At 47.3% G+C, this 142,623-nt stretch overlaps 4 protein-coding genes across 6 annotated transcripts; 1 reads left to right on the top strand and 3 right to left on the bottom strand.

Annotated features, from left to right (window-relative positions):
• The first annotated feature begins 35,512 nt into the window (after nt 1-35,512).
• On the top strand, nt 35,513-35,965 carry Gtsf1l (gametocyte specific factor 1 like). Its single transcript, XM_051144955.1, has one exon. The coding sequence runs from the start codon at nt 35,513-35,515 to the stop codon at nt 35,963-35,965; it is 453 nt and encodes a 150-aa protein (XP_051000912.1).
• A 3,913-nt stretch (nt 35,966-39,878) lies between these two features.
• On the bottom strand, nt 39,879-69,342 carry Mybl2 (MYB proto-oncogene like 2). Of its 2 annotated transcripts, none has more exons than XM_051144952.1 (14): nt 69,219-69,342; nt 64,777-64,873; nt 63,670-63,741; nt 62,700-62,792; nt 60,977-61,197; nt 56,117-56,276; nt 50,951-51,238; nt 49,081-49,491; nt 48,221-48,360; nt 45,018-45,120; nt 43,285-43,398; nt 42,255-42,356; nt 40,464-40,613; nt 39,879-40,047 (listed from the first exon to the last, which is right to left on the bottom strand). In XM_051144952.1, the coding sequence occupies exons 1-14, from the start codon at nt 69,236-69,238 to the stop codon at nt 39,919-39,921; spliced, it is 2,100 nt and encodes a 699-aa protein (XP_051000909.1). In that variant the 5' UTR covers nt 69,239-69,342; the 3' UTR covers nt 39,879-39,918. The 2 variants fall into 2 exon arrangements, with proteins under 2 accessions (XP_051000909.1, XP_051000911.1); XM_051144954.1 differs by having other exon boundaries at nt 45,018-45,117.
• A 13,427-nt stretch (nt 69,343-82,769) lies between these two features.
• On the bottom strand, nt 82,770-107,709 carry Ift52 (intraflagellar transport 52). Its single transcript, XM_051143727.1, has 13 exons — nt 107,619-107,709; nt 101,799-101,923; nt 100,686-100,773; nt 99,287-99,416; nt 98,420-98,495; nt 95,986-96,057; nt 93,154-93,280; nt 91,809-91,895; nt 89,343-89,411; nt 88,522-88,676; nt 85,380-85,467; nt 83,839-83,947; nt 82,770-82,942 (listed from the first exon to the last, which is right to left on the bottom strand). The coding sequence occupies exons 2-13, from the start codon at nt 101,915-101,917 to the stop codon at nt 82,785-82,787; spliced, it is 1,278 nt and encodes a 425-aa protein (XP_050999684.1). The 5' UTR covers nt 101,918-101,923; nt 107,619-107,709; the 3' UTR covers nt 82,770-82,784.
• A 4,233-nt stretch (nt 107,710-111,942) lies between these two features.
• Sgk2 (serum/glucocorticoid regulated kinase 2) lies at nt 111,943-131,012 on the bottom strand. 2 transcript variants are annotated; one of them, XM_051143726.1, is made up of 12 exons: nt 130,868-131,012; nt 130,267-130,316; nt 129,690-129,747; nt 129,430-129,513; nt 128,141-128,269; nt 127,255-127,367; nt 126,948-126,984; nt 126,112-126,198; nt 122,684-122,779; nt 121,464-121,619; nt 117,784-117,873; nt 111,943-112,470 (listed from the first exon to the last, which is right to left on the bottom strand). In XM_051143726.1, exons 1-12 carry the CDS (start codon nt 130,901-130,903, stop codon nt 112,306-112,308), a joined length of 1,101 nt encoding a protein of 366 aa, XP_050999683.1. In that variant the 5' UTR covers nt 130,904-131,012; the 3' UTR covers nt 111,943-112,305. The 2 variants fall into 2 exon arrangements, with proteins under 2 accessions (XP_050999683.1, XP_050999681.1); XM_051143724.1 differs by having other exon boundaries at nt 111,945-112,470; nt 128,141-128,272; nt 130,868-131,004.
• Between the last annotated feature and the right edge of the window lie 11,611 nt (nt 131,013-142,623).

The following is a 142,623-nucleotide window of genomic DNA, read 5'->3' as shown; positions in this document are numbered from 1 at the left end:
GGATTAAAGGCGTGTGTCACCACCACCCTGTTTCTACCATGTTTTTTTAAAGAGAAGGTATGTCCCAGGGATGGAGGACACTCCCCATCTGCCATCCAGGCAGGTCTCTGAGACCCAAGCAGAAGCATTTGCAGTAACTCTAGACTTTGTGCAGTTCTAAGGAACCCCTGAGCAGTAACAACATATACTTACACACACACACACAAAAAAAAAAAAAAAAAAAAAGAAGAGAGAGAAAAGAACACTACAAAATATTGATTCTCCCAAAGTCATATGCAAACTTAATGGAATTGCAAATAAAATTCACCTGAAAACTTACTGTAACTTATAAAAATCTGAGTCTAAGCTATGAATGGAGAAATAAATGTACTGAATAATAAAATTTTCACAAATCTAAGTAATATGTCTTATCTATCAGCTATGAAATGGGTTGTAAGATAATAATTACTAAGGACAATGTAGAAGAAGAAACAACACTATGAAAGAGTAAAAAGCCTGCAGACACACCCCAGTGCATGTTAGAATTTAGTGTCGATTAAAGTGGCATTTAAATTAATGGGGAGTTTTGTGAGATGTTCAATTAACGATGTAGGAACAATTCATTCACAGTTTGAGGCAGGAAAAAGAAATCCAAGGCCTCTACCACATATCAAAATAAATCACTAAAGAGCCAAAGAGTTATTATTTTAATTAAGACATGGAAACCAGAATAAAAGGTGATCTTTTTCTGTAACCAGGCAAAGAAAGGCGCTGCAAGCAAGAGAAGTAGCCAGCTCAGAAGCCACTCCCAAAGGGGAAAGTCAACGCAGTCACCATTGCTGGGCCAGCCTTCTGTAGAGCAGGAGCCATGGTGAACAAAACGCGAGTTCAAAATAAACCGTTTGCCATATAACAAAGCCACAATGTCTAACATTTCTTCTCCATCAAAACGAAGAGGACAGTATTCCACCATCAATGTCCCCAGTGAACAGAGGACAGGACATTCAGCCTGCAGGCAGGAAATAAAAGTAACTAACTAACAGACATGAAGAAGTTCTTCAGTGGGTACAGACTCAAAGACAGCTGAGAGGTACAAGTCCTGGGGTTCTGTCACAGTGGGAGAAACAGTAAGCATTGTAGTGTCATTTAATTCAAAGGTCCCAGGAAAGAAGTTACTTTTGAATGTTCTCGTTACAAAGGATAATAAATGTTTAAGATGACACATAAACCCAAGTACCCTGAGTTGATCAGTATGTAAGGTAGGAATGTACCAGACACATAACACAATAGCCCATAAGTACATTTTGTTATTATTAGTTAGAAATAATAAAAACAGGAGGCCAGGGAGCTGGCTGTGTGGGTAAGGGCACCTGCAGGGGGAAACCTGACAGCCTTTACCTGGAATCCATGTAAAGGTGGAGGCAGAGGGCCAACTCCATGAAGTCATCCGGCCTCCACACATGTGCCACACCATGTATACACCCCACACATGCATCAAACACACAACATAATAATAACAAATTGAAAATAAAAAAATAAATCTAGTACACGACACACAATTTTTTTAAAGTTAATGACATCAGAAATACAACTTAAAATATTAAGACACAAAAAATAAATAAATAAATAATAAAATAAAATATTAAGACACCTTCTTTTGCTTATCAAATTGGCAAGGATTTTTTTTTTTTTTTTTTAAGTTAAGATCCAGCATTTAGCTAGACTGAGGTGTAGCATGCCTTTAATCCCAACACTCGGGAGGCAGAGGCAGGTGGATTGCTGTGAGTTGGAGGCTGGCCTGGTCTACAAAGCGAATCCAAGACAGCCAAGGTTACACAGAGAAACCCTGTCTCAAAAAACAAACAAACAAACAAACAAACAAACAAAAAAGATCCAGCATTTAGGAGTTGCTGAGCACTCTAGAGAGTGTTCATTTATGAACATTTTGAAAAAGAATTTTTGGAGACAGAGTCTCTCTGTGCAGCCCTGGACGTACTAGGAATTTTTGTGTACCTAGGCTGTCCTCGAACTCACAGAGAATTGCCTGCCTCTGCTTCCCAAGTGCTCAGATTAAAGGCTTACACCACCATGCCTGGCTCTGAAAGATAATTGAACAACTGTTTTTAAAAGGCTTAAGAAGTTTCACATGCAGATGAGATGGAGTTAAGACACCTGCAGCGCATTCTACGCAACAACTACGGACCGCTCGTCCTTCTCAACAACCCATGGAACTTTCTCTGAAACAGATCACATTCTAGGACACAAAGTAAGCTCGAGAAACATAAAGATCATGCTTTGTATTCTATTAGATTATAATGTGATACAACTAGAAATCAACAATAGCCGGGCGTGGTGGCTCACACCTTTAATCCCAGCACTCGGGAGGCAGAGGCAGATGGATCTCTGTGAGTTCGAGGCCAGCCTGGTCTACCAAGGCAAGCCTAGGGCAGCCAAAGCTACGCAGAGAAACCCTGTCTCGAAAAAAACAAAAAAACACACACAAAACAAACAAACAAACAAACAAACCGATTAAGATTCCCAATATCAAATGAAAATAAACACAGAACCCTCAGGATATAACAGAGGCAATTCTAAGAGGGAAGTCTATATCTATGGGAACTTACATCAAATAACCAACAAGAAGCCAGGCTGGGTGGCTCACGCCTTTAATCCCAGCACTTGGGTAGGCAGAGGCAGGTGGATCTCTGAGCTCGAGGCCAGCCTGGTCTACAAAGCGAATTCATGGTAGCCAGGGATGTTACACAGAGAAATCTTGTCTCAAAAAGGAAAAGGAAAGGAAAGGAAACGGAAGGAAGGAAGGAAGGGAAGAGAAAATTAGCAAGAACTTCAAAGATACCACATACTTGAGCTATGAGATAGAGAGAAAATAAGCTGGAACTTTTCTGGAAGACTTCTCCCTGATGGCTGGCACTCACAGTGCTGAAGACGCTGCGCAGGCTGCTGGAGAGACATTGTCAACAACCTTATTTGGCTGTGAAGATTGCAACACCACAAAATGGTCAGGCAAGATGAACACACTGGTACAATGGTGACAAATCTGTTATCGGGGTAACCAGTCACTTGGATCAGATACCTGTTCTCCAGGAGGGAACTCGTTGTCTGGTCCTGTGAACATGGTCAAAAGTCCCTATCTAAGGAGGTCATAAAGAATTATAATTATGCCCATCACCTATAGCTATTATCATCTTTTGTTTAAAAAAACAAACAAACAAACAAACAAACAAAACTTCTTTTTGCAGCAGCCAGAGTGAATGAAAGAGACTCATAACTGGTCAAACTACTGATAATAAGTAACTGTTGAATGTCCAGACACAAATAGTGTATCTATGTTACCTCCTCCAGAGCTCAGGGAACATCATGAAAGAAGTGGCAGAAACAATGCAAGGTCCAGAGGAAATGGGTAGAGGTCATGTGGAATGCTGACCCTAAGCATGGTGTAGCAATTGCACTCTTGAATTCATAGCATTTGAAATTACCTGCAAAAGATTTTCAGAAGACTGGGCCCATCAACACCCTCTCACAAAAGGGAGAAGGATTCATGGGACCTTACCCCTCCCTGGGGATTTATATGAAGCCACAGGTTGATGGGGATGAGAGAAAAAAAGTATTCAGTGACATCAGCAAAGTGCCCATGCTTCTGTAAACAAATCCTCATGCCTGTTCCAATAAACAACTTTATGAAAACCACTGGGTCTCTCTTGCTTGCTCACTTGTTCACTCACGCACACACACACACACACACACACACACACAGAGAGAGAGAGAGAGAGAGAGAGAGAGAGAGAGAGAGAGAGAGAGATGAGAATAGAAAGGGATTAATTGCAAAAAAGGAAGCGTATTAACAAGAGTTAGAGGGGCTAACAGGAAATGGATATGATAAAAATATATTATGTGCTGGGCGTGCACATAATCCTAGCACTCGGGAGGCAGAGGCAGGTGGATCGCTGTGAGTTTGAGGCTAGCCTCGTCTATAAAGCGAGTCCAGGACAGCCAAGGCTACACAGAGAAACCTTGTCTTTTGTTTTTTGTTGTTGTTGTTTGTTTTTTGTTTTTTTATTTTTGAGACAAGGTTTCTCTGTGTAGCCCCGGCTGTCCTGGACTCACTTTGTAGACCAGGCTGGCCTCGAACTCACAGTGATCTGCCTGCCTCTGCCTCCCAAGTGCTGGGATTAAAGGCGTGCACCACCACTGCCCAGCGAGAAACCTTGTCTTGGAAAAGAAAAACAAAAAACAAAAAACATTACGTACCTGTATGAGAATGCCATAAAAAATCCATTATTGTGTATACTTAATAGGTAGTAAAAAACATTTCCAAAATCAGCAAGAATTTACAGAATCAACCTAATAATTCAACTCATATTTTAGGGAAAAAACACAAATAAGCCAAACATAAAACTAGTAGACAGAAATAATAAAGATAAGAATAGAAATTAGTGAAATGGAAACTCAAAGAATAAAGAGCTACTTTTTGAAAAGATAAGGACGACTGACAAACTCTTAACCAAACCAATTAAATAAAAGAGAAGAAAAAGGCATAAATAATGAAATTAGAAACTGGGTGTGTTGGAGTACATCCGCTATATCCCAACAGTTGGAAGGTAAAGGCAGGAGTATTAGGAATCCAAAGTATCTTTATTGAGTTTGAAGTCAGCCTGTGCCACACCACAATCTGTCCCAAAGAACCAAAGTGAATAAAGAAATAAATGCAATTAAGAGTAAAAGGGAAGATATTACAATAGATAACAACAAATTTTAGAGGATCGTTATAGAACACTTTGAAAGCATATCCCAATGAGTTAGAAGTCTAGAAGAAATAGATAAATTTCTAGACACATACAGCCCACCAAGATTAAACTAGAAAGACGTAAATAGCTTAAGTAAGTGTATATGAAACAAGAGACGGCAAACTTAGTCTGCCAATAATGAGAAAAAGGCCAGGACCAGATGGATTCACTGCTGAATTCCAATAGACTTTAAGAAAATAATTAAGAACAATGCTTCAGAAAGTACTCCACACGGCAGAAGATGGAGGTGATGCTATCACGTCGTTCTATGAAGCCACTATTGCTGTTACCAAAATGAGATAAAGACACAAAAACAAAAAGACAATTACATACCAGTTTCATGGACGGACATAGTTGCAAAAACCCCTGATAAAACGCTTGCAAACTTGAGTCAACAACACACTTTTGAAGGTGTCTGAAGGCATTTGAAGGTGGAATGAGTACCAGACATACTGCATCCTCGTTACACTCCTGAGTGTATCTGCCGCTAGGACCCAAAGGTTCATGGCCATCCATAGTACACAGGGCTTCTAAGCACCCATCTCTAAGGAGTCATCTTAAAGCCTCAAAGAATCCACCATCAAACATCCAAGTTCACAGCTGCCTCTGAGACCCAAGGCAAACTCAGTGTGAGCCCTGGCAAGACTTCAAGGAATGAGGTACATACTCCCAGCATGCAATGGGGGGGGGTCATCAAAGAAAGAGATCACTGTACCCTCTGCCAATCACACTAAAAACCTGGCCATCGATAGCTTCTTTCCAAAATTGGCACCAAAACCTAAGGTGCTGCACTTCAAGATAGACCCAGGACTCGATCCTTAGCAGCACTTCTACCGCAGCCATCAATCCTCCCCTGCCCACTGTGGCAGCCTTGTCTGTGCTCACTCTACCTCTCTTCCCTTCCAGAACTTTCTCAAGGTAGTAGCCTCCAAAGATTGCCACTGTCTGCTTAGAGAAGAGCCAAACATGTGTAAAGATGGACCTACGAGACCCTAGGGGCCTGGCTCCTTTTCTCACTGTCCTAAGTAAGAAAGCCCAGTGTGTGGAGACCATGGTCAGGACTGGGTTCACCTCAGCTCATTGGCATCTCCACTCTGGATAAAATGCTTCTCTAGGGCCCCAACACTCTAATTCAGCATTTTCACTCTACAAAGTCAAACCTTAGAGTGGGTTTCTAAGGCTGGAGAGATAGCTATGTCTATAAGCACCTACTTTACAAACAGAAGGGCCCGAGTTCAGTCTTCATAAGTCACATGAGAAGGCGTATGGTGTGTGCTTGTAATCCCAGCACTAGGCTGACAGGCAGAGATCCCTGGGGGCTTGCTGGCCAGCCAACCCATTCTAATTGGTGAGCTTTGAGCCAACAAGAGACCCTATCTAAAGGAGATGGACAGCATTCCTAAAGATGACACCTGAGCTTGTACTTTGGCATCTGCATGCATGTATATACGTGTGAGCATATGCCCATCACACACACACACACATACACACACACACACACACGCGCGCACACGCTCTCAAGGAAAAAGAGTTCCAGAAGATGTGGGTACCTTTGCAGATGGCCTCATTTGTATGTGTTTTTGTTTATACTTATAAATGTACCACCAATAGCAACAGCCTTACCCAGCAATGGCAACAGCCCCACCACCAATAGCAACAGCCTTACCAGCAATGGCAACAGCCCCACCACCAATAGCAACAGCCTTACCCAGCAACAGCCCCACCACCAATAGCAACAGCCTTATCACCAATAGCAACAGCCTTACCAGCAATGGCAACAGCCCCACCACCAATAGCAACAGCCTTATCAGCAACGGCAACAGCCCCACCACCAATAGCAACAGCCTTATCACCAATAGCAACAGCCTTACCAGCAATGGCAACAGCCTTATCAGCAACAGCAACAGCCTTACCACCAATACCAGCAGCTCCACCCACCAATAGCAACAGCCCCATGGCACCCTGCATTCTCTCTGTTCCCCAGCTCAATAGGGTTTTGCTCCCCTCTTTTTGCCTGGTACAATGAGAGAGGGCCTCCCTGAAGGATCACCTGCCCCAGGAGATTGCAATTACCAAGAGGATGTGTACTTTCTGAAGTCAGAGAACTGTTTACTAACAACACAGAACCGAGATTAACACTCTCTCCTCTGGGAAGGTTTTCCCTGCCCTGCCCCCCAGTTATAAAGGAAGAATTACTAGACGTGTACTCGGGGGTGAATGGTGTCCTCAGAGAAGGGCCATCACAGAGTTCACTGTGGGAACTGAGACTGCCACCTCATCTGGAAACAGGGTCACGAGGACATGCTTAGTTTCGCTGGGCTCAAAGTGGAGCCATGTGGGCTCCTGATGCCACCTGAACTGGTCCTTAGACGAGCAGACCCATAGACAGGGTGGAGCACAGAGTGACAACAGAGTCAGACTGGAGTGACCAAGACACACTAACTTGACTGTATACCTCTGTTCTCTTCAGCCACCCAGCTGACGGCACTTTGAGACATCAGTGCTAGCATGGGCAGAGCCACCTCACTCGCTGCCACCCTGCAGAGGACATACAGGAGCCCTGCAGGGACAGGGACTCTCACGCAATCCAGAGGGGTAGGAGGCGGGGCTATGACTCCATCAAATGAGACATCCCAGCAGGAATGGAGACCAGCTATGCTCCTCCCTTTAGCTACCAGATTATTGCAACAAACCCCAAGATTCCTCCTGGAAATCTCCTGCTGGGAGAAGGAAAAGGCTGCAGCCTGGTGCCAGCCAGAGGCGGGGCTTGACTTCAAGAGAGGTTTCACAGGATTCTGACAGCTTGTCAGACTTCCCGCCTTACAGGCTGGACAAACAGGACAATGCTTTGACCAGGGCTACTTAGCTAGGTAAACCACTTGTCTTCTATTTAAACCTGAACCTCATGTTAGGACCCTAGAATAATAGCCTCTGTTCCTCTTCCCAATGTGGCCACATTGAATCTCTCTCTCTCTCTCTCTCTCTCTCTCTCTCTCTCTCTCTCTCTCTTTTGCATCTCACCACTACTTGTTTGTTTAATTGACCTACTGAGGAGACACACCTGGACCTAAGCTCTGATCCTAGAAACTCAGGAAATGCAGGAGACTCCGGAGCCACGTGCATCACGTGCATACCACAAGCCAACTCCTGTGTGTGGCAGCTGTGCTCCACCTGGTCCCTGGCTGCTCAGGGGCACCTAGACAGCAGGCACATGCAGGCCTGTGGTATGCTCTAGATGACAGGGGAAGGGGGACGGGGGGGGGGGGGGGGGGGGGACGGGGACCAGAACCAGGAAAAGTATGCATGATGAGCGAGGATACGAGCTAACAGGAAAGTGATGGGTATTGACTGTGCTCTGGGCTTGATTTCAGACACGCGGTCTCACTTATATCCACAACAACCCCTCTGTGCAGGAGTTAATTAACCTCATCTTCCAGATCAGAAACAGCCTCTGAGAAGCCAGGTGACTCTCCCCGGCTAGCAGGACCGGTGGACCCAAGTCTCTGAAGCCCCTGACCCTTCAGACTCAGTCTTACTGGTCCTGGTCACCCGTCCCGTCATCCTGTGCCTCAACTGTCTGAATGCTACATTTGCCCCGACCCACCTCCCTGTTCAATTTCTGTGCTTTTTTAATGTGTCGCCTAAGTTTGCAATTCAGCATTTCCCAAATTAAACTCATCACCTTCCCCTGGAGACTTCAGACCTGACACTCCTCGTCTCAAGATGGCTACCTTGGAAATCCTCTTTACGTCTCTGCCCCCCACCTCTGCCCACCTCCCTGCTTCCTCTAGTTCTAAGTGGCTGTCAACTCGCCCCTGGGTGACCGTGGTCTGTTGGCTGTTGAATCTGCTGCCCTTCTCTTCTGCCTGCCCTTTGTGCCATGAGGGTTAGCTCCTGAGGCAGGGGTCTTACAACATTACCCTCCTTGTTAAGACCCTTTGATGGTGACTGAAAATGTTTAGTGCTATTCATTGTGACAAGCTCACAGCATCTTAAAACTCCCTGTGAGGTGTGTGTCACACACTTCTCGTCTTACAGAGAAAACTGCATTGCCAGGAACCTGCACAGTGGTGAAGACACCGTGCAAACCAGAGGACCTGAGTTTGATCCTTAGAAACCCCATAAAGATAAAAGGAGAACACCACCTCTATGAAGTGTCCTCTGACCTCACTACGCATGTCTTTGCACACTCACATACCTATACACAGATATACACACAACAACAACAACAAGAATTTTAAAGAAAAAATAAGTGAGGTGCTGGAAAGGTTAGAACAAGAACTGCCTGCCTCTGCCTCTGGAGTGCTGGGATTAAAGGGGTACACCACCACACCTGGTGTCCCCCCTCCCTTTTTAAAGGCTCTCACGTACCCCAGGCTGGCTTAGAGTTCACTATGTAATTGAGAAGGACCTTGATCTTCCTGCCCCTGCCTCCTGAGTGCTGCCATTAAGTATCAAGCATGGAGGACTGTGGAGATGGCTCTTCGGTTAAGAACACTTTGCTACTCAGGCCCAAGGACCCAAGTTCGGATCCCACACAGTCACATAAGCTAAAAAAAAAAAAAAAAAAAAAAAAGAGCCAAGCATAGCCATGCACGCCTATAAATAACACTAGCACACTCTTAGTGCTAACACTAAGACACATTTTCCGGCGGTTCACTGGGCAGCCCGTCTAGCTGAAAAACACTGAGTCCCCAGTTTCATGAGAGACCCTGACTAAAGAAAACAAGGCAGAGCACAATAGAAGGTTTCAATATCCCCCTCCGGCCTCTACCTGCACATATATATGCACACATGCATATGCCACACACATGGGCATACCACGTGTACACAAAAATGCGGAAAACTGCACACAATGCAAAAAAAAAAAACTGTACACACGGTGGGAAATAGGACTACACACCCCACAGAAGAAGCTGCAAGAGCTTGTGTGCCCCACTCTGCCGTAGCTGTGGAGCAGCCAGAGAGGGAGGGGGCAGAAATAACGCACCGTTCGCCTAGTCCCCAGCAGATACTTCTGGAAACCATCCGGCCTCACCTTGGCATGCCCCTCCCCTTGGCACTTCCGGTGCCCACAGGATAGACAGGAACCCACAGGAGCAGATAGCCGCAGCGTCAGAAGGGTCCCATCGCAGCTGAGCGGTGGTGGCGCACGCCTTAAATCCCAGGGCTCAGGAATCAGAGGCAGGCAGATATCTGGGAGTTCGAAGCCAGCCTGGTCTACAGAACGAGTTCCAGGACAGCCAGGGCTACACAGAGAAACCTTGTCTCAAAAACAAAACAACAACTTAAAAAAAACAAAGAAAGGTCCCATCGCTACTTCCTTTGGCTCTTTAAGGAGTTCGACTAAGAAGGAATGCCCAGGGCTGGAGATACAGGCCGGGGCTAGAGCGCATGCCTAGCGCACGTGAGGCTTTGGGTTCCATGGCAGCAAGCAGAACCGCCTGAGGTTCCATCAGTGGCTGCACAGGCAGGTGGGGAGAAGGAAGTGACGGTCCCGCCACCCCCACAGTGGGCCGTTAGGAAAGGGAGAGACTGATGAGTGGAGAGGGTTAAGGAGCCGAGCCAGCAGCCCCCACAAACACCTTCTATGCTGCACTCCTGGCTGTTTCCATCCTGTGAATTTAAATGCATTCTGTCACACTGAGTTATGTCACCCGGAGGAAATGCCCAACCCGGCAACGTTTTAAAAGATTATTTTTTAGATCACCTATCACTATCCATTTGAGGAACGATTGTTCAATCTGAAAAAATAAATTCAAAACTGTCCCCATCTAAGCAAGATGGAAAAATAACTTTTCCCTATTCTTCCCTTTCCTTTCTTTCATTTTTTTTTTTTTTTTTTTAAAGAAAGCTTATTTCTGAAGGACAGATTTGAAAATCCATTTTCACCTTGACATTCTGGCTGGATTTGAGCACGTAAGCTGAATATCGGCCCTTATCATACTGATAGACAGCGAGTGGACAGGCAGCTGTGTGACCCCAGGCAATTCACTTAACCTCTCTGAGCCTTAATCTCAATTGTTAACCTGTGATAACAATACCGACCATGTCATCAAATGAGATGATGTTCAGGACAGTCCTTGAACATGAGACAGGTGCAAGGTGTCTGTTCCACTCACCTTTAATTCATTAAGGGCAAGGAGCAGCTCTGGCCAGTTTTTTTTTTTTTTTTTTTTTTTTTTTTTTTTTTTTTTCTCCCATGCAGGGGGCTGCATACTAGACCTGGAACACAAGAAATACTTAGTATTAATGCATGTTGGATGGATGCATACATGCATACACACATGCATAGATGCATAGATGGATGGATGGATGCGTGGGTGGGAGGATGGGTGGATGGATAGAAAGATGGATGGAGCCAGGTGTGGTGGCGCACTCCTTTAATCCCAGCACTTGGGAGGCAGAGGCAGGCAGACAGCTGTGAGTTCAAGGGCAGCCTGGTCTATAAAGCGAGTCCAGGACAGCTAAGATATATAGAGAGATCGTATCTCGAAACCACACACACACACACACACACACACAAAACCAACAACAACAACAAAAACAAAAACCTAAACTCCCCCGAAAGATGGATGGATGCATAGATAAAAAGATGAATGGATGAATGGATGGGTGGATGGATGGATGGACGGATGGATGGACGGACGGACGGATGGACAGATGGGTGATGGGTGGGTGGGTAGATGGATGGATGGATGGACGGATGGGTGGGTGGGTAGATGGATGGATGGATGGATGGATGGATGGACGGATGGATGGGTGGGTGGGTAGATGGATGGATGGATGGATGGACGGATGGATGGATGGACGGATGGGTGATGGGTGGGTGGACAGATGGATGGGTGGGTGTGTGGACGGGCAGACAGATGGACAGATGGCTGGCTGGCTGGTAGATAGGTAGGTAGGTAGGTGAGATGGATAGATGGATCCTAGTTTGCTTTCTGCTGCTGTGATACACACCATGACCAAAAGCAACTTGGGGAGGAAAGGGTTTTCCATCTTATAGTTATGGTCTATCACCAAGGAAAGCTGAGGCAGGAACCTGGAGCAGAATCTGACACAGAGGCCATGGAGGAGTGCTGATTACTGGCTTCCTCCATTGGCTCTGCCCAGACTGTTGCCTAGAGATAGCTATTGCCCTACACCTCTCCTGGGCAACATAGTAGAGCTGGCAAAGGAGGCAGGGGCACAGGTGAGCCAGCCTTGAGGGCATGAAAGCAGGAGACATGACCCTGCCCCTTGGTGGCTGCAGCATTGGGTGAGCTAGCTGGAGCAGTGCTGAAGAGCTTGCCCTGGTGTCGGGGTATGGGAGAGCTGGCAGGCTGACCAACTCAGCTCCCACCCAGGCCCAGATCCTGGGCTTTGAGTTTGCCCACCCCAACATCTACCCTATCTATAAACTGCTGGAGTGTGTGAGGGGCCAGTCCTGCAGACCCAAAGCTACAGGATCTCCATGACACAGAGTGACAACAGGATATCCAAGAGGAGTTCCAGTGAGGATGGATCCTCACCGGAAAGTGCAGTAGAATCCAGAGGCCTCAAACCAGACCAATGACTCATTGCAATGAATATTTGAGGGACTGGAGAGATGGTTCAGTGGTTAAGAGCACTGACTGCTCTTCCAGAGGTACTGAGTTCAATTCTCAGCACCCACATGGTGGTTCTCAACCATCTATAATGTGATCTGATGCCCTCTTCTGCCATGGAGGCAGAGCACTGTATACATAATAAATAAAAAAATTTTTAATGAATATTTGAAAGTAAAGATGTGTGGACAAAAAGTTATCCTGTGAGCTGGGAATGGTGGCACGGGCCTTCAATCCCAGCACTCAGGAAGGCAGAGGCAGGTGGATCTATGTGAGTTCGAGGCCAGCCTGGTCTACAAAGCAAATCCAGGATTGCCAAGGCTACACAGAGAAGTCCTGTCTTGAAAAAACAAAAACAAAAAAAGGTATATTGTGGAACACACCTTGATACATTACAGCTTCTACAACAAGATTTTGTTGTTGTTGTTGTTGTTGTTGCTTTGTTTTGTTTGTTATTTCTTATTTGGGGGGTGGAAGGGCAGAGGGTGGATGTTATGAAGTGATGAGGGATGAGTGGGACTGGGGTACATGGTGTGAAATTCACAAAGAATCAATAAAACATTTTTAAAAGACAGATGGAGGTAAGGGTTATGCTAAGGGGAAAAATCAAACAAACAAAAAACAGCTTGCAAACCAACAAATGGCCAAAAGTAAATATATAAGCCACCCTATGTGTAGCACCCTCCAATTTCCAAGGTGTTAATATTTGCACTGAGGCTTGTTCCAAGCTTCTAACATAGTGTGACCACATACATTCAGAGCTGCGGCACACAAGCCTCTCTCTGAGAGCCTAGAAGTCAACATCTGTACCAGGTGGGACACAGGGAGGGAGGCAGGAGAAAACAAACGAGAGAAGAGAAGAAAGTGGGGTGGGGTGGGACAGGTGCGGGAGTGGGGATGGAAAGTTCCCAGCACAGCTGTGGGCTACACCTAGTCCAGATCCTGAGATCCTGCCCACTAGAGCCACCTCTTTCTTTTGCTTTCTTTCTTTTTTCTTTTTTCTTTCTTTTTTTTTTTTTTTTTTGAGACAGGGTTTCTCTGTGTAGCCTTGGCTGTCCTGGACTCACTTTGTAGACCAGGCTGGCCTCGAACTCACAGCGATCAGCCTGCCTCTGGCTCCCGAGTGTTGGGATTTAAGGCGTGGGCCACCACCGCTCAGCAAAGCTGCCCCTTTCTTAAGGACTGGGCTGGGAGAGCCTCCGTAGTGCTGGACTATGATCCTCCAACAGCTTGAAGAATGGGACCCTCTTCTCACAAAATCACACTTAACAGCGCAATGACCATCTCTGCTGACGCTTCTGGGCCTAGACTGCTGGGCACACAGCCCTGGGGAACTGCGTGGAACACCCTAGAACTCTCCCAGCTACCCTGTAACACAGACACCTGCCATGTCCAGGTGGGCAATGGGCTTGCAGCCCCGCCCCCTCCCCTTCACAGGGTGATTGGCGCTCTGCTTCCTCAACCTAAAATATCAGAACAAAAAAGAGCTTCTGGACACTTGACCCCTTTAGGCTTAGAACTCACAAGGAGCAGGGTAACAGGTCTGACCCTGGTTCTGTCCTAGTCTGGCTGTGTGTGCCTAGGAAACCTCTCACCCACTCTGAACCTTATTTTACTCACCTATAAAAATAAAATGAGGGCAGCAGGTCTTCAGAAATCAGTCAGCACATGCTGTGTTATGTAGTTTCCAATGACTTCTAGAAGACCAGGACCCACTGGGTTTAGAGTGTATCTATTTCTGACATTTTATGACATTCTAATCACTTATTGTATTAATTTAAATCATATAGGAATGCCTTTTTGTTGTTTGTTTGTTTGTTTGTTTGTTTGTTTGTTTTTTCACGAGAAGGTTTCACTGTGTAGTCCTGGCTGTCCTGAACTCACTTTGTAGACCAGGTTGACCTTGAACTCACATCAATCCCCCTGCCTCTGCCTCTCTGAGTGCTGGGATTAAAGGTGTGAGCCACCACACCCGGCTCAAATGCCTTTCTTTTAAAAGGACGTTTAATTTGAAAACTTGGGGTTTTTTTGTTTTTGTTTTTTAATGCAGCGATGTTAGCTCTTGGAACACCCTCATATCCAATTTTACCAAGGAGCATGCATTTAAACCCACTCTAGTGGGAAGAAAAATAAAAAGCGGCCATCCACTTGGCTGTCTGTTTCTCTAGGGCTCCAATTCTGAGACGAAAAAACTCAAATTCAGAGCTTTCTTCCCCAGAGAAAAATGACCCCCACCCACTTCTGCTTTAAAGGGGGGTGGTGGGGGGGGGGACAAGAGCCATGACCACACCTGTCACTAAGGATCCGGGCAAATCTTCAGAACCCACCTTCTGAGTAGTTGATGACCACCGAAAATAACCAGCAGCCACCCAAACACTTCCTGGACAGGAAAGTAAAGAAGACACTGGAAAAGAGATCTCCTGATGAAATACAAGCAATTAAGCTAAAAGTCCTATCAAATGCAGCCTGCCGCTCAGCGGCCTGACACTTAATTGGATTTCTTTTTCCATTGCCCAGCTCCTTTTCCCTGAGAAACAGGCTTGTTCACCCCAAGATCAAGTTTCTGTCCCCCAGAAACCAATGAGAGTCAATCAACTAATTGACCCAGGGAAGGTTTCTATGTTTTTAAAGAAAGTTTTCTCAATAATATTAAGAATCAAATTTTATGTGCCTGATACTCTTTCAGTCTTCGATTTCCTCAGGGTATGTGGAGCCCATGTTAGGAGATGGGGGATCCACCAGCCCTAGATTCAAGGCCAGTTCCATCTTTATCCTGAGTTTGCTACATTTTGTTTGTTTGTTTATTTGTTTGTTCTAACTCTAATGTACAGGGAAGACTTCAAAGGCTGCTTCTGCCTCTAAGTCTTTTTTTTTTTTTTTTTTTGAGACAGGGTTTCTCTGTGTAGCCTTGGCTGTCCTGGACTCACTTTGTAGACCAGGCTGGCCTCAAACTCACAGTGATCCACCTGCCTCTGCCTCCCAAGTGCCTGGCTCTAAGTCTTAAGTTCCGTCATCCGGAGCCAGGGTGACAGCATCGTCTCTGCAACTCCCAGCCCAGCCATCACTGTACCTAATCTCCCAGGCAGCCCAAGCTAAAGATGCTACTCCACACCTGCACCCCCACATTCTCTGTGCGTACCCCATGCACACATTAAGTCATTGTAGCTCACACCTGCACAGCACCACATGTCAACTCTGCCCCATGTGTACAACACATCCAGGTGCACCACACCCAGGTGCACATGCACGTTGACACCCTCATGCACACACATGGAACACACATGCACACGTGTGCACACAGTTAGACATGGCCCCTCATAGAAAGTCCCTCACACATACATCCTTCTGAAACAGAGAGAGAGAGAGAGAGAGAGAGAGAGAGAGAGAGCGCGCAAGTGTTCTAAATCTGTGGGTACATCTGTCCCACTCACTCTGACACACAAAACCTGTGTGGTCTGACTATCTCCCACAAGGTACCCATCCTTGAGTATATGAGATCCATACTTCCTACTCCAAGACTCCTCCTCTGCTGCCATGTATGCCTGATCCCAGATTCCTAGGTCTTGAGAAAGAGTTAGCAAGGTGGCCTTGAGGACCTCCAGAAACCTGTCCAGTACACCCAGGACCTTCCAGGACTGTGTCCTAAATTCCTCTCAGGCACCTGGGGTTCCCAAGTTCATCCCCATGCTGGGCTCTATAAGAGGGAGCAGAGAGAACCAGGTAGACGTTGTCCCTAAAACATTTTCATTCCAGGCAGTCCCCTGTCCCAGACAGGTCTGCTCAGCCCGACTCTCTAGCAGGTAGGTAGTAAGAACCTGTCAAGAGGGGCTGGAGAGATGGCTCAGTGGTTAAGAGCACTGACTGTTCTTTGGGAGGTCCTGAGTTCAACTCCCAGCAACCACATGGTGGCTCACAACCATCTGTAATACAATCTGGTGCCCTCTTCTTGTGTGTATGAAGACAGTGCACTCATATAAATAAAATAAATAAATATTTTTTAAAAAGAAAAAAAGAACATGTCAAGAGGTCTCCAAGAGGTGGCATGTTCATGACATCATGGTCGAGGTGTCTGTGGAAGAGTCCTTACAACACCTGGAGGAGACTTGGTCTGAACAGGGAAATGGAGCCAAGGCCAGCTCTCACTGGCTGACAACCTGGGCTGCTCACTTAGCCTCCTGCAGCAGCTGCAAAGTGGAGCCAATGGCTTCCACTGGCCAGGCACCGGAAGGCACGCAGAGCTGTCATACAGGTTAAGAGAGGTGCCTGATGCCGGCTCTTGAGGCCATGCCAGCTTTAGCAGAACCTTCGGGATCTCCAGGGAGCAGGAGGCCTGGATACCAGAGGGAATGGGACTACCCCTACTGCTCTTGAGCAAAGAACCTGGGAGAGAGCTGTGGGGGCAGATGGAGAGGCTGGGGCCAGCAGGGAAGGAGAGGTCCACTGAGCGGGACCAATGATGGATACGCTCCCCCCAATCCCTCTAGAGGCGCTTTCAGAGGATGGGGTGCAGGGTAGCTTTTTCTGCTGGTCTGCTGGCTAGGCTGGGGTGGTGGGAGCTGGAACGGATGCTCTCTGCAGCTGATATCTTCTGTTTAGCTCGTCCCCCTGTCTCTGTTTTCATGTTTTCCTCTCTCACGCTGGCTGTGTGGAGCACATCTCTCAGAAAAATACTTGCTTTTGAAAGTTGTTGCCATAACAACCACTTCATTACTCGGCAGGCCCAGTATCTCAGAAATGCAGAATCTTTCCTTAAAAGCGTGCGCTGCACATCAAAGGGGAATAGGAGCTCATTATTTTTACATTATTTTGCAGGCAAATAGATATTTTCCAATACACATTTCTTTTCTAAGTTGATTTTCTTGTTCAGTGGAAATGCACATTTCTCTCTTAACCCTTTCCCTGCCTGCAGAGCTGGGGGGGGGGGGCGGCTGGAATCTGCACTTGCCAGAGCAGGAGGGAGACAGCACTTCTTTGCTGGGCTCACCATCCCTCGGCTCTCCATGCTGCAGCCTGTGAAAAGTGGTCCGCTCTAATTCACAATTTGCTACGCCCAGAAATTCTAGAAAAGATAGGCCTTGGCAGTTTTGCATCCATCAGCCTTCCTCAGCCTGATACTGTTCAAGGCAAGATTTCAAAAACCAGTGGAGCTAATGACTTTTTTTTTTTTTTTTTTTTTTAGGTTTTTCGAGACAGGGTTTCTCTGGCTGTCCTGGACTCGCTTTCGTAGACCAGGCTGGCCTCGAACTCACAGCGATCTGCCTGTCTCTGTCTCCCAAGTGCTGGGATTAAACGCTTGCTAATGACTTTCTTACAGGGCCAGATTTAAGTCAGCCTAACAAGCCAACATAACCAAGTAGGGATGGAGAGGGGTCCAGGACGTTAGCTTATGAATGGGAGGGTGGCCTGAGTCTCACAGTTCCCTCTAAAAGATGCCCTGCCTTGTCTCTCGTCATGTGTTCCCCGTGCTTGCTTGGAAGACTGGTTTCTATGTCTTGCTCCCTGCTGCCCCTGACACAGCCTAGAACAGCACTGGACTCTGCAGGCACCACAGCGGCACTTTCTGAGTGGGCAGTGAAGGTGTGGCAAACATTCTGCAAGGAAAGGGACTGTCACTGTCATTCTTCACAGACAAGGAGCCCATGGTGCAAAGAACTTAAATGATGTGAAGACTGATAATGAATAGCAGAAGCTGGGACAGGGCTGCCCAGCACTGTAAAATCGTAACAAGCAGCATTTTCAGCTTTTAAAAAAAGTGTGATATGTGCATTAAAAATGCAGAAGGGAGCCGGGCGGTGGTGGCGCACGCCTTTAATCCCAGCACTCAGGAGGCAGAGGCAGGCAGATGGCTGTGAATTCAAGGCCAGCCTGGTCTACAAAGTGAGTCTAGGACAGCCAAGGCTACACAGAGAAATCCTATCTCAAAAAACAAACAAACAAACAAACAAACAAAAAAAGAAAAGAAAAGAAGAAAGAAAGAAAGAAAGAAGGAAAGAAAGAAGGAAAGAAAGAAAATGCAGAAGAGGAGAGGCTACAGCAATGGCTCAGTGGCTACGAGCACTGGATGCTTTTGCAGGGGACCCAGGTTCTGTTCCAAGTACTCACATGGCCATTCACAACTATCTGTAACTCCAATTCCAGTGCCCTTTTCTGGCCTCTACCGGTACTGCATGCACATCATGCATATACATACAAGCAGGTTTAACACCCATACATATAAAATAAAAGTAAATAAACCTTAAAAAAAAAAAAAATACAGAAGGCTAGAGGCCCCAAGATTCTCCTGCTTCCCCAGTGCTAGGATTACAGGTATACACTGCTAGACTTGGCTTTTTTACGTAGGTGCTAGAGCCAAAGGCAGGTCTTCATATTTGCTCAGCATGCACACTGAGCTGTCTCCCCAACACCACAGCAGCTGTTGTTTCCATGAGAAAGTATCACGTGACTGGTAAACTCCTACTAGTGACCTACCAGTGCCCTAAAATGTAGACATTGCTCTAAGTGATATTCCTGGTGCACCACCAATGTGGGAATTGAAGCCAGAACCTTGGGGTCCCAAAGCTCCTAGAATTGTCAGAAACGTCCCTCTTAGATGACCATAGGCTCACTAGACAGCCAATCACTGAACTAGACCAGAAGAAGACAGAGAGCTCTGAGATCCCACAATCAATGCTCCCGTGGTACCATCTTAGCCTCTTAACGATCTTACACTTGACCCATTCCAATTTCACTGTCAGGCTCTCAGCTGTTCTTTTCAGCCAGCCAACATCCAGCCCTTTAACTTTAATTTCCCCTTATGTGCAAAATAAGAGAAAATGGTTGTCTGTGAGGGGTAGTCTGTTTGTGTGCTTCGAAGCAGTGCCCCCCCATGTGGCTTGCTTCCTGGACCCAGATTGAGCATTTCCAGGTAAGGTGTCATGTGATTAGACTCACCCTGTTTGGACTGCCAGGCTAAGGCCTGCAAACTCATGCTTGAAGGATTTCCCCCAGCCCATGTTGAGGGCCTGAGTTTAGCAAGCTAGCTGGGGTCAGCTGAAGTGTCCCACAAGATGGTGGCTTGTAGGCTGGCGTTGGTGTCTGTCTCCACCCTCCTGGGAACACCCCCCCCCCCATTCTCCCCACTATCTATGCTGCACTGACCACCCTCTGGGCCTTCTGCAGATTGAGAAGACCCTGGGCGAGAGGGAGACAGACCCCGGAAGCCCCTGCCCCTCCTGATTCACAGCCCTGAAAAAGACCCAGGCCTTGGGTGGCCCAGTGTCACCAAGTCCTAGCCAGTCACCTCTCCCTCGGGGAACTCACTGGGTAAACTGGACATGTCTTGCTCTCTACATTTTTGTTTTGTTTTTTAATGAAAGATAAAAGTCTTGGGCATGAGCTACAGCTCCGTGGTAAGTAGAACTCCTACCTGCCAAGCACAATGTTCTGAGGTCAATCCCCACCACTGAAAAAAAAATTAAAGATTAAATCTCATCAGCCCTCTGTATGTTCTCTAAGTAGAATCTGCTTTTTCAAACTATTAACCAACTTCTGTGCTTTTCTTTCTTTTTTCTTTTTGGCTTTTTGAGACAGGGTTTCTCTGGGTAGCCTTGGCTGTCCTAGACTCACTCTGTAGACTAGGCTGGCCTCAAACTCACAGAGATCCACTGCCTCTGCCTTCCAAGTGCTGGGATTAAAGGCTTGCGCCACCTTACCCAGCTTTTTTTCTTTCTTTCTTTCTTTCTTTCTTTCTTTCTTTCTTTCTTTCTAAGGAGCTTCAGTAGGTTAGGCTAGCCTGGAACTTGTATTTAGCCAAGGCTAGCCTTGAACTTTTGGCCTTCTACTGAGGGCTGGGATTAAGGGGTGTACCACTGAACGCTACTTCCCTCACAGATGCCTACACTCAAGGGCTACTGTCTGGCTTTTCTTCTGGACCAGTTTTTGACAGCTTTCTGGCTCCTTCCCTACAAATGTTTGGTTTTCTGTTCAGAAAATAATGGATGACTCTTTCCCAGTGGAGTTCGCCACACAGAGGGGAGTGAGCATCCCACCTTCCCAGGTCTCACACCCTGACCGTGCCTCAGAATAACTGTCCTTCTGCTGCTTTCTGGTACTTTCCGAAGCAGCTCGATGCCTGTGCTGTATAAGGCACTTCATCCCGGGCCTACTGCTTGCCTTTGGCAACTATGTCCCTCTAATGGATGCACACGTGTCTTTTGTGAGTACCAACATAAAAGTCGCCATGGAGACATAGCCACAATGGCTAATTAGACAAAAAGCGCGCATCTCTCAAGCCTTGACAGCAGCGTGGATGCAATAAATGTGTATCATATTAGTCAATCATATGCCTTCCCACTTCTCTCTCAAAACATCTGCAAATGGTCCCTGGCAACATGACCTTTTTATGGAAGCAGACTTTTAACCCAGTGGCCAGGCCTTTCCAGATCTTCAACCGCAGGCTTTGTTTGGATACTGGCACACATCCCCAAGGTAGCTGGGGATGTGAGGGCACTTACTGGTATAGCTCAGCTATAGAGCGCTTCCTTGGGTTGGATTCCCAGAACCAGAACTTAATACAACAGAGTGGATCAGAAGTTCAAGGTCATCTTCAGCCACACAGAGATATTGAGGTCAGCCTTGGGGGTAAAAAGAGCTACACTGATGGGGTTGGTGGTAACCAGCCGCAGGGGTACTCAGCCACTGCCAGCATTCACACCTACAGCCAAAGCTGCCCATGTGGCCCCTCCTATTCCCTCTCAAGGACCCCAAGCATGTTCCAGACTGTGTGGTCCTTGTACACCCTCCAGCAAACCAGCTTACACACACACACATACATGCACACATGCACACACACATGTACATATACACGCACATGCACACATGTGCCCACGCACACGCGCACACACACACTGCCATGGGCAACACCTAGCACCTATATTGACTGGTTTAGGGGTGTAAAGCACACTTTTTCCTGTTGGGCACATGCCTGAGAAGCCTGGAGACAAAGGTTACTAACTGCCCACACTCTAAAGGGAAACGGGACCCCGATGTAACACACTGACCAAATCTCAGCGGTGAGAAGCAACTGCGTTCCTTTCTAAGAGTGCGAAGAGTCTGCGGTACGGATGGGTGATCGATCGATTGGTGTGGTTATCCATGCCACAGGCGCTGGAATCGCTTAGCACAACAACCCTGAGGAGGCGGAACGACCCACCCTAAAGGAGGTGCATGCCATCCCCAAAGAGAAAGCTGGCCAAATACAATTGCATGCTGCCTGCTTCCTGAATGCTAATGCGCCAAGTTCCCGGCACCCTGACTTCCCAACACGATGAACTTGTGCTCTTGAACTGTGGGCCAAAATAAACACTTACTCCCTTAGGTTGCTCTTGTGGAGTGTTTTATCACGGCAGCTGGAAAAGCTGCACGCCCAATCCCAGGAATGAACCTGAACTGAAGGGAAAATGTCCGTCCACGATACAGAATAAAAAGCCCTGAAACGTATCATCACACCTGTCTCAGATACACTAAGAAATGAGTTCAAAGACACACAAGGCGTGAAGGTCAAGGCTGGACAGATGATGGCTTAGCTAGTAAAGGTTCTACTGAGATCAAGACATTACACGCAAACTACAGGCATGTGCTAGGAAGGTCACTGGGTTGCTAGGGTGCTTCCTCGGGGTGAACAACGCCTTGGGTTTGAACCCCAGCACGAAATAAAACTAGACATGGTGGCAAATCCCAACACTGGGGGGCGTAAGCTGTAAGATCACAAGTTCCAGATCATTCTCAGTTACATAATAAACTCGAGCCCAGCCTGGGCTATGTGAGACTTTATCCCAACAAAAGAAAAGAAGCAGACAAGATCATCACCTATAGCCAGGTGGTGGTAGCACGTGGGAGGCAGAAGCAGGTGGATCTCTGTGAGTTCGAGGCCAGCCTGGTCTACAAACTGAATCCAGGACAGTCAAGGATACACAGAGAAACCCTGTCTCAAGAAACCAAAAATAGATAAATAAATAAATAAATAAAAATGAAAAGTAAAAATAGAAGTGTTAGACAGGATAAACCCTTTATCCCTTAATTATCAGCATAATTTTATCACTCAGCAACAAGCAAAGAAAGGAAGCTGAGGCAGACTGTGGTCTGTGCCTCCAGAGGAACTGGCCCAGAACTGCCAAGATGGAGCATGTTCAGACCCTGGAAATCTCAAACATGAGATTTAAAATATCATCCTGAGAGCGAAAGGTGTGGGACAAAGCTCTCTCCTGTTTCTGACCCTACCTCGGGAGCATAGGACACAACCTCCAAGGTGGCTACGGGTGGTCAGTCACATGAGCTTGTCACCTGTTACCTTCTCTGTCCTCCTCCCCCACCCCCACCCCCCCCCCCAGTAAACAGAGCATTGCCAGAATCCTAAGTCCTAGCCAATGAGATGCATTCATCCTCAAAGCCCCGCCCAGTTGCCCAAGCTTTATAAGCCCCTTTTCACACGAACTAAAGCACCATGTACTTCACTGAAGGTCGTCTGAGACTGGCTATTTATTCAGAGCTGTAATACTGGGGCAAAGAAGATCCCCCCCCTTCTCCCGGAAGAATTCATAGCTGGACCTGGGATTCAACTGCCCACCAGGCAGTCGCCACAGAACCACCGTGGTCACCGCCAGAGCTTGCCTGGTCACCGTGAGCTTCTGCTGTTCACGGACTGCGGCAGCATGAATCGCTACCACGGCCTTTTGCATCTTTGCACACAGCTCCACCCCACAGTGCCTGTCTGCCCGAGCAAGCCGCTGGCTGTTCCCGACGCAGCTGGTCCATTTGCGGGACTCAGGTCAGGTCTCTGTCGCCACCTAGCTTGGTTTCTGAGCTCCCCGCTGCCACCGGACCTAGTGCCCGCAGCCCAGCTAAAAGAGCAGCACACTTCTTGAGAAGAAAATCTCCTTTTCCTGTACCCCTGGCTGTACCCGAAGGTCTTGTGACATGGAACTCGGAACTCGGAACTCACTCCCGGTATGTGTCTCATCCTTTTCGGCCAGGCGCTCAGACCTTCCGGTGGAGAAGCTTGCATTTCTGGCCCTCCTCAGAGACACAGAACCACAGCAGAAGACTCATGAAATTAGCCTGGGAAACAGAGCCAAGCCTGTCTCAAAAATCTGAAAATTAAAATTCATATTACTTTCGGTTTGGTAAGATTGCACTGCTGATAACGATACTTACTGGCAAACCTCATGACCTCAGTTTGGTCCCTGGAAAAGCCACATGATGGAAGGAGAAACTGAATCTCAAAAGTTGTCCTCTGAGCTCTACACACATACCGTGGCATGTGCCTACACATATCCACACAAAATAAAAATAAATGAAGTAAATGCTTAAAACGTATGATTCTTGAGGCTGGAGAGATAGCTCAGTGGTTAAGAGCACTGGCTGCTCTTCCAGAGGTCCTGAGATCAAATGCCAGCAACCACATGGTGGCTCACAAGCATCTATAATGGAATCTGATTCCCCTCTCTGGTGTGCATGAAAACAGAGCACTTGTATACATAAAATAAATAAATGTTTTTTAAAAAATCTATATGATTCCCAGTCAGGTGTGGTGGCGCACGCCTTTAATTCCAGCACTCAGGAGGCAGAGGCAGGCGGATCACTGTGAGTTGGAGGCCAGCCTGGTCTACAAAGCCAAGATAACATAGAGAAACCCTGTCTCGAAAAAACAAAACAAAACAAAACAAAACCAACAACAATTACAATTGAGGAAGAATCCCAAGGTCAATCTCTGGCTTCCACATGCATGCACATACCATGCACACACTCACACACTCACACATACACACACACACACACACACACACACACACACACACACACAGAGAGAGAGAGAGAGAGAGAGAGAGAGAGAGAGAGAGAGAGAGAGAGAGAGAGAGAGAGAGAGAGAGAGAGAGAGAGAACTGCTTAGGTCTTCTGTCCTGAGCTGGTACTGTACTTTCCTGTGGTGAGAAAGTGGTAAGAAAGTGGTCAGGTATGGAAAATAACCTGCAAATTATATTTGCACATCTGGGGCTCTTCACACTCCTAGGGGGGGATCTACTTGGGAGCAAGAATCTTTTACTTAGGTTGAGCCTTTCACGTTAAGCAAAATGATGCCGTATAGGTCTTAAGTGTATTGCCAATGGCAGTGAACTGTTCATGTTCAGTTGCAGCCCTGTTCTCTTCTTGGGAAGAAGCCAGACAACGCAACTTCTAGTGTGGGAACTGACCCTCCTGCTGTTTGGAGGAAAGGGTCCTGTCCAGATGCCACTGGTGAGCTCCTCAGAGTCAGGTGACGGGCAGACAGCATCCTCAAGTTAGCTCACAGAAGAACCAGTGTGCCTGGCTCTAGCCTGGCTTAGGTCTAAGGTCAGCACTTCAGTGACATTAGGGGCTTCCAAGATGCCACGGCAGCAACGGGCTGCACATGGCCAACATCCCACGCAGGGAAGCTCTCCACTCCACGTGAGCACAGGAAACAGCCTACCCTGGAGCCTGGCCACAGGAGGAGGCATGTGGAAAGTCAATGCAGCCATGTGGGCAGCAAGGCCTCCTGCCTTCCAAACAAGGCCAAAGGGGCCAAGAAAGGGGGCCAAGTCTCCATCCTGTCAGTGATGAAGCCTATGACAGACCAGCGAAATAGCCCAGCAGGTAAAGGCAACTGCTGCCAAGGCTGGCGACCCAAGTCTAGTCTCTGGGATCCACGTGGTAGAAGGAGAACACAGACTCCAAAATTGTCCTCTGGCCTCCACATGTGCCATGACGTATGTGTGTTCGTGGGGATGTCCACATAAATAAATTTTTTTTTTTTTTTTTGTTTTTTGAGACAAGGTTTCTCTGTGTAGCCTTGGCCATCCTGGACTCACTTTGTAGACTAGGCTGGCCTTGAACTCACAGCGATCCTCCTGCCTCTGCCTCCCGAGCATTGGGATTAAAGGCGTGTGCCACCAAGCCCGGCTCCTCATAAATAAATATCTTTATCATTTTTTTTTTTTTTTTCAGAAAGAGGCTCCTACCACTTGATGCTTGTTGACTGCCTTGCTGGTGTGGGAGCATTAAAGGAGAAAGCGGAGTCCGTGTGCAAGGTCAGGGAGGGGGCAGGAGTTGACCAGCTTGAGCAGCGATGCCATCTCTGCCCTGCTTACTGTGTGGCCTTGGGAAACTGCCTGAGTCACTCTGTTCCTTGGGTGGGAATAACTGACAACTTCATGTGGTCAGGGGAAGAGAAAATATGATGTTAGCCAAATGTCTAACCTTTAGGCCCTTAGAAAGCTCTGGTTCATCTTTGGTCCTGACACTTAACTTCATGAATGTTCCTTTGCCAGTCATGTAGGGAGAATTAAAGCTGGGGTGCCCAACAGCCTCTAGAGCGTCAGACCAGCTGCATGCCTGGGTTAAATATAGTATGCTTGTACATTTCTCTATGGGATCACAGTGGCCTCACATCCCCAGACTGGACCACAGTGGTCTCACACATCACCAGAAGAGCCATCGGCCTGCCCTTCTAGGGAAGGGAACAAGGAAGTCTATTCTCTGTGGTGTCTGGACTACCAGAATTAAAGTTACTAGATTTCCAAGGAAGTGGTGGCCCATAGCATGAGGCAGCCCCTGAGTGAACTCTAAAACGACCAAAAGAAAACTAACGCTTGGAAAGCTGAAGGTGCCACCCAGATGTCCCACCCCTCATGTGTCACTGAACAACAAAACTGGAGAGGCTATCAAAGATTAGATGGCCTGTGCCAGATGGGATGTGGTTGCTATGTGACAAAGCCACACCTAGCAACAGCCCCGGGTCTGGTACCTTGCCTCCTCAGTACCGACTCCCTATGACACACCTAAACAGTCTGGCAGAGATCTGGAAGCTCGGCCATGAGCCACCCCAGATGCTCCAGGGAGCAGATGCGAGGCTTTCTGTTTTGCGTCACGCCTGTGGTGACAGCTGAGTTAGAGAGAACGCTTACAGTCATTGCGCTCAGAAACCACACACGAGTTCTATCCACCGGGGTTTCAGTATGAATCTGGGTCCTAACTCTCCTCTCTGCCTCATCGCATGTCTGCACAGGGTAACCTTTTGAAGGGAGTTTAAGAATTAGTCATCATGGCCTAGTTAAAGAAAACAATATGTTCTCTGGTTGCACTGTTTCCAGCGAGAGGTGGACATCAAATGGTAACTTTCACCTTGCTTACAGGATGACTCTCAGCTGGTCCTGCACCTGCCCTGTATATCTCCACATTTGGTCTTTAAGCAGCTATGCTTCTACCCAGATGCCACCACCCCCCCAACCCTGTGGCATCTGGTTCACTCTTCCATTCTGTGAGCTGGGCACCATGACTCCAAATCTTCTTTGCGACACAGACCTTTTGCCCCGGTTTGATCCTGTGCAGTGCCCAGCCCCCACCTTCTACCCAGCTCCAGCCGCAGTCCATTTTCTCCTGCCCCAGCATGCTGCCAACTTGCCCTTCCCTGCGCAGAATAAGCTCCCTCTTTCCTCAGGACCTTTGCACGTGAGACTGCCATGCCCGAAACACTCTGAGTTGCCTCATGGGTTCCTCTCACCCTCCAGATGTCAGGCCAGGCACAACTGCCTAAGGGAAGAACCTCTCAGTCCAGGTAGCACCTTGTAGCAAATAGCACCTTTCTAGGCAGCTGCTGTAAATAAACTGTGATTTCATATTAAATGCACCTTTTTTCTATGATATGGCTCCTAGACACACAACAAGTATGGGCTTAAGAAGGGCAAGGATGCTGTGTCATGACCATCACAGTCAGAAAGGATACAGAAGGGATTAGGGCATCTGAGGAGATGGCTCAGTCAACGATGTGCCTGTCAGGCAAACGTGACCACCCACATAAGAAGCCAAGCATGGTAGTGAGTGTCTGTGCCTCATGTCGCAGGGACAGAGACAGGAGGATCCTTGTAGCTCATTGGCCATCCAGCCTAACCAAACTGATGAGCCAAGTTGTAAGATCCTGTCTCTAAAAATAAGGTGAAGAGGGGCCAAGGAAGACGCTGGCCTCTTCGCCCACATGTTCACACCCACACATACACATATACACCCCCCCACACATACAGGAGAAAGAATTGTTCTGTGTGAGATGTAGGCTTTAAAAACAAACCAAATTCTCTGGTACTTATCCAAACAAAAAGAAGTGGGCAAAATGCAAAACCAACCTCCAGACGGCCATTCCATTTAATGTTTGTCACAAACACACAGGAACTACGGAGTCAGACCACCTCCCCTGGGCCCTGGAGCACTGTTCTCCAAACTGTCAAGGCACCAAAGTCCAAATCTCCAAGCACCTCCTCGGTCCACCCCACAGCTTTTGGGACACTGAATCCGAGAGTTTAGTCGTCCTCCACCCAAAACCACTCTACAATTGTCAAATGCCTGGATAATTCTGAAGGGAGGTGTGTCTACCTCGGTCTGAGGACCTTTAAACTAGAGATCTGTACCACTGTATAACTTCCTCGCTATTGAGCTGATCTCCGACCCACAACAGAGGCCACCTAACAACAGAGGCCGGGAAAGTGCTGCCCTCTGGTGGTATCTGTCTGCGTAGCAGCAGCTGGCTTTCTAAATTGACATGCTGGTCGCCCAAGTCCTTGTGGGGCCAGACCTCCTGGTTTCAGTCTTTGATGCTACAATGACTTTTCATTTATGAACAGAACATTATCAGAGTTTTCCAAACCTCGGATCTTTGAATACCATCTTTTCGCCTGTCCTATTTCTGTGCCACTTTAACTAAATGTACTTATGAAAATAATCCACTGTCAAAGAGAACCTCAAGGGGCTGGCGATAGAGTTCAAAGCTGGGCAAACACTGTGTCCTCAGCTGGAGCCCCAGCACCTCAAAAACAACAACAAAAATAGTAACTTGAGTTCCCACATTTGCCATAATGGAGGAGAGATACACAGAGAAGTGGGGGAAACAACTGAAAACAAAATCAGAACTATTAACATTTAAAAACAAGCCTAGTGACACAGCTCATCCCACAAAGGTACCTAGCACCAAGCTCTAACACCCAGACTTCAGTCTGTAGAACCCACACAATGGAAAGAGAACAGCAGCTTCACACACACACACACACACACACACACACACACACACACACACTGAATAAATAAATAAGACAATTTTTAAAAATAAAACATAAGTATTCCCATTTTGCAAACAAGAAAATCAGCACTGGCTTCCTAGGTTCAAAGTGACAAACACTGATAAGATTCTAGGCCACAGCAGCACCTTTGTCACTGAGAAGCCATTGTTTGCCAGACCACATGATCTACAATGCAATTAAGACAGGAATGTCAAACAAAAAGGTAAACAAACAAACAAATGAAAACAATCGCTTGGAAATTTATTTCCTAATCAAGCAAGTCAAACAAAGGAAGAAAATGCCAATTATAGGCTGTTCGGCGCATGTAGTCAGGGCTGGAACTCCAGACAAAGAAACCTGGGGAGTGTAACCAGAACATTCTATGCCATCGTTCCTTGTGGCTTTGTCATTAAACAAGGAAGAGTGGAAGTAAATGACACACTTAACCCAAGAAAGAAAATAAGCAATGAGATAAACCTCGGGGGGTGGAGGGGGGGGGCGGGGAATCAAAAGCAAAGATTAATGTTGTGGAAGTTTGGGATTATATGTAAACATGATTTTGTTTTAATCCCAGGCGTGGAATGTGGAGGCTGCTCCAGTTTGCCCACAGCTGATAACTGCCCCATGAGAGGGCACGTAATGTTGTCAGCTGTGAACTTGCCTTGTGCTGGGTGAGGGTGGGGGTGTGGGGGGGGGGACAGGGAGGGGTTGTGGTCTTTGACAGTTGGGATAAATGCCAGACCCAGAGAGAGACTGAGGGCTCCTCCGAGAAAGAAGGCTGCTTGCACCTTCCCCTGCTGTTACAGTTTGATGAGAATTCAGAGGTCTCCTGAAATGAAGATTGGACTTGCCCCCCAAAAAATGATGACCCTAAACAGCAGGAAGTAGCTAAGAAAAACTATGCCCCCTTCTCCCCACTAACCTTCTTTCTCTCCTACCTGGTGTTGGGGTGTTGGAAGGATTGGGAAGGAGTGCAAGGAAAAAGAGCTAAGGAACCCAAAACAAAACACGCCAACAGTTGGTAGCATCTCTTGTTAAGTGATTCTGGTCCGAGGAGAGCAGATCTGATCCCACTTGCATGATGGAGCCTATCTATGTAGACCTGCCTAAAAAGCACTATCCAGACAGGTGTGCATACAGTCTTTTCTCTGCTCAGGTTACCATGGTGAGCAACCTCTCAGGTCCAAGGCTCAGAGAAGACGCTGGGAGCAGGCTGCCAGCTGGAGGACCACTCAAGACGTCTTTTATAAGCACAAGCACTCCCATCTCCCTTTGTCCTTAATGGACTTAACACATGCCTGCTGTGCTAATGTGTGTTTGGCCACTAAACACCCTAAGAGCCTATGTCCTATGATGTGGTTTCCGGGGTAGATGAAGCGCAGCCATTGCTATCTCCACATGTGGCCTTTCAGGGGTCTGAAAACTGCAGCCTGGGTCCCCCGTCATGAAAAGGCACGTTCTGGGTTGCATGGAACAAGGGCCAAAGCGTCTGTTGATTCCCAACAGGGCTACCGCCATGGCTCCTCCTGAACCGGGCTGCAGGCTCCACAAAAAGGGGATCTGTCACATAAATGGTAGGAAGTCACATTTTTACCAAAGACACTTTCTGAGCAGAGCAAACCAGAACTTTCCTTGTGGGTGTTTCCTCACTTCCCGGCTCACAGGGAATGCTAGAACTCCACCTGAGGTGCTCTCTGTCCAATCTCAGCAAGTACCGCAAGCTGAGCCAGGACCTGGGTTTATCCCCTGGCACAGGTATGTTCTAAGTGTGGAGAAAAGGAGATGCATCCCAGAGCCAGGAGACTCGGGAAGACCTCAGGATTGCGGGCAAGGTTCTGTTCTCCTTCCAGGCTTGGTACCTGGAAGTCTGGCAGCTCTGTACCCCTGAAGTTAGCATGTTTTGAACAGCAAAAGGTCAGTATAAGTGGTACTTAGCATGTACATATATATCGTGTGCATTGGTGTTTTGCTTGTATGTACCTCTGTGTGAGGGTATGAGATTCCCATGGAACTAGAGTTACAAACAGTTGTGAGCCACCATGTGGGTGCTGGGGATCGAACCAGGATTCTCTGGAAGAGTAGCCAGTGCTCTTAACCCCTGAGCCATCTCCCCAGCCTCATATTTATCATTTCTTGGTGGCAGCTTTAAAAGCCAGGGCAAGCAGCTGGGAAGACGGCTCAGCGGGTAAGAACGCCTGTTGCTCAAGCACGAGGACCTGAGTTCGAATCCCCAGTGTAGAAAGCCAAGTGTGGCCATGCCCACACCTATAATTCCAGAGTTCTGGGAGACAGAGATGGGAGGATCTCTGAGGCAGACTGGGTACCAGCCTTTCTCTGAGTCCAGTGAGAAATCTGTCTTGAAGGAATAGGACAGAACATTATAGAGCAAACCCTTAAGGCCTTCTTGTGCTCTGCACCTACTCACACACGTACACACATCACACATATGAAGCGCACACATGCACACACACACACACATACACAGAGGTAGTGCATGGTTCACAACGTGCCCCTTCTGCTCCACAAGCCTAAGGCCCTCATGATAACTCTAGCTTGTGTCAAGTTGACACCAAGCCAGCCAGGATGTCCCGAACTGTCACCAATGGGAACCAACTGTTCAAATATCTGAGCCTATGGTAGAGTAAGGGGCATCCTCAGTGTTTAATAGCACAGGTTGCTCTTCCAGAGGATCCTGGTTCAATTCCCAGCCCCAATACAAAGGCTATAACTGCAGTCTTAGGTATCCAAAGCTCTCTTCTAGCCTCTGTGGGCACTGCATGCACACTGTATACAGACATACATGCCAGCCGTACACCCATACATGTTAAAAAAAAAAAAAAGTGTTTAAAGGTTAAAAAATAACCCAGTGAGCAATAGGTTCAGTGAGAAACATTGTCTCATGTAAAAAATAAGGTGGGGAGTGACTGAAGAATACATCCCATGTCACCCTCCGTTCTCATGTGCACACACACAAATATGCAGATGTGTACAACTCACTCTCAAAACAAAAACCAGCAGGGGTATTTGGCAACAGATCTGTCCCTGAGGAAGAACAGTGAGCTAATGCATAGATCTGAGGAAATTATGGTATATCCCACAGGACATATGTGGAAAAGGGTATGAGACGCTGCAGATTATAGTGAGTGTAGCACTCGGGCCCTCAAGAAGGAGAGAGGAGAGAGAATACGGCAGATGTAGCATCTGAAGAGTGGCTGAATGTTTTCCAAAACCAACACAAGATAGTCACGGCCAGGTTCAAGAAGCCTAATAAAGAAATAGAGTGTCAAAGCTCTAGTTGGCCTGAACCTGGGAGGGCGGAGCTTAAAAGAGGCAGACTAAAGTCTTATGCAATTGCCAACTTTATTCAGAGCATCGGACTATTTATGTTCTTGAGAGTTAAGCAAAGTTATATGAGCAAAGGTCACGTGAGTTCAGACTTATACAGTCACAAGGGTAAGGGCATGGGCATGGGCACATTGGTTCAAGCTGTGTAAAGTTGCTAGGACAACAGGAGCTTGAAAACATCATTCTGGATAATAATGAATGGTTAAGATGAGGGCCAATCTATGGCTGGGCGTGGTGGCGCACACCTTTAATCCCAGCACTCAGAGGCAGAGGCAGGCAGATCGCTGTGAGTCTGAGGCCAGCCTGGTCTACAAAGCGAGTCTAGGACAGCCAAAACTACACAGAGAAACCATGTCTTGAAAAAAAAAAAATGTAGAGGCAGGCAGATCGCTGTGAGTCTGAGGCCAGCCTGGTCTACAAAGCGAGTCTAGGACAGCCAAAACTACACAGAGAAACCATGTCTTGAAAAAAAAAATGTAAAGGAAACCCGTTCCTTAGTATGGCACCTGGGAGGGCTTGAAAGGACACTCCAAGAACAACTCACGTGAAAAAGTAACAGAAGTTGCAAGACTCTGGTCTTGCTTACTTGGAGTTTCTCACAAGCTCTCAGAAATCTCACATGGCTTCACTCATGCACCATTCATGGGCTCCAACAATAAAAAAAGAATGAAAGAGAAATCACCACCAAGCCTGCTAAGCCACACTAGAGGCTGAGCCAGAAGCAAGTTCAAGGCCAGCCTAGGGTACAGAGTGAGTTCAAAGTCAGGCTACGTTACAAAGTGAGTTCAAGGCCAGCCTGGATAATTTAGCAAAACTGTCTCAAATTCAACAATGAAAAACAGTTAGATTGGCCGGGCGTTGTGGTGCACGCCTTTAATCCCAGCACTCGGGAGGCAGAGGCAGGCGGATCACTGTGAGTTTGAGGCCAGCCTGGTCTACAAAGTGAGTCCAGGATGACCAAGGCTACACAGAGAAACCCTGTCTCGAAAAAAAAACCAAAAAAAAAAAAAAAAAAGTTAGATGTCATAATTCCATGGCAGAGTGTTTGCCTAGTTTATGCATGGTGGTGGATTTGAGTCTTAGTAGAACACACACACACACACACACACACACACACACACACACACACACACACACACGCACAAAGAAATGCCATAATACCATATTTTTTTGGAACATTAGATGCACCTAGGTTTTAGAGCAGTAAAACAAGAAAAACACTTTGGGGGCTGGGGGAGTGATTCTTATGGTCCAAAAAATATGGTAACAGAAGAAAAATTATCTCACTTCAATAAAAAGATTAGACTGTGGAAAAACCAACAGTAAATTTTCTGTAAGACAGACATAGAAAAGGAATTAGATTACCTTCTAAGCAAGTTAGGGAAGGGCTTGGAGAAAGCTCATCAGTAAAGTGCTGGCCTCAAAAGCTTGAGGAGCCTAGTTCAGTCCCCAGAACCCAGGTGAAAATGTCACAGGAGATAGTGGCACCTGCTTATAATCCTAGGGGTCTGAGGCACAGACTTGCTGGCCAGCCAATCTAGCCTAACTGGGGAAAGGCAGGGCAGTGAGAAACCCTTTCTCAAAGGAGGTCGCCAGTGTTTCTGAGGATAATACTTGCATAGTCATCTGGTGCCACATGCAAACACACACAGGCACACATGGGCACATACACGCATGCACACACACACACACACACACACACACACACACACACACACACACACACACACGCAAGGAAAAGTGAGTACCTGATCTGAACTCTCAATTCCATGTAGAATGATACAAATTGGACTCAACTCTAGTGGAAGGAGGAAGTAACACATCACAGCCAGTGAAAACACTATTTAAGAATAAGAGAGAGGGGGCTGGAGAGATGGGTCAGAGGTTAAGAGCACTGACTGCTCTTCCACAGGTCCTGAGTTCAATTCCCAGCAACCACTTGGTGGCTCATAACCATCTACAATGAGATCCGGTTAAGAGTATTTGTTGGGGGTTGGTTTGATGTGTTTTGATGCTAATTAATAAAAAGCCATCACACCTGGGCAAGGCAAATGGGATAGGTGTGGCTAAGGTTCCCCCGCTTGGAGACACAGAGAGAATCTTGGGAAAAAGGACTAGAGAGATGTCTCAGTGATTAAGAGCACACGTGCTTTTGCAAATGAACCAAATTCAGTTTTCCAGCACCCACATGATGGCTTACAACTGTCTGTAACACCAGGTCCAGAAGATCCAGAGCCTCTTCTGGCCTCAACTGGCACCAGGCGTGTGCACGCGTGCAGGCACACACACATACATACACACAGTGCACTTACACACATGCAGGAAAAACACCCACACAGAGAATACATCTATTTAAATTGGTAAACCACCCATGGATACTTCGATGTATAATTACTAAACATTTTAGAAAGCATACATATTGAGGGAGGCGTGGAAACATTTCTTCGACACTGAGTACTTAAAATAAGGGATGACAGCAGGTGTGCTGCACACACCAGAAATTGTAGCACTTAGGAGGCTAAGGCAAGAGGATTTCAAATTTGATACTGCCTAAGAAGTGTTGAAGAGATGGCTCAGAGGTTAAGAGCATGAGCTGTCCTTCCAAAGGTCCTGAGTTCAATTCCCAGCAACTTCATGGTGGCTCATCTATAATGAGATCTGGCGCCCTCTTCTGGCATGTAGACATACACCCTGGAATATTGTATCCATAATAAATAAATAAATGAATAATTTAAAAAGTGACCTAGTAGATAGGATGGATGGAAAAATAGATAGACAGACAGACAGACAAGCAAAGACTCAGCTCAGCTGATAGACTGCTAGCCACAAGTGCACGGGGCTCTGGGTTTTGTGCCCAGCACCATGTAAACTGAATATGGTAGCACACATCTGTAATCCCAGCATGCATGGTGGAGGTCATACTCAGCTACATATCAAGGCCAACCTGAGCTACATAAGCCTTTGCCTCAAAAGAGAGGGGAGGGAGAGCACAGAGGGAGAAAGAAAGGACTGGCAAGAAGGCTCACTGGGTAAAAGGTGCTAAGCCCGATAACCTGGATTTGACCCTCAGAACCCTCGTGGAGGAAGAAGAGAACTGAGTCTTTCTTGAAAATTGTTCTCTGACCTCCACAAGTGAGCCACCACATGCCACTCCTTACAAATAAATACATGTAAAAAAAGATATTTTGAAAGACAGCACAAAGGGAACTGATTTAAGTGGAAATGTATAAAGGATTTAATTATCCTAATAAAGTCTGAAGATGCAAGTGGCAATGCTCATGTCATAACCAAATTTGAATACAGCTCTCCTCAAAGCCACTCCCCCAAGCAGCGGGCGGTCCTCTCCTGATGTCATAAGTGACCCATTGTGACCACCCATTCTGTCCACTGACAACACAGGGTATCTTGGCCGCTTGAGTCAAAGTGAGTTATAACCTGCTAACTTCACCTCCTTGGAAGCTACTGTTTTTGGGCTCTTGTATCTACCCAAGTCAACTTCTCTGGTGGCCGTTTGCTGGCTTTCTCTGAGAAGCGGTTGCTGACAGAACTTGAAGAATAAGAATTTCACTCCAGAGTCGCAAGAGCCAAAGTCTGGCAGAAGACAGTACAACCTTCCTACAAATAGGCACTTTTCCTTGAGAGGTGTGTCATTTGTTCTTTGGGCAGCAGGACACCTGGCTTCAAGTCAACTCCCAGAATGGAGCCAGAATCCATAGAAATTTGTCCTTATAACCCTCACCACCGAATCCCACTCAGCAGATTCCAGTACCACCTGGCATCATGCAGGAAGAAGAACCCCAAGAAAGCCAAAAAGATGGCCAGCTGTAAATACAACGCCTGCCACGTGGTCCCCATCAGAAAGCTGGCTGAACACGAAGCTACCTGTGTCAACAGAAGCTCGCTGGAGGAGGAGGACACTTTGGGCCCTCTGCAAGTCAGTCTCCCACAGCCGCAGAACGAGGACCCACTACAGGTCCACTGGCTTTCCAACCCTGATGTGTGGAATGTTGACAGTGCCAACTGTCACCCGATGTTCGTCCTTAAGACTTTTGTTCCCCAGAAACTTGTTTGTGAAAGCGACACACAAGAGTCAAAGGGAGGGGACCAACCCTCAGATCCTCAGGCCAGGACCAGGAGGGCAAACTTCTAACAGGGGCAAGAAGGCCTCTCAAATGAGTGGGTGGGCCTGCATCTCATCAGAATAAAAACCTGCAAAGTAACTGTCCCAGCTATGCTGACTGTTCCAGAAATCTTGGGAAGAGTCTGCAGTGGGGGTGGGGTGGGGTTTATTTTTTGTTGTTGTTGTTGGTTTATTCACTTTACATCCTGATTGCAGCCCCATCTTTCTTCCCAGTCCCACCCTCCCTCAGGAGGTGAGGTTTATAACATAGGTGAGATTAAGTTGAACCAACTCCCACGGGGAACACTTTAAAGGTAGCTATGACAATGATAGTCACGGGAGAGCTTTGGTTAAGTAATTAATTCTACCATCTAAAACTTCACCCTGCTCAGCTAGCCACATGCAGAAAATGAGATTGAGTACCAAGTTACTCAGTGAGATTATTTATAGCATTGTCTTATCCATAAGGAGGGCCTAGGTGAGGAGATTTATGTTGCAGTTTTACAAATGAGAGAAGGGACCACCAGGAATCAGGCAGAAAAACTTCGTAAATGTGTAAAGCCGGACACTGCTTGTTAGGAAAAGTTAGGCTTGGCCCACCTTGATGTCTTCTCTGGCAGCTACTTGGTTCTATAGCATGAAAACAGCCAGGGACAACACCTAAGCCAGTGAATGGATGTTCCAATAAATTGTCTACACAAACAAGCAGCAGGCTGGAATTAGCCGGCGGGACTTAGATTGCCAACCCGAGTTTAACTGATAAAAAAGCAGGCCTAGAGGGATCTCCATTCTAGTATGCCATTTTACTGTGCCTATGCTCGCAGAGCACACACAAGATGTAACAGGAGTCTGTCCACTGATGATTAAATGGCTATCGCCTGGTCCTTATGGAAAGCGTTTCCTTCCCAGAACCTAATACCAGCTGCCTCAAGGGAGGACAACAAAGTAACCAAGGGCAACCTCTCCATTCCTCCCCTGTGCACATGTGAACATGTTATGCGGTTAAAACAAAACAAAACAGTAAAACAGCAACTAGAAAAAAAATCAAGCTTTCTGTTAAGTTTTCTTGGACTAGCTTTCACTTGTCCCCACCCCCAACCAGAAAGAGTTTGTGTAGTCCTGGCTGTCCTGGAACTCACTGTGGAGACCAGGTTGGCCCAGTACTCGGGAGAGTCACCCACCTTGCACGTGCCACCACTACCCTGCTGGGTTTCTAACATCTTAAGGAAGATATCTTTATTTTGGTTTTTTAAGACAGGGTTTCTCAGGCCGGGCGTGGTGGCGCACGCCTTTAATCCCAGCACTCGGGAGGCAGAGGCAGGAGGATCACTGTGAGTTCGAGGCCAGCCTGGTCTACAAAGTGAGTCCAGGACAGCCAGGGATACACAGAGAAACCCTGTCTCAAAAACAAAACAAACAAACAAAAAAAAACAAAACAAAACAAAAAAAAAAGACAGGGTTTCTCTGTGTAGCCTTGGCTGCCCTGGACTCACTTTGTAGACCAGGCTGGCCTTGAACTCAGAGCTCTGCCTGAGTTAACACCACTACCCGGCTGAAATCTTTCAGAGACTTGGTCTTACTGTGTAGCTGGCTGAACCAACCATATAAGCCAGTTGGTCTTGAACCTTGCATCTGCTGGGACCACAGGTGTCCCACTACTCTCTATTTAGGAGGAAATCTGTCTTGTTTGGTTTCGCTTGGGGGTTGGGGGTGGTTGAGACAGGGTTTCTGTGTGGCCATGGATATCCTGGAACTCAGTCTGTAGACCAGACTGGTCTCAAACTCAGAGATCGGCCTGCCCCAGCCTCCTGAGTGCTGGGATTAAAGGCCTGCTTGCTTTTTTTCAGCATAACTCGAAAACACACCACACCACCCTTCCCTCTTCAGTTGTTTCCCCAGAGTTGCTCCTCCACCCACCCAGCCAGGCTTGGGGCTGTTATTTACAGGCCACCATTTGTATCTTGTTGGCTCAACCCTGCCCAACTTTCAGACAGACCTAGCCCGTTCCTATTCCTCTATCCACACCCTGTTTCCAGCATGGAGCGCATCACGTTTGCCTAGGACACACCAACTCTGGATGAATCAACAGATTAAGGCTGCAAGAACTCACCACTGCTCGGAGGTTCCTCCAAACTCACCTACAGCTGGATCCCTAGTATTAGGTCCTCCCATCCCCAGTGGCCTCTTCCTCTGGATAGTTCCTGAGAACAAGACCAGAGTCAGGAAAGGACACTGGATGGAGTCTGGGGTCTCCTAGGTCAGCTCATCAGCATAGCTGGAGGCTTCCAGGGGCCTGGGGTCCTCCCTAAAGTCTTTAGATCCAAAAATCTTTTTTTTTTTTTTTTTTTTTTGGTTTTTCGAGACAGGGTTTCTCTGTGTAGCCTTGGCCGTCCTGGACTCACCTTGTAGACCAGGCTGGCCTCAAACTCACAGCGATCGGCCTGCCTCTGCCTCCCGAGTGCTGGGATTAAAGGTGTGCACCACCATGTCCGGCCCTAGATCCAAGAAACTTATCTCCAGCAGGCAATGAAGTTCTAGCACCATATAAACAAGGCAGTTCAAGCCTCTTCCCCAAGGAAGCAGCCTTTTATGGCAGAAAAAAAAAGAAAAAAGGCGGGGAGAGGCAGACACTGTGATGGCTAGCCTTCATTGTCAACTTAGTTGACATTTAGAAGACACACATTTGGGTGTGTCTGTGAGGAAATTCCAGAGGCTTAAAAGGGAAGACCCACCCTAAACACAGGTGAGCCCAGATTGCATGAAAAGCAAGCAGCCTTCACCATCCACTTCCTGAAGCCTCACTCCAGCCACCATGCCTTCTCTAGCAGTCCCCAAGCCAGTGTAGTTCCATCCCTCCCCTAAGTTGCTTCTTGGTCACAGAAGTAAGAGCACTAACAAGGCACAGGGGTGAGGCAGAAGCAGCTCAGCGACAGAATCAGGCTCTGTATGCGCTAGCTCAGTCATGTCTTCAGAAGTTATCTCTTTGCCCTTGGAGAGGATCTGTCTCAAGTCACCTGTGACCAGGGCTAAGTACAGGTCTCCCAGAGGTTCACCCAACCTCCAAGCCAAGGACACCCATGCAAGCCGCCACAAATAGTTCCTGGTCTAGACAATGGGCTCAGCATCTGTCTCAGGCTTGTGACTGACCACCAGCTATGGCCCACGCTCTACCCACTGAACCTAACAAAGGAAAGGGAACAGCCGGGCAACTGCTCCCAACCTTAGGATAAAGCCCTCGGGCTGGGCAGCCTTCTGTACACTGGCCACCAGAGTTGGAAGGCTCTGCCAGCCCTCTCATTTACCAATGGTCTAACCTAAAGGCTGCTTCAGCAGAGGCAGCTGCTCCTTGGAGGCCATGAATGCCATCCATGGCCTGTGCCAAGAATAGTAAGTATAGCCATTCCAACAGGCTCTCAAACACCCATCTCTATCCATCCACCCCCAGTGTCCACCCTACCCAGAATTCTTGGGAGCTATGGAGAAATAGACACCCACTGTGCAAATGTGTACCCTTGACAACAGAAGCCCACATGCCTACATATTAGAAGAAAGCCACCAAGGCACTTCAAGCAAAACCCAGAGGGAAGAGGCAGGGCTGCATAGGGAAAATAGTATTTTATTGTGAGACAATGTACCAACAGGGGATGAGAAAAGGAGCACCCCTAGCCATGCCCTCCAGGGGCCTGAGATGAGGCCAGGCCTGATGAGAGAGCCCCTAACAGGGATCCTTGTGGCACTGGGGAAAAGACAGGCAGGCCCAGGAGTGGGGCTTTGCTCTGTTAGCACCAGGAGCTTCCCAAAGCTAGACCTGGGGACAGGACATAGTGTGTGTTACATCTCTGCTGCCTGAGTGGTCTGAGTGGCTGGCAGCAGAACGCTTCCTGAAGGTGGTCATTTGAATATGACTTTAATGCACACCTCCTCCCGCCCCCCCCCCCCCAGTCCCTGTAAACACGAGAGCAGGCTTGTGCCCTCCAAGGCCTTCAGGACAGAATGAGGGTCCGAGACGTGTGGCTGGGCTTCAGGCGCCCCAGGAGCTGCCGGGCTTTCTCTTGCATGAAGAGCTGGTCTTTGGTGCCCCCACAGGCCACCATCTTCCAGGCGCTGGACATCTGAGACGAGGTGAGAAGGTTAGCTCTGTACAAGCCTTGATGGTCCTGGCTAGCAAGGGTGGGGACACTTCTAGGACCTTCCCTCTAAGATACTGGAAGCCAGCTTGTGCTCCCTCCATTTTCTTTGGTGGACTTGGTGAACTTATCTGTGGGCTTTAGCAGACAGGACAGTAGGAGACAACGGCCCAGGATAGCTGCCCTTAGAACAGAGCTAGCACACACAATGACCAGGCCTCAGGAAGGAAATGGGGCTGGGGGCATCTTTCCAGGTGAGGACAGGAATGGCTTCCCATAGGAAGTAGGCAGCATTTGGGCTAAGACCATAAAAGTTAAGTCAATGGCCAAAGGAATTCAACACAACAACAGTCAGGCCCTGGGGTGAAAGGGCAGTAGGACCTGTTACAGCAAACACTCACAGGGGCAGGGGCTGGAATGTGGCTCCGAGGCTTCTGGGTGGCCACCACCTTCTCTGGTTTGGCCTGTAGGAAACCCTGGTTGAGCAGGCTATTATCCTCTTTGATACCTGGCAGGACAAAGCTGGAGGAGCTGGATGGGACGCTGGATGGCTGAAAGCAAAAGCAAGTTAGTCACCACTTTGCCACAAGATCTCTACAAGAAGAAAACAAAGCAAAAACAACACAACCTGGTATCCTGGCACCAGCCCGGCTGCTGAGATCTGGAGCAAGGTACGGCTCTAAGCGTCAGTTCCCTTTCAGATTCGTAGTTTAGAGGAGCTCCCTTAATCTTTTTTTACTTAAAGGATTAAAGGGGTATCTGGGAACTGCTCATTTCAGGGCCTAGCAGCACCAGCTCCTGGTCCTGGTCCAGAAACACGGGGAAGTACAACTGGGATGTGCCACAGGCCCATAACGCACTCCCTGCTCTGTGTCCCTCAGCACAGGCTAATTATTTCCCAGACTCATCTCCACTGCAGAGCTCACGTCCAGAGTTGGTGAGGCCCTAGGATCAACCCCCAGTACTACTTAAAACAAAACAAAAACAAAAAACCAGACAGGGGCAGCAGTGCACACTTGTAATCCCAACACTCTGGGAGACAGAGACAGTCAAAGCCCAGGACAGCCAAAGCTGCACAGAGAAGCCCAAACCAAACCAAAAAGTAGTACCTCAAGTAGAGGCAGCCAAAGGTCTGAAAGAAGGGAGCAAGTCCCCTGTCTGGCAGGGTTCCCTGGACAAAAACTTTTCTAGGAGGACAACAGCCCTACCTGTTAGATCTGTTTAGTAAGCCATGCCCTCATCCCCTCTTCACTGCCTCTGCTGGTGTCAGGTCCAAAAGAAACTCCAGTTCCCCAAAGTCCAATAATGTCAACCTCAGCCTAGACTATAAAAGGATTTCTGGCAGTCAGATAATGGCTGGCATTCCTTAGGAACTTGTGAAGCTGGTTCCCCTCTACTAAAAGGAGCCTTTCCCCTTCCCTCTGGCAGAAGGGACCGATAGGCGCCACAGTCTATCTGTACATCATAGCTCATGACGGCCTCCAGGCCCTCAGTATCTCAGCCACCTGTCAGCTCTTCTCATCTCCCTCCAGCTACCCACTCTCCTTATAACCATGCTACTCTCAGTGCTTTCTCTACTCTCTCCTCTCTCACATCTGTCTCAAATATCTAGACATCCTGGCCGTGTCTAGTCTGCTGTCCACGCTCAGTCTACTTTCTCTCTCTGCTCTGGATTCCAGATGCCTGAGGGCTCGCTCTCATATCTATAAAAACAACAACAACAAACAAAAACCACTACTACCACCCCCCAAAATCCTTCCCCTTAACCACAAAATGGCCATGTCATCAGTTTATACACCAGGTCAAGCTAGGTCACCTTCCATCAGCCGCAAGGGACCAGAGGCACAGCATCTGGGTTCTTAAAGACCTCTATGGCCAGAAAAGCAAGGCTGGCTCGCAGGCCAGAGTGGCGTTCAGGGTTATATGCCTCAACCAGCTGGCTGGGGACACACATGGTGGACACTCAGTGAGAAGGGTAGTACTGGGGACCCACAGTGCTGTAGCAATGTAACTCCTGCCAAATAAGACCTAAGAGAGACATCAGAACTGCCCAGTGAAGCTCAGGCTAAGTGTGCAGACCTGCCACCTCCTGCCAATCTTCCCAACGCTGAGCTCAGCTGGAGAACCAGAACCGTATTCCACCTCAAGAAACGGCCCTTTCCAGGACTAGCCGGTCACTGTCATTCCCTTACCAAGGACAGAGTTTTAGGCAGTGAAGACGACATCAGCTTCCCATCTTCATCCACAATGTCAAGAGCCAGAGACTTTCGGACTTTCTTGACAGGGCTTCGCCGCTGACGGTGAAGGAGAAAGAAATGGATGGTTAGCGCTGGCAGTCAGGTTCTCATGGGCACAGAATCAGGACTTTCAAGAGTGGAACCTTCAAGGCCTAGCTAGCAGCTCTTGTTCTAATCTAAGGACACAGGAAAACCAGGAGCCCTTGGCCACACTTGACTCTGACCCAGGTGGCCTTTATACCCTGCCAGACACTGGGTCCTTCCCAGCCTCACTGTCTAGGACTATCAACTGTCCCTAGAGAGCAGTCGAGGGAAAAAACAAACACACACAGAAAGACAAGGAAAGGATTGTAGCGCCACATGTGGCTAGAAGGGCTATAGACAGTGAAATGGGACGGAAGCTGAGCCCAAGTCTGGTATCTCACCCAGTGTCCCCGTGAATCACACCTTACCTGATGAAACCCCCGTGCTACTTTCATGGCTGTGGTATGTGACACTCCTATGAGCTCACTGTGACTACCATCTGATCTTTGTTTTGGTTTTGCTTTTTCAAGACAAGGTTTCTCTGTGTAGCCTTGGCTGTCCTGGCCTCGCTTTGTAGACCAGGCTGGCCTCAAACTCACAGCGATCCGCCTGCCCCTGCCTCATGACTACCATCTGAAAGGAACCATCAGAATCTGTCCCCTTCATTCTCACATGAACTCTGTTGGCCATGAGGTGCGTGCTGCATGCCCATCTCCATCCACCAAGCTCTACGGAAGTCTCTCGTGACCACTACTGCACCCACTACCAAGCTTACTTCAGAACGGCCCGTTTACAATGCTGGATGAATGAGTGCATCGTTCAAAGCACAGGTGGAGCCAGGTAAGAAGCCAAGACCCTCTGGAAGGCACACACGAGATACTTCATGGGTCCTTCTGCCCTCAGGCCGGTCTCTGCAAACTGCCCAGGCAGAGGTGAGGGTCTCAAGCCCATAGCCACTCACCCCGGACTTTTTTTTCTGCTTCTCAGGCCTCACATCATCCTCAATGATGAGCTCGATGCCAGCTTCAGAACGTAGCACTTCCTTCAAGTCCTCTTCCAGGTGTGGAGTCTGGGGCTGTGGACAGAGGCGAGGGTGATCTACATGAGGCCCACTCAGGCTATGTAGGTCTGAGAGTTAAACAGTACTAGGCAGGCAAAGAAGGGAGCCTCTGCCAGGGCACTGACCTTACAGGCATTGTTCAAAACCACTAACTGTCCCGCTTTGGACAAGTGGACAAAGACCTTGACCCTGAAGGCCTACTTGTCCACCCCCACATAACCCTGTGCAGCAATATCATGTCCATAGAGTAAGGAGAACTCAGGCTTATACCAAGAGCCACAGCAGTTATTAGAATTCAGATTCTTGAGCCCAGCCTTCCCCAAAGTCCCAGAGACTCAAGGGTCAAGGCAGAAGCATCACTTGAACCGGGGAATTTCAGACTACCCCTGTCTATAACCTCAGTATTTGTGAGGCCAAGGCAGCAGGAATTAGCCCGGGCAAGTTGAGACAGTCTGGGTGTGCTGGCTAGTTTTCCATTAACTTGACACAAACTAGAGCCATCTCAGAGGAGGGAATCTCAACTGAGAAAATGTTCCCAGTCAGACTGGACTACAGGCAAATCTGTGGGAACATTTTCTTGACTAATGACTGATGTGGGAGGGCCCACTGTGGCCTGTGCCTCCTGTGGGCAGATGGTCCTGGAGTATATAAGAAAGCAAGTGGGCAAGCAGGTATCCAGCAATCCTCCCTGACCTCTGCATCAGTTCCTGCCTCCAGGTTCCTGGAGTTCCCTCAGGGACAAACCTAAAACTACAAGCCAAAACAAACCCCATTGTCCTTAAGTTACTTTTGGCCAGTGTTTTACCAAAGCAACAGACACCTAAGGCACCAGGCTTCATAGACAAAGTTATCCTAAGAACCATACTGAAATCCCAGCTCCTTCAGCCCTTGTCCCACACTAACTGGGACCCTAGGAGTGCATTTCCATTGCTCAGGCCCAGGAGCTCCAAGCAGCCTCTCCTCTCCGCTCAGTGAAAGGGCACAGTGGCACTTCAGAGGTCACACAAGGAGGGCCTGAGCTACTGCTGCCACGCCAACAGTAAATAAAGGGCAGTACCAACTAGTACTCTGCCACACGTGGGGTCTCTGTGTCTGGAAACCCCACTTTAGTAACCCCACTAGAGTCCCTCTGTTGAGCCATTCCTTCCCTCCTCCCTATCTCGTGCAGACTGGCTTACCACCTCCTTGCCTCAGCCATCTTGAGGGCTAGATTATAGGCACGGGCCATGGGCCACCACACTTGGCTTCCAGCCTTTTTTTTTTCTTTTGCTCAGGCTAGCCTCAAACTTGCTGGGCAGCATTAGATGACCTTCAACTTTAGATCTGCCTGCTTCCTCCACCTGCCAAGTACCGGTATTAGAGGTATGTGCCACCACCATGCGTGTCTTGGCCCTTTTAAGTCCTTAGTCACTCAGGTAGCAACGTTTCAATACTGATGTCCCCTGTCCTACAGTTTCAACAAGATGACACTACCTCTACTACCAGCCAGTGTCTGCCTGCCTGCCTAGAACATGAAGGGACTCAAGAAGTGTAGATGAGGTGCCAAGTAGAAACTGTGCCTTGCTAGAAGAATATAGAGAAGAAAGGGGCTCCTCAACTCCACCCCGCAGACCCACAGCCATGCTGCCACATACCAGGGGCTTCAGTGGTCCGTACTTCTCCAGGGCGTTCTTGAATGGGGTTGGCGTGTGGGGAGTGTTGTCCATGGAGTACTTCTGATCTGGGGTTACAAACCTGCTACGGGCCAGAGGAGGAGGCTCAGCAAAGACAGAGCAGACTCCCACTTGCCTGGTCATGACCAGCGCCCGCCCTCAACCTACCCCCACTCTCTTTCCTACCACACTGGTCCAATGGTGCCTGCCTGCCTTCCTGCACAAGTCTAGGTCAGGGGCCCAGAGGAAGGGCTATCCTCAAATAAAGGAAGGACAGGAAAGAGGAGGGAGGAGACCATGACAATGATGGAGACTGGTGCCCCATCAAAGGATACCTTGGGACATCCCAGAGACAAGGCAGGCCTGCAGTCATATTTCAGGCCTGGGAAGACCACACCCCATGTGTCCTCTCTACAGAAGTATGTGAAACTAGATACAAGTGATACAAGACCAGGAAGCCAGAAACTCCCCAACTCCTGTGATCACAGAAAAGGCAGAAATGTGGAAAGAATACATCTGCATGCCCCCATGTGCTCACCCTAGCCCCTCCCAGCTCAGGGGCCATCCTGCTCTTTACAGGGGTATGCTTTTTATTCCTTAAGTTCTTGACACCTATGTTTCTGAGGGGCTGTTCCTGACCTCTGGCTTTAGTGGAACCCCTCACCAGTGCACCACTCCTTGGGCCCCGGCAACTTTCTCCTTCTGGGACCAGTGTCTATTACCACCAAGGGCCACATGTTGATTGGTGATGTGTAGACAGCCTGTCCTAAAGTTACAAATATGGCACAGCTCACACCCATAGCATTGTGCTTCTCACTTCTTGTACAGTATAAATTAAGGAGATACAGTCTTCCAGAAAACAGGTTTTTCGCCAGAGTTTACTCAACCACAGGGTAAGCAATCTGAATGCATTTAATATAATTTTCCAGGAATTACCTACATTTTTTTCCTTTAAAAATTTTTTAAATTTTGTGTATGTGCATCTGCATATAAGTGTGCGCACCACAGGAGTGTAGGGCATGAATGACTCAGGAAGGTGTCAGCTCTTTTGCTTGCAACTGGAGTTACAAGTGGTTGTGAGCCACCACATATGCAGGTGCTGGAAACAGAGCGGCCAGGGCTCTTACCCACCAAGCCATCTCTCCAGCCCCTTACTACTCCATGCACTTTCCTCTTTGTTCTTTCCTCTACCACAAAGTTAAGCATATACTTCATCACTGGGCTCTATCACAGTCCCCACTTGGGGCACTTTAAACCAGCGCTGGGTTTACTGAGGTCTCACTCCTCCATAAGCTGAGAACACCAACATCTGTTAGCGACATACCCTTTTTACCAAGCCACAGATAACCTCTTATGACACAGGGGGTTAAAGTTCTGGCTATGGTGACATCACATCTGTGATACTGGCATCTGGGAGTCAGAAGTAAAAAGATCAAAACACCAATTTAGAAATTTAAGTCTAAATAATTCTTGTCTAGAGTGCTTTAGTAAAGGTCACAAAGAACCTTGGGATCTGTGATAATAATCTGCAATTAAAGATAAAGTCTTCCACCTCTGGTCAAAATGGAAGAGCAAGAACCAGATACACCCTCTTGCCAACAAAAGACAGATGAACAGTGGTGTTGGGGACATGTGACACCAGGGAGACCTTGGCTATTGGAGTCATCTATCTCCTAGCTACAAAACAGGGAGGGATATGCAAGCCGCAGGGAGACAGAGTCCATCCAACACTGGGCTGGAAGGAAGGGCTGGCTGCCACCGAGACAGCCTCAGAGGAAGGCAGCAGGTCCTTAGGAGCACTCAGCAAGGCACTATCCCATGTACAGGGTAAGAAAACTGAGCAGGACCAGGCAAGGACTACTCAGAAAAATGAGAGGAAACAGCGTGTGACACACAGGCCTGGGGAGGTCACTCATTCTGATCAGCTGCACCAGAATGAGCTCTATCCCTTCTTTTATTGAGACGAGGTCTCACTATTCGGCCTTGGTAGGCAGGAACCTCATAAAGGTCGAACTGCCTCTTCTTCCTGGGCGCTAGGATTAAAGGCATTCCCATCTTGCTCTGTCCCTTCTTTTTTTTTGTTTGTTTTTCGAGACAGGGTTTCTCTGTGTAGCCTTGGCCATCCTAGACTTACTTTGTAGACCAGGCTGGCTTCGAACTCACAGAGATCCGCCTGCCTCTGCCTCCCGAGTGCTGGGATTAAAGGCGTGCGCCACCACGCCTGGCTTTTAATTTTTTTTTTTTTTTTTTGCTGCTCTGTCCCTTCTTAATAAATCTTCTAAAAGACCCACTTCTAAATAACTCAGCTGTAATCCATAGAACAAAATGTAAACTACAAAAATACACGCAGTACAGTTATCACAGGCCTCCAATCGGATGTGGCGGGGCAGGCTAGGCCTGTTGTGGCTCAGCATCCCTGAAGCATCTCCTAACGTAGAGCCCAGGAATCTCATCTGAATGTTGGAAGTGCTCCTCAGACCTATTGTTTTAGTGACTGCTACACAATGGGCTCATAAACTGTTTCACTAAAGTCGTCTCATTATGCTGGGCAAAATATCTGAACCATTTCTTTGGACAGACTGCAATATCTCTGCAGCAAAAACAATGAACAGCAATGAAGCAAACCTCATGGGCCTGGAATTCCATTATGACACAAGAGGAAGTGGGCACACTGTAAAAGCCCTTCCTCGCAGGAGGCTGAGGACAGACACAACTGCAGCACTCTAGGCTCCTGACTCAGAGCCCAGGGGCACTTTCTGGTTCAAACACACCTGATCCATACTTGATGCTTATCAAAGGAGGGGGAGAGATTAAGTTTTGTGGGAGTTTGAACAGTTTCTGAGATCTAGGAATAAAAAATTCAAAAATAAAACTGAGGGGACAGGTGTGGTGGCGCATGCCTTTATTCCCAGCACTCTGGAGGCAGAGGCAGGCAGGTTACTGTGAGTTCAAGGCCAGCCTGATCTACAAAGAGAGTTCCAGGACAGCCATGGCTATTATAGAGAAATCCTGTCTCAAAAAACCAAACCAAACCAAATAAAATAAATAAATAAAATAAAAGTGAAGGGCAAAGAAGGTCAAGAACCAGGCTCTTTAGACGAAGACAAAGAGACATGGTGACCACTCCCCAGGACCAGAGCACCTCCCCATTGTGCAGGGTGGGCAGGTGGCTGTGCGACACTCACGATGGATACTTCTGGTGCAGGGGCGTCTTATCCCTGTGCAAGGGTGTGGTGACCACCACCTTTTGGCTACACACTGGAGTGGATGTCAGTGAGGGGCTCTCCAGTTCCAGGGTATCCTGTTTGTTCCAGAAGTTCAGAAACTGCCAAGGAAGAGACAGGACACGTGATGAAAGGATCATGTAAGAACTCTTGAGGCATTTGGGGGGACAGAGGAACAGACGCTTAGACACCCTTCTTCCCCATGACTGCTTATCTGTAAGGTTGGGGTCTTGGCCTGACCTGTAGGACACCAACAAAGATTTCTTTCAACAAGTACTCGGCCCCTTAAATCACCATGGGAACAAACCTCTGGGTATGTCTGCAAGAAATCTTTCTAGGTTAGGTTAAGTGAGATGGGATAGCCCACCCTAATGTGGGCAGCACCAGTCCATAACCAGTCTTAGACCAGATAACAAGGAAAAAAAGGGAAGCCATGCCAGATTTCATTCTGCCATCTGACTGGCTGTAGACCAGCTGCTTTCAGGTCTTGCTGTGGTGGACCATACTTTGGAACTGAAGCCAACAAAGGCTGTCCTTTCTTCAGTGGCTCCCATCAAGTGACAAGCTACAGCAACAGGACAAGTGACTAATGCCTTCAGCCAGCCACCACTCCCAGTCCCTCATTTATCACTCATCTGGATTTATAACCCTAAGTAAAGCTCCATGAGGGCAGGGCTAGGCCTGGCTCTGCTCACCACTGGGCCCCTAGCTCTGACCACAGGGAGAGTGAGTACTGATTATCTAGTGCACCTGTGCCAGAACCCCACTGGGCACCAGATGTTTATGTATGGAAGCCAAGCTGGTCAGAGGGGCCCACACACCTGGGAAGGAGAGAAGGGAAGGGTCTTGACAGGTGTGCTCTTCGGTGTAAGACTGTTACAGGAGTCCAGGAAGGACAGGCTGGCACTGTTCTCTGTGACAGGGGACAGGGCCACACGCCGTTTCTTCTGTCGCTTGAGCACTGAGGGTGGTGTGCCAATGCCTGAGCCCCCAACCTCAGTGCTAGGAGAAATGGGGATCAGCTCGCCCCGGCTGCTCCGGCTCAGGTCTGAAATGGTGTGGCCATCAAGCCGATACTCAGTCATGCTGGGCCCTGGTGTGGTGACCTGGCGGGATGACAGTGCCTGGTGTTGCGATGTCTGGAGCTGCACTGGGCTGCTGTTGATACTGCCCTCTGCAGATGGTTCTTCAGGAAGATCAAATTTACTCAGGTCACACCAAGCATCAGGGTCCTGCCAGAAAGAGAGGTTAAAGCCCTAATACAGTAGGACATAATTGATTACAGGAAAATACACCAGTGTCAGACTCGGTCCCTTATTCCTGGTGTCAGTCATTACTATTTGCATTTGTTCCCTCAGTGTTCTATGTACTATACTGAAGTGTGAGCAGGACGCTTGCCTGCCAACAGCTTTACTATCCCCATAGCAACCCGCTGGAAAAACATGACTTTGCCATTGTTAAATTCATGACATTTATTTGCGTGTGAGTGTAAGGAGTTAGATCTCTCCTACCACAAAGGTCCTGAGGACTGAACTCAGATGGTCAGGCTTGGTGGCAAGTGCCCCTGTCTGCTGAGGCACCCCACTCGCTCCCTTTCCTGCTTTCACACCAAGGAACCCACACTAAGCTCTGAAGAATGACAGAGAATCGCATGTCCTCCACCTTTACCCAAAGGCTTCTTCTGGAAGCAGAAAGTTCCACTTTGATCCTGGAAATGTGGCCCTGAGTAGACCCAGAACCCAGTTGCAAGGTGCGGTCCTGGGGACTTGCTGGAGCCAGGGGCAGCTCATTTCTAAGGGTGGAAACTAGCTTGCAGCTAGGCTGACCTCAGAGATCAGAGGTCCAGGAAACTGGTGGCATCTTGGTGGTAAGGAAGCATATCCTGCAGGAATGCTGGGAAGGGTGTGAAGGGGATAGAATAGGGTTTTGTAGATCCTTTTCCAGTAGAAGAAAACCGTGGAAGAAGAGTCAGTCAGGTCTGAGTCATACATCAGGACTCCACTGCTAGCTGATACAGCCTGAAGCTGGATGTCACATCAAAAGGGGTGCCCCCACCCCCAGGCTCTCTGGCAAAAGTCACTGTTTAGCTTCTTTCTCAGAAATGACACATTCCCCTATAGACGGATAGATACAAGAGCCACACACAAGGCTCCTCCCCAAGGTTCCAAAGCTGTAAATAACTGCTGGTGAAGAAGAGACTCTGCCCTGAGGGTTGCATGAAAGCTGGACAGGAAGCTCCAGAGAAGACTGCTCTAATGAGTCTGCCACTCAGACTGGCTCAGCTCTCTGGTCTTCAAGTCACCCACAACCCCACAAGCATCTGCAGGGAACTCATTAGTTCGCCATGCTAGACCTGTGTGCAATCGTTTCCATCTGGGGTAAACAGGTATGTGTTTGTCTCCCCAAAGCCACACAGGGGGAGCACAACCTACAACAGACAGCCCTGGGTTGTGCAGCCACACCCCACCCACTTGCTCCTCCAGAGGCAACTATGACTCCTGGTACTACTGGGGCCCCTCTCTAGTGAGACCTTTTCACCCCATTCCATGCTGTAGGGCAAAGAGTGCACTGACCTCACTGGTGTTCCGCAGCCTGCTCAGAGCTGTGCAACCCCCATCAGTCAACAAATGCTAGGATAGTGGGAGGGGAAAAATAGAGAAGTTCACAAGAGAAGTGCTGAGACCAACATACCGACTCGATCAAGTCTAGGGCTTCAGAGAGGCTGGACCCTACAGCAGGGATGAGGAGGTTCGCCGCCTCCACCACCCATTTGTAGGGCAGGCTGGTTTCTGGTGAGGAGTCCTGCTGGTATTCACGCCTGATGGATTCCAGGGGCTCTGGGGTGTGCACTTCTCCCAGATCAGCAGGGGCAGGCTCACACTCATTAGCAAAGGTGGCAGCTGCCGCCGCCTCCTCCTCACTGCTCTCCTCTTCCTTCACAGCAGATGGTGCCAGGGGCCAGCTGGTCATAAGACTTCCCTGTCGGATGCAAGGGAAAGCTGTGTATTTGTTGAAGTATCAACTGTGCTGCAGTTTCTAGCTAAAAACACATAACCCAAATCAAATACTAAGGAAACTCCTATGAACAGAAATTGAGGGACATGCCAACTATACTGGGCACTTGAAAAAAATATTCGTATTGACAGAGGCTAATGAGATTTATGGATAAATAACTGATACAGGTATGTCCATAACAAAATGGAACAGACTATAGATGAGGCAGGGCTCCAGAATCCATGCTGGGCATGGTAGCATTTGCCTATTATCCTAGGACTTGGAAGCAAGATTACCAGAAGTTACATAGTAAATTCCACAGCAGTGTAGGCTGGCAACCTGAGTTTGATACATAAGACGCATTCGGTAGAAGAAAACACTCTTGTGTACACACACACACACACACACACACACACTTTTTTGCAAATTTCTTTAAAAGCAAGCTAACAAAAACAAATCATTACCACAAGGTTCAGAATCATCAATGTGGCCGTCTCTGAATTAGAAATAGACACACCAGCTGGGCAGTGGTGGTACACGCTTTTAATCCCAGCACTTGGGAGGCAGAGGCAGACAGATCACTGTGAGTTCAAGGCCAACCTGATCTACAAAGTAAGTCCAGGACAGTTGAGGCTACTGAGGGGTGGGGGGTGGGGGGGTAGGAAGGGGGGGGGGGGGGGGGAGACATACCATGAGCATAAGTGATTGCCCTTATCATAAGAAACACAAGCTGAAGCATGAAGCACTCATTCAGGGAATAAAAATGTAGTAACTCAGGGCTGGAGAGATGGCTCAGTGGTTAAGAGCACTGGCTGTTCTTCCAAAGGACCCGAGTTCAATCCCCAGCACCTACATGGCAGCTAACAACTGTCTATAACTCCAGTTCCAGGGAATCTGACACCTTCACACTAATGCACATAAAAAAATAAAAAAAGCGAGCCAGTCGTGGTGGCGCACGCCTTTAATCCCAGCACTCGGGAGGCAGAGGCAGGCAGATCGCTGTGAGTTTGAGGTCAGCCTGAACTACAAAGCGAGTCCAGGACAGCCAAGGCTACACAGAGAGACCGACCCTGTCTCGAAAAACAAAAAACAAAACAAAATAAATAAATAAATAAATAAAATAAAATAAAACAAAAAATGTAGTAATTTGGTTTTTCTTTTTTCCCTCTCTTTTTTTTTGAGGCGGGATCTCTATGTAGCCACAGTTGGCTTGGAAGTCTCTATGTAACCAACCTCTACCTTCAGGGCACTGGGACTAAAGGCTTGAGCCCAGGCACCCAGCCCTAGATAAAGTAAATCCTAAAGGGACACACAGAAGTAATACAGAAAGTTAATGCAAGTCTGGCAAATGGGACACTGAGCTGAGACCTGGGGCTGCAGGTCTGTGGGAGGGTGCTTATCTAACAAGAACAAGGCCCTTTGGAATAGGATGGGGGTGGGCCAATTTCAAGCATGCTCTGGAACTTTCCCTTTATTCCTAAACCTCTTCTGGATGCTTATTATAGAGTCTGAAAATACACGCTTTATCCTAACACCGACAAAGAAAACTGATGCGTTCAATCCCTGGGACCCACATGGTAGGAGTGAACTCTGGCGAGGTGTCCTTTCATCTCTACCTAGCAGTGTGCATGCTTCTTCTCCAACACACACTTACACAAGATAAATGTAATAAAACATTGAAAGCAAAAGCGAACCAGAGAGGGGCAGGTGAGACAAAGGCTGAGTTGGTCTCCTGTGCTATGGGCCCATGTGGGGCTCAGACCCACCAAGGGAAGGCCAGAGCTTCAGACAACACTCCAGTGTCAAAGAAAGGAGCACGTCAATCGACTGACTTTCTGCAAAGCAGGACCTTCGGCGGCACCACTCCACCCTAGGCTCACAGCTCCCCCGGGTGGATGCTTTTTCTTTAGGTCAGAACCACTCCACCCTAGGCTCACAGCTCCCCTGGTGGATGCTTTTTCTTTAGGTCAGAACCTCAGGTTGAAAGCATACTACTGCTTAGATAGTGCAGGAAACTGTGGAAGCAGACTTCTTTTCCAGGGGACCTCCAGGGAGTTGGACTAGAGAAGACACCTTTTTACTTTCTTCTACCATTCTCTACAATTTCAGTTTCATAGCCCTGCTACAGAGCTGCATTTGTTATCATCAGGAGACCAAATTCTCAGAAGCTAGAACTCATCTCTAGCAGGATGCTGGAATAAGCAAGTCTCCTCTCAGCAGAAAGTATGAAGGGTTCAAAACAAACACACATGCCATTAACTAGCCCCGCTCACAAAAAAGCGGACAACACAGGGGGCTGTTTGCTATGAAATCTTCACACTGTCATCTTTGTTTTCCAATCTGAACTTTAAAGAATAAGTTTCTTGACTTTTGTGTAAAAAACAAATCACTGGAGTCGGGGTTTAAAATATAATGCCTTGGGGGCTGGAGAGATGGCTCAGAGGTTAAGAGCACTGACTGCTCTTCCAGAGATCCTGAGTTCAAGTCCCAGCAACCACATGGTGGCTCATAACCATCTATAATAATGTGATCTGATGCCTTCTTCTGGCCTGCAGGTGTACATGCAAGCAGAGCACTGTATACATAATAATGAAATAAATCTTTAAAAAAAAAAAAAATTAATGCCTGGGGGCTAGCCTTGTAAGTCAGTCAGTTGGTAGAGTTCAGCGGCAGGAAGCCCTAGTGAAATGGCAGGTTTTGGTTGTCAACTTGACTACATCTGGAATTAACTTTTGAAACCCAAGCAGCTGGGACATCTGTGAGAGATTTTTCTTAATTAAGTCTTTGAAGTGGGAAAAACCACTTTTAGCCCTGATCTTTTGTGGTGGGAAGATCCACCTTTAATCCGGGCATCACTTTTTGCTGGCAGCCTCTATAAAGGACACGGAAGAAGGAAGCTTTTGCCCTTTGCCTGCTTACTCTGACTCTCGCTGGCAAGTCCATTCCTTCTCTGCCATTAGAGCCTTCCTTCTTTGGGACTGCAGCATATACTGAAGACCAGCTGGGACATCCGGTCTTGTGGATTGAACAACTAATTAATTCTTGGACCATACATGACTAGGCAGGCATTGTTGGACAAGCTGGACCACAGCCAATAGTCACTCTAATAAATCCCCAATTTATAAACGTGTATATGTATAATGGGGATTTATATAGATTACATTACACACATACAACATACACACACAAACACACACATATCCCATAAACTCTGTTCCTCTAGAGATCCTGCCTAATACACCAGATAAACTGGGCATGTGTAGTACACATGCATACAACTCCAGCACTCTGGAGAGGATGCAGAAGGACAGAAGTTCAAGGCTATCCTGAACTACAGGGGAAGCTCAACCGGGGTAAAATGCCCCGTCTCAAAAAAACCAAGGGTGGGTGGGTGGGTAGGACGTGCAGCAAGGTAGGCTTGTAGGGTGACAGTGCTCGCTGCACAAGCCTGACAACCTGAGTTCAATGTCCAGAATCCAAGGCAGAAGAAGAGAACTGACACCCAAAAGTTACCCTTTGACCTCTACACATGTGCCTATACTCACCACACACATATACATGAACATAAAAAACATATTTCTTAAAAAGGAGAAAAATATAGTTCTTTTGGAATGGAGATTTAGCACATGCACATATCAGTTTCATTGTTTATAACTGTGGAAATTATAGATAGGAAACACATTAGGGAGATAAAGGCTAACAAAAAAGCACAAAAGATTCTGGGCAAATGGTAATACGGAAGTCTTGGTTATGGTACGGTTAAGCGGCTATAAATGTACCAGTGTGCCTTTTATCATAATTCAGTATATATGCTGAATGCCAATACATGTGGGTTTTTTTGGTTTTGTTTTGTTTTTGAGACAGGGTTTCTCTGTGTAGCCTTGGCTATCCTGGACTCACTTTGTAGACCAGGCTGGCCTCGAACTCAGTGATCCACCTTCCTCTGCCTCCCGAGTGCTGGGAGAATACCAATACATCTTATAACACAATAAATCTGATCTTTTTTTAAATGGCAAATAGGGAGGTATCAAGATTACTCAGCAATTATGAGCTCTTTACTGTTCTTGTAGGACTCAGGTTCAGTTCCCAGGACCAACATAGAGACTCACAACCCCCTGTAGCTTCAGCTCGGGGGTTCTGGTGCCCTCAACTGATCTCTGCAGACTTCTGCATGCACATGGTACACACATGCACGTAAATATTTTAAAATTGGAAACAGGCTGGTGAGATGGTTCAGCAGGTAGAGTGAGCTGAAACTGCAATGGCAGAAAGGAGAGAATCAACTCCTACAAGCTGGCCTCTGAAGGCCGGACACAGTGGCACACACCTTTAATTCCAGCATTTGGGAGGCAGAGGCAGTTAGGTCTCTCTGAATTGGAGTCCTGCCTGGCCTACATAGCAAAGTTCAGGACAGCCAGAACTACTTAGGGAGACCCTGTCTCAAAAGACTGAAACGGGGGGGGGGGGGGGGGGGTGTGGGTCACCATGATCAAGCTATCTAGTGACTTCAGCTTGGGCTTTATATCACACACACACACACACACACACACACTCTCACTCTCTCTCTCTCTCTCTCTCTCTCTCTCTCTCTCTCTCTCTCTCTCTCTCTCTTCTCAAGGGACAGGAGGCTGAGAGCTCCTCTCCAGGCCAGTCCTCAGTGTCATCCATGAGGCCAGCTCTCCTCTCCTGTAGGCAAACTAGGGCTACGTTACAAGGAAAGCCCTAGAAACACATTCGGCTCGAGGGCAGAAATGAGTGAGTACCTCTGACGAAGGACTGAGGAGATAGGGTCAGATAACCAGGAAATAAAGCAAACCAACCACGCTGGAACAGAGCCCAGAGACAGAGCAAGGCTGCCCTCACCTGGCCCTCAACAGGCTGGGCACTGTGGCGGCGGTCCTTGTCCTCCAGCTCCAAAAGCAGGTAGACAGGCTTGCAGTCTCTGGTCTCGTTAGGGAAGCTTCCGGTGTCTACCTTCCTTTTGATGGTGGAGTTCCAGTGGTTCTTCACAGCATTGTCCGTCCTGTGGGAGAGATGCGGGGCCTCTGACTTGCAGCTCTCAGCTGCAGCTTGAGGCTTTCTCCTGCCCCGCTGCAGCGTGTCCCCACATCTGTAAGGCTCAGCTCTACAACGAAGTCTCACTGTTTCCAGCCCTTTGATGGTTTAGCAAATTTCCTCTTATCTCCACGAAATAAGCAAATACAGAACTGACAGCAGGACGACTGACTGCATGGAAGCTGGGCGGACCCAGAAAGCTTCTCTAAAGAAAGAGCAGTGGGAAGTGACGGCAAGCTGCTGGGCCTCACAACAGGACACAGCAGCAGGCATGCAAGGCCAGTCCAAGCGGTATAGAAGGAGCTGGCAGAGCCCAGCAGCAGTGGGAATAGAAGGCAGAAGAGTGGCTCAGGGCCACCAAGCCAACCAAGGTGACTGACTGCAGACGGAGACGAGGCTACTGGCATGTCCAAGGCAAACCACGCCACACAGGGAAAAGGTTCTGAGCTCCAACCAAGAATCGAGGGAGGCCTCAAAGATCACACACTGGAGTTTAAGTTATTAAAACAGGCAGTTAGGGCTTAGGAGACACTTATCACCTGGCCTCCTCTTTACTCTTCCTCCTAGGACCACATTGCACCAACAAAGACTCAAAGCAAAACATAAGAAAGCAAAGGTATAGTAGAACAGGGAGAAAGTGGCAGCATATCAGACGTTAGAAGCAATCAGAACATGAAGCTGCAACCAAACTGACCCTACAGGCAAGAACTGGTTCACCCCAAGGTTCCTCTCAGAACTCCAGGAGCCCCAGGACTCAAGTAACCAGACCGAGTGAGGAGCACAGAGGAACCACAGGTTAAGCAGAGCAGATAAGCTCCTGACCCTCACCTCCTGGCAGGAAGAGGGAGGTTTCCTCCTTAGAAAGAAGTAGCCCAGCAACCATGGCCAAAGAACAGAAACAGTACACAGGACAGAAACTGGGGTTCCATGGAAATCTGTACCCTGGAACTGAGATTTGAAGCCCTCTTCTACCTGGCCCTGTCAGCCCAGGCAACAGTCTCCTTATCTATCCCCTCAGGGAAATGAGTAACTCCAGAGAAATCTCATTAGTTCTTGGAATATCCTCCCAAAGGGCTGGCAGGCGCCAGATACCCACAGTAAAGGCCATCAGCAGATAAGCACAGCCAGTGTGCATGGTTCCAAACCATGTTCAAAGCTACAAAGGGCAGCTGCAGACCAGTATTCCTCCAATGCGAACCTCTAGTTTAGGCAATTAGGAAGAGAAAAACAAAGAGAAAAAGCACTGGGTTCTAACCTTCCTAATGATGCTGCGACCCTTTAATACAGTTCCACATGTTGTGATGACCTCCTAACCATAAAATTATTTTGCTTGCTACATAGTAATGTAAATTTGCTGTTATGAATTGCAATGCAAATATCTGTGTTTTCCAACAGTCTTGGGCAACCCCTATGAAAGGGTCATTTGACCTCCAAAGGGGTCACAACCCAAAGACTGAGAACAGGCTGCACTAGACAAACCCACAGTGCAGGGAAGGAGTTTTGCCCTTTGATCTTTTTACATAATATCAATAGTGAAATAAGCAGTTGCAAACATACATTAAGAACTTGGTCCAGAAAAGGAGTGAGAATTTAGAAAACAAAACTTCTCAGTCAAAATAATTTCCAAAGGATTGAAAAGTAAAAAAACTGAACCACAGTCGGGTGTGGTGGTGCATGCCTGTAACCCTAGGACTTGGGGAGGCAGAGACACCGGTGGATGGATCACTCCGAGTTCAAGGCCACCTTGGCCTGTAGGAGTTCAGGGCAGCCAGGGCTACACAGAGAAACCAAAAAACCAAACCAAAAACCAAAAAAAAAACCAAGAAATTTCTCAGGAAATGAAATCAAAGAGAAAACAGGAGAAAGTTGAAAAGAAAAAAACAAAAACAACAACAACAAAAAAAAAAAAAAACCACAAAATGGTCCCAATATTCTAAACAAAAATTATTTTCAAACTTTACATCTACTCAGATCATCTATTAAATGCGAAATAAAACTGAGCTCAGGATGCTAAGAAAGGATGCATCCACTAAAACAAGGAAGTAAACAAAACAGGAGGATTCTAACAACTTAACAATAGAGAACCAGTCTTGAACGCAAAAGAACGGGTGCCCCGCCTCTGTGCCTGTCTGTGGACTGCACACATGTAGTGCGTGCAGAGGCCAGGAGAGGACGTCAGATGCTGTGGAAGTGAGTTAGAGGGCTGTGAGGCACCATGTGGGTGCTGGGAACTGAACCGTGGTCCTCCACAAAGAGCAGCAAGTGCTCTTAACTACTCACTCAGCCACCTCTCCAGCCCTGTTTTAACTCTTCTTCCTACCCCCTTCCTGGACCCCCCTGCCCCCGACACACACACACCTCAGTTTTTCAGAACAGGGTTTCTCTGTGTAGTCCTGCCTGCCTTGGAACTCACTCTGTAGACCTGGCTGGTCTCTAACTCAGTGATCCACCTGCTCCTGCCTCCCAAGTCCTAGGATTAAAGGTGTGTGCCACCATACCTGTCGGCTTTTACCTTTCTAGATAAGCTATTTCTATTTCATGTCTAACTTAAAAGGCTCCATCAAATCAAACTCTAATAAAAATGGTCTTTGAGATTTAAAAAAGATCCTCATAGGGCCTGGTGGTGCACTTGGGGAGGCAGAGGTAGGAGGATCTCTGTGAGTTCGAGGCCAGCCTGGTCTACAAAGCGAGTCCAGGACAGCCAAGAAAGAAAAATCTGTGAAAGGGGAACACTTAGGAAGAACAAAAGCCAGATAAAGACATGTACGCATAGACAGTAGTGGTACTGGGGCTTTATGGTTGAGGCAATAATACTATAAGTTGTCCTAACTAAAGAGTAGAGCCAGGTGGGTGTTGGTGGCGCACGCCTTTTTTTTTTTTTTTTGGTTTTTTGAGACAGGGTTTCTCTGTGTAGCCTTGGCTGTCCTGGACTCACTTTGTAGACCAGGCTGTCCTCGAACTCACAGCGATCCACCTACCTCTGCCTCCCGAGTGCTGGGATTAAAGGCATGAGCCACCAAGCCCGGCGGCACACGTTTTTAATCCCAGCACTTGGGAGGCAGAGGCAGGCGGATCGCTGTGAGTTCAAGGCCAGCCTGGTCTACAAAGCGAGTTCAGGACACTCAAGTATACACAGAGAGAGCCTGTCTTGAAAAACAATAAAAGGGGCTGGAGAGATGGCTCAGCGGTTAAGAGCACCGACTGCTCTTTCAGAAGACCTGAGTTCAATTCTTGGCAACTACATGGTGGCTCACAACCATCTATAATGTGATCTGACGTGCACTGTATACATAATAAATAAAAATTTAAAAAAAAAAAAGAAAAAAAAAACACCAAAAAAAAAAATAATAATAATAATAATAATAGAGCCATAGGATATAATAGAAATCCTAGTCGGCTCCCCACGACCCCCCAACACAGGGTCTCTATGTAACCCTGGCTGTCTTGGAACTCTCTATATAGACCAAGCTAGCCTTGAACTCAGCGATCCACTTGCCTCTGCCTCCCAGGCGCCGAGGAAAAAAATGTGCGCTGCCGCCACCACCACCTTACCCAGCATCTTAGTTCATTTTAATTAACAACTTGATAGTCATCAGGGCATTGGTAGTTCCTGTCTTTAATCCCAGCACTCTGTGAGATCAAAGCCGGCCTAGAGGACACTGAGAGTTCCAAAACAGCTACGGCTATGTAAAGACCCTGTCTCTGTTTGCTAAGTATGAGTGTGCAAGTGAGCTAGAAACAAGCAGGCAAGCAGTGTTCTTCCTTGGTTCTGGCTTCAAGGTCTTGCTTTACTTCCCTCAATGATTAACTGTGATCTGGAAGCACAAGCCAAATAAACGAACCCTTCCCACCCCACCTTGCTCTAGGTGAGTGTTTTATCACAGCGACAGAAAGGGAACTAGAACAATAGGAGGTCATGGGCATTGGGGAAGCATTGAGGGTTGGAGAGTCCTAGGAAGCTACATCTTCCTTGGCCGAAACCCAAGAAGAAAAACATCACAGGAGCTAAGGAGACCAATGGTCCAGCAGCTAAAAACACAAATTCTCTTCCAGAGGATGTGGACTTGATTCCCAGCACCCTCTCTACTCACTACTCTTAACTGTAGTCCTAGGGCACCCAATGCCCTCTTTTGGCCTTCTCAGGCACCAGGCATGCACATGGTACAGACATACAAGCAGGCAAAACACTCATACACATAAAAATAAAATAAAAAGAACCCACAAGTATAATAATCTTAAAAGCAACAACATCATTCATAAATATGGAGACTGGCTAGACATGGTGGTGCACACCACCCACCCACATCCACAGCACTGGGAGGCCAGGTCACAAGTTTGAAGTCAGCCTGGGTTCAACACCAATATGGGATACACAGCAAGTCCCTGTCTCCAAATACAAACAAAGGATGGGTCTGATTTAGTAGAAAAAGGGAAACGGAGACAGCAACTAGCGTCTTCACCATATTCCTTTTAACAAGGTCCAATCTGTCTTCTGGTGGCTCCTGGGGCAGCCACTTTTCTCCCTTCTGATACCTGTTCTCCGGGAGACCCAGAGACAAGGTTGGTTGAACGTTAAAGCGCAAAGGACTATTCGCAGTACTCGGGGACACTCACCTCCTGGAACAGCACCCTGCCCATCCCCTGCCTACCAGAAGACAGCTCACTCACCTCCCTGGCAGCATCTTGGCGATCTCAGCCCAGCGGTTGCCCAGCACTTTATGGGCCTCACAGATTATGCGATCTTCCTCCTCGGTCCAGCAGGACTTTTTCACCTCAGGGTTGAGGTGGTTGTGCCAGCGCTCACGGCACTGCTTGCCCAGGCGGCCCTTCAGGTGCTTGGCAATCAGCGTCCACTGTTTAGTGCCGTACTTCTTCACCAGCTCAATGACCTTGAAGAAAGCATCAGTAGGAAGACCAGCCCCTCCATCACCTTCACTTAACATCACAATACCCAGGTGGGTCTCACCTCAAAGGATCTTTATAGAGCTACAAGCCTGAGAAGTCAGCCCCACCAAACACCTATGGTGACAAATCATTTCAGCACCTCTGTGGAGATCAGGGTCATGGAGCTTCAAGTAATGGTTACACAGAGAGTTACATTTCAGTCTTCAATCATGGCTTAGCAAGCCTCTCTTGCTCAGGACACAAGCCATAACAATCCCAGCCACCTGAGCTAGACCCTGCCCCAATTTTTTATTTTAGCTTTTCCAAACAAGATTTCCCCAGTAGCCCCTGGCTGTCCTGGAACTGCTCTGTAGACCAGGCCAGGGTCAAACTCACAGCGATCCGCCTTGGCCCTGCCTCCCAAGTGCTGGGATTAAAGGTGTGTGCCACCACTGACTGGCTCCCCTCTCAATTCTTGATACACACATATTTTTATGTGCACACAGCCACAGGCAGGAATTTTCGTGTGGAAATATTCTATTTCATCTCTGTGTAGGTAAAACAATTTGAGACAGGGTCTCACTGTGTAGAATAGGGTGGCTTTTTAAACTCCTGATCCTCCTGCCTCCACCCCCCGCCCCAGTGCCAGGATTACAGAAGTGCTTCACCACACCCAGTTTGCTGTGATTTAAATTTCTTTCAGCAATCACACCCAATGTGGACACTAGTGTGCACCTACAATGACCAGTGAGTACCCTTTATGCCCTGCTTTTCTTGGGCGCTGTGCCTGCCAACATGAAATGGCAGGTTACGGGTTAACACCAGGGAGATGTTCCAAAGCTCTACAAAGGAGCTAGAGAAAAGCAGCACAGGGTGGCCATAGCTCTGTGCCTTGGTTTGCCCGCCTATAGCATGGAAATAGCCCACCTCACAGGACTATGCACTATAGAAACAAGGCATTAAAATGTCAAATGTGGCAAACACCTGTAATTCTAGCACATGGGACAAAGAGCGCAGAATCAGGAGTTTAAGTCCAGCTTTGGTTACACAGCAAGTTTGAGTTAGCCCAGGCAACCTGAGAACCTGATTCAAAAACGAGGAAAAAAAAAATTCTAGAGGGGAGGTGTAGCTCAGTGTTGGAGAGCCTTGCCATTGGTTTCATATCTGCCATATTATCGTAGCATCAATGGCAGCCAGCCCCTTGTGGGTACCACCCATCACCTGTCCATGATCGTTGTGGCAGGCATAGTCACCAGTTAAATTCATGGAAAGGTGGCCACTATAAGCCCAGCCCTCAGAAGGCTGAGGTCTGAGGAACACTGTGAGTTTAAATATCCCATCACAAATATGAGAGAGACCAGCCAGGCTACAAAGCTCTCAAAACACACACATACACACACACACACACACCTCCCTCTAAAGACACTTAGGATTAAATTGGGTGTGGTTTTGGCATGTTTAGACTCACTGGCAGTGGTGAAAGCCCACTGTGTATGCCAACATTTACCTTCTGATCTTCCTCTTTGGTCCATGGTCCCTTAACAAGGTCTGGATTCAAAACCCTCAGCCACCGGTACTGGCATTGCTGGTCTGTGCGGTTCTGGGACAGGAACAGAAAGAATTCTGAGACCATTAAGATTCAATTCTGGTTGAGCCCTGAGCCAGTGGCCAAGAATGCACGCGTACTTCAGGTAGCTATGTCTTATGTGCCATACACCCACCACGCACCAGAGGCCGACCTACCAGAACACAGGTAAATTATTTTTGCCTCAAAGGACAAACTCAGGCCCTGTGGAAAGGGACGTCCCACCCTCTGAACCTAGTATGCACACTATCTCAAAGTCTATAAAAGTTCTGTGGAAGCTGGGCATGGTGGCGCAAGCCTTTAATCCCAGCACTTGGAGGCAGAGGCAGGTGAATGGCTGTGAGTTCGAGGCCAGCCTGGTCTACAAAACCAAAAAAAAAAAAAAAAGTTCTGTGGTTCCTGCTTTCCTCTTGGAGGACACTTCTCTGGGGAAGGGGTTGGAAGGGAGCTCTTATCCTCAGGGGGCTCTAAATGTTTGGTGTAGTAGCTCCAGCCTCCTGTGCAGGAACCTCAGCTTGAAGTCGGCTCCATGGATGCTGCCCCTTGGTTTCAAGATCGTGGCCCAGAACTAAGTGTCCACTTGCTCCTGACATGCAGGAAGGAATACAAACATTCCTTTGGGCCCAGGACTAAGGACATGCTACAGCAGCTGTGTGGAGACCTTCTTATTGGGTGCTTTCTGGTTTGTAGTGATTGGGATTTTTTTTTTTTTTTTAATGCTTTGTTTGTTTTGTTTTCTTTGTTTTTCAAGACAAGGTTTCTCTGTGTGGCCCTGGCTGCCCTTGAACTCAAGAGATCTGCCTGCCTCTGCCACCCCATGTGCTTATGCTTTCTAGGCATCATTCACTAGAGGCCACCCAGCACCCTTGCCCTGTGGAGGAGCAACACTCACAGGAAAGTGGCTGGCTAGGAACTTCCAGTCTTGCTGTCCAAACTGCCTCACCAGGGTCCTCAGCTGGTCATCCTGCCAATGTAAGAAAGACACAGGGCTTAGTTCACGTGTGTGGAAAGTGTTATAGACGCCATGATACAGTCACATTCATACATTCACTCAGGAACTGAATTGCGTACCTACTAAGTGTCAATATTAGTCACAGTAGCAGGCAGCAACAAATCCGCCTCAAAGAAAGAAGATGCTACGTGACTGCCTCTTCAGGCAGGCAGATAGGTTTAAAACAAACAAGCAAGCAAGCAAGCAGGCCAGATGAGGAAAGGAGATAGGGAAGAAGGATATGGTGGGAGAGGATGATAGAAAAAGAAAACTCAAGTTTAAACTTAATCTCACTACGCAGTCCCAGGAGGGTTGGGGGTGTTTAAGTCACAGTCTCTGTCCTTAGAACGTATCATCAATACACGGATCAAAGCCGGGCGTGGTTGTGCACACCTTTAATCCCAGCGCTCGGGAGGCAGAGGCAGGCGGATCGCTGTGAGTTCGAGGCCACCCTAGTCTACAAAGTGAGTCTAGGACAGTCAAGGCTACACAGAGAAACCCTGTCTCGAAAAACCAAAAAAATAAAATAAAATAAAATAAAAATACACGGATCAATGGATTAGTAGCCTGAGAATAAGTCTGCTATAAATGCCAGTTTGCCACTGCCTCTTATGGGTTCTTATTGCAGTGGAAAATAGAGTCCCCCACCAGTAATAATGCCTTCCAAAAAAAAAAAAAAAAAAAATTATATATATATACCTAGAACGCTGAGGTGAATAAAGCCTCCTTTATAAGCTACCTACTCTGTAACACCAGAAAAGCAACTAAGATAGAGGGCAAGAAGCACATGACAGAGACTGAGGTCTGAGGACTAACTCTCCAGTCCTCAGATTTTAGAGCCTGAGAATGCTCTGAGGGGGCCCAGAAGATGGCCCATCAACTTCCGCACTGTCCCTAGATGAAGACATCAGACACAGAGCTAAGCTCGGCTGGCTGATCAACCTCCTCACCCCTCTACCGCCATCTTCCCTCTCCTCCCCAGTTCCGGGGAGCAGCTGTATGGCTCACCTCCTCATGTGTCCATTTGACCTTGCACTTGTTGTCTCTCTGCTCCAAGAGGTCGGAGTCTGCAAAGTCCTGGTAGTGATACTCATCCAGCTCCTCACTGGGGAAGCAAAAGCTAAAGGTCACAGACAGCACGTTTATACTCCTCTACCTGGGGATGCTGGTGTGTGGCCAGGCCAGGCCAACCATAGGGAGAGGTTTGGGGAAGCAGGCCTTTGTTTTTTACTTTTACAAAAGGAGGCACAGGCCAGGAGGTGGTGGCTCACACCTTTAATCCCAGCTCTTGAGGGGCAGAGGCAGGGGAATCTCCGTGGTTCGAGGCTAGCCTGGACTACAGAGCGAGTTCCAGGACAGCCAGAGCTGTTACACAGAGAAACCCTGTCTCGAACCTGCCCCCCACCCCCCAAAAAAAGCAGGTACAGGCCAGTGTTTTGTAAAAAAGATAAGGGTTCAAGGTTGTCCTAACTACACAATGAATTCAAGCCCAGTCTGGGCTAAATAAAACCCTGTCTCAAAAAGACAAACTTAAAGCTGGGCATGGTGGCCTTGGGAGACAGAAGCAGGCGATCACTGAGAGTTCGAGGTCAGCCTGGTCTACAAAAGAGTCCAGGATAGCCAGGACTGTTACACAGGGAAACTGTCTCTAAAAACAAAACAAAAAAGCCAAACTTACAAGTTGACTTTTGCCTCCTGTTTTTTTGTTGTTGTTTCTTTTTTGAAACTGAGTCCACTGTTCGAAGCCCAACAGATTTAGTCTTTCAGAGTCTGTCTCCGTCATCTGCCTATGTCTCTCTCCTGGCTGTCCCAGAACTCACTGTGTAGACCAGGATGGCCCCAAACTCAGGTCCTCCAGCCAGTGCTGGTGTTAAAGGTATGCCCCACCATGCCCAGCCCTCTGCCCTCTGTTTTCTCCTCAATGAAAAGGGTTTATGGAGCCGGGCGCGGTGGCGCATGCCTTTAATCCCAGCACTCGGGAGGCAGAGGCTGGCGGATCGCTGTGAGTTCGAGGCCAGCCTGGTCTACAAAGTAAGTCCAGGATGGCCAAGGCTACACAGAGAAACCCTGTCTCAAAAACAAAACAAAAAACAAAAAAACAAAAACAAAAACAAAAACAAAAAAGAAAAGGGTTTATGGGCCTTAAAACCTACATGTATTTATTGGCAGGCCCGCCTGTGTGCCAGCATCTTTATCTATCAAGCCATCTGTACCTGGAGTAAGAGCTTGAGCCCATACTTTACTGTGTTTGTTGTTGAGGGAGCCTTGCTATGCAGCCCAGGCTGCCCTCAAGGTAATCCTACCTTAATCTGAGATTATAAATTCAGGCACCATGCCTGGCTTTACTTTTCCTTTTAAAGCATGCTTCATTTTTGGGATAAAATTGTCCAGCATGAACAAAGCCCTGGCTTCTAACCACCACATCTCACCACAAATACAAACCAAAAACTCTTCACAAAGTCTGATACTTAACCAGGCCATGGCTGCATATGCCCATAACCCACACTCTGGAGGCTGAGACTGAGGCCAGCACGAGCTAGCCAGGCCTACCTCAAAACACAAACACAAAATGATATTTAAAACCATAGCCCCATTTTTTTTCTTCTCAATAACAAACGTACAGGCGTTAGGTTGTTTTGTTTGGTTTCGTCTGTTTTTTTTTTTTTTTTTTTTTTTTTTTTTTTTTTTAAGACTTATTTTCTGTGTCTGTGTTCTTGCCTGCATGTATGTCTGTGCACCACATCTATGCCTGGTGCATACAGAATTAGAAGAGGGTGTCTGATCTCCTGCACATAACCACACACAAATACATAAGGAAGCAAGGAAGGAAAACAATCAGTTATTTATAGAAGGCTGTTAATCCTTCCCCAATTTCCCAGGACCTGCATCAAATCACCTCTAACAAATACAACCAAAGAACAGATACTTGTAACTGAGAAAGCAGAGATTTCCAAACAAGCAAGACAAGGCACGATTTGTGCCCAAAAGGGTTCCGTTGGTGTCTACACACGCTTGCCTTTCTTCCCTCACACTCAGCAGCTTCCCAGTCACTCCCACACGCCCAAAGCACTTAGGAAAGCCAGGCCCTGCCCTCAGCTCCTACTTCTGGTCTTGACATCACCCACAAAGGTCAGCTCCACCTTCTTATCCTGGAACTTGGCACAGAAAGGCCGAAAAGAAATATTTGCACTCGGGAGGCAGAGGCAGGAGGATCGCTGTGAGTTCGAGGCCAGCCTGGTCTACAAAGTGAGTCCAGGATGGCCAAGGCTACACAGAGAAACCCTGTCTCGAAAAAACCAAAAAAAAAAAAAAAAAGAAATATTTGTCCAGGGAACGAGTGGGTTTGTGAATGAATGAGTACTTACAAAGATGCAGCGCACTAGACACTAAACAGTTTCACATTTTTCTATTGAAATGAAAAGTTCCTAAACCGAGCAATACATGTCACTGGATCTGGAATGCAGATTTGTTTTGTACCATTGTAAAATAGGAAGCAAAATCTTCTATGTTTTGTGGGTGGGTGGGTTCTCGTTCTCTCGTTCTCTCTCTCTCTCTCTCTCTCTCTCTCTCTCTCTCTCTCTCTCTCTCTCTCTCTCTCTCTCTCTCTTTCTCTCTCTCTCCCCCTCTCCTTGTCCTGGTTTTTAGAGACAGAGTTTCTGTGTAGCCTTGGCTGTCCTGGACTCACAACAATCTGCCTGCCTCTGCCTCCCAAGTGCTGGGATTAAAGACATGTACCACCACCACCCGGCCGTGGTTGGTGTGGTTGGTATGGTTTGCTTTGTTTTTCAGAGACAGGGTGTCTGTGTCACCCTGGCTGTCCTGGACTAGCTTTGTAGACCAGGCTGGCCTCGAACTATCAGAGATCTGCTTACCTGCCTCCTGAGTGCTCAGATTAAAGGCCTGCGGCGCCACACCAGGCTACTAAGTATAAACAATTAATTGAGCTTGCTTCTCCAATACAGCCCAAGCCCCAGATTCTATGAGAAGCCAGGATGGAAGGTATCTGTGTAGACAACTCTGATGCTCCAGCGCCATTTATTAAGGACACTATTAAACAGACGGTAGCATCCATCATTCACATGTCTTCTCACACATTCTCAAGGTCTCTTTTAACAGACTGAAGCCAACAAGGGTTATACTGTGTCAGGCTCCACACCTTTACACCCTCACCTCCCTTCACAGCTATAGCAGAGGCCACTGTGTGGCTTAACTAAGGGAAAAAAAAAAAGTCGCATTTTTGTACACATACCCTTTTCTCTTGCCCTTGTACATTCTGGGCTATGTTCCAGGGAAAGGTGAGTCAGAGGCTAAGGGGGAAGTGGGGCACTGGGGTACAAGGGAGTTACAACATGTGGCAGAGAAAGTGAGGCTCCTGAGGATACAAGGGCACTGAGGCCATGCTTCTCAAGGGTCCCTCCAATGAGCCTCGGGGTTCTGGGTGTAAAACTTCCAGGCGATTTTTCCGGGCAATGAACCGCCCTAGAAACTGGGGTATGAGAAATCACACTCACTAGTACCACGGACCCAGTGCTTTCCAGCTTCCAACTCTGTGGAAGTAACCAAGCAGGGCATCTCTGTTCTGTATCCTCAAACTAAGCCCAGTTCCGCCATTGGAAGGCGTGGGGTAAGGTGTTTTCAATGGGAGAGACTCAGAGGGAACCCCGGCAGGACCCCGGTTACCGACCCACGCCTTAAAAGAGGCTGGAAAGCCCGGAGGTTAGGCCCCCAGGGACACAGGTGTAAGAAGATAGGTCCAGGCTTGACCCAGCCACTTGCCCCCTGGGGGAACTAATAAGAGGGAAACCAAGTTCCAGCCTTTGGCCCAGCAGCTGCTGGCAGAGCAGTCTCATTACACATCATCGTTCTTTACTCAGCCCCAGCTGCCCAAAACTAGCCTGGGACAGGAAGAGGGCTTCTGAAACCAAACCAAATCGAACCGGCCGCTGAATTCCCCCCCCCCCGCCCCCAGGAGACTGACAATGAATCCCCGGCCGCACTCCCCGCAGAGAGCCCAGGGGCTTTGTGCTTCCCGGAATGCTAACAGGAAAGGACCGCCAACAAATTCGAGCCACTCTTGAACGACAAGTGTCTCCCAGACTTCTGCCTTCCACACGCTCCCACAAGGGAAGGCATTCTCCCTGCCTTGTAAAGAGCCTCCGGCTGACACCGCGCGCACCAGCCTTCCTTCCCCACCCTGCAATTAGGCGGGAGACGATGGATCGAATCCAGGGCCGGGACCCGGTCTTGAGGGGGAAACCCGCGCTTTCAGGCTCCCGGGCCTGGGCTCGAGAACCCGGGCGAGAAGTACCTAGAGTCCCTTAGCGTGGCGCGACCCCTGCACCGGGCGGCGCCCCTGCACCGGGCGGCGTGAGGTCCAGCTCGCGAGGGGACCCCCATCTCACGTTAGCCGACCGAAAGGGAGGGGCGAGAACCCCAGCGCAGTCTCTCACCAACGCGTCCGCCGAGACATCCCCCCGGCCCGGGCCGCGCCGCGCCCTTACGCCCGCCGGCCGAGCCCGGAGCGGGAGCCGGGCCGGGGTCAGGGCTCAAGCTGCTCCGGCTGCTCCCGGCCCCAGGCGGCGCTCTGAGGCGTTAGCGCGTCTGCAGGTTTGGTCGCGCCGTCTCAGGAACTGCAGCTGCCTCGAGAGCGCACTGAAGCACTTTTCCTATCTCCCGCCAAGTACGTCGGCGCCGCCCGGACCTGGCGCGCGAGCGCGGGGGCGGAGCGTGCGGAAGGGGCGTGGTGTTCAAGAGACGAGGGGCGGGGCCCGCGCGCCAGAGCCCTAGGAGGGGCCCAGCGGGAGGGGCGGAGCCTAAGGAGAGGAGGGGAGTAATTTACCTGAGGGCAGAGGCAGCACGCGGTCTCTACTCCCTCCAGATACACCTATTTTGGGAGGCGAGGCGCTCGGGCAACGCGCACAGAAAGAAGCAAAAGAGGAGAGCCAAATGGGAGAATCTTCCCGCCCAAATTGTCACGGCTCGAGTCTAAGCCCCTGTCCCTACAGCACCCTCGCTCCCTTTTGACTGGGGTTGCGCCTTTTCCTTGGCAAATCTCGCTTCTTCAGGTGCCTCAGAAAGACGCAGCTAAAAATGCCAACGTTTCTCTCACGAAACTTAAACTTCTTTTTTCTCGAAGTTAATTCTTTTCCTCCATATTCAAGTTTGTAAAGGTTTTCCAGATCATCGTGCCGACCGCAGAAAGGGGAACTTGAGCCTCTCAGCTTTTGCTTGGGCCATTATCTGGACCAGGAACTCCCCACACCTCCCCCCAATGGGGTCTCTGGCCCATCTCTCTGCTTGCTGACATGCGCATTTCCCCAGTCGACATAGGAGCATCCTGGAATTCCAGCAGCCTTTCCCAGGTGGTGTAGAAAGCCCCAGCTGAAGGTTTATTGGCTTATGCTCAATTTCTGATGGCTTAAACCAACTCTCTTAGCAATGGTTGTTCATTTTAGCTTGTCATTTACCACTTAAATTCTGAATGTCACTTTACTGGGACTTCCTGAAAGAAAGGATAGGAGCCTGGGAGAGCCCCAGCCAATCACCTTTTAGGCAGGGCTCAGGCCTCAGATCCCTTTTCCAAAAACTGAGGCCACCTGAAGACAGTCCAATTCTCCAAACTTTATTTACTACAGAAGAATGAAGACTTATTCTATTTTATTTTTTTCCCAAGACAGGGTTTCTCTGTGTAGCCTTGGCTGTCCTGGACTAACTTTGTAGACCAGGCTGGGCTCAAATTCACAGTGATCCGCCTGCCTCTGCCGCAGTGAATGCTGGGATCACAGGTGTTCGCCACCGCCCCCGGCAAAGTGGTGGTCCGGATACAAACTGGCCTCTGGGTTTGTACAAGTCAGGGTTTTTAACCGCTGAGCCACGCGGTCGGCACTCAGAATGAAGACTTAGAAGTTTCAATCTGGCTCAATTCAAGGCTTTGGCCTCCACTCTCTCTTCAGAGGAATCCATGTGGACATTTGCCCTGCACTGCTGGTGTGCTTTAACATCCAGACTTCCTGGGAGTTGATTCCTAGTTGCATTATCTCAGACAAATTATCAAACTTCTCTCCGTGCCTGTTACCTCATCTACAAAAAAGGTCATTAAAATATAGTATTACTAACTTTTTTGCTTGTTTGTTTTTCGAGACAGGGTTTCTTGGTATAACAGTCTTGGCTGTCCTGCACTCACTTTTTAGACTAGGCTGGCCTCGAACTCACAAAGATCTGCCTCCCTGCGCCTCCTGAATGCTGGGATTAAAGGGATGTGCCTCCACACCTCACCTTTTTTTGTTTGGTTGGTTGGCTGGTTGGTTGGTTTTAAAATTTTCTCTATGTATTGGTCACCATTTCACATATAAAATGTAATTAATTTCATCTTCCTAACAATCCAATCCAATGATTTATATAGTAGTATTACCTGGTAGCAGATGGAGAAACTGAGGCACAGACTTCCCCAAACTCTAATTCTAGATTATTTTCTCCTGAACTTTATTTTGGGGTGCAGTGGTAGGAGCCTTTACCCCATGCGCTACAGTAAGGAACAGGAAAAATAGCTTTCTCCCTAGTGTCTTTGGCTTGTTTGCAAATTAAATAGATGGAAAATAGATAAACACACAAACAAAAAATACCCCTCATATTTAACTAGTCACATATCCACTGGAGTCCCACAAAATAATGTCATATGAAGCCTCACTTATTTTAATTTTCCTGTGCTACAGAAAGGAATGGAGTCCCTAGGACTTCTGGAAGGATGATGGTGATACAAATTACTTGAGGATAAGGAAAGGTATTGTGTGGCAAATAGACATGTTCTTGTTATGCAGATTCAAGTCTCTCAATTAAGCCGGCGTAGTGGCGCACACCTTTAATCCCAGCACTCCAGAGGCAGATCACTGTGAGTTCCAAGCCAGCCTGGTCTACAAAGCTGTCCAGGATAGCCTGGGCTACACAGAGAAATCCTGTCTCAAAGAAAAGAAAAAAGGAGCCGGGCGTAGTGGCGCACGCCTTTAATCCCAGCACTCGGGAGGCAGAGGCAGGCGGATCGCTGTGAGTTCGAGGCCAGCCTGGTCTACAAAGTGAGTCCAGGATGGCCAAGGCTACACAGAGAGACCCTGTCTCGAAAAACCAAAAAAAAAAAAAAAGAAAAAAGAAAAGAAAAAAGGAAAGACTGCCTTGTAAAGTTATTCCCTATTCTACAGTTTCTGCAGAATAACAAGGTCGAAGCGTGCCAAACAAGTGAGAGATTCTTTTCTCCCCCAGACTTTATTTTGGGGTGCTGTGGTAGGAGCCTTGAACCCTACGCACTACAAAGATACCTCTCCTGTACGGAGGTTATAGGATCAAATATATGAATATGCATAAGGCGCACAGTAAGTATTATATTAGCCAGGCTTGGTGACACACACCTTTAACCCCAGCACTCAGGGAGGCAGAGGCAGGCAGATCACTGTCAATATGAGGCCAGCCAGTGCTATTGTTACACAGAGAATCCCTGTCTAGAAAACAAAAAAAAAAACAAACAACAACAACAAAACCAAACAAACAAAAAAAGGATTATATTACTGTTAGGTTGTTTTGGTTGCTGAGATTGGACCCAGGGCTTCCCGCCTGCTTTTCCCTCAACACCTGCAGCTCTTCTGTTAGTACTATGATTATTATTCTGACTTGTCCTGTGAGGTCCCAGAAGCTGCTTTGCAGGTGGCACACTCATTTAGATCACCAATTTCCTTTTGGGAAAACAAAAAGCAAAACAACAACAACAAAAAAAAACCAGAACCTGTAAAATTGGGGAAGATATGTGCCCAAGGCAAAAGGCAGGGAGCAGATGCAGGGGCCACCTGGGGTCCTGGAACTGGGGCCAGGAAACCAGTAGAACTAGGGTACACTGGAGTCAGGCAGCTAGATGACCCTAATGTTGAAAGGGATCTGGTGACCTCCAGGGTGTCCTCTACTTATCAGCCTACCAAGGCATAGCCCCTGGGAAGAGGACTCCTGCCATCCAGGCGCCATCACACCTGGGAGTGGTCTTTAGGCTCAAGGCAGATAACAAACGTTCTGACCTGTGCTGGGGCTTTTTTGTTCTCCTGGGATGGAAAGTTTCTAGTCACTTAGTCATTCAATTATCTGCCCCACCCTGGGCTCTAAATGCAAAGCTGTTCCTGTGTCAGGAAGAGAAAGACCAAATCTTACTAAACACACCGGGCCTAGCAATGAGTAGGACACAAAAGTACTGATTGATGACAAATAATAAATAGGATTACGTGCTTTTCTGTCCAGAGTGACAGCTTCCATCTTCTGAGCAATTCTGGGCCTTCAGCCTGCCAGACAACCATTCCACCTCTAAGTAAGCTACATGCTCAACACACATTTTAATTAAATTAAATTAGTTTGTTTGAGCCGAGCGTGGTGGCGCACGCCTTTAATCCCAGCACTTGGAAGGCAGAGGCAGGTGGATCGCTGTGAGTTCGAGGCCAGCCTGGTCTACAAAGTGAGTCTAGGACAGCCAAGGCTACACAGAGAAACCTTGTCTCGAAAAAAAAATTTTTTTTGTTTGTTTGTTTAGTCAGTGTGTGTGTGTGTGTGTGTGTGTGTGTGTTTCCTGTGTAGCCCTGGCTGTCCTGGAACTCACTCTGTAGACTAGGCTGGCCTCTAACTCAGAGATCTACCTGCCTCTGCATCCCAAGTGCTGGCTCAACCACCTCTAAGACCAACCTACATTTTAAAGATAAAAAAAAAAAAAAAATTGAAAGAAAAAGCCATTCAGTAAATTGCACCGATCACATAGGTACTGGGTTGGTAGAATGAACCTGTGAGTGCCACCACCTCCCCAATCCGGTTACTTTAGGCACTTCAGAGCTGGGTTATTTAGGAATCTGCAAGGTGGACAATGTAGGGAATGACAATACCCATAGCATAGCAGGGAGGGAAAAAAAAAAAAGATTAGAAAATCTATGCAAGGCATGGTATCACTATGTCGGTACCTATGCCCAGACTTTTTCTCTTCCTTTCTCTCCACTTCCTTCCGTTTTTGTTTTTGTTTGTTGGTAATGTTAGAAATTGTACCTAGGGGCTCCATGTATGCTGCACAAGTGCTGAACTTCTGAGTTATATGTTATATCATTAAATCTTTCTACTTTTTGAAAGATCTCACTACGTGCTCATGCTGGCCTTGACCTTGCTATCCTGCCTTAACTTCCCAAGAGGCTAGGCTTATGGGTCCGTGTTACAAAATCTGGGTCATGTCCAGCTTTTAGGCATCTTTTGTGCTTTGCTATTGAATACAGTTTGAAGTGAGAGCCAGAATGGTTTGTAGATGATTGAGAATTGTGACTTGAAAGGAATCAGGCATGGCTTTGAAGTCTTGCCAGTCTCTAAGAACCCTCCTCACCTCCCTCCCTCCCATTTTCCCTTTCTTTTTCATTTTAAAACATTTTTATTTCATTTTTAAAGTTATGCACACTGGTGTGAGGGTGTCAGATCTTGGAGTTACAGATGGTTGTGAGCTGCCATGTGGGTGCTGGGAATTGAACCCGGGGACCTTTGGAAGAGCAGACGGTGCTCTTAACCACTGAGCCAACTCTCCGGCCCTCTTTTTCATTTTTTTTTTTTAAAGAATTATTATTTAGCCGTGGTGATGGTGCACACCTTTAATCCCAGCACTCGGGAGGCAGAGGCAGGCGGATCGCTGTGAGTTAGAACAATTACTATTTATAGTGTTGTGCCTGCATGCCAGCAGAGGGAGCCAGCTTTCACTGTGTATGGTTATGAAGCACCATGTGGTTGCTAGGGATTGAACTCAGGAGCTCTGGAAGAACAACCGGTGTTCTTAACCGAGGCATCTCTCCAGCCCCCTTTCTTCTTCTTCTTTTCTTTCTTTCTTTTTTTTTTTTTTTGGTTTTTTCGAGACAGTGTTTCTCTGTGTAGCCTTGGCCGTCCTGGATTCACTTTGTAGACTAGGCTGGCCTCGAACTCACAGCAATCTGCCTGCCTCTGCCTCCCGAGTGCTGGGTTTAAATTCGTGCGCCACAGCCGGGCGTGGTGGCGCACGCCTTTAATCCCAGCACTCGGGAGGCAGAGGCAGGCGGATCGCTGTGAGTTCGAGGCCAGCCTGGTCTACAAAGCGAGTCCAGGACAGCCAAGGCTACATAGAGAAACCCTGTCTCGAAAAACCAAAAAAAAAAAAAAAAAAAATTCGTGCGCCACCACCTCCGGCTATTTCTACTTTTTTTAAGATTTATTTATTAGTTATATAATGCCCTACCTGCATGTGTGCTTGCCCACCAGAAGAGGGCACCAGATCTCATTATAGGTGGTTATGATCCACCTTATGGATGCTGGGAATTGAGCTCAGGAACTCTAGAAGAGCAGCCAGTGCTCTTAACCTCTGAGCCATCTCTCCACCAATAGTCCACACTTAAGTACTAATAAAGCAGAGGCAAGCACTCCCGGACAGCCTGCTCTACATGGCACGTTCCAAGCTGGCCAAGGCTACATTGTGAGATCCTGAAAAGAGGCATGGTGGCTGTCTTAGATGGCTGTTCTCCAAGCCTGTCACCCCTTAGTAACTTCCTCAGAGCAGCTGTGACTACTTCCAAGTGCCCCTCAATGGCCTGTTGACATTTCTTTAATAGAAGGGGTGTGTGTGTGGGGGGGGGGGAGAGGGTCATTAGACCCTCACCTGAGATTCCAGCCCTCCTTCCTGCATCTCCCTCACAGCTCTGCATGTAACTCTGCTCAGGCTCTGTGTAGTCTTGGTGATAGGAGACATGCATGCCTTGCCCATCGTCCCAGCTGTGGGGGAAAGCCGTCTCCACGGTGGGGTGGGACTAAGCTGCAGTGAGTTCTGCAAGCAAGCCCGACTCGCAGCTTCACAGAAATGGACTTTGAGGGAATCGTTACTTTGGTCTGTTGGTGGTGCCCTGCCTGGGGTGAGTGGACAGTCTAGTTGCCCCAGGAAATAGTCATGAAATACTGATGCACCAGTGAAACCCTAGCCCTCAGAGAGGAGGGGGGATTGTAGGTTTGAAGCCATCCAGAGCTAAATAGTGAGATTCTGTCTAGAAGGAAGGAAGGAAGGAAGAAAGGAGGAAGGAAGGAAAGAAGGGAGGGAGGGAGGGAGGGAGGGAGGGAGGGAGGAAGGAAGGAAGGGAGACAGGAGACAGGAAATGGCTTTTCCATATAACCCAGGCTGGCCTGGAATGCATGTTACAGCAGCATTTCTCAGCCTGTGAGCTGCAATCCCTTTGGGGGTCACGTGACTTGTTCACAGGGGTCATATAGCAGATATCCTTCATAACAGATATTTATGTTATGGTTCATAGCAGTACCAAAATTACAGTGATGAAGCAGCAACAAAGTGATTTTATGGTTGGGAGTCACCACAGCATGAGCAGCTGCATTAAAGCTTTGCAGCATTAGGAAGGGTGAGAAGCACTACTCTACAGCCAGCCTTCACTTTTTTTATTATTATTATTATTATTTTACTTTTAGTTTTTCTTTTTTGTTTTGTTTTGTTTTTTTCCGAGACAGGGTTTCTCTGTGTAGCCTTGGCCATCCTGGACTCACTTTGTAGACCAGGCCGGCCTCGAATTCACAGCGGCCGGCCTCGAATTCACAGCGATCCGCCTGCCTCTGCCTCCCGAGCGCTGGGATTAAAGGCGTGCGCCACCACGCCTGGCTTATTTTTAGTTTTTCAAGGCAGGGTTTCTCTGTGTTTGTTTTGTTTTGTTGAGACATGATTTCTCTGTGTAACAGAGCCCTGACTATCCTGGAACTCGATTTGTTGGGGAGTTTGTTGTTGTTATTAGTTGCTTTTTTTTTTTTTTTTTTTTTTAGTTTTTCAGGATAGGGTTTCTCTGTGTGTAGCCCTGACTGTACTGGAATCACTTTGTAGGCCAAGCTGGCCTCAAACTCACAGCAATCCAACCGCCTCTGCCTCTACCTCTGTCTCTGCCTCCCAAGTACTGGAATTAGAGGTGTGCACTGCTGCCACCACCACCCAGCTCAGCCTTAAACTTTTTTTTTTTTTTTTTTTTTTTTTTTTTTTTTTTTGGTTTTTCGAGACAGGGTTTCTCTGTGTAGCCTTGGCCATCCTGGACTCACTTTGTAGACCAGCCTGGCCTCGAACTCACAGCGATCCGCCTGCCTCTGCCTCCCGAGTGCTGGGATTAAAGGCGTGCGCCACCACGCCCGGCCAGCCTTAAACTTTTAATTCTGATTTATCTTCTAGTTGTTTCTTAAAAACAAATAGATAGGCCAGGCGAGAAAACAAACAAACAAATACGTATGGTGCAGGCCTATAATAACAGCTAGGATGAAGCTGGTGTGTGAGGACCAATTGAGCCCAGAAGTTCAAGACCAGTGTAGGCAACATAAGATCCTGTCTCAAGGGCTGGAGAGATGGCTCGGAGGTTAAAAGCACTGTCTGCTCTTCCAAAGGTCCTGAGTTCAATTCCAAATAACCACATGGTGGCTCACAACCATCTATAATGTGATCTGGTGCCCTCTTCTGGCCTTCAGGTGTGCATGTGGGCAGAATACTGTATAAACAATAAATAAATATTGAAAGAAAAAAAAAAGGATCCTGCCTCAAAGAACAGAAAAGACAATGAAAGGATGCACACAGCTGTAAACCCAGCACACAGGAGGCAGAGGCAAGGTTCCTACAGATCCAATGGCTGGCCTGCAAAGCAAGAGCTGGGAGTCGGGGATAGGCTGGGAAGACGCTTGATTGACAAGAGTGTGAACAGGCATGAAGTCCCATCCCCTGCCTCCTCGATTTCACAGGTACACCAGTCTTCAGTATACTGGGAGTTTGAGCCGTTTGTTCATTCTACGTGGTAAATTCCAGGTCACCCTGGGCCCTGCAGTGAAATCAGCTCAAAAAACAAACAGCCCAGATCCAACAGACAAACCAACTGAAGACAAAACTCCCTTACAACAGGAAGAGAAGCCTTGTGTCCATAGACCTATAGTGTCATCCAGCCTTTAAGAAAAAAGTGTATCTGTCCACACGGACTTTCACATCCATACTTATAATAGCCCAAAGTGAAGACAGTCCAAACACTCAACTGGGTCAACAAATTACAAGTAGAAACTGATTTTGAAATAATTATGCTGAAAGAAGCCAAAGAGAACACAGTGACTGATGCCATTTGTACATAATTCCAGGAATTGTAATCCCATGTACAGTGAAAATGGTTGAGGAGGAGGAGAAAGGGCTCCCAGTGGGAGCCTTAGTCCTTTAGCATGACTCTAGGGGGTCTCTCCGGAATCTCTGGAAGTGACGGGCATATTAGCACCTTGGCTCTTTCCCAGAGCTGATCGGAAGGAGGCGCCAAGCTGTCTGGCATCTCTAGAGAGTCCTGGACCTAGTCAGCTTGACAGTGAGGGACGACAAAGCTGGTGGCCCCTAGCGGGCGAGACCTCAAGGTGTGTCCCTCTCCAGAATGGGAGTCCAAGGCCCCTGGACTAACTAGTTACCAACATAGAATGTTTTTACACACAGTAGATTTGTCTCTATTTGTGCTTCTTGTAATGTTAAAACATTTATTTCTGCAGCTTGGGAGGCAGAGCCAGAGGCAGAGGCAGAGGAAGGCGGATCACTGAGTTCCAAGCCAGCCTGGTCTACAAAGTGAGTCCAGGACAGCCAAGGCTACACAGATAAATCCTGTCTTGAAACCTCCTCTCCCGCCAAAAAGCATATATTTCTATTTATGGTAACTCTGGTTGCAAAGAGGGCAGCTGCATGGCTGAAGATGAGGAGTTCTTTCCCCTTACATCCTTTAGTTCAGTGCTCAAGACTTAACAGTGTTAGAGCCGGGCGTGGTGGCGCACGCCTTTAATCCTAGCACTAAGGAGGCAGAGGCAAGCAGATCGCTGTGAGTTCGACTCAGCCTGGTCTACAAAATGAATCCAGGACAGCCAAGGCTACACAGAGAAACTCTGTCTTAAAAAACCATCCAAATAAACAAAATTCCAAAAACCTAAACCGCCGTTTAGTGACACAAAACTATGGTTAATTCCAGTTTCAGGAGACCTGGTACCCTCTTCTGAATCCACTGGCACCAGGCACAGACATGTTGCACTCACACACATATGAGTAAAACATGCATACACTTACAAGAGTTTTTTGGTTTTTTCCAAGACAGGGTTCCTCTGTGTAGTCTTGGCTGTCCTGGAAACTATGCTGGCCTGGAATTCAAAGATCTGCCTGCCTCTGCCTCCTGGATGCTGGGATTAAAGGTATGTGCTACCATACCCAGAATAAAAAATTAAATCTTAATTAAAGCACAAAAAAAAAAAAAAAAAAAAAAAAAGGCAGGCGGTAGTGGCTCATGCCTTTAAATCCCAGCACTCGGGAGGCAGAGGCAGGTGGATCGCTGTGAGTTCGAGGCCAGCCTGGTCTACAAAGCGGTTGTCCAGGACAGCCAGGGCTACATTGAGAAACACTGTCTCAACAAAATAAAACAAGCAGCCAAACAAACAACACTCCATAAATTTCTGTAAGGCACATGAACAACCCTAAGAACAGAGTTTTAAAACAGTCCTCTGATGCTTAGGTGGTGGTGTGTGGCTTTTCTTTTTATTCTTTTTTGAGACAGGATTTCTCGCTCTGTAGAGCAGGCTGGCCTCGAACTCACAGATATCTGCCTTCCTCTGCCTCCTGAGTGCTGGGATTACAAGCCTGCACTTGTGCCTGGCAGGGGTAGGGTATTCTATGTACCCAGTCCAGCCTAGATCCTCCAGCCTCAGCCTCCCAAGTAGTTATGATTACTACAGCTATGATTACTGTCTGGTATCTAGAGGTGGCTTGGGGACTCTTCTGATTCAAGACAAGGGGTATTTATATACCCAGACTGGCCTGGAATTCACTTGGTATGTCAGGCTGGTCTCAACCTTCAGCAATCCTTTTGCCTCAGCCTTGTGCTTGATTGTGGACATGAGCCATACTTGCTCTGACTTTAAAGCAAGACAGGGTGGAGTAAGAATGCCCCAGGCTGGAGAGATGGTTCAGCGGTTAAGAGCACTGACTGCTCTTCCAAAGGAGCCAGGTTCAATTCCCAGCACCCACACGGCAGCTCACAACTGTCTATAACTCCAAGATCTGACACCCTCACACAGACATACATGCAGGCATTAACACCAATGCACATAAAATAAAAATAAATTTTAAAGCGTCCCCTAAATAATTCATTATATAATGTCGTTATCACATATGAACACCTGGACTGTTCCCATGTTTCTTTTTCTGTTTTGTTAAGATTTACTGCCGGGTTGGTGGTGGTGCACACCTTTAATCCCAGCTCTCGGGAGGCAGAGGCAGGCGGATCGCTGTGAGTTCGAGGCCGGCCTGGTCTACAAAGTCAGTTCAGGACAGCCAAGGCTACACAGAAAAACTCTGTCTTGAAAAACCAAAAAAGAAAAAAAAAAGATTTCTTTTGTGTGTTTTCCCTACCTTTAGATATGTGCACCATGTGCATGCATGGTCTCCATGAAGGGCAGAGAAGGGGACTGATCACCTAGAACTGGAGTTATAGATGGCTGCGAGCCACCATGTGAATGCTGGGAATTGGAGTCCCAGTAAGAGCAGCCAGGGTTCTTAACCACTGAGCCATCTCTCCAGCCCTACTCTTTTCTTTTTGAAACAAGGTCTCCATAGCTCAAGCTGGTAGTTCTCCTGCCCCGATCTCGCAAATGCTGGAACTACATTATATGCTGTCATGGTTGTCTTTCAAAATGTGTTTTGTAGATGGTTTTCCATTGGTCTACTTTTGGGAGGTGCTGTGGGTTGAAAAAAGGTCTTGAGCTTTATAGGCCAGTGTTCTACCAGTGAGCCATTCCCTCCATCTTTCCCAGTTTAATAAGTCGTCTCCTTCCCTACCCTCCAGTTCTTTTTGAGACAGAGTCTCACATGCTGCCCTGGCTGAGCTACAACTCACTATAGGAATCAGGCTGGCCTTGAACTTACAGCGATCCGCCTGCTTCTGTCTCCCGAGTGCTGGGATTAAAGGTGTGTGCCACCACGCCCGGCTTTGATGAGCTATATTACTACTGGCTGTAATGATCACATGCACAGTTCAGACCTTGTAACCATACGTCTTTGCTTCTATTAAGAGATTCTAGCCATTTTTTTGTTGTTTGTTTTGTTTTTTTTTTTTTTTTTTTTTTTCGAGACAGGGTTTCTCTGTGTAGCCTTGGCCATCCTGGACTCACTTTGTAGACCAGGCTGGCCTCGAACTCACAGCGATCCGTCTGCCTCTGCCTCCCGAGTGCTGGGATTAAAGGCGTGCACCACCACGCCCGGCTCATTTGTTACTTATTTCATGTTGTTTTTTTGTTTGTTTTTGAGACAGAGTCTCTGTGTAGCCCTGGCTGTCCTGAACTCACTATGTAGACCAGGCTGGCCTCGAACTCAAACAGTTCTGTTTCTGTCTTCCAAGTGCTGGGTGTAAATGTGTGTGCCCCGCTTCATATTCTTTCAAATTAGTCCACAGGGGTCGGTATTAGCCTAAGCTCTTACTTCCTGCTAGGTTTTCATCTGATTTTGAACCAGCCCAGACATCTATACAGTACTTTAATGAGCTCAAGCATTACACATATCTTCAAAAAGAGACTCAAGCCTTGAGCAGCAACGAGGAGAAAAAAAAAATCAATGACAGTTTAATAAATGATAAAAGTTCAGTCATAGATTTAAGCAAATGAATCATCTCTTCCATCTGTGTACTACAGATGTAAACCTTCCACAACTTTAGGAGGATGAGGAAGAATCAAAACCACAGGGCCAACCAGCAGGGGAAGGTGCTTTAGACCCTCAGAAGTTCTGTCATTTCATTTACATCACTATTATGTTCCAGGAGGAGACAGTGTGTTAGGAATTTATTGTTGTGAAGAGACACCATGACCATGGCAACTCTTGTAGTTTTGGTTGTGAGCCTAGCCTTTAAAGGCTGAGCCATCTCTCCAGCCCCATGGCAACTCTTATAATGGAAAACATTTAATTTGGGGCTGGCTTACAGTTCATTGTCATGGCGAGAACCATGGCAGCAAAAGGGCAGACATGGCGCTGGAGGAGCCAAGAGTTCTACATCTTGATCTGCAAGCAGCAGAAGGAGACTGTGTGCAACACTGGGCATAGCTTGTGCATAGGAGACATCAAAGCCTGCCCCCACAGTGACACACTTCCTCCAACAAGCCCACAGCCACTAACAGTGCCACATCCACTGACAGTGCCACATCCACTAACAGTGCCACTCCCTTGGGCCAAGCATTTGAGTACACGAGTCTGTGGGGCCATTCCTATTCAAACCACCACAGACATTAAACACAAAATTTTATTTTATTTTATTTCAGTTCAGAGTTTGAAATAGGAAGTCTTTGGTATTTTGAACATTAATTTGACATTCAGAATCTCATATTAGTTGGAACAAGAAAGGATTAGCTGGCTTGATGGCTGATTCTAACCCAAGGATGAAATCTTCACAACTCCAGGACAGGGATTCTGTCCACTCTCACAGCAGCCACGTGCCACACAAGTACAGCTGAAGTTTCTGGCACAACCAGCACACCAGACTCTGGAGTCTGTGTGCACTGAGCCAGCTCTGCTTCCTGTACTGAATCTGGCACACTGGACCGCTCTGGCCTGGCTCTGTTTTTCATAAGCCACAGCGCCATCCTCTAACCTTTTAAGTGCACGTTTATATACTCTGCTACTGCTTATTGGGCCCCTCCAGCTGGCACAGAAGCTCCATTCTTTAAAGGATCATTATCTGTTGTCCATCTGGTAGATGCTTAGTAAGCACTATGCAGAACTAATGGATGTTGTGAGCTGCGTCTGGTGGCACACACCTGTAATCCCAGCACTTGGGAGGCAGAGGCAGGTGGATCGCTGTGAGTTCGAGGCCAGCCTGGTCTACAAAGTGAGTGTAGTACAGCTAAGGCTGTACAGAGAAACCCTGTCTTGAGAAAACAAAACAAAACCAAAAGAAGCAGTGAGTGCTGTAAACCACCGGAAGGGCTGCCACTCAGTGGGCCTCCTGGTTCAGTTTCTTGAACTCCACCACTTGGAAGAAGATGTGCTCAAGGATATGTTTGGCATCCTGTTGGTCCTTTGGAAGTTTACTGGTTACTCCAAGAATGTCACCACACTTTCTCACATAGAACTCCAGGTCTTCATCAGTACCTAAACACAGAACCGTTGATTAGGCCTTCACTTCCACTCTCCAGAGTGCATACAGCCTGTCTCAAGTGTTCCCTTCCTCTCGTTACTCAGTTCTTCCTAGGATCATGTGATCACAGGACATACATTTTTGCAACTCAGGGGACCTTGGATGTGCTGCTTTTATAAATAAAGAACACTCTGGCTTCTTATTTTTATTTATTTATTTTTTTGAGACAGGGTTTCTCTTGTAGTCCCGGCTGTCCTGGACTCGCTTTATAGACCAGGCTGGCTTCAAACTCAGAAATCCACCTGCCTCTGCCTCCCGAGCGCTGGGATTAAAGGCATGAGCCACCATATCTGGCTTTTTTTTTTTTTTTAAACTACTTAGTGGTTTTATTATTATTTTTGTATATGTGTGCTGGGGCAGCAGCTTGTACATGGCAACAAATGGAGATCAGAGGACTTTATCTCAGGTTGTCTCCTTTTACCTTAAATGGCTTCCAAGCTTTAAACTCAGACAATCAGGCTTTCTCTACAAGCTCTTTACCTGCTGAGTCACCTTGCCAGCCTGTGAACCTTTCTACTCTAACTGTTCCTGTAACAATTACCCAGGTCTGCAAGGCAGAAGCCAAGGCTGGTATTCTACCATATGGTCACTCAGTCAGTCAGAACTAAGGGATTCTAGGGACCAAAAGTGAGACTTGAGTTTTCTGCTTAGCGCCACATTCTAATTCACTCGATTAACGAACCTCAGAGGACCAGCCTCACATGTGATGAAGACAAGTTCCACTTCGTCCATCTGCTCGGATTCAGTTCTCCACGAGCAATCTTTAAGCATTCTCTTACAGCAGGTCACAGAGATCCATTGTAAGTATACATAATTCATAAGGAAAACCATGGAACTGGCCAATACTCACACTTGTTGGTGATCTGAGCAAGACGCGCCTTCTCTGAGGAGAAGGTTTCATCTAAATCAAACAGCTCCAGGGGAGGAGGTGGCAACTCCCGGAAACTAGGAGGAAAGACCTAGAGGAAACGCAGTCTTTCAGCAAAGAGCCTAACGGTGACAAGAAGCATAAGCAATGAGAAGCTGACGGAGCCCTTCCCTTGCGGGGAAGCATCCCAACTCCAGCCCCTCTCGCTGCGCTCATCCGTTAGGTGGAGTCTCTGGCGAGCACACCACTAAACTGACCAAGCCAATCTAGCAGCACCATGAATTCAGCACAAGGCTAGCACTTAGGATTCTGTAAGGCATTTGAGGCCACCACTTGTTTCCATAAAATCATGCTTTTGCTTGTTTTGGTTTGAAATGGGCTCTTGCTATATGTATAGCCCAGGCTGGCCTCAAACTTGTGATCATCTTGGCACAACCTCCTGAGTCCTAAATTACAGGAGAACAGAGTCATTGGGGAAGCAGATGTAGATTAGTGTAGGACTAAACTTGATATCCATAGGTATGAACCACTGGTGAGCTGGTAACTACCAGCTCTCATACAAGTAACATGCCCTGTAGGGTTTGCCGTTTCCTAAGACATAAACATCACCATCACCAATTTCAAGCTAGCAAAACAAACAAACAAAACAAAGCAAACAAGCAAACAAAACCAACCAACCAAAACCAACTAAATAACCAAAGAAAAAACAAAAACAGGCCAGGCGTGGTGGCACACACCTTTAATCCCAGCACTCAGGAGGCAGAGACAGGTGGATCCCTGTGAGTTCTAGGCCAGCTTGGTCTACAAAGAGAGATCCAGGACAGCCAAGGCTACACAGAGGAACCCTGGAGTCTGCTTTTCTTTTATAAGTTGTCTTGGTCATAGTGTCTCCTCACAGTAATAGAAAAGTAACTAGGGCCCTCAGGCAGTCTCATATATGCCTTCCAACCCCCGAGATGGAAAAGGTTAATAGTCAGGAAAGCCCAAGCCCTGTCTCCTCAAGACTTCTTCAATGTGGAAGTCCCACAGAATGCTAACAGGGGCTGGAGAGATGGCTCAGTGGTTAAGAGCACTGTCTGCTCTTCCAGAGGTCCTGAGTTCAATTCCCAGCAACCTCATGGTGGCTCACAACCATCTATAATGAGATCTGATGTCCTCTTCTGGCCTCCGGGTGTATGTATGGGCAGAGCACTGTATACATAATAATAAATAAATTTTTTTTTGTTTTGTTTTTTCGAGACAGGGTTTCTCTGTGTAGCCTTGGCCATCCTGGACTCACTTTGTAGACCAGGCTGGCCTCGAACTCACACCGATCCGCCTGCCTCTGCCTCCCGAGTACTGGGATTAAAGGCGTGCGCCACAACGCTCGGCCATAAATAAATTTTTAAAAAGTAAAAAAACAAAACAAAACAAAACAAAACAGAATGCTAACAGATGTGGTGTCTGGACGTGCCATGCATAGTGCCGAGAAGGGTCCACGGCAGTGGAGCGCTGCAGCAGGAGCCTTAAGCACACTCACTCACCGCAGGCTGAAGGGCTGGCAGCGGCATCTCAAACTGAGGCTGCACAAGCTGAAGAGGTTCGTGCTTCACATTTAGCTCCTCGTGAGCCCTGGGTTAATAAGAAGACAAAGCATGGGAATGAAGGTAAGACCCTGTAGTGGAGCACAGCTAACTGGTCACGCTGTGGGCACATAAACACTACTCAGAAAACACACAGCCTGTGTTTTTCTAAAGGGCTGGGGAAATGTCTCAGTAGCATATATGCCTAACATATGCAATGGTCTGGGTTCTAGCCTCAATGCTTCCAGAAAGCAAAACAACGTAACCACAACAACAAAAATAATTCGTCTGGGCTGGTGAGATGGCTTAGCAGGTAAAGAACTCGCCACCAAGCCTGATGACCTGAGTTTGATCCAAGAACCCACATGGTAGAAAGAAAGAACTGATTCCTGCAAGTTGTCTTCTGACTTCCACATGTGCACGCACGTGCACACACACACACACACACACACACACACACACACACACACACACACATGAACAAACGCACGCACGTACACAGAGTGATGGCTAGTCCTGGTTGTAAACTACACACGCCTGGGAAGGAGTGGCCTCAGCTGAAGCGCTGCCTGCATCAGACAGGCCTGCTGTGGGACACCTTCTTGATTGCTACTGACATAGGAGGGCCCAGCCCACTGTGGGCAGTACCATCCTCTGAGCAGAGATGCAGACTTTTGTAAGAAAACTTGCTGAGCATGACCAGAGGCAGCAAGCCACTAACCAGCATTCCCTGTTGTTCCTGCCTTGGCTTCCCTCAGTGATTAACTGTGACTTAGAAGTGTAAGATGAAATAAACTCTTTCCTCTCCAAGCTGCTTTTGGTCATGGTGTTTATGACATAAATAGAGACCAAACTATAACATATAAATTAAATAACATGTAATGCAAAGAAAAAAGTAATTTAGCCGGGTGTGGTGGTACATGCCTTTAATCCCAGCACTCAGGAGGCAGAGGCAGGCAGCTCTCTGTGAGTTCGAGGCCAGCCTGGTCTACAAAGCTAGTCTAGGACAGCCAGGCTACACAGAGAAACCTTGTCTCGAAAAACCAAAAAAAAAAAAGTAATTCAAAAGTGTTACTCAAAAAAAAAAAAAAAAAAAAAAAAGTGTTACTCCAACAGAATAATCCTTAAGGAAGCTTCTCTAGGGGACCACACACTATTATTTGAGGACTGAGAGGAGAACTTCCTTTCACATTTCACCAGTCCTCTCAATGGGATTCGGTTTTTACCTGGTGTATTCCATGACCCTTGTAACGCACTGTGTTTTCACTACTCCAGTGTGAACTGTGTCTGGTACGAGCACATCTTTGTGATACGAACTCGAGTGTGCTCACTTTCCTCAGCAAGTACTGACTCACTGTCTACTACATACCAGACAGCTTTTTGTTTTGTTTTTTGAGACAGGGTTTCTCTGTGTAATAGCCCTGGCTGTCCTGGACTCACTTTGTAGACTAGGTTGGTCTCGAACTCACAGAAATCCGCCTGTCTCTGCCTCCCGAATGCTGGGATTAAACACATGCACCACCATGCCCAGCTTGTTTTTGTTTTTGGAGACAGGGTTTCTCTATGTAGCCTTGGTTGTCCTGGACTCACTCTGTAGACCATGCTGACCTTGAACTCTCAGCAATCCACCTGCCTCTGCCTCCCGAGTGCTGGGATTAAAGACGTGCGCCACCACGCCCGGCTCTTAAATTGACTTTTTTTAATGTATATGGGTATTTTGGTTGCATATATGTGCATCACTCATCATGTGCAATGCTCATGAAGGTCAGAAGAGGGCGTTAAAGCCGGGCGTGGTGGCGCAGAGAAACCCTGTCTCGAAAACTCAAAAAAAAAAGAAGAAGAAGAAGGCATTAAGTCCCTGGGACTGGGACAGTTATGAGCCACCAAGTTGGTGCTGGGAATTGAATCTTGGGTCCCCTAGAGGAGCAGCCAGTGTTCTTAACTACTGGGCATCTCTCTGGCCCTCTCCAAAGTTGACTTTTTATGAGACAGGCAGGAGCATTCTCATTTTGCAGCCTAGATTGAGTGTGAACTCAGTCGTCCCCCTTCAGTCTCCCCACACCCCATGCGGATATTACAAGGTCTTGCCAGCACACCGGGCTCAACAAGCATTGCTTTACTTTAACCTGTGTCTGCTAAGTTGTGTGCTGTCAGGGAGAGAATGATTTTAGGAACTGAATCCACTGGGGTAGGGCACTCTGCAGCACACATCACTGTCTGAGCAAAGCCCTGGAAATTTACCACGTGGTAGAAGTCCTGGCAACGGAGCAGCTGAGACTCAGGGCCTGGGCCCAATCTGTGAGAAACTAGGAAGGCCCCCTAGAGGTGCATTTGTTTCCAAAAACAGCCAAAACATTTTTTTCCAGTATCAGGAATGGAACTGAGAATCTTGCATGCTAGGTGCGAGCTTTCCCACTGAGCTGTGCTCAGCACCCACAATATGCACAGTCTGTCAATTGACTGGAGTCAAAAAAGTAGAGATGTGCGCAGATGAGGAGTGTTGACAGGCGGAGCTAGGAAGAGTAGCTGAGGTTTAAATGAGATCAGGGGGAAAGAGTCCACAGGCAGCCATCTTATAGGGTGTGAGGAACAAGTCCACGACCCTCAGTGCTCTCTCTGCTCTGTGTAAGTGCTTCTAAGGGGACCACACACATCTGTGTGCTAAGGGGTTGCTGGAACCCAAGACTGTTAAAACCTAGCAAAGTCAGCTGGGCGTGGTGGCGCACGCCTTTAATCCCAGCACTCGGGAGGCAGAAGCAGGCGAATCGCTGTGAGTTCGAGGCCAGCCTGGTCTACAAAGTGAGTCCAGGATGGCCAAGGCTACACAGAGAGACCCTGTCTCGAAAAACCAAAAAAAAAAAAAAAAAAAAAAAAAAAAACAACCTAGCAAAGTCGTTGGCGAAGTGGAAAAGGCTTGGTTTCCCTAATGCCCTACAGACCCTGGAACACAGGGGATAGTACTTAGTAGCAGTTCCTCTGCATCATCCACTCACCCCACGTCAATTTCCCTACTGACTTCCCGTTACATCTGCTGTGACCTATCTACTATTGCCATGCTCATGCTTTCAAACCAAACAGAGTGGACTGCAGTCTCAGTACTAACTTGATGACCTTGGGGAGGCAGGTGGTGTCCAGCTGATAAATAGACAGGTCAAAGAGGGTGGTAAAGTCACGAGGATTCTCATCGCCCTCCTGGAGACACACTCGGAGCTGCTCTGAAAGGGTGGCTGTGTCTGGTACCATCATGTAGTCAGAAATCTAAAACCCAAGAGGGAGAGTTCCTTTCAGCACAAGTAAATGGGAGTTTAATCTGTCGAGCATCCACCATCTCAGGTCTCAATCTACAAAACTTCTATTTCCTTGCCAAGAGATTTCATCACTTGCCATCACTGACAACTGAACTGTCCATCATGTGGGAACCAGGGATTGATTTCAGGCTGTCAGGCTTAGCAACAAGGGCCTTTACCCACTGAGCCAGCCCTCCAGCCCAACAACGTTCCAGAGAGCAAATTTTAAATCCTGGTGTTTACACAGAAGCACTGACCTCAATCAATCCTACGATTGCTTACCTACTCTTTCTATGGATCTGACTTTCTGTAATGTGCCCTTCCTTTCCCTAAGTCTCATCATTTTCTTTCCAACTGTCTCAGGGATGAGTTGAGAGACATCTACTCCTTTGGAAGTGCTTCTAAGAACGTGGCCCTATTTTCCATTTCAGGTTTTTTTGGGTTTTTTTTGGTGGTGGGGGTTTTGGAGTCAGGGTTTCTCTGTGTAGCCTTGGCTGTCCTAGACTTGCTTTGTAGACCAGGCTGTCCTTGAACTCACAGCGATCCACCTGCCTCTGCCTCCTGAGTGCTGGGATAAAAGGCGTGCAACACCATGCCCGGCCCACTTCCGGTTTGTAATGATTCAGTGTCCTCCTACCTCTGGGTCCTCAGCATCAATCTGGTTTAGGTGGATGTCCCCCGTTGTAAGCCACTGGAACACAACATCCTGCATGGGAATGATAAATAGTTATAGACACCTGGCTGTTCGGAAACACTGAAGATCAGACTAGACAACATAATTAAGGCAGGGAGAAAAGACAACTAGTAATTTTTTTTTAATATTTATTTATAAGCCGGGCGTGCTGGCACACACCTGTAATCACAGCACTTGAGAGGCAGAGGCACGTAGATCTTTGTGAGTTCGAGGCTAGCCTGGTCTACAAAGTGAGTCAAGGACAGTCAAGGCTACACAGAAAAACCCTGTCTAAAAAACAACAAAACATTTATCATCTATATAGTGCTCTGCCATATGTACACCTTCAGGGCAGAAGAGGGCACCAGATCTCAATATAGATGGTTGTGAGCCATGATGTGGTTTCTGGGAATTGAACTCAGGACCTTTGGAAGAGCAGACAGTACCGAGGGTGATCAACCTTCTATTGGTAAAATCTCTGGAAACTAATAGGTTTTCTTCAGTCTAATGCAACCTTTACTGTCAGACATTTATCATTACTTCAGGGTATTCTTTATTTTTTTGGTTTTTCAAGACAAGGTCTCTTTGTGTAGCCTTGGCTGCCCTCGACTCCCCTTTGGCCTAGAACTCACAGCAATCCACCTGCCTCTGCCTTCTGAGTGCTGGGATTAAAGGCTTGTGCCACCATGCCTGGCTTTTTTTTTTTTTTTTTTTTTTCTTTTTCTTTTTTCGAGACGAGGTTTCCCTGTGTAGCCTTGGCTGTCCTGGACTAGCTTTGTAGACCAGGCTGGCCTCGAACTCACAGCGATCCTCTTGCTTCTGCCTCTCGACTGCTGGGATTAAAGGCGTATGCCACCATGCTCAGCTACTTCAGGGTATTCTAACATGTATTAGAACCTGTTCACAATCCTAAAGCAATCTGTGTTTACTGGGATGACAGTCTAAATTTTTTTTTTTTCCTTTTTGAGACAGGATTTCTCTGTGTAGCCTTGGCTGTCCTAGAACTCACTCTATAGAACAGGCTGGCCTCGAACTCACAGAGATGCACCTGCCTCTACCTCTAAGTGCTGGGATTAAACATTTGTGTCACCACACCTGGCTCAGTCTAAACTTTCAAAAACACACCTTTCATCTTTGGCTACTGTAATATGACAAAATTATAATTGTGGGAAGGATTAAACTTTGTCACAGGTGGAAGCAGTCTTGGCAGGCTTTACCCTTGGGGCACCCCATGAATACCTTGTGACAGACTGAATGGAGCCATCCTGGGCCTGGAATTCAGGAAGCAGACCTGGGAAGCCCAACTGGGCTATTGTTTTTCTAATTGACCCTCAACTGGAGAAGGAGACGGTCCTTCCCACTTGACTCAGGCAGGTGAGGAGGAGAGAACAACAAGTTCAGCCCGGGCTTGAGCGTGTGTGGAGCAGCGGACCGGCTGGACCAGCACGTGGGCCAGAGAGACACCTAAGGACCTGTCCCATGGAACGGCTACCGGAAGGTTCACTCTTTTGTCCCTTTAACCTTTTTTCCTTCTTGTGTAAGCTAGTTGGGTTGTATAATAAAGTTTAATTATTAAGAAACAGAGCCAACTCATAACTATATATTTTTAAAAACCCAGCTTTTCAAAAGCAGACATTTAGGTTTCAGAGCACAGTGAAAGGCACTGGAACTTCAGACAGACCCCTTAACCCACCTCCACTAAAATGTAAGACTAGAAGGGCTCATTCCACTAACGAGAAGCTCAGTGCACACGTCTTCCTCTGGCAGGTGAGCTGCTGTAACTCCAGTGTTCAGGTCTAGCAGGCTCTGGGAAAAATGCATTATCCCCTTCTGAGACACCGGCTCTTCCTGCTCTGAAGAAAGGGCAAGGCTACCTTCTTACTTCATTCCTCCTCAGTGACCAGCCCCACACATAATAACCCTCATTAAGCCATGCTGCCACCCCTCACTACACTCACTAGTCAAACCTTAATTTAGTCATCACCTCCTACCTGGCTCTGGTTAGCCTCTTCCGCACAACCGGGAGGGGTCTGAGTACCACTAAGGCTGTTGTAAACCCCGCGAGAGCTCCCTGTGCTTCAGCTAAGCTAAGCTACTTGCTTTACAAGTGAGGCCCTTGCTTAAAACCCCTTTTCTAGGGTCAGCTACCTTTCCAGCATGCTTCTCCAATACTTTTTCTAGATTCACCAATCTGTTTTTTGTTTTGTTTGTTTGTTTCAAGACAGGGTTTCTCTGTGTAGCACTGGATATCCTGAATGCACTTTGTAGACCAGCGAGGCTGGCCTTGAATTCACAGTGATCCACCTACCTCTGGCTTCCGAGTGCTGGGACTAAAGGCGTGCGCCACCACGTGCGGCCTCAGCATTTGCTAATGACATGGAAGTCATACTTACACAGTGTGCATTAACTTGATGAAAGAGAAAAATTTACCATAATTTTGTTATTTTCTTCTTTATCTAAATATTGGTCACTGAACATGTGACATGAGCCAAGCACTGCCAGCTTTCCACCTTGGTTCTGTTGGTAAGAAAACAATGTCAGATACCTATATCCCAAAACAAACTCTGCATGTATTGTTTATCATTTAGCAACTGCCTGATACACCAATAAATGCCAATTTGCACAAAGACTTCAAATATCAACTATGAAAACAATTACCTTTTACTGTCATTTATTTTTAAAGACATATCATTTATGTATATGAGTGCTTCATCTACATGAACACATGAGCACCATGCGCATGTAGGAGCCTGTGAAGGCCAGAGGAGGGCATCAGGTCCCCTGGAACTGAAGTTACAGTAGTTGTGAGCCTCCAAGTTGGTTTGGAGAACTAAACGGGCCTCTGCAAGAGCAGCGAGTGCTCTTAACTACTGAACCATCTCTCCAACCACTACATTACTATATTAAGTAAATAAAAACAAAGTATCTTTGCTTTTCTGATAAATATGAAAAAAATGATGATTATCAGTGTTGATTAAGCTTCAGTGAGTGAGGTCTTTCACCATACTGCTTCTGCAATTGTCATTGTCTGCAGCCAATGCTGGAGAGATAGCCTGGTGGGTAAAGTACTTGCGTGAGCATGGGGCCTTGAGCTTGAACCCCCAGAACACATATTATGCCAGCTGAGTAGCACATATGTCCATAACCACAGCACTCCTGTGTGATTATATAGGTGGAGAAAAGAAACTCCCTGGACTTCTGTGACTTGGTAGCCTGGCATATATAGCAGGAACAAAGCAAGAGATCCTGTCTCAAACAATGTCAAAAATAAAAACAAAAACTTCCAAGGTTGGGCTCTGACCTCCATTTGTGTGCCATGGAATACATGTGCCCATATTCACACATGCACACACACACACCACGACCACCACCACCACCACCCTGATTACCACCACCCTGATTACCACCACCATCACCCACTGCCCATAATCATACACACATATAAAGGCAAAAAGAATTAAAGAAGAAGAAAAAAAAAAAACCCACAAAATCCTGTAACCAACAATCATAAAAAGCAAATGTTTTGCACGAACACACACTATCACTATTTTGCTGTTGTTTTTTCTTTTTAAAATGGCATTACTATGTAGCCTTGGCTGGCCTGGAACTTGCTATGTAGACCAGGCTAGTCTAGCCCTCAACTCATGGAGCTCCATCTACCTCTGCCTCCCAAGTGCTGTGATTAAAGGTGTGTGCCCATCACAAAGTAGTTTTGTTACTTCAGTAACAAAATCATACCCTCCGCCCCCCCTCCCGTATCTAAGAAATTCAGTACCTTTGAGTGATAGAAAGCCAGAATGGGTCTGTTAAGGGGAAAGCAGACAGAGCCTGTGGACAGAACAGCTACTGCTGGTTTCATGACACTCAGGGTGGCACCAAAAGGGTAGACAAAGGTGAGAGCCCTGTAAGAAAGCAAACACATCCACGTCATTACAGAATGGGTTTTCAGAGCATGAGATGGCTCAGCAGGTAAAGATGTCTGCCCCCAGCCCTGAGTCCAATCCCCAGGACCCACACGGTGAGGAGAGAACTACCAGCTGTAGGCTGTTTCCCAATCTCCGCACATGGGCTGCTGTACACATGTACACCTACCCACACGCACAATAAGTGAAAATATAACCAAGCATAGGCTCTGTCAGGACATGGTGGCTTACATCTGGGATCCCAGTACTCAAAGGCCTGACACAAAAAGACCATGAGGCCAGCTCACACCACATACCAGATTCCAGGCCAGTCAGGGACATAAAGCAAGACCTTGTCTCAAAAAAACAAGGGCTGGGTGTGGTGGCACACGCCTTTAATCCCAGCACTCAGGAGGCAGAGGCAGGTGGATTGCTGTGAGTTTGAGGCCAGCCTGGTCTACAGAGCGAGTCCAGGACATCCAAGGCTACATAGAGAGACCCTGTCTCGAAAAACCAAAACCAACCAACCAAATAAACAAAAACTCTGAAGCAAACCACACAGGTCTGAATCTAAGTTCTGAAAACGCATTAGTCATGTGAAGTTGGGCAATTATCTTTACCTCTATCAATACTTGGGTAAATTAGGATGGAGCCAATTTAAAAGAATAAAGTACTGGGCTGGAGAGGTGGCTCAGAGGTTAAGAGCACTGGCTGCTCTTCCACAGGTCCTGAGTTCAATTCCCAGCAACCACATGGTGGCTCATGACCATCTATGAGCTCGGGTGCCCTCTTCTGGCCTGCAGGTTTACAGGCAGGCAGGATACTGTATACATAATAAATAAATATATCTTTTAAAAAAGAATAAAATACTTATATCATTATATGTGGTGGTGGGAGACTAGAAATTTAAATTTCAAACTCTTAAGACACAATGATTCTCTTTGGGGAGGAGCATGGATTTACAGTGCAGAATTTCCACATTACTTCCTTTTAAGCTGTACCATAGGTTGGGGTTTTTGTTTTGTTTTCTTCTTCTTCTTCATCACCGATGAGCCATGGCTCCAGCACTCATCATCATCATCATCATCACCATCATCAATTACACCCCGGCCACAGTTTCTCCTCCCTCCTCTCCTCCCAGCATCACTCCCGCCCCACCCATCCTCCTTTTCTCTTCAGAAAAGGGCAGGACTCCCATGAATGCCAACCAAACATGGCATATCAAGTTGCAGTAAGGCTAGGCATCTCCCTTCCTATTAAGGCAGGACGAGGTAACCCAGAGACATTACCTGAGAGTAAAGGACTGGAAAAAGATTTCCCGAGCAAATGGACCAAGAAGCAAGCTAGTGTAGCAATTCTACTATCTAACAAAACAGACTCCAACCAAAATTAATCAAAAGAGATGGGAAGCTGGGTGAGGTGGTACAGTCCTGCGATCCCAGCACCCAAGGAGGCAGAAGCAGGCAGATCTCTGAGTTTGAGGCCAGCCTGGTCTACAAAGTGAGTCCTGGACAGCCAAGTCTATACAGAGAGATTCTGTCTTGAAAAAAGCAAACCAAAACCAAAAATAATTTTTAAAAAAATGGGGAAGGACACTTCACTCATGAAAGGAAAAATCCACCAAGATGACATCTCAATTATGAACATCTATGCCCCAAGTGCAAAGGCACCCATATTTGTAAAAGAAACATTAAAGTCTAAATCACACATTGAGCTGCACACATTAATAGTGGGAGACTTTAATACCCCACTCTTAACAATAGACAAGTCATCCAGACAGAAACTAAACAGAGAAATAATGGAACTAACAGATGTTATAACTCAAACAGACCTAACATATCTACAGAACATTTCACCAGACAGGCATGGTGGCACATGCATGTGTAATCCCAGCACTTGGAAGGCAGAGGCTGGTAGATCCCTGTGAGTTCGAGGCTACCCTAGTCTACAAAAGTGAGTCCAGGATAGCCAGGACTGTTACACAGAGAAACCTTGTCTTGAAAAACCTAATTAAAAAAAAAAAAAAAAAAAAAAAAAAAAAAAAATTCACCCAAATACAAAAGAATATACCTTCTTCTCAGCACCTCATGGAACTTTTCCAAAATTGACCATATATTCGGCCAGTATAAGTCTGAACAGATACAAGAAAACTGAACAAGAAAAAGGGGGAAAAAAAAAAAAAAACCCAAACCCTGTATCTTCACAGATCCCCATGTATTGAAGCTGGTTTTCCTCTGTTTTTAATGATGTGTAAATGTGTGTGTGCAGATACCCACACAGTCCACGGCAGGGCCTGGATTACAGGTGAGTGTGAGCTGCCTAATATGACTGCTGAGAACTAACCTAAGGCCCTGCAAGAACAGTATGCACTTTTATTTTATTTTATTTTTTTGTTTTTTTTGAGACAGGGTTTCTCTGTGTAGCCTTGGCTGTCCTGGTCTCTCTTTGTAGACCAGGCTGGCCTTGAACTCACAACAATCTGCCTGCCTCTGCCTCCCAAGTGCTGGGTTTATAGGAGTGCGCCACCACCTCCCAGTCCAGTATGCACTTTTAACCACTCTCCAGCTCTCAATTTGTAGTTGGTGGAGGTAGTTTTGGGTTCTTTTGGCGAGAATTATTTGCATAACCAGAAAAATCCTCATTTGAAAAAGGCAACTCTTGGAAGTGAAAGCTCCTTCCTCCTGGGAGCTGCAGAAAACACTCACTGGGCATTGTTTCCACTGCTGTCTTCATCAATGATTCCAGGCACAGCCTTTCCCGCAGCTCGGCTAATTTCCCTAAAAGAAAAACATTCAAATCTAATAAGCAAAGGAGTTGGGGGCATTTCACACTGCCTTCATCAACAGTAAATATGAACCAGACACAAAACTGTACTTCGGCAGTTTTTAAAAATTAAATAAAAGCACAACCACATACCCACATTCTGTAATGTTTGTAAAACTTAACATTAAAAAATTAGGCTTTGGTCTACAAAGTGAGTCCAGGAAAACCAAGGATACACAGAGAAACCCTATCTTGAAAAACAAACAAACAAACAAACAAACAAAAAATTAGGCTTGAACCAGGCATCGTGGTATCAACACTTGAGAGGCAAAGGCAGATGGATCTCTGTGAGTTCTAGGCTACCTAAGGCTACATAGGTAGATGATGTCTCAAAAAACAAAACAACAACAAAAACAGAAAAAATAAAAGCAAAAAGCTGGGCAGTGGTAGCACACACCTTCAATCCCAACACTTGGGAGGCAGAGACAGACAGATCTTTCTGAGTTTGAGGCCAGCCTGGTCTACAGAGGAAGCAAGTTCCAGGAGAGCCAAGGCTACATGGGAGAAATCTTGTCTCAAAAACAAACCAACAGGGCTGGAGAGATGGCTCAGAGGTTTAAGACACCATCTGCTCTTCCAAAGGTCCTGAGTTCAATTCCCAGCAACCACATGGTAGCTTACAACCATCTGTAATGAGATCTGGTGCCTTATTGTGGTGGGTAGGCACACATGTGGGCAGGATACTGTATAAATAATAAATAAATGTTTAAAAAGAAAACAAACAAACAACTTCCCCCAACAAAATAACAATTACAACAAAAAACTTAAGCCTGAGATAGGGATAGCTCAGGTGGAAGAATGCCGCTGGCCTAGCATGTACCTGGGGTCAATCCCTACAAACATAAACAGTCTGGTGGTATGCTCATGTGATCTCAACACTTGAGACGAGAGGCAGAAAGACCAGGAGTTCAAAGGTATTCTGAGCTATGTGAGACTGACTCAAAAACATTTTTAAAAACTAGACAAATATTCAATTTGGTATGTGTGTGTATGTGTGTTGGTTTTTGTTTTGTTTTGTTTATTTTTTGTTTTTCTTGAATGGGCTCTTAAAAAAACAGGGAGGGACAAAAAAGAGGGAGGGAGCTGGGCGTGGTGGCGCATGCCTTTAATCCCAGCACTCAGGAAGGAGGCAGAAGTAGGTGGATCGCTGTGCGAGGCCAGCCTGGTCTACAAAGAGAGGCCAGGACAGCCAAGGCTAACACAGAGAGACCCTGTCTCAAAACAAACAAACAAACAAACAAACAAACAAAGAGGGAGGAGAGAGAGTGGGAGCTGTGGGGAGATGGAGTGGATCTGAGAGAAATTAGGGGAAGTGGGAGGTAATATGATCAAAATACATTGTATGAAATTCTCAAAGAATGGACATATACAAAAATAGGAAGAGCAGGAAAAGGTCTTTCTATGGAGCACTGGTTGGCATGGCTGGGACGCACTATTCAGCCAATCCCTCTGTATTGGACAACCAAGTGTGGGGATCAGAGGTGTGGACAGCCACACTGTCTCAGGTCCTCCATTCTGAGTCCTGAGGAAAGGGTCTACATCCTAGATCCACGCTCATTACTGTATAACTAGGGTCACAGTGTACACGGCAGGCTCACATGGGGCATCTGACATTGCTGTCTCAAGTGCTCTTTCCCCAAATCCCAGGGCAGTGGAAGCTGACTCAGCTCTGCTCTCCCTGAGGTGAAGTCAGGGTCAGCACGGCGTGGGCATGGGGCCCAGGAGGGCTCGAACAGCAAACCTTGGAACTACTCGAGGGAATGGTGAGACTAAAGCATGTCCTCCTATCTCTAGATGGTGTGGCAAGTAGCTATGAATTAGACAACTAAAGAACTTGCTGGAAGATGGCGTGGCAGCACACACTTGTACTTCCAGCACTTGGAAGAGTGAGGCAGGAAGATCACAAGTTTGAGGCCAGATTGGGCTACATATGAAGACTTGAAATAAAAAAACATTTAAATAAAGGGTAGGGGTGGGTGGGGTGCCAACGTTAGCAAACAAAGACACCCCACTACACACACAGGAGCGCAGGGCTGAGAACAGTGGAAATGAGGTGTCAATGCTCCCACTGCCTCAGGTGGCCCATCCTCAAAGCCTACGCTGCTGCCAGGCTTTCCAGTGACACAAGCAATAAAGCCTCCGTATTGTTTAATCCAGCAGGTATCCCGATCAAAGGTAAATGTGGAGGTTTCTAAAGCTGCAAGAATACAATCTGAAGAACAATAATTAAAGAGCAGGGGGAAGGAGGGAGGCGCGGCAGTGAAGGTGGGGAAGAACGGAAGCACGTGAGGGGCCCTCCCATTGCAGCACTCTTACCTGTTCAACACTCCATCCGAAACCAGAGCTTCTTTAGGGTGGAAATACTTGTAATACACATTTCTAACCACAGCATCTTGTGGGCAAGGGAGGAAGGTGCACTGTAGATTAGAAACAAGCTCGACACAGAGACTCTTCAAAGTCTGAAGTGAAAAGAAACCTAGAACGCGGTTCAAATCCCTCCCATTTTATCAAAGGTTCAATCTACTAGAGATCTCAGAATGAGTGGCCATGTTACGTTTGCAAGAGTGTTTTCCCCAGTATACCAGCAGGGCAAGAGGGCTATGATGCAAATATTAAGGAGGCAATTGTGGTGGTTTGAATAGGTATGGCTCCAAAGACGCAAGTGTTTGAATGCTTGGTCCATAGCAGCGCCACTATTAGGAGGTGTGGCCTTGTTGGAGGAAGTGTGTCATTGTGGGGGCAAGCTTTTAGGCCTGCTATGCACAAGCTAGGCCCAGTGTGGCACAGCCTCCTGCTGCCTTTGGATCAAGATGCAGAACTGTCAGCCTCTTCTCCAGTACCATGTCTGCCTGCACGCTGCCATGTTTCCTACCACCATAACCTCTGAAACTGTAAGCCAGCCTCAATTAAATGTTCCCCTGTATAAGAGCTGCTGTGGTCTTAGTTACTCTTCACAGTAATAAAACCCAAACTAAGACAGCGATCAATACCTTTGTTTAAAATAATGACGGCTCAGTGAGTAAGGGTGCTCGTCACCAAGCCTAACAGCCTGTGTCCAAACCTTGACATCCACAGGTGGAAGTAGAGAACCAACTCCACCCAGTGGTCCTCTGCCCTCCGTATGGACACTGTGCCAAACACATGGACACACCAATGAATAAAACGTAGTAAGATAATAATCACCACTATTAACCATGACTCCATATTCTTCTAGAAGAAAGTTAATATTGGTATCAAATCTGGATTCTCCCCCTTCTCCCAGCATCACAAGGATATCCCCACCACTGTCAAGGTACTTCTTCAGGACTTCAAACTGCGTGAAGGAGAAACAAAGAATGCAGTTAAAACTTTTGTTTAAAATGCATGTACCAAAAAAAAAAAAAAAAAAAAAAAAAAAAAAAAAAAAAAAAAAAAAAATGCATGTACCACGAATAAGGCCTTAACTAATTAAAAGTAAACATTTCAAATCAATTAGCCATTTAAATGTTCATAGAATAGTATATAATAATAATAGATTTTCTTTCTTTCTTTCTTTCTTTCTTTCTTTCTTTCTTTCTTTCTTTCTTGCCTGCAGGTGTATGTGCAGACAGAGCACTCATTAATTTCTCTCTCCCTCTCTCTCTCTCTCTCCCTCCATACAGTGGTCTGGCTATATATGTGCCTGCCCGTCAGAAGAGGGCACCAGATCTCATTAATAGTTGTTTGTGAGCCAACTATGTGGTTGCTGGGAATTGAACTCAGGACCTCTAGAAGAGGAGAGAGTGATTTTAACCTCTGAGCTATCTCTCCAGCCCTTTTTTCTGTCTCTATAAAATCTATCTTCTCTGGGTGTTGTAGTGCACTCTTTTAATCCCAGGACTCCAGAGGCAGGGGCATCTCTGTGACTTTTAGGCCAGCCTGGTCTACAATGTGAGTCCAGGACAGCCAAGGCTACACATAAAAACCCTCTCTCAAAAACCAAAAACAGAAAAAAAAAAAACAAAACCACAATCAAAAAGAAAAGAAAAGAACAAAAACAAAACAAAAAGATCTATCTCCAAGACTATCTTTGAGCATTAAAGCTCTAAAATGCTCAAACAAGGACTGGGCATGTAGCTGAGGTGGTAGAGTGCTTGCCCAGCAGGCACAAGGTCCCGAGGTCCATCCGCAGCACTGCATAAAACAGGAGCAGGTGATGCACGCCTGTCAGAGGGCCCAGCACTTAGGACCAGCACCTACCTGCACTATAAATGCCCTCTTTGTTATTATGGGTTTAAATGCATAGATAAACACATCTGAAATTCCAGCATGTAGGAGGTGGATGCAGGAAGTCACAGACTTGGAGCCAGTCTGGAATACACAGGAGTTTTCCTATGCTCAAAGTAAAATTATGGGAAAGAAGTGCACCTGACCCTTAACCACCTCCACTGAGGGTTTAGAACTCTGTAGGTTACCACACTTCATCACCACAAAAGGGAGATGAGTATTCTAGGGCAACATAGTAGGTGTAGAAGAGAGACTCAGATCCATGATTCCAGGCCCTTGCTTGGCCCTGGTCTTGATCTTGGTTTCTATATGGATATTCTGGATGAATATTCCTTACCTCAGCTGCAGTAAATTTTTCCCTCGGTCCAGCTGTGATCCATAGTTTCACCCCAATTAACTTCTCAGATGTGATTTCATCTTTTAAGCTGGAATATGATTTTAAGTGAAAGTTAGATCCATAATTTAAACCAATTTAAGAGTTATTTTAGTTTCTTGACTATATGGAACCATAAAGGCTGAGATAATTAGGGGGCTAGAACAGCCTCTCTCCCAAAGGGAGAGCTCCTCACTTGAGTGCCCTAGAGGCATACCCCCAATAAGCAAAGGAATTCAAATTAACCCACACTAGAGTGTAGAGAAGTTTTCCAAATACTAGTTCAATCAACTCTTCCATTAGTTTATCTATGTTTTCATTTTTGTGCTTTTGGTTTTTTGAGACAGGGTTTCCCTGTGTAGCCTTGACTATCCTGGACTAGCTTGTAGACCAGGCTGGCCTCAAACTCACAGCGATCCCCCTGCCTCTGCCTCCCGAGGGCTGTGATTTCATGCATGAACCACCAAAACCAAACAAAAACAAACAAATAAAAATAAGGAGTTGTAGTTTAGTGGTAGAGTGTTTGTCTAGCCTGTACAGGCTGTTAGGTTCAATCTTCATGGCCACAAGGGAAAAAGACATTTGAAGAAACACACTTAAAACAAAGGCATTTTCATTTAACTCTCATTTTTTTTTCTTCCCAACTTAAAATACGCAGAATAACTTTTCTTAAAAGCCCTTCTGAAGCCAGGCATGGTGGCACATGCCTGTAATCCCAGCACTCGGGAGGCAGAGACTGGTGGATCACTGTGAGTTTGAGGCCAGACTGGTCTACACAAGGGAGTCCAGGACAGCCAAAGCTACAAAGAGAAACCCTGTCTCGAAAAATAAAAAACCAACCCCCCCCAAATAAAACCAAAACAACAAACAAACAAAAAAGGCCTCTTGGCTAAGATCAAGTATAAAATATAGAGAAAACTGACATTTAAAAATATTATATATGCATAATTATAATGAGTCTTTGTTTTTTATTGGGAGCAACTTAATAATATAGAGACTAATCCTCAAAATATTGTCTGAATTCTACCACCAGGCCACCATTATCGGTTAGAAAAGAGTATATAAAATCATGGTCACCTTTGAATCTTCCAATTACTCCGAAGTCTTTTCTGCAGAGACTTGTAGCCAGTGTTGGTGGTAAACACCTCCTTTTTGTATGCATTGAAAAGAATGGTACTCCGCATTTCCTTGTCCATGGTTACCTATAAAGGACAAACCAAAGAAGCAGTATTTTAAATGCCCTCTAATGCTGGAGAAGGACACACAGCTGCACCTACCTGTAAACCCTAATGATTCTCAAAGGTTGAGGGGGAAAGGCATAATCAGCGCTGCAGCACCAATGGCCACACCCAGCCCAGCCTGTGCCTGGCTTAGCTTCGGCTGCTCCTCCGGCTCTCCTACCAGCCTCGTGCCCTTGCCTACCACCTCCCTCCTGCTGTACACGAGGTCATATTTCCAGAGTAATTCCTCACTTCTCTTCCTGACAAGTGTAGGATAGCTCTCCAGATTATTTTAGGCATAATTTAGTTTATTTTATAAAATAATATCTTACCATAAATGCTACTCTGAACACAGTGTATTTGACATCCTCCCTTATATATGTGGATCAATTCTTCCAAATAACTACATAGTATTCTGTTTTAAGGATATAACACAATTATTTAACCAATCATATCTTTTTGTTTGTTTTGTTTTGTTGAGACAAGATTTCCCTGTGTAGCCCTGGCTGTCCTGGACTTGCTCTGTTGACCAGGCTGCTTTTGAACTCACAGAGATCCACCTGCCTCTGCCTCCCTGAATGCTGGGATTACAGGCCTGCATCCCTATGCCCCCTAGATCCATTTTATTTTTAATTTAGCTGACAGAGGCCAGAGGGTAGATCCCGGAGGTAGACTTATATGTCATTGATGTGCATGGTAGGAAACAAGCCTCTGTAATAGCAGCATGTCCCTTAACTGCTTAGCCCTCTCTCCATCTCTCTAAGAACATTTGAATGGGATGTTTTGTGCACTCTGACTCAGATTATTACCTGTTGAATGGTTTAAAAAATGTACAAACTGCCCTCCAAAAGAATTTGTTTGCACACAACACTATTTTCCAGTCTTTGTCATCTTTACCAAAAAACCAGAATAGTCCTAGAAACCTATAAGAACAACACTATGATGGGCAGATCTGGGCCCAGGGGTTCTGCTCGATCTATGGCACCAACCAAGGACAATATGTGCAGTCATCATCAAACCCCTACCCAGACCTAGCCAAGGGACAGGAATATTCTCCACAGTTAAGTGGAGACTGGGGACTGACTTTCACATGAACTCTGGTGCCCCTTATTTGGCCATGTCCCCTTGATGCGGAGGTCCAATGGCACTTGGAGGAAGGATAGCAGGCTATCAAGAAGAAACCTGATACCCTAGCATTATATTCAAGGGGAGGAGGTCCCCCTCAGTCACGGTCATAGGGGAGGGGAATGGGGTGAAAGCGGGAGGGAGGGAGGAATGGGATGGGATAGCAATTGAGATGTGATATGAATGATTTTATTTTTCAATTAAAAAAACATAAAAAAAAAACCCAGAATAGTCTTCTTATCCATGATTTTACTTTTCAAGGGTTGTTACCAGAGATTAAATATAACCTGCATTTTATTTATTTATTTATTTTGGTTTTTCGAGACAGGGTTTCTCTGTGTAGCCTTGGCTGTCCTGGACTAACTCTGTAGACCAGCCTGGCCTCGAACTCACAGTAATTCGCCTGCCTCTGCCTCCTGAGTTCTGGGATTAAAGGCGTGCGCTACCAACACCTGGCATAGCCTGAATTTTAAAATGGAAAGTTCCATAAACAAGAACCATTATGGGGAGCTGGGGAGGTGGCTCGGCAGTTAAGAGCACTGCCTGCTCTTCCAGAGGACCTGGGTTCAATTCTCAGCATCCATAAGTCAGCTCACAACTGTCTGTAACTCCAAGATCTAACACCTTCACACAGACATACATACAGGCTATATACCAATGCACATAAAATAAAAAAATAAACAAAACAATCATTCTGGGTAATATGATGAAATCTGTGGTGTGTGTTTGTGTGTGTGTGTGTGTGTATAGCCTTGGCTGTTCTGGAACTAGCTCTGTAGACCAGGCTGGCCTCAAACTCTGCCAGATCCAACAGCCACTGCCTCCTGAGTGCTAGGATTAAAGGTATAAGCCTCTGGGCTTGTATGTTGCAGTTACTGTATCTGTAGGGCCTAAAAGCTAATAAACGACACAATGAGACTGAAATGTAATTCAAAGCTGTAAGCACTACTCTGGGCAGAATCTAAACTGCTACTAATGTCCTAGTAAACTAAAATAAACTACTCTAATCCTCATAACCAACTGAATCCCAAGCACTTGCCAATCTGATCCTCCTTGGGCAGTTTCTCACCATCAACTCCCTCTGTCAACTGTCCACCTCAACTGTTAATTCCAGCTCCTCCTCCTCCTCTCCAGGAAGCCCTGCCTTCCACCCAGCTGATTGGCTAAACAGCACTTTATTGACAGCTGCTACATCCACTGAAGGTATTCCTCCACACTTGTATGATGAAATCTTCCCTCCACAGCCCCATTCCCCACCCCATAGGGTTTCTCTGTGTAGCCTTGGCTGTCCTGGACTCACTTTGTAGATCAGGCTGGTCTCAAACTCACAGAGATCCACCTGCCTCTGCCTCCCAAGTGCTGAGATTACAGGTGTGCACCACTGCACCCGGCCATATGATGAATTCTTTTTTTTTTTTTTTAAAGAAGATTTATTATTTATTATTATATATACAGAGTTCTGCCTGCATGTACATCTGCAGGCCAGAGGAGGGTATCAGATCACACTATAGATGGCTGTGAGCCACCATGTGGTTGCTAGGAACTGAACTCAGGAGAACAGTCAGTGATTTTAACCACTGAGCCATCTCTCCAGCCCCCATATGATGAATTCTTAACACTATCCTTCACTACCTGCCCTGGACATGAGTCATTCCTTCGTGTACCCTATCAGTGCTATACATACGATCTAGCTACTAGTTATTCAGTAACCAATTCTGTCAATCAAATTGATGCTCTTGGTACCACCGGGCTCTATTCAATGAACCATAACAATATCTTAATGTTTCATAACAATCTCCTAATACTTCACTGCATCATATACTGTATATCTCAATCACAAGGGTAAGTCTAGAATAAGGTATTTTGAGAGAAACCATATTCACCTAACTTTTGCTTTATAATCTCAGTTTGCCTATCTATCTATCTATCTATCTATCTATCTATCCATCCATCTATCAGTGCCGTATCTGCATGTATGCCTGCACACCAGAAGAGAACATAAGATTCCATTATAGACGGTTGTGAGCCACCTCATGGTTACTGGGAACTGAACTCAGAACCTCTGGAAGAGCAACCAGTGCTCTTAACCTCTGAGCCATCTCTCCAGCCCCAGTAATGTCAGAGCTTATAAACATAAACACACACACACACACACACACACACGGTTTGATGCTGCTTGTAGTTCCAGGCACTCACTGACTGTCTTAGAACAGCTGCTGGGGATAAGGGGAAACTAACATTAACATACTGGCTAGTTGCATGACTTCTCATTTTCTTGTCTGCATCCTCTGCTAATTTTTCCATTGGGTTTTATAATTTTCTAATCAGTCATCAAACAAAAATTTCAGGCCAGGCAGTGGTGGCACACACCTTTAATCCCAGCGCTGGGGAGGCAGAGGCAGGTGGATCATTGTAAATTCGAGGCCAGCCTGGTCTACAAAGTGAGTCCAGGACAGCCAGGGCTACACAGAGAAACTCTGTCTTGAAAAAAAAAAAAGCAAAATCAAAAAAAATTCAGAAGTTTATTTGCCCTTTAGCCCTGGCTTCTGTTAACTTTTTTGGCTTAGTTTTGCAGGTCACACATTTTATAAACCTAAAAGTAATCTTTCTTTTTCTGGCTTCTGAACAGCATGATGCATTTAGAGCTTTCCCTGGGTAAGAGTGGTAAGTATATCTTTTTCTTTTTTCTTTTCTTGTTATTTTTGGTTTTTTGAGACAGGGTTTCTCTGTGTAGCCCTGGCTGTCCTGGACTCACTTTGTAGACCAGGCTGGCCTCGAACTCACATCGATCCTTCTGCCTCTGCCTCCTGAGTGCTGGGATTAAAGGCGTGCGCCACTACGCCTGGCACAAGTATATCCAATGATGTTTTCTTCTTGGACTTCTGTGACATAATCCCTTTTATTAAGATTTTATTAGCATACATTAACCCGGTAATCTCATGCATGCAGGCAGTAGATTTTTGTTTTCTCAAGACAGGGTTTCTCTTTGTAGCCTTGGCTATCCTGAACTTGCTCTGTAGACAGAGATCTGCCTGCCTCTGTCTCCCCAAGTGCTGGGATTGCAGGCATGCACCACCAATACCGGCAGCACATAATGTATCTCTACCACAATCTCCATTTTGCATTCTTACCCCCTCTCATTAACTCCATTCTTCTTCCCAAATAGCCGTCCCTCTGCTTTCATGTCTTTTTTTTTTTTTTTTTTTTTTTTTTTTAAATTTAGTTAGGATTGCTTATGGGAATGTGAGAAATGGGTGTCAACACCTTACCACTGAGCAACATGTCTCTCCTTGCCTGAGCAACTTTGGTTTTTGGTTTTTGGTTTCAGATACAGTTTTTCTGTGTAGCCTCAGCTGTCCTGGAACTTACTCTGTAGACCAGGCTGGCCTTGAACGCATAGATATCCACCTGCCTCTGTCTCCCAAGTGCTGGGATTAAAGGCGTGCGCCACCATGCCCGGTTTGGGCATCATTACTTTTACCTAATTTACTAGAAGACTGCCCTATACCAATCCATGTTTTGAGAGCTGATACAAAATACTTTGAGAATTTTTTTGTTTCTTTTGTGATGGAGTCTCATATAACCTCGGTTAGCTCTAATACTACATAGCAGAGGGATGACCTTGAACTTTTAAAATATTGTCTTAGTGTCTTGGGTGCTAGGATTACAGACACACTGTCACACCTTCAATGAAACTGAAGAACATGTTGTCATGTTGGCTTCCCCACACGACAGAGCTGTGTTTTTATGTTCCATCCATCCTCGCGAACGCTTGTTCTCAGTCTGTGTACACACAATGCTCTACTCTGCCTTCTCCAGTCTCCCGATTACAGAGTCCCGATGACCACATTAGTGGTGACACTGACCTATTATAACAGTATGCCACAACGAACCCAAGCATCACAGTCCTGGGATTTATAGGTGTTTTGCTTCTGCAACGTATTTTTCTGCTTATGGGCAGATGTCTGGGGAGAGTGACTAATCTTCTCTGGGTAGTGAATGGCTCTTAAGGGAAGAATTGAGTTTGTTGTACCTTAGTCCCTTCACTTCCCGCTCCCCCGGGAGAGCAGTAGATCTGGTGTCCTGTCCTAATTAGAATTAGAAATGAGTTTGCTTAAGGAGAGGAAAAGGCTAAAAATCGGTAATAATTAAATAACATTAAAGCAATATTTGGGTAGCGCTGTCCAACCACTCTCTTATTTTCTCTTCAATAACCTTACTAGGTAAATGAAATCTTGCCAGAGTGCAGACAAAACCAAGGGTGGTATCAACAATAGCTGGAATCAAAGGCTTCACGCTCCTCGTCCAGGGTCCTTTCATACTCCTGCAGGGCGAAGACAAATCCGCACAGTCTGAGGAGCTAGACCTTCTCGATCTCTTCGATCATTTCTAGGACCATTTCCCAGCCCCTTGACGCGCCCCCACTTTAACTCTGCCGACCTCGGCTTTCCCACAAGGCTGGCCTAGGGGTCTCCAGAGCGGCATCGCGAGGCCGTCACCATTCCCAAGCCGCTCAGCGCCCTGCGGCCCGCCACACCCGACCCCTCCTTACCTGAGGCCAGAGGCCGCCAGGTATCCAAGGCCGCGCGTCGAGAAGGCGTGGCTCTGGGCCCCGAGCGACTTCCGCCGCGGTGTGATGACGACAGAGCGACAGTACGGCTGGGCGAGTTGGCTGCGAACGCTGGGGGCTGGTGGGTAAGGGGGCTGGTCTAGCGCCCTGCTTTTTAATAAGAAACCCATTTCTTTCATTTGCTAACAACTCCTATTAAAGGCCAATGAAGATGGTAGGTCCCCAGGCTGCAAGCTCGGGCCTCCCCGAGGGCGAAGGTTCTGTGGGTTTCGGCGGCGAGCTTGCTGCGGCAAGCCACGCCCCGGCCTGCCTCCAAGGATGTGGACGCTGGGCGTCTAGGCAGGTTCTGTTAGGCAGCGGAGTGAGAGAGGATTGGGAGGCCAGGAGTCCTGAAATGCCATTATCTAACCAAAGTGTACAAATAGAAACCGCCGTGGGGAGCTGTGAGGGGCTGGAGATGATGCAGAGCCGGAGAAGCATTTCGGGCAGAGGGAATGTCTTGTGCAAACGACAGACAGACACCCTTCTCTACAGGAGAGCACTCTGCCTTAAGCGAGAGCACTGTGGATTTGTGTACAAAGCGGCTGCAGCCCCCACAGCGTGATGCAGGTGCGTGTAGGAAGCCCAGCGGGTTTGATTTTCATTTATAGATGTACAGAGCAGTAGGCGTATTTAGGGTATTAAAATACACTTATCCGGCCTTTTCTTTAATATTTTTCTCTTTCGAGACAGGGTTTCTCTGTGTATCCTTGACTGTCCTGGACTCGCTTTGTAGATCTGCCTGCCTCTCCCTCCCAGAGTGCTGAGGTTACAAACGTGAGCCACTGTGCTCTTTTTTTTTTTTTGGTTTTTCGAGACGTTTCTCTGTGTTGCCTTGGCTGTCCTAGACTTGCTTTGTAACCACCGTGCTCTTTACTGGCATTTTCTTTCATTTTTCCTCCTCCTCTTCCCTCCCCCTCTTCTTCATCATCGTCTTTTTTGAGACAAGATTTCTCTATACTCACTTTGTAGACCAGGCTGGCCTTGAACTCACAGCGATCCTCCTGAGTACTGAGATTAAAAGCATGTGCCACCATGCCCAGCTTGTCTGGCATTTTCACCTATGGATTTTAAAGAATGTGAAAGAGAATCATCTCTTATCTCCCACTGAATATCAAATCTAGAGCCTTCCATATCATTCGCTCTGTCATTGAGTTAATCCCCAGCTCGGAGAACTTTCTAGAGAAGTATGTAATTAAGGATGCAAATGAAAGCAGTCTGGAGCTGGGCAAGGTACAGGATCATTCTGTACAGCAAGGGTAGAAGATGTGCTAGGAGGACCAGAAAGAGAGCACTTCCCAGAGTCCATGGTACCAGGTCGCACAAGGGGCTGGTGGGTTTTAGAGTCAGCTGCTCCAAAATCCAGTTTCTGACTATGACTTGTATCCGGTGAGCTTGGACATGCTGCTTAATCTTAGTACGTTCTACCCATAAATTGAGAATAGTTCCTAAATGCTTATTATGAGGAGTGTAGGTGATGCTTAGAAAACTCGGGATGGGCCCAGTGAGATGGCTTAGCGGGCAAAAAGGCCGCTAAGCCCAACAACCTGAGTTAAATCCCTGAGTCCCACATAATGCAAGTAAAGAACTGATTTTCGTAAGTTGTCCTCTGACCTGTATATGTCCTGTGACATGTTTATGCACACACACATACACACACACACATACAAATGGGAAATTTTAAACTTGGGATGTTCTCAACAAATATAGATGTAACACAGTTTATTTTATTTTATTTTTTCTATGGGGGTTCCTCTATGTATCCTTGGCTGTCCTGGACTGGCTTTGTAGATCAGGCTGGCCTTGAACTTACGGAGATCCGCCTGCCACTGTCTCCTCAAGTTCTGGGATTGCAGATGTGCGCCACTGTGCCCAGCTCTAACACTCGCTCTTCATTTTTTTATCTTCTATCCTGGTGAAACATTCTGTGACCTTACAATCTTAGAACAGAACCAGCTGGTTGTGGACCTGACAGCACGTTCAGGTTCCCAACACTTACACTCCTATATGAGGGAAGATATGCCGTCTCCTTGTGACCCGCCTCTAGCAGTTAATCCACACCAGGTCAGATAGAAATGGGTTCTTTTCCAAACCAATACTTAATAATAACTCATGACTCAGCTTTGATCTTCAATAGATGAGTGTTACTGGTGTTTTGTTTTCCTGTGTCCCAGGCTTGCCTCCCCCTTAATTCCTAAGGCAGATGACAGAGGGGACCAAGTATAGAAGAAAAGTCAGTAAAAGTCACCAGCATACTCTGCCTTTTTTTTTTTTTTTTTTTAGTTTTTTGAGACAGGGTTTCTCTGTGTAGCCTTGGCTGTCCTGAACTCACTTTGTAGACCAGACTGGCCTCGAACTCACATGATCCACCTGCCTCTGCCTCCCTAGTGCTGGGATTAAAGGCGCGTGCCACCACCGCCCGGCACCAGCATACTCTGATTCAAAGAAAGTCCTCCCACTGTTCCCAAACCAGCAGGCTAATGAGGCCACCCTGAAGCGTGTGCCAGGAGTTTGTGGAAAAGAAACTGAAACGAAAGCAGAATAGTCTACCCCCATTGGGCAGTGTCCTGAACACACATCCGTGCTCACGCGCTGGCTAGCCAGAACGATGAAGCCTGAACACCGGGTGCTTTGTAGCTAGCCAGGACATCAGCCTCCAAGACTGGCTTCTGTACTTGAGGTAAAGCACATGAACTTGGTAACCAGGCCAAGACCAGGAGTGAGGCTCCCTTCAAGACCCTTTCTTATCGCTCTCTGGCTTGTTCTAGCCAATTCTTGCTTTGATCTAAGAGATTTTCTTTTTTGAGATATGGTCCCACTGTGTCTCCTTGACTGTCTGGAACTCACTTTGTAGACCAGGTTGCCCTGGAGCTCACAGATCCACCCATCTCTGCCTCCCTGTTTTTTCAGGGCATGTGCACTGTGCCCATCTCTGATGAGAGATGCTGATTCATTTCTTCGCCCTGATAGCCTGAAAAAGGAGAAGACGGATCCAAAAGTTACAGTGTAGAACCCTAGGTAAAATACAGTCCCACGTGCCAGTCTGTGTTAGTGGTGTGGCCTTCCAGCAAGGAGAAGTTTCTCTGACCTTGTCTCTTCGTTGACAAAAGAAGAGAGAGTAATTGTTAGCTTAGGGTTATTTGGATTACTGACAGACAGGAACATGTACCCCACAACTCGCCCAAGAGAAGTGTTCTGAATCTGACTTTGGACAACTAGGTAAAAAGAGAGTGTGTTAAAAGACTTTGAGGTCGTCAAAGGAACTCTCAGGCTTCTAGAAGCAGTGCCCCAACCCTGGTATGCTGGGGCCTGGCTGCTCCAGTCCACACTGTCGCCCCTTCTGCAGGACACACTCAAAGAGAGTTCAGAGTCCTGTCCTTGGGCCCAGGTATGGCACAGGTACATCTCTGGACCACGTGTCTCCCTTGAGCTAAGGGGAGGATGACATCACAGTCTACCATCTGCTATTCTAAATTGCGGTCATCACCCTCCCAGCCCCACCTCCACCCCCCCCAAACACATGATGGAGGCTTAAAAGCAGGAAGATCCTTGAATATTGAAAGGGGTTGAGGCTACCATACCCAGCAACAAATGTCTAGTGCATTTAGTGCTACCTGAAATAGACACCATCCGCACAGAGCAGTGTGAAACCCAAGGCAACATCTACAGGCTTACTACAGCGCATCATTTTACATACTGAAATAAAAATTCAGATACCAAGAGGTTCTCTCCCAGAGTGCTGGTTGCCTATGCAACAATCTCCCCCCCCCCATTCCCTCTGCATTTGAACCCTTTTCCTAAGAGGTAGCTTGTGCCCAGGTTCCATTCCAGTAGAGCTGGGGGATTTATAGGGGGTGCTAAAGGAAGCCACCGGATTAGGCTTCTGGGAAACTCTTTAACAACCCACTCCTGCCCATTTCCTCCTTTTCTCTTGCTTAGAACACAAGTGGCAAGAGTACCAGGAAGCACTTTGGGATCATGTAACCCAATATTCACAGCTTTTACGGTTTGGCTCCGAAGTGTTTTCTGAAGGTTCCTGTGTTCAGTTGATAGGGCCTTCAGTGAGTGACTGGGTCTCTAGGACACAGGTTTCGTCAATGATTTAGTCCACTCACTGACTGATAATTTTATAGCATGGAGCGGTAATGATGACTTAAGAGGTGTGCCCCTTGGAGGGAGTATGTCACTTGGGGACTAGCTTATTCCCAGCCCAGTCTTTTGTCTCTGCTTCCTGGTCAATGTAAGCAGTTTTTCTTACCCACTCCTTCCACCAAGACGAGTCAGCTCTGGCTAGAGACCACAGCAGTGGGACCAGCCAACCACAGACTGAAACCGCTGCAGTCGTGAGCCCAGACAGAGCCTCTTTACCTTGCTCTTCTTGGGTATTTTGTCACAGCAACAACAACAAAAACTAAACACAGAAGTCATTTCCCGAGAAGGGCAAATCAGAACTACAGATAACTGGGCACTTGGTATCCTGCCAGCCCGAGGCCTGCACTGTTCTTTTGTGTGATGGAAAAACACTTCCCTCTTCTTTGAGTCATCAAACTCATTGTGTCTTACTGGCAGCAGAGGAGGTAGTCCCCACAGTTGTCAGCCGGTCTTGGTGGCTTCACAAGCGTTTGTCTCTTTAAGAGTCCAAGATATCGTCGTCATCCTGTGCATAGGAAAATCCAAGGAATGCACTTGAGGCCCCAGAACTGCTGGCCAGGGTGTCAGGGGTGCAACCAATGGATTTGGACACAGCTTCCTGGGTGAACTCTGGGTCAAAGTGTTTCAAGTCAGCAGGTCCTTCCTGTTGGAAGCCAAAGATGAGGAGGCATGGAGATCAAAGGCAGCTAAGGATCCCAGAGCGGGGAGAGGGCTGTGAGGCCTTCCCCTCTGAGTGCCTGCTGGTCCTTCAGTCACTGCCCCGTGCTCCACACCCATCCTCAGACAAGCCCTTAGTCACATGTCCTTGCTAAATGCTTACCATCTGCTCAGCTCATAGCACTGGGAATATGGGAGGAGAAAGCAGAGCAAGCAAGGACTTTCAAGGACCTTATATGATGGAGGAGAAGGAGGGGGCTGATAAGTCCTAAATAGCAGAGGCGAAATAGAATAACATGGTAGAGACACTGGGGCCACTCAACTGTATTGGAGACCTACATGGGAATGGCAACAACAACAAAAAAAAGTCACAACAAGATGGAGCATGGCGGTGTGAGCCCGAGATCCCAGACCTTGGGAGGTGGAGGCAAGAGGATCAGAACTTCAAGATTATTTTCAGCTGCAAGAGAAGTTTGAGGTTAACCAGGTGTACTCAGATCCTGTCTTTAAAAAGACATGATGCTGGCCATAGTGTCCCACCCCTGTAATCCCGGCACCTAGGAGGCAGTCAGGCGTTTCTCTATGAGTTTAAGGCTAGCCTGGTCTACCTGCATAAGGAGCCTCGGGCAAAGAAAGGAAAGATGATACTAGACTCTCCAGAGCTAGAATGTATATCCCCATCTATTTAGCATGGGCCAGTTGTGACTAGGCAACCAGATTGCCAAATAACCAAGCAAAGCCTTGAAAAAGGGTCCTTGGGAGTTGTCTCTCATGGCACTCTGAGGCCACTATGTACACAAGCTTACACTGTCTTGATGGGAGTAAAGAGGACTCGGAGGGAAAAAAAAAAAAGTGGGATGATTGTAGACAGCAGTGTCAGTTGTTTCATTGCTAACCGCAGATCGAGGCTCCACAGAGAACAGTTGGCTGATCTACTTTGAAAAAAACCTGCCAGGGCTGGGGCTGCAGGGGCTGGAGAGCTGGCTCACAGGTAAGAGTGCTTGCTACTCTTGCAGAGGATCCAAGTTTGATTCCCAGCACCCTTTGGGAAGCTACACAACCACCTGACACTCCAACTCCAGGGGAGCTGATGCCCTCTTCCTGGCCCCAGCTGACACATACACCATACCCACCTACACATATCCACCTACATACACACATAGTTATAAAATAAATCTTTAAAAAGATTGTCATCTAAACTGGGCATGGTGGTGCATGCCTTTAATCCCAGTATTCCGGAGGCAGAGGCAGGCAGATCGCTGTGAATTCGAGGCCAGCCTGGTCTACAAAGTGAGTCTAGGAACTACACAGAGAAGTCCTGTCTTGAAAAAACAAAAACAAAACAAAACAAGAAATATTGTCATCTGGCCAGGTGTGGTGGCACACGCTTTAATCCCAGCACTCAGGAGGCAGAGGCAGGCAGATCTCTGTGAGTTTGAGACCAGCCTGGTCTACAAAGCAAGTTCAGGCCAACCAGGCATACACAGAGAAACCCTGTCTCAAAAAACCCAAGAAAGAAAAGATTGTTGTCTGAAAACCCCTACTTTAGAGGGCAGGAGCAAACCAATACTGGTGTTTCTCCAGAGGAGAAGACACTCCTCCTGGGGTTTATGATGTAAGCAGGTGAGCACGTGGTGGAAGGTCTGCAGATCTGTTTTAGCATGCAGGTCTTGGTCTGAGGAAACAACTCATGGCTTCCAGCTTCTCAGAAGGGTCATAGCGTGCAGTGGCCCGGCCCGGGGCTCAGAGTTCCTGGACCAGAATGCGAATCACTGCTGTTCCTTGCCTAACCTTGCTAGCTATGTAGCTCCTGACAATAAAATAGTTTCCATTTTTGACAAATAAAGGATATGATACTAGGGGGCTGGAGAGATGGCTTAATGGTTAAGAGCACTGCCTGCTCTTCCAAAGGGTCCGGGTTCAATTCCCAGCACCCACATGGCAGCTCACAACAGCCTGTAACTCCAAACTCTCCCTCATACCAATTCATTTAAGTTTAAAAATTAAATAAAATTTTTTTAAAAGAATATGATACTGAAGAAATGTATACAAAGTCTCATAAGTAATAGCAGAGCCAGAAATCCTCCAGTATGTCTCACTTTAATGGCCATACACTGCTATAGGTTCCTATATCTCTTCCTAGGACTCTATTTGCATTCTCTTGTGAGCCAAAGTTCCTGAAATGAACTGCACCTGCCATAGGTCTGATTAACTGATTATAAATTCAGTAATTGGGGCCTGGAGAGATGGTTCATCAGTGAAGAGCACTGGCAGCTCTTGCAGGAGACCTGGGTTCAATTCCCAGCACCTACATGGCAGCTCACAACTGTCTGTAACTCCAATTTCAGGAGATCTGACACTCTCATACAGATACATGTGCAGGCAAATAAACCAAAAAACAAAAAAACAAAGCCAAAAAGTGCCAATGCACATAAATCATTAAAAACATTTTTTCAAAAACCTTCAAGGGGCTGGAGAGATGGCTCAGAGGTTAAGAGCACTGGCTGCTCTTCCAAAGGCCCTGAGCTCAATCCCCAGCAAACACATGATGGCTCATACCATTTATAATGAGATCTGGTGCCCTCTTCTGGTGTGCAGATGTACATGCAGGCAGAACACTGTATATATAATAAATCTTAAAAAAAAAGAAACCCTTCGGTAATTGTGGAGAGGTTGAGTGTTGCAGGCCTAGAGCATAATGACAGTTTACCTGAGGCTGTCTTTAGCCACTCCCTTCTGTTGACAGCCATTCCTTGCCCACCTCTGTGTCTGGCCTAGCATCCCATGGCTAACATAAAACTTCTTGGAATTGTATAAAAAAAAATGTCTTTAGGTAGCACTAACGCCTATAGCAGAGACTTCTGCCTTTTGCTGTGATCCACCTACCTAATGTTTCCACCAGAATACTTGGAAAGTGCCTTCATTTATGACTTCCTTTGATCTTTTATTATAAAATGTTCAATGCAACGGTTACCATGTTCAATGATGTCCATTACTGTCATTTTAAATACCAAGAAATAAAAACGTGGAGGTGTAGTTCAGTGGTAGAGTGCTTGCCTATGATGCGAGGCTCAGTTCCATTCCCAAGACAAAAATAAAATCCCAAAGAAGAAGTAACATCTCAGGACCCTGGACTAAATGTATCCTAGTTGACCATTTTTATTAAGAACCTGGTGCGAGCCGGGCGTGGTGGCGCATGCCTTTAATCCCAGCACTCGGGAGGCAGGGGCAGGCGGATCGCTGTGAGTTCAAGGCCAGCCTGGTCTACAAAGCGAGTCCAGGACAGCCAAGGCTACACAGAGAAACCCTGTCTCAAAAAACAAAACAAAACAAACAAACAAACAAACAAAAAGAACCTGGTGCTAGGGGGCTAGAGAGATGGCTCAGAGGTTAAGAGCACTGGCTCTTCTTCCAAAGGTCCTGAGTTCTATTCCCAGTGACCACATGGTGGTTCAAACCCATCTACAATGAGATCTGGTGTCCTCTTATGGCATGCAGGCCTACATACAGGCAGAACACTGTATACATAATAAATAAATCTTTTTTTTTTTTTTTTTTTTAAAAGAACCTGGTGCTAGAACCTAGTGCCCAGCAAGCAGTGTCTTGGACTGGTGGCCTGGTGGCCTTAGGTGAGCCCTGGAGTCTGCAGTCTTTCTGTTAGTCTGAATTAGTCATAGACCAGGCTTATCCACTCCAAAAGTGGACAAGGCTAACACATCAAAATTGTGTATCAAGGAAAAGAAAACACTCCCATCACACCAGGCACGTGGTGCACGTCTTTAATCCCAACACTTGGGAGGCAGAGGCAAGTGGGCCTCTGAGTTCCAGGGCAGCCTGGTCAATAAAGTGAGTCCAGGACAGCCAGGGCTACACAGAGAAACCCTGTCTCAAACAAACAAACAAAAACGAAACAAACAAAAAACAAAACCAAACAAACAACAAAACAGAAAAACTCAATCAAAGGAGAAAGCATCCAAACATCATAAAATGATGATAACGTGGTCCCAAGAGCAAGCCTCACCCCTGTCTGAGGGTCTTGGTTCTATGCTTGTCTGTGTATTTATAGAGGTTTTAGACACTTGTCCAATGGCTTCACACCTACACTGCCAGGCCAAGAGGCAGCAGTAGCCAGTGTTCTATAAATTTGTTTTCAAACTTCCCAGTGGTATATAAATCCCATTGCCAGTAATCTCACCACTGTTGGCCTTGGTTCATGGAGTCCTTCTCCTCTGCAGGGCAAGCCAACTTTAGCATGTATGGGCACCCTCAATGCTTCATCGTCTTTATGAGGTTGCCTGCTTTTGCAGATCCCCAAATTCAGTTTCATTTCTAATGTTGCATTAAATTAAATATAATCACATGCAAGGAGGGGTGGTGCACACCTTTAATCTCAGCACTTAGGAGATAGAGGCAGCTGGATCTCTGAATTTGATGCTAGCTTGGTGCACACAGTTCCAGGATAGCCAGGGCTACGTGGAGAATCCTCATCTCAAACGTGTGCATGTATGTATATGTACACACACACACACACACACACACACACACACACACGCACACACACACACACACACACACACACCCCGGTGCTAGTTGACTATGGTACCTGGTTTGTGGCTAGCCAGGGGTACAGAGATAGTGAGATAGTCTCTAGGATAGCTTAGACTACAGGAAAAATAGGGAAACACTAAATCTAGTATCACATGCATGGGCAGGAACTCCCCAAAGGAAAAGTGTAAATAGTGAATGAATCCTGGCAATGTTTGGGCGTGGAAGGAAGTCTGCCGACAGTGGCTTCCCTTGCCTAGTGAGATACCCATCCATTTCCTCATTGCTGCTTTCGACTCCATTTTACACACTTTTTACAAGAAATGTGCGTCATTTTTATCACCAGGAAAAGGTCTAAAGGTATAGCTTTGCCCAGGTATACTATGAGACACAAAAGACTATAAAAACTGTAAGGGCACTGGGTGAAGTGACACAGCATTCAGAAGGCTTAGTGGAAGGATCTTGAGCTGTGAAGGCTAGCCTGGGCTACCATGTCTCAAAAATAAACACTGTACCAGCCTGTGAGGTTATGGTGCTGGAGATGAAGGATGAAGGAATAGCCCATAGCTCAACCTTCTAAGGCTGAGCTAGCCCTCAGGGGCCAGGGCAGCTAGAGCCAGATCAAATTCTTGCTGCCTTGCACAACTCACTGAGTTGACTCTCTTTTCCAGCTGTGTAAAGAGAGCTGGCCTAGATCCTACCAGCCCTGGGAATCCAGATGCTAAATTCTGGATAGAAACCCATGCTCACTTACCACGTTTGGGTTGAAGGGTGGGGTCAGTCTCTTGTGGTACAGGTCATCCCAGTTTATGGGACTGAAGAACGCATGGTTCTTTATGTCAAGCTGCAGGAAGAAGACATTGGTCAGAAGCCATGGCTGCTCCCCAACTGGTACCCCCTACTGGCTACCGACCAACTAGACAGACCTTTGCAGCTCTAGCTAAGAGAGCATTCTGTCAACAGATATCTTGCTTCCCACACCATCTGAGCCCAAAGTGTTTTTCCCCACAGCAGAGGTGCCTTCCACAGCCAGGTTGCAGCAACCACACTGTACCAGGCTCCGAGACATGTCTGTGAGCAAGACTCAGAACTGATCACAGTGGGGCAGGGGGTGCAGGGGGCGTTGGAAGATAGCCTCCCACCTCCCTGCACATTAATACATCTTGACTCTTCCAGGACACAATCCAGAGAAATAGAACAAACCCACTCACCAACAAAGATGTGAGAAATAAGCCCCAAGAAAAACTGTAGTGTCCAGAGACCCAGAAGTGAGGTGTGGCTGCAGGGCACGACTCCCCACCTCTTTTCTAAACCCCCTTCCCTCCCAGCAGGACCCTCCCTCTGTCTGTTTCACATCAAACAATTCTCCAACTTTTTGTATCAGCACTGCCTTCCAGAGGTTTGATTTATGTGAATGTGTAATTTAAAGAGTCACATGTAGAGGAATGTTAACTCAGAGCATGGATATTCTGGCAAGAAACCACATCCAAAGACCTTCTAGGTCTGTGATCTGGCTGGAATGCAAACATGCCTTTAATCCAGGAGACAGAGGCAAATAGATCAGAGTTCAAGGTAAGCCTGGTATAGAGCAAGTATCAGGAAAAGGAAAGCTTAGATCCAGGAGTGCTGGCATATGCTTTTAATCCCAAACAAAGATAAAGTTAGTTTGTAGAAGGGGGCACCATGTTTGAAAGTGATGTCTAAGTGAGTGGCAGAAAATGTGACAAATCAGAGAAGATTCAACAGAATAGGATATGTCTAACTCTCATGAGAAGAGAGAGGAAAGGGAAGCTACTGAAGAGGCAGTTTTACAGAGAGAGGAGGCAGTTTTTACCAGGACAGTAATAGAGAGATGGGTTGCAGAGAAAGAACTCAGGTGAAGACAGAATGATACAGAAAATGAGAAGGAGCCAAGAGAATAGAACAGTTTGCTGAGTTACTTTGAGGCCAAGTAGATCAATTCTGGGCCAAGAGAGAAGCCAGATTGAGCAAGTCAGCTGGGAGAGTAGTTTGAGCCAGAACAGCTGAGTTGAACCAGCCAACTGAGTTGAACCAGCCACCAACTGAGTTGAACCAGCCAATCTAGAGCTCAGAAAGAGCAGGAAATGATGAACTTTATTAAGCAGTACGTCTCACAGGCCGAAAACATTCTAGACCTAGGTTAGATTGTACAGAGGCTAGAAGTTTCCAGGACTAGGCCTAAGTTAGCAGAAGGAGGCAGTAAGCCTCCCAGACAACAATTGAGCCAGGCAAATAAAAGTCACTTTTACAGTCACAGGCATGTTCTAAGAGTCAAAGTCTTCTTTGGAAGGAAGGGCTCTGTCTTCATGGAAGTCTGCATCTTTAAGCTGGCTACAGGAATGAACAGGCAAATAGCTCAAGTGTTGTTGCACATCATAGTATCTGGCATGGAGATCTTTTTTTTTTTTTTTTTTTAAAAAAGACTTATTTATTATTTATACAGTATTCGGCCCACACATGTGCCTGCCCACCACAAGAAGGTACCAGATCTCATTACAGGTGGTTGTAAGCCACCATGTGGTTGCTGGGAATTGAACTTGGGACCTTCGGAAGAACAGATGGTGCTCTTAACCTCTGAGCCATCTCTCCAGCACGAAATCTTTTAATGTATATAATGCTCACACACTCTCTTTCTGTGCCAGACATGGGTCAAAAAGGCTGTGCTGCTATAGAGCTGGGGTGGGTGGGCAGTCCGAGAACCCGTCATTTAAATGCTGAGGCCCTCTGGACTACAGTTGTGTCTTTCTCATTTTAGACACAGGCTTGCTATTACAGCCCTGCCTGGCCTAACCCTGACAGACATCTGCCTGCCTGTGCCACATGTGGAGATCAGAGAACAGCTTTTGGGAGCCGCCTCTCTCCCTCCACCATGTGGACCCTGGGGATCGAACTCAGGTAGTCAGGCATGATTGCAGGCTTCTTACACCCATTCTAGTTTGCTGGCCTTGAAATGCTCTTACACTCAGTAACGAATAAGACTATTTTTAAAGCGATGCTTTAATCTTTTTTTTTTTTTTTTTTTAATGCGTGTGTCCAGGGAACAGGCTATGAATTCTATGAATTACTTATCTCTGTATCTTGTGTCCAGCTGGATGTCTGGCAAAGTGAATTGTTCAGATATCTGTGGAAAGCAGCATATTTGTGCACAGACATAGGAGGAAACCTTTACATGCTTAGGTCATATGGTTCCTCTGCCATTCTGTACTTTCTGCTATTCTCCTCCTTGTTCATACCACAGGGCCTTTGCATGTGCTGTGCCTGTAGCTGGCAAGCCTTCAGCCAGCTCTTTGCGTGGCTCCTCATTGCCACCTCCTTAGAGAGGACCTGCCTGGCCATGCCAATGTGAAATGACGCCGTCCCCATATACTCTTTCTTTTGTTTTTGTTGTTTTGTTGGTTTTTTTTTTTTTTTTTTTTGAGACAGGGTTTCTTTGTGTACCCTTGGCTGTCCTAAACTCACTTTGTAGACCAGGCTGGCCTCAAACTCACAGAGATCCTCCTGCCTCTGCCTCTCGAGTGCTGGGATTAAAAGTGTGCACCACCAGGCCTGGCTTCCAGCTATACTCTTTTTTGTTTGTTTGTTTTTCAAGACAAGGTCTCTGTGTTAGCTTTGGCTGTCCTGGGCTTGCTTTGTAGACCAGGCCAGTGATCTCCGGCTATACTCTTATTATCTATCTCTGTTCATTGTTCAATCTCTTCCTAGAATTTGTCACACTTGGTGATGATTGCATAGAATCTCTGATTTTTGTCACTCTTCTTCTACCTTCGAGCTTAATTGTGTCAGAGACCCAGGCTATTGAATCCCTACCACCTAGTTCAGTGCTGGTCCAAAATAAGGGGTCAGCAACTATTTGTTGGCAATAAATAAATAAATAAATAAATAAATAAATAAATAAAAAAAACATGCCCTATTTAAAAAAAAAAAAGTAGTCAGGGGCTGGAGAGATGGCTCCATCGGTAAAGTGCTTGGTGGACAAAAATGAGGACCCGAGTCTCAATTGCCGGCTCTTCTGTGAACACTAAGAATGAGGGCATATTCTGTAATGTCAGAGCTGAGGAGTTAGGAAGGAGGATCACTGAGGGTCACTGCACAGCCAGTCTAGCCTGTCAGTGAGCTTCAGGTTCAGCGAGAGACCCTGCTCCAAGAAATACAGTGAAAAACTGGAGAAGACACTGGACATCAACCTTTGACCTACATCACATCACATCACACACAGAGAAAGAGAGACAAAGACAGAAACAGACGGACAGACAGAGGCAGAGAGTGAAAAGAGTTCAACTAGAAGAAAAGGTCATTTCCAGGCAAATGCACTAACAGCCCTGGCTTTAGAGAGCAGAAGAAGGCAGTCCCACCCCAGGTGCTTCTGAGCTGTCTCCACAGGAAGGGACCAGTTCTCTCTGGCTTGTCACCTACAAAGTCTTCCTTGGAGCCCAGCCGCTGCCTCTGGTCTTTGTGGAGCAGGCCTTGCAGGAGGTCACAGGCAGCCACCGTCCGGCCTCCAGGGATCTGCAGCGGCTGGTGCAAAATATTTTCATACATCTGGGCCACGTCCCTGTTAAAGAAGGGAGGCTGGGGAGACAAGAAGAAAAACTGGGGGTTTAGCCATGAAACCTTGGGAAGGGGTCTCAGGGTGTCTTAGAGCAAGCCGGGTAGCCAGGAGGATTGTCCAGGCCCATGTCCAGGGCCACAGCTCATGGGCCAGGTCGGAAGAGAGAGGACCTCCGGGCTTCCAGCACAAGAGAGAGGATTGCTGAGAAAGCCACAAGCTTTGCCCATTCATGGGGTGGGGGTGTGGGGGTGGGTGTCGGGGTGGGTGTCGGGGTGGGTGTCAGGGTGGGGGTCCTATAGAGGTTCTGTATGTTACTCTCCCCTTCATTTTTTCCTGGCCTCACAGCCATCTTCTGCCAGACACTACAAACTGGCAGATGAGAGACCACAAGGCTGGTGACCGGCAAGCCACACAGCTGAGAAAAAAGCGGACTGACTCTAAGTTACGTTCTCAGGCTACCCTTCCTTGCTCTTCCTCCAGCTCCTCCACCCACTGGTCCTTCTCATCACACAGAGCTTTACGCTTTCTGAAGCACCGTGCCATGCTGGAGAACCCAGCCCAGAGGAAAGGCAACCTCAGGAAGGTCCACACAGGCTTCCTCCTAAAGTATACAGCCCGGGCTGGCTCCCAGTCTACCAGTACTGTGACATTTCAGCCTCAGTTTTCCTCTTAGTACAATAAAAGTAACTTTATGCTCTGCAAAGAGAGTGTGTTATAAATGGAAGCTGCTAAAATAACGTTATTTAAAAGAGGTATATACACTAGCCAGGCATGGTGGCGCACGCCTTTAATCCCAGCACTCAGGAGGCAGAGGCAGGCGGATCGCTCAGTGTTCGAGGCCAGCCTGGTCTACAAAGTGAGTCCAGGACAGCCAAGGCTACACAGAGAAACCCTGTCTTGAAAAGAAAGGAAAAGAAAAGGTATACATTCTTCACATTCAGTTTGCCCCCCATCTTTCCTTCCTAGGGTGGAGGGATAGCTCGCTTAATTCCCCCACGCAAATCTAGAGTAAGCTACATAAAGCAGAGACCACCCTCAGCTTTTGCAAGCCACACGTGCCCTGTAGGTGTCTCTGCGCACTCACCAGGCCATGCAGCATCTCGTAGAGGACTGCCCCTAAGCACCACCAGTCCACTGCTCGGTCGTACGGCTCTTTACGGAGCACTTCAGGAGCCAAGTACTGTTGAGGAAGCACAGTTGTTTGAGGAGGCCTAGTCTCAGTCTCTAGACCTGTAAACAAGGCACTCAAAGGAGAGCATCAATGGGGTTGCTCCTGCTGTCATCACTACCTGGCTTCTCCTGTGCTCATTAATATTTGTTCGCCAGAGGTCTAGTTGGTGTCCTTTGCAGTGCACTGGGGACACACAGGAAGTCAGACAAGACCGTCCTGCAGCATTGTGCATGCTATATGTCTCACAAGAGTGCTAAAGGGAGCCACAATCTGTGAATCCACAGTTCAGAAGCGGGGGATGCCTTCTTATTTGTGCATGCTCACCTATAGACTACCTGTGTCCTAGGACTGGGGAAATCCCAGCAGTACCTCACAGCGAAGTGAGGTGACAAAGGGGCAAAACTAAAGGAATGTGGAATACCCTTGTTCTGGAAACCTTAATGTCAGGGGAGAGGTTCAAAACGGGGTATGTTTCAGGTCATATTGATGGGAACATGCCAGGGAGCCATGCCTGGTACAGGGAAAGAAACTGAGGCAGTGCTGTGTTTCTGCCGGTCCCAAGGGCTTGGTGACTTCTTAGCCTGGGGTTCACTGCTGCCAAGGAACAGAGTCTCAGCAGCAGACACAAGTACTGCCCTCAAGTACTGCATGGGTCTGCAGACAGGAAGAAAATCATACAGCGCTGAGCTGCCTTCAGTGTGTGGGTCCAGGTGGAGCACTTGACCTGTCAGAACTTTGGTTCCCTTGTCCCTAAATGCAAACATGATCAGAGTGGTAGCTGAAGAGATGCTTGAGGTCTAAGCGTGAGAGCCGATATCCAGATCTCCAGCAGTCACATAAGCTCTGGGTGAGATGGCTCACTCTTGTAGCCCCAAAGAGATGGCGTAGGGGTGGGGCTGGAGACAAGCAGATCCCTGGATCATTGGCCAGCCTAGCCAAACCGATCGACTCCAGGTTCATTCTGAGACACGCTCAAGAAAAATAATGTGGGGCTCGAGAGATGGCTCACTGGTTGGGAGCACTGACTGTTCTTCCAGAGGACCCGGGTTCGATTCCCAGCACCCACATGGCAGCTCACAACTGTCTGTAACTCCAAAATCTGACACCCCTAGACATAAAATGTATGTAAAATAAAAATAAATACATTTAAAAAAGAAAAATAATATGAAGAGTGATTAAGGAAGACACTAGACATCCATCTCTAGCTTCTATATGCACATGCACATGAACCTGTCACATGAATACATGCCACGCCACACAGACACACATACACACATACACGCACACACACCTACTAGGGATGCAGAAACAAATGTACATATTCTTGTCTGTGTGCCTGGCACCTCAGCAGTGGCACTCAGAAGGAGGAATATCTCCCACACGAGTCACAATTCCACATCTCCTGCTCCCTAATGCTATTTGCACCCAACAAGGACAGGCTGTTTCCAGGCTTTGGGGGCCAGCTTTATCCAGTAGGTACCCCATGCACATAGACAATGGTCCCCGCCAGGAGAGGCGGCCCAACCGTCAGCTGCATGAGAACCAACTGTAGGGGTTCCATCTGGGGGGTTCCTGCCCTCCAGGCTGATGGAGTCCCGCCCCAGGGTAAACAGAGAGGTGCGGCTCCACTTTGCAGCCTCAACCTTTTGCCCCTTCTGATGCTTGTCCAAGCCCCACGGACCCTCGGGTTCAAGGGTCAACATCCAAGACAGGTGGGCGTTCAAGGAAAGGTTTTAAACCTAAGGCAGGTCCGATGGACATGTGGATTCCTGCTCAGACACGCAGTGTTTGCTGATCGATTGATTATGGTGCTGGTGGTTGAACTCAAAGCCTCAGGCATTCCAGACAAGCACCCTACCACCAAGCTATATACCCAGCCCTAATTATTATATTGGTCCCCCCCTCTTTTTCTTTTTGTTTTTTCGAGACAGGGTTTCTCTTGTAGTCCTGGCTGTCCTGGACTCGCTTTGTAGACCAGGCTGGCCTCGAACTCACAGAGATTCACCTGCCTCTGCCTCCCGAGTGCTGGGATTAAAGGTGTGCACTACCACGCCCAGCTTTCAACTTTTTAAAAAAAAAATTTATGTTTTTAGGGTTTTGCAAGACAGGGTTTCTCTGCATAGCTTTGGCTGTCCTGGAGAGCAACTACTCTGAAATTCTTTTACTCACAGTAAAAGAGTTTCTCTCTCTCTCTCTCTCTCTCTCTCTCCAGGCAGGCTTTCTCTGTATAGCCCTGGTCTTACTTGGTAGACCAGGCTGGTCTCAAACTCAGAGATCCACCTGCCTCTGCCTCATGAGTGCTAGAATTAAAGGCATGTGCCACCACACCTAGCGTTTCAACATTTTTTACGTGTGTGTGTATGTGCGCGTGCACTCGTGTGTACATGTGCATACATAAAGAGGTCAGAGGACCAACTTGAAAAACTGAGCTCTGTCTTACAATGTGGGTTCTGGGCATTGAACTCAGAGCCTTAGGCTTGACAGAAGTGCTCTTACATGCTAAGCCGTCTTGACAGCCCCACTTCACAAAATGTAGTAAAATGTGAATATTTGAGATATATTGAGTGAAATAAAATATATTATTAAAATTAGTTTTACCCACTTCTACACACACATACACACACACACATGCACACACTCACGCCTGCATGCATGCATGTACACACACACACACACACACACACACACACACACACGCGCGCGCGATTTATTTATTTAAATTTTCTGTGTTTGGGTGTTTTGCTTGCACTACTTGCATGCAGTGTCCATGGAGGCCAGAAGAGGGCATTGGTTCCTTTGGAAATGGAATCGTGACAGCTGTGAGCTGCCATGTGTATGTTTTAGGAACCAAGGCCGGGATCTCTGGAAGAGTAACTGGTACTCCAGCACTGAACCATCACTCTGACACATATTTTTACTTTTTAAGTGTGCTTGGCTAGCATGCCGAGACCCTAACATCACATTCGATAAGTAAGGTTTGCCTATATTTGCTTTTGGTCTCATGAAGTCTCAGCTGACCTGAAACCTACTATATAATTGAGGCTGGCTTCAAACTCCTGATCTTCTTCCTGTCCCTACATCCCAAGTGCTGAGATTACAGGCATGCAACCCACATCCATCTAGAGTTGACCTATGTCCACTGGGCAACAGCAGAATTCAGCAGAGGTTGCTGGATCCCCACGCTCCAAATGGTGGTTCCCTGGAACACGCAGCACAGGGCTGACTCAGGGAAGAGCTTGGGAGAATGGAGTGAGGCCACTCTGAGGTAGCCTGGTGGCTTTATTTAGTGTCTGTGGCCTCAACCATTCATAGTCTGCCTTCTCCATAGATCTTCCACATACCTCAGGGGTGCCACAGAAGGTGGATGTGGTCTCCTCCGGCTCTACACATTCCTTGCAAAGGCCGAAATCTGTCAATACCACGTGTCCCTGTGGGCGAGAGACAATAGGAAGGGGATGGTAGTCAAAGCTCAAATGCTGCAGCCTAGAGCAGTGGCTGTGGAGTGTGGTACACAAACTGCATCTTCCCGCATACCCAGGATTCAGGCCTGGATGCTGGGAGACCTCAGAGGACAGGGCACTCCACTGTCTACTCTAGCTCATCATGACTCAGGCCCGTGCCTGAGGGTGTTCTTGCTGGGTAGCCAAGTCCACCAGCACCAGCTGGTCATGAGGATGGAGAAGGTAGACAGATACTGAGGGGCTCTTGTCAGACTCCGGGAGTTGCCATGCCTAATCCTCTCTGCGGGCACTGTGCTCTTTTCCAAAGTTATGCTGCCTCCTAGAGGGCAATCCACGTGCAGCAAGTGATCAGTGAGGGTCATGGGTTCGTAGAGGTCCGAGTCTCCTTGACTCAACCTATTCCCATCCTAAGGAGCAAACCCCATCCTGTGAGGTTAGCTGAGGTCTTTCTGGCATCCACAGATATATATATATATCTGCACTGATATCTGCCCAAGCACGTAGACTCCTGTGCACATGGTTCTAAACCTATATATGTGCATGATCACATATGTACACATATAGACACAAGAGCGAATGTTACCATATGCATACATATGTAATGTATAAGTACATTGAACACAGACAGGGGTTAGAGAACACAGATTTGAGCTGCATGTGTACACACACACACACACACACACACACACACACACACACACACACACCTCACATACCTGGCAGTCCAAGAGAATGTTTTCTGGCTTCAGATCTCTGCAGAAAATATGAGAAAACAGTCACTTACTGAGTGAACTGGGGACTCTGGTCCTAGCAGAAGAACTGTTCATGGAAGCTCCCACAGGTGAATAACGAAACCCCAGAGATGCTGGGTACTTGACTCTAGAAAGGAGGATACCCCAACTCTGAATAGGAACCCCCCTTAGTCAAAGGACCAAAGTCACTGAGACTTCATGGCCCACACAATCCCCACCTGGTTGAGCAAGAAGGTCCTGGGACTGACCATGAGCCGAGAGCAGGCTTCACCTGTAAATGACGTTGAGAGAGTGAAGGTAGCCGATGGCGCTGGCCACCTCTGCAGTGTAGAACCGGGCCCGGGGCTCCAGGAACCTGCGCTCCCGCTGCAGGTGGAAGAAGAGCTAGGAGAGAGGACAGGGAAACGGTGGCTCGCTTCCAGCTCCCAGAGCACGAGACAGGGGCCTTCAAGGCCCTCCACTCTGTGCGGGCCAGTCACCTCATTCTAAACTACAGTGTGCATGGTGACTCCACCCCTCAGGACACTTGTGCTCCCCACAGCTTCAATAAGCATCATTAAGCCACTACTGTGTTCCAGGCTCCAAGTCGGGCCCTTTCACACCTCTTATCCCATGGTCATCTTTAAAACCTCTACTTTGATGCCAGTTTCTTGTCTTCGGAGGAAAAAATGTATAATACACATACATGAAAATAAATAAAGTTTTTTTTTTTTTAATTTCTAGACAGTGTTTCTCTGTGTAGCCTTGGCTGTCCTGGACTTGCTTTGTAGACCAGGCTAGCCTTGAACTCACAGAGATTCGCCCACCTCTGTCTCCCTGAGTGCTGGAATTACAGGCATGTGCCACTATGCCCGGCTAAGATAAAAAACAAACAAATAAACAAACATAGTGGCCACACCCTTGTGGCCTGGGTGTGGGAAACGGTAGCACTGGAAGTAGTGACCACTATTTCTCTAGGCAGTGAGTCCGAGCCACTTTGTGTGGGAAATGCAAGAAAGTACAGCAGCAGGGGTGAAAAGGAGCTGGTATGGACTGGGTTTGTCTTGAGAAGTGACTTCCTGAGTGGAGCCTCCCAGTTTGGTGAGCTACCGAGTGGGTGTTTTGTAGGGATGCCGTGGGCATATGGGAGGGCAGCTTCCTTCCTGCGGTCCACTCACCTCTCCCCCGTTGACATAGTCGAGCACAAAGTAGAGCTTCTCTGAGGTCTGGAAGGAGTAGCGCAGGCCCACGAGGAAGGGGTGCCGCACGTTCTTCAATAGCACGTTGCGCTCCGCCATGATGTGGCTCTGCTGTGGAGTCAGGCAACACAGGGGTCCATGCCATGGTCCAGTACAACCCAGGTGACCTTGCTTAGGGAGGTGTCCTTGCCCCAGAGGGGCTCTCTATTGTCCCCAGCCTCCTTGTCTAGTACCTAGAAGTCGGGGTCCTGAGCCTCAACCCCAGCCACTCCGTACTAGTGTAACTTCAGAAACTCTCACCCTGAGTGACAAGCAACGCATATACTATGATGAGATGAGTGAATCCCAGGGAAATTCTAGGGGGAAAAATGCTATGTAGTATCCTACTCGTGCCTTTGATCCTGCTATTTTATCCATCTAAATACCCCATGCTCCCTTCTTTCCTCTCCCACCATCATGTGTGTGTGTGTGAGTGTGTGTGTGTGTGAATGTGTGTGTGAGTGAGTGTGTGTGTGTATTTATGTATGTAAGATGTCCAATGATGGACGTCTCCCTCAATCTCTCTCCACCATGTTCTTTGAGTGAGGGTCTCTCACTGGACCTATCTCCACAGCACTGGGATTAGAGATTCATGCTGCCATGCTTAGCTTTTTATGTGGGGAATTCTGGGGGGATCAAAGTCAGGTCCTTGTGCTTGCATAGAGAGCACTTTATTGACTTAGCCATCTCCCTAGCCTCTGGACATGCTGCCTCTCTTTTTCAAACTATCCGAATGTTATTCACTGTCAGGGTAAGTTCAAAGCCATCTATGCAGGAAGACTTCCCTTCCTTGTCAGTGTGAACCACTCTGTCTCCTGAGTAGCTTGATGTGACATTCAATCCTCTCTCTGTCCTCCTAACAGCGTTGAAGGGATTCAAGTCACAGAGGCATCTAGAGACCCAAGATGGCCAAGCTGAAGGGGCCTTTGAAGAGGGTGTGGTGTGAGCCCACGGCGTGTACTTGAGGAGCCTGACACCTAGACAGGGCAGAGAGAGCTGGCCCATCAGTGGACCCTGTTAACAACAGGCCTTCCCATCCTCCAGAAGGCTCCTAGGGAGATGGCTGGGCCTGCCTTCCTCTAGAGAGCCGAGGGTCCTGTGTAGAGGCTAGACTTTCTGAGCTGTCCCCACTGGACCTCTGGGAGATGGGACCATCTTGGTCTCCACCTCCACAGTAGGCTGGAGATGAAGAGGCAGGAGGGGAGGTGACCATTCCTGGGCTCTGGTACCTCCTTGCTCTTCAAGATGGACTTTTTCTGCAGCACCTTCACTGCGTAGAAGGCTCCATCCGACTTGCGCTTGGCCAGTAGGACCTGAAGGCAAGTCCAGATACAAAACGTCAGGGATGACAGGGTTTCCTTGGCAGCACCCACACCCACTCTGTGGTTATGCAGCCTGTTGAGCCCTTCTTTTTATATGTGCTAATGGACGACAGCAGGTGGACGGCTGTAGAAGGGAGAGACTCTAGTCTCCTATTTTCCTTCCTTACCTTCCCATAGTTCCCTTTGCCAATGACTTTGAGGAAGTCAAAGTCCGTGGGCCGGGCACTGTGGACAGGAGAAGACCAAGGATTAACATTTGGAAGCTCAGAAAGCAAGGTCTACGGTTAATGTCTGACCTGGAAAATGCAGGTGGCTTTGCAGGAGCCTCCTGGCCTCGCTCCTGAAAGACACGTCTCACCACCCAAAGGAACTTAGAGGACTCAGCCTCACAGGCCTCCTCCTATGCCCACCCAGCTCACAAAGGTGTTAATACCAGCAGAGACAAATCAGGTACACAGTGCAGAAGGCAGTCTACCCTGTCCACCCCCGTACCCAGTGGGAGAAGGGCCTGGAGCATTGCTGACAGGGCAGATGTTTGGGGTCACTCCAGGCAGAAGGCTCAGCCTGACTCAAAGCAGGGAAGTTAATGAGAGATGAAGCCGATTGGGCACAGGGCGAGAGGGATTCTGGTCCAGCTGGCAAAGGTTCGGAGCACTACAGGGACCTTAGATTTTATTTCTAAAGCAAAGAGACCCAGCCGTGGGGCAGCTAGGTAGGAATTTTGTCTTAGAAACCAGAACTCACTTTGGGTTGGCGGATGGCCCCAGATTGATGTTCCCATTGGCCCTAGAGGGCTGCAGACATTAAGGAAAGAAACAACGAAGATCAGCAAGTCCTCCTTCCCTTTCCTCTGGCCTAGGCCCTTGCTTTGCCAAGGTCACTGATGAGCTAACCCACTCCCACCCCTCACTGCCTTTCCCCCCCCCCCCCCCCCCCCCCCGTACCCACACACTCCTCCATTTAGGCATTCACACCACACTTGTGCTTTTCCTAACAACCTTGAGAGGTCGCTGGCCACCATAACAATTGTAAAGAAAAGAAATGTGAAGCCAGAGAGGACTTGTCCAAGCCCTTACAGGTAGGTGGCCAGAGTGGGGTTATTTTCAAAACCAATGTCGTAAGTTTTTCTAACCAAACAGACTTCTTATAGCTCCCAGCCAGATATCTCTTCAATTTCCCTTGCAAATGGCCAACTCTGCGAGCTCACAGTAACCTGGTAGATCCAAGTTCTGGTTGAAAGCCCATGAGGGTGGCCAGCATCTCGACAGATTTCCTCAGCCTTGGGAGAAAGGGAGTCCCTGGTGTGGCATGCTGGGTGTTGAAAGGAGGACCAACAACTACTCACCTGTGGGCTAGGAACTCCAGCTGGTCGGGAGGCCATTCTGCAGCTGTGATCAGGTAGGCTCTGGGGGCACAGGGAGGAGCAGGCATGAAGAGGCTTGGCCTCCAGGCAGGGTTGCCCTCTTGCCCACCTTGGACCTCTAATACATCCTTAGCAGCTCCGCACCCCAAAGGCCGCCAGTCCACGTACAGATGGCCCCTGTCTGTGGGGTCTTTCCAAAGGTTGGGGACACCCAGGACAGGAAGACTCCTGTGGTTCATTCACCGAAGCTCCAGAACTCCAAGGTGGCCGAAGCAGGAAGGACCCTTGAAGGCCTTAAGCTGAAAAGTTCCCTATACTTCATAGTCAGGTACCCAAAAATCTTTAAAAAGGTGGCTTTATGTAGTTTTGTTTTGCTCTTATTTTAGACAGGATCTTGCTCTGTAGCCCATGCTGGCCTTAAACTTGCTATATATCCTAGGTTGGCCTTGAACTGCCTTGGCCTCCCAAATGGTGAGAATGCAGACATGTGCCCCCACACTTAATTTAGAAAAGGACTTTCTAGGGGGCCCCACCTTTTGTGGCTAGACTGGGCTCCCCAGAAATGTTGGCAACCCTGGCTTCCTGTGGGTAATCCCAGGCTAAGCTCTGTGTTAAATACAATCTTCTTGCCCAGGTGCTTTCTCCAGTGTTCAGTAACAGCTGCTGCACTGGGGGCTTTGGACAAGAACCACGGAATTCCCCAAGTAGCCAGTATCTACTTGAGTTCCATGGTAGGAGGGGGGAGGTGGTCTACGTAGCCAGCAGTAGAGTGGGAAATGCTGACTGTCTAGGATTTGGTTTAGGGCCTTAGAACCTCATAGGCCCTTTACCTCGCACAGGAGCAAATGCAAGTTGCTCATTCAAAGACCCCAGTTTTGCTTGCTGTGGGGCCTGAGCTTAGATCACTCTCTTTCCAGGAAAGGGCTTAGAGGAACCACTCTGTAGCTGGATGGAACTCTGAAACCTGTTCACTCATGACCAGGAGCTTCCATCAGGCCAGAGGCCACCCAGCAGAGAAAGTGGCTGCAAGAGAAGGGAGGGCGTGCCCCAGCTAGGCTGATCTAGAGGCCCAGCACTGTCAGACTCCTGCACAGCGGGCTGTAGAGTTAATTCCAGTAGAGGGAGTGTGTCCTGGCCTCTCTGATACACACCGGGCTGGGCCTGTGCTCCCACAGCCAGACTGTGACACCACCACCCCTCCCCAGGTTGTCCTCTGGGGGTCCTGTGCCTGGCCCTGGCTGCCTAGGTCCCACATACCTATGCAGTCTGTCCAGAGGCCTCTGGGAGATGCAGCAGTTGGAGCCAAGTGCAGGCTGTGGACAAGAGAGACTCTTTCTGTTCTCCCAACAAGAGGCAAGTGTCAGTGCCTGGTGCCCCCGGCACAGAGCTCAGAATTTCCAGCGGCAGCAGCAGTGAGGGGGCCGGTGATGTCACACAGGATCCAGCAGCACTTAGGATGGGACGGGAGACCTCTGTTCTCTCGGGGACACCATTTCTCCCTAGGAGATGAGGGATTATGCAGCAGTCCCAGAAGAACACGGGGACCACTGGGGACTGTAAGATGTGTGTGTAACCATGTGAGGCAGGGTATGTGCTCTCCGCAAGGGTTTTGTGCAGCGATGTGCTTTGTTGCTTTGTCATGTCTCTGGTATGTTAGTGTGGCCGTGGGTTTCAGATATTTGTGTCAGTGTGTGTGTGTGTGTGTATGTGTGTGTGTGTGTGTGTGTGTGTGTGTGTGTGTGTGTAAGAATGTGTACATGGGAGCTGGAGAGATGGCTTAGAGGTTAAGAACACTGGCTCTCCTTCCAAAGGTCCTGAGTTCAAGTCCCAGCAACCACATGGTGGCTCATGACCATCTATAATGAGATGTGGTGCCTTCTTCTGTCATGTAGACTCACATGCAGGCCGAACATTATATAAATAATGTGTACATGTGTTGGCTTGACAGCATTCTGTGCATGTGAGTGTGCATCTGTGTTAAGTTCATCATTGTTTTGCTATGTGTGGAGTAGTGTGTCACTGTGCAGGATGCACCAGCATGTAGTCTTATATGTATTACTATGTGTGTGAGTCTGCATGTTGTACGTCTATGTGTCTGTCTTCAGATGAGAACGTGTCTAGTAATATATGCATGTGACTATGTAACCACATATATGTATCCATGTATGTAATCATCACTGTGTGTCTGTGTCCATATTGGTGTGTGTTGGGTAATCTCCCCGCTACCTGTGTGTGTGTGTGTTTCTGTGTCTATGTGTGTGTGTGTATGTTGTATGTAAACATGGGCATACGTATATACATGGCCTATCTGTTAAAATCAGGGGTCTATCCAGGCACCATATAGATCTACAGGTCTAGAGGAGTGGTCCAGGGACCTGAGGGAGAACAGTTCACCTGCCCAAACCCTGTAGATACTTCTCCATCCAGCTGGCTTTGGTCTTGGACTGCTAAGCACACAGATACTTGGGTCATCCCCATAGGCTCTTCATGAGCTCTGACCCGCTGTCCCTGGCTGCCTCACAGCTCTGCTGAGTGTGGGCTCACATCTCAGGAGCTTCCTGCTCACGAAGGCCTTGCTGTTAGGTGTGACAGTTAAGTTCTCACAGGGTTAATTCCCTTCCTCTACCAGGGCATCAGGAGGGGTGGGTAGGTGTTCTGAAGAAGGAAGAAATTGATGGGATCAACACAGCAAGTGCCTTCCTGAAGCTCTGCATGTGGCTACTCAACCACTGTAGGTGCAGAGTGGGTGGGTCAGGCATTCTTACAGACTCAAAATTCAAGGGACCTGGAGGTGTTGACCTAAGAATACTGCAGTGCACAGTAGCAAAGCCTTTTGTTTTCCCACAAAACAGAAGTGTTGAACCAATACACAAGTCTGCATGGTGACATGTTGACAAAACACCTGTCATTCCAAGGACATTTCTTTTTTGTTGTTGTTGGGGTTTTTTTTTTTGTTTGTTTTTTGTTTTTTTGAGACAGGGATTCCCTGTGTAGCCTTGGCTGTCCTGGACTTACTTTGTAGACCAGGCTGGCCTTGAACTCACAGCAATCGCCTGCCTCTGCCTCCCGAGTGCTTGGATTATAGGCATGCGCTACCATGCCCAGCCAACATTTCTTTTCAATAACAAGAACCCCATGGGGTCTTCACTGGGCAACAGGACTTTAAAAGAACAAAATAGCAGAAGCCAACAACCGCCTGACTCTGCTCCTCGCTTTGCATTCTGGCTAGCCTGCCCACTTCGTCCCAGCATCCGAAGGGATGACTGTCTACTCGTGTGCCAGTGATGACACCTGTGTCCTCATCTTGCTCAGCCATCTGAAACTTTGGCACCCTCCCTGGCACTCTTCTGGCTGTGTCCGGACTCTCTTCTCCTCCTCCTCCAACCCTGCCTCCACCCTTCGGTCTCTCCATCTACACTGATTTGACTATGTCCGTAGCTTACGCCTTGTGCTTGCTTCCTCTGTCTACAAAGCTCTTGCCCCAGACACCACACACCTGACTTCCAATAACACAGCAGAGGCCTCTGCCTCAGTGGCACCTCTAGGCACCGTGCTGACCTATATCAAGTGACCATTGTCTTGGCCTTTCTGGGGTTTAGGACTTTCAGTGAAGAGCCTCCACCGTCCTGAGCAAACCCCTCCACAGTGGCCAGCCTCCCCTGGAGGCTTTGTACCCGGCGTTGTTCACTTCTCATTCCTGTCCTTTTACCATGTCACTAGCCGAGAGTTCTACTTTTCCATCTCAAACTAGAACATCAGCCCATCAAGGCAGACTATTCTTGTTCAATATTGAATCCTCTACACCTCAGACAGGTCTGAAATATAGGAGGTTTTCATGACACATTTGACTGATGAAGTCAGGGAACGGAACGACCCATGATGGCATATACATACAAAATGAAAAATTACACAACCCAAACCTCTGTCTATATAACCCTGCATGGATCAAAATGGGGGCACAATATACAATTATCAAGGAGAAAGCAAATTTCAGAATGGTAGGTGCACTGGGATAATAATTTTATGAATGTGCGGGGGGTGGGGGGAAGACAATGGGCATTTGAATAAATAGCTCTGCTGAAAGGCAGGAAGCCATGGCCACCGTTATTAGGTTGTTTTTTATTGTACCAGGCCACAGCTCTTCAAGATGTTTGCTGCCTCCTCTCCCTGTCACCTTGACTAGGAGCTCCCTCTCCCCCCAAAGTTCCTTTTCTCCATATTACTGTCTTGTGATACAGCCTGGCCCAAGTTGGCATCAGTGTCTCCTCCTGATTATTTCATTTTTATCATTACATTTATTGACGTGCGTTTGTGTGTGTGTGTGCATGTGTATGTGGTGTGTGTGTGTGTGTGTGTGTGTGTTAGATGACAACTTGCAAGAGTCAGTTCTCTAGGCTGGAGAGATGGCACTGACTGCTCCTCCAGAGGTCCTGAGTTCAATTCCCAGCAACCACATAGTGATTCACAACCATCTATAATGTGATCTGATGCCCTCTTCTGGCCTGTAGGTGTATGTGCAGGCAGAGCACTGTATACATAATAATAAATAATAAAAATCTTAAAAAAAAAAAAAAAAAAGAAGCAGTTCTCTTCTCCCACCATAAGGGTCCCTGAGATAAAACTCAGGTCATCAGGCTTGGTGGCGGCAAGTTGTCTTTGCCCAGTCATCTCTCACCCACGAGCCCTCATTATCATCCCTCCCATCGCTTGCTGCTGCTTAGACTTCCCTCCCCACTCCCCCCCCCAGCGCTTCCCTCCCCTGCTTCCATCTCACTAGACCTGCACGATGGGCTTGGGTAGGAAACACATACAGCTCTCGCTCTTGACAACATCCCCCCACCAACATAGCCTGCTTTCCTAACCCTTTCATGGGCCCTCATTTGCCAACTCTAAAAACTTGGTCCGGGGTTTCCTCCTTGTATCTGCTTCTGTCATCATACCTGGGTTCACTCCATTGGAATTTGTCATTAACCTGCCTTCTTAGCCCAAGGGCTAGCTTGGTCTTCTTTTGTTCCTATAAACCCATAGAATAGGAGCTATCGTCATCCATGCTTGTGTATGTGTGTGTGTGTGTGTGTGTGTGTGTGTGTGTGTGTGTGTGTGTGTGTGTTGCTGAAGATTGAACCCAGGACTAACCAAGTGCTCTATCTCTAAGCTACACCCCCCAGCCCTACCATCCTGGCTTAAATGAGGAGGAAACCAAGGCATGTTGAAGAGAAATGATGCAAGTGACTTACCGTATTAATAAGTGATATAAATAGGATTTGAACCCAGGCAAACTGGCCCCCAAAAACTCACAGCCTAGAGTCTCCAGAAGAGATGAGACAGTTAGAAATGGAAAGAGTGAAAGTGGGGATGAAATAAATGTGTGAGCTGGTTCGTTAAGAAAGTAGACATTCGTTAGGGAGTCAGTTGGATGGGAAGGAAGGGGAAAGGGAAAAGGAAAACTCGCACAGAGGCAGAGGAGAAAGTAGGAAGTTAGGAAGGAGGTACCTGAGGTAGTCAGGTGGAACACGTCAGATGCTGTGCTGCTTTAAGGTGAGAGCAAGGCAGGTACTCGCTCACCTGAAAACCCTGGGTCTCAGCGCAGGTCCTGGGGAATTGTGCTCTCTCCTTCCGCAAGGTCCTTCTGACCTGAAACCCAATCCTGACTCACCTTCTAATCTTCCCAAGCAGGAGTGACCTGTCACCCACTCGCCTGACTCTCAAACCAGCCACAAGTTCAGCCCCGCAGCCCTGCCAGCTGGGAGCCGGCTGCAGGACCTTCCGGTTACTAATTAACTGCTGGACTGAATCACTGTGGTTGCGGCACCGCTGGCTACTGGGCAGCTGTGCCCCAGGAACCCTCTGAACTGTTAAAAAAAAAAAAAAAAAGCTACCACAAAGGTAAGCTATGTGACCTTGGGCAAATGACTTCGGCTCCCAGAGCCTTATGTGAATTCCTAAGCCTCAATGAACGTCCTCCTGAGTCCCTTCAGACACTGTCACTTTCATTCGTGAAATCATCCACTTTCCACAGTCCAGCTGAAAGTTCGGCTTGTCCCCTTAGCCCTCCCACATGCCATCAGTGGAATCGCTTTCCCCTTCTCCTGGGACATGGAGAATGGATGATCAAAAGGCCTCTTTGGCCCACCTCTCTCACACCTTTTCCCTGATGAGGGCTGCCTGCCTCTGCGCCCAGCCTTTCCTGGATAACTTGCAGGGGTGGGCAGCTCACCCCTGCTGCATCTCCTTGTGTTGAGCTAGTGCCTGACCCCCCTCCCCCCAGGGTCACCTGACCTGGCATCCTTTTAGGGGAAGAATGACAGTGAGGTGGAGACTTGTATCCTGCTCTGAGTTTTGGAAACCAGGGCTTAGCTGGGTCCTCCCTCCTGTGGATGATCAGAAGCTGCCAGGCTAAGCATTCTGACTCAGGAAAGGAATGGGGGCCAGGCAACTGGACAGGTGGGACAAGACCTTCCGAGTGACTGCTCTGCAGTAGGTACCTTGGAGTTTGACTTTCACTCTGCTTAAAACAGTGTTTCATGCATGCATCCCAGGCTGGCCTGAGAACTCACTATATAACTGAAAACCAACTTGGAACTTCTGATTCTCCTGCTCCACCTCCCAAGTGCTGGGATTATGAGCTGCTACCATCATGTCCAGAACTTCAGTGGTGCTGGGGACCAAAGCCAGCACCCTGCATATGCCAGGCAAGCACTCGGCCCTCGCAGCTTCTACAGCTCTTTACCGTTGATGCTTTGTTAAAAATGCCAACAACTCAATAGTCAAGCCTAGTGCCTTAAAAAACCACTGTTGCCATGCTCTCCAGAGCTCTGCACGGCTTCACCTCACCACATTTCCCAACACACACACCAGCACTTGTCTGGCCCTGAGCCAGAGAGAGGAGGCAGCTGACCTGAGTGAATAGAGCAAATCAGGACTCTGGCCAGGGCCCCGCCTCTTCCGCTATTGCTGCTCTGCCAAGCTCCTCCCCTTTATTCCCAGAGCTGGGGGGGGGGGGGGGGGGAGCCACCCACACAGTGGTGTCAATTGTGCAGACTGAATGCAGGAATTACAGCATACAAAAGAACATTAAATTGAAAGTGAAAGCTCCCTCCATGCCATCATCACTCATATTTCTAGAGGTGTATACTGCTAATTAAATGGTGACAACACCTCCAGACTTTGGTCTGGGCTCTAGTGGACACATCTGCGTACAAAACTGAACTGCGCTACACACATTGCTCAGCCGTTTGTTTCTTAGGGATTCATTTCTTTTTCTCATGAATATCTTTCCATGTCAACAGAGGTTCCATTTTCTTTTCTTTAAAAAAAAAAAAAAAATTAGTTTACGTGTATGTGTGCCTGAGTGTAGCTGCACTACATGCACCAGGTACCTGAGGAGGCCAGAGGAGGGTGGCTGGTCCACCTGCCTCTGCCTCCCAGAGTGCTGGGATTACAGGCATGCACCACCACGCCCAGTTAGGTGGTCTTTTATGAGGATTATAGAGTGCCCTTCCATAAACTAAAATAGACAGAGCGCCATTGGACATAATCTTATAGGATCAATTATCCTAATTACAGCAGATTATTGACCATGATGTCATCGTGTGAAGCATGACTTCATATTGAATACCCTTACCCGGATTTATGGATTACCATATACAATTCTGATTAAAAAAAAAAAAAAAAAAAACACATCCTCTTAACACGCCAGTCTGAGTTCATTTCGATCTTCCCCATCCTCTTGGGCCCTTCTCATTCTACTCTCTACAGAGAGAGCCTGGTATCATACTGGCCCTTCCTTTCCCATCACTTTGTCTCTTGTTTAGTGGCCTGCTTAATGGACCCTATGCATCCCCCTTACAGATTATTTTATTGTGGACCCAGGGAGATGACTCAGTGGCTAAGGTGATGGCCAGATAAGCCTGAGGTCAAAGTAGCTCAAGTATCAGTCATCTCGATGAACCTCTCCTGGGAGGTAAGAAGTAGAGACTGAATAACCCCCGGAAGTTTCCAGGCTAGCTAGCTTAATGTACACAGTGGTGAAGCGATATCTTGTTTCAAACAAAGTGGAAAGTAAGGATGGGCATCCAGGGTTGTCCTCTGACCTTCAAACACGCACTCCTAGAGGCATGTGCATACCTACAATCACACACACAGATGATTTTATTGTGGTCAGTCTATATAAGGTGGTATTTACTATTCTAACCATCTTTAATGTGCACCTCAATGGCATTAAGAGCTGCTGATTTTTTTTTTCTTTTTTTTTTTGAGACAGGGTTTCTCTGTGTAGCCTAGGCTGTCCTGGACTTGCTTTTGTAGACCAGGCTGGGCTTAAAGTCACAGCAATTCACCTGCCTCTGCCTCCCAAGTGCTGAGAATAAATGTCTGCACCACCACTGCCCGACAAGAGCTGCTGAGTTTTAAAAGAAATATTCCTTCTGTGCTTTGCTATGGGATAATTAGCAGAGCAGTGGGAAGATGATATACTTCTGGATTGGTCATGGCAATTAGATAAAAATGTGTGTTGATCTTCTGTCTTGCAACTCTGATAAACCAGGTTGATAGTGCTGGGCACAGAGAAACCCTGTTTCGAAAAACCAAACAAAACAAAACAAAAAAAACAACAACAACAACAACAAACAAACAAACAAACAAAACAAAAACAAAAAAAACCCAAAACAGAAAACTGGCTTGATAGTTTTGCAGTCTAGTGAGTTCCTATTGATGTGGGACTTCTCTAAAAATAAGATCATCTTATTCCTGAACACAATTTTACTTCTTCTTTTCTAACTTGGGTTCTTTTTATTTATTTTTATCTAGTTTCTCTGGTGGAGACATCTAATTCGAGGCAGAACAGCAACAGTGAAAGAAGGAGCTCTTGTGTTGACCTTGGTTGGCCTTGACAGAGATGTTTGGCTTTTCACCGAGTGTGGTGCTGGCTGTGGACGTTGTGAAGATGTCCTTTGCTATATTGTGTAAGTTGTTTCCCATGTTTTCTGAACATTTTTCTTGTGGAAGAATGTTGAATCCTTTTTGCATCATTTGAGATGATCGTGTGTTTTCCCTCAGGTTTTATTAATGTACTATCGCTTAGATTTTCTTTTTGGTTTTTTGAGACAGGGTTTCTCTGTGTAGCCTTGGCTGTCTTGGACTCACTCTGTAGACCAGGCTGACCCCAAACTCACAGCAATCCACCTGCCTCTGCCTCCTAAGTGCTGGGATTAAAGGTGTGCACCAACCACGCTCGGCACATTTTTACCTTTATAAACTGGATTCTTTAAAGTATAAAGTTCAGATTCTTTAGGGCAGTGGTTCTCACCCTTCCTAACGCTGTGACACTTTAATACAGTTCCTCATGTTGTGGTGACCCCCAACCATAAAATTACTTTTGTTGTTACTTCATAACTACAATTTTGCAGTTATGTGGTTTGTGTTTTTCCGGTGGTCTTAGGTGAGCCCTGTGAAAGGATTGTCCTACCCACAAAGGGGTTCTCAACCCACCGGCTGAGAATGACTGCTCTGGGACCCCTACCTAGCAGTAGAGATAAGGGACTAGTCTCCTCAGACATCGCAACACTGACCTTCACCTGTGTGTTCTGGGCATTTCACCACAAAAAGAGAAATTGACTCTGGCTGCAGACTGTTCAACCATTTATTTATTTATGTTGTTTCAATATACAGACAAATAATACTGTATTTTCTTTGTAATGTTTCTTCCCTCAAGAGTCACTTTAGTTTAAACAAGAGGATTTTAAAAAAAGAATGTGCACTTGTGAGCATGTACACACACACACACACACACACACACACACACACACACACACACACACACAGAGCAAGGACAAAGATGTAACCCCATTATACTGCATATGAATGAAGGTGGAAACAGGCTTCACTTTTAGACTCTAGAACCATTCTCTCTGCCTTAGAAATTAAACAGAAAGTTCATCTCTGTCCTAGGCCAAGGCTGGCAGAGGCTGGACAAGCCTGCTGGGGACAAAGTGTAAGTGGTTCTTGTTGCTAGAGCCAGGGTACAGGGTGCCAGAAACAGCCACCCAACTCTGTCTGCTCTCAAGCTCTCAGTTCAGGTTACAACCATCTTATCTGGGGACCTAGCTGGGCGGGTGGGTGGTGGGATGGCCAGAAGACGTATTTCTTTTGGCGTTTTAAGGATTTGGTTTCTTTCCAAAGGGTCTGACATTGGTGCAGAAGAGCTGCGGCCTCAGAGTTGGGAGGCTGCGAGTCTTCTTCTCCAAGGCCTTTGGTCCGTCCATCTGGCCTTTCCCACAGGCAACTGTCATAGCCTGAGCTGCATGGCAAAGGCTGCACGGTCCCTCTCCTTGGGAGCTGTGTGGTCTCACAGCACCAACCGAGAACACAGAACATTTGCTGTCCTCTCAGCCTAGTCACTGAGTGTCGGAGCAGACAAAAGACAAGGTGGTGGCAGTTTCCATGGCAACCCAGACAGCTGAGACAGCGCTGATAGGCTCCTTCTCCTTGGAACATCACATCTGTAGACCTAGCCCACCCTCCCCTTTGGCCATGCCTGGTATCCTCCCAGAAAGGCTACCTCAGAATTATCCCTGATGGCTGAAAGGGAAAGGAAATCTGAGGCTCTGTCAGGCTTGCTGGGTGCTAAATGGCTGCTCCCCAGAAGCTGTCTGGCCTAAAGAGGGGAGGTCTACAAAGGGCTGAACCAGGAACTCAACAGAACTTTTGGCTTCCCATTTCTGAGGACCAAATAAAGCTTCATAGCTTAGCAATAGCCCTTAATAGTCCCAATACTGCACCTCATACCTGCACCTGACAGATACTGCTGAGTGAGCAACACATGTATATACACACACATCACACACACACACACACACACACACACGACTTATAAGTATACTGGACTCGGGGACGACCCTGCTCTTCAGCCTGAAGGCCCACCTCGGCACCAGATGAAGCTTGGCACTGGCTTCCACCTATGGGCACGGTAGCTCTTGCTGGACCCTGGCGCTCCCCACATATGCTGGGAGATGGGTTTGGCAGTAACTGAGTGGAGGCCGAGCCTCTAATTGGATGGAAAGGTCCAGTCCCAGAGCCCCCCCCCCCCCCCCCCAGGGACCCAGCTGGCAGTGAGAGACTGTTGGAGAGTGGCAAGAAGCACTTGAGAGACCAGAGAGTTCAAAGATGCGGCGGGGAACCTTTCCAACTCTACTGCAAGTGGCCTTGGTTGGACTCAAGAGCAAAATGAGAAATGTTTAAGGGACAGAGTGAATGCAATGTCACAGTGGTTGTGTGCTAGACAGCTGAGTGCCACACTCTCCTGGCAGGAGACTGGGCTGGCAGGGGCCTCTCACTGATGTGTAATATCTTGGCTGAGATCCACAGACACAGATAGAATGCTGCCTCCACCATGCTCTCTGGAGCTGTCCTTCAGGCCAGAGACTCCACTGTGTCTGATGTCCTAGCCTGCACTGCCTATCAGGCCAGACTTCATCTTTCGCGCATCCAACAAAGAAAGGATGTCCAGGCAGCGTCACGAAAGCTGAGAACTGCTTGTTATAACACGGGCTCTAACCATCTGCCCGTTCTGCTGGAACTAAGCCCTGGTGCTGGACACTTCGCTGCTGAGTTGGTCCTGAACTGGACACGTTCAGACAGGTGCCTTGGCTCTGAATCTCTGGCTACAGGCAAAAGGGGGAAAGGCAGCCAGAGGCTCCTAGTAGGAGGCTTCCATGTTTTTGAGACTTACACAACTACAG

Source organism: Acomys russatus, chromosome 4, assembly GCF_903995435.1.
Source record: "Acomys russatus chromosome 4, mAcoRus1.1, whole genome shotgun sequence".
NCBI lineage: Eukaryota > Metazoa > Chordata > Mammalia > Rodentia > Muridae > Acomys > Acomys russatus.
This window is presented reverse-complemented; position numbering and strand designations above follow the sequence as displayed.

What these genes read in the sequence shown, in the direction of transcription:
- Mybl2 (XM_051144952.1), bottom strand. Translation starts at nt 69,238, where the DNA reads ATGTCTCGGCGGACGCGTTG. An exon ending in TCCTAGCCAGCCACTTTCCT is followed by an intron (nt 62,793 to 63,669) that starts GTGAGTGTTGCT and finishes TTCCTGTCCCAG; the next exon opens with AACCGCACAGACCAGCAATG. An exon ending in CCCTAGACTTGATCGAGTCG is followed by an intron (nt 49,492 to 50,950) that starts GTATGTTGGTCT and finishes TCTTTCTGGCAG; the next exon opens with GACCCTGATGCTTGGTGTGA.
- Sgk2 (XM_051143724.1), bottom strand. Translation starts at nt 130,903, where the DNA reads ATGGCCTCCCGACCAGCTGGAGTTCCTAGCCCACAG. An exon ending in CTGGAGTTCCTAGCCCACAG is followed by an intron (nt 130,317 to 130,867) that starts GTGAGTAGTTGT and finishes TAATGTCTGCAG; the next exon opens with CCCTCTAGGGCCAATGGGAA. An exon ending in GGGCCATCCGCCAACCCAAA is followed by an intron (nt 129,748 to 130,266) that starts GTGAGTTCTGGT and finishes TCCTGTCCACAG; the next exon opens with TGCCCGGCCCACGGACTTTG.
- Gtsf1l (XM_051144955.1), top strand. Translation starts at nt 35,513, where the DNA reads ATGGAGCCAGAATCCATAGAAATTTGTCCTTATAACCCTCACCACCGA.
- Ift52 (XM_051143727.1), bottom strand. Translation starts at nt 101,917, where the DNA reads ATGGACAAGGAAATGCGGAGTACCATTCTTTTCAATGCATACAAAAAG. An exon ending in AAAAATTTACTGCAGCTGAG is followed by an intron (nt 99,417 to 100,685) that starts GTAAGGAATATT and finishes TCCTTCACGCAG; the next exon opens with TTTGAAGTCCTGAAGAAGTA. An exon ending in AAGAAAATAACAAAATTATG is followed by an intron (nt 89,412 to 91,808) that starts GTAAATTTTTCT and finishes ATTCCCATGCAG; the next exon opens with GATGTTGTGTTCCAGTGGCT.